At 48.1% G+C, this 126,524-nt stretch overlaps 45 protein-coding genes across 45 annotated transcripts in view; 23 read left to right on the top strand and 22 right to left on the bottom strand.

The window, feature by feature from the left end:
• The window catches only part of BC939DRAFT_253221 (uncharacterized protein), a 2,928-nt gene extending 2,102 nt beyond the window's left edge, over positions 1 to 826 (bottom strand). The window contains exons 1-3 of the mRNA XM_051551013.1: positions 471 to 826; positions 293 to 355; positions 1 to 200 (exon numbers count right to left, since the gene is read on the bottom strand). The exon at positions 1 to 200 is cut by the window's left edge and continues 17 nt beyond it. Of these exons, the coding sequence (XP_051409482.1) occupies positions 1 to 200; positions 293 to 355; positions 471 to 680 (473 nt within the window). The 5' untranslated portion in view covers positions 681 to 826. The remainder of the gene's footprint in view (positions 201 to 292; positions 356 to 470) is intronic.
• Positions 827 to 8,633: 7,807 nt separating this feature from the next.
• BC939DRAFT_505613 (uncharacterized protein) lies at positions 8,634 to 21,341 on the top strand (the record flags this gene model as incomplete). The annotated part of the gene is made up of 11 exons (XM_051560685.1): positions 8,634 to 9,798; positions 10,000 to 11,378; positions 11,469 to 12,020; positions 12,111 to 13,490; positions 13,581 to 16,616; positions 16,707 to 18,362; positions 18,453 to 19,004; positions 19,084 to 19,469; positions 19,556 to 19,701; positions 19,799 to 21,066; positions 21,165 to 21,341. The coding sequence occupies 11 exons, from the start codon at positions 8,634 to 8,636 to the stop codon at positions 21,339 to 21,341; spliced, it is 11,697 nt and encodes a 3,898-aa protein (XP_051409481.1).
• A 656-nt stretch (positions 21,342 to 21,997) lies between these two features.
• BC939DRAFT_495125 (uncharacterized protein) lies at positions 21,998 to 23,763 on the top strand (the record flags this gene model as incomplete). The annotated part of the gene is made up of 3 exons (XM_051559630.1): positions 21,998 to 22,025; positions 22,247 to 22,517; positions 23,413 to 23,763. Exons 2-3 carry the CDS (start codon positions 22,329 to 22,331, stop codon positions 23,761 to 23,763), a joined length of 540 nt encoding a protein of 179 aa, XP_051409480.1. The 5' UTR covers positions 21,998 to 22,025; positions 22,247 to 22,328.
• Positions 23,764 to 24,563: 800 nt separating this feature from the next.
• Positions 24,564 to 25,314, bottom strand: BC939DRAFT_505611 (uncharacterized protein; the record flags this gene model as incomplete). Its single annotated transcript, XM_051560684.1, has 2 exons — positions 24,564 to 24,749; positions 24,868 to 25,314. 2 exons carry the CDS (start codon positions 25,312 to 25,314, stop codon positions 24,564 to 24,566), a joined length of 633 nt encoding a protein of 210 aa, XP_051409479.1.
• A 26-nt stretch (positions 25,315 to 25,340) lies between these two features.
• On the bottom strand, positions 25,341 to 25,763 carry BC939DRAFT_505610 (uncharacterized protein; the record flags this gene model as incomplete). The annotated part of the gene is made up of 1 exon (XM_051560683.1): positions 25,341 to 25,763. The coding sequence occupies one exon, from the start codon at positions 25,761 to 25,763 to the stop codon at positions 25,341 to 25,343; it is 423 nt and encodes a 140-aa protein (XP_051409478.1).
• A 149-nt stretch (positions 25,764 to 25,912) lies between these two features.
• BC939DRAFT_505609 (uncharacterized protein) lies at positions 25,913 to 26,534 on the bottom strand (the record flags this gene model as incomplete). The annotated part of the gene is made up of 2 exons (XM_051560682.1): positions 25,913 to 26,402; positions 26,512 to 26,534. 2 exons carry the CDS (start codon positions 26,532 to 26,534, stop codon positions 25,913 to 25,915), a joined length of 513 nt encoding a protein of 170 aa, XP_051409477.1.
• A 1,915-nt stretch (positions 26,535 to 28,449) lies between these two features.
• On the top strand, positions 28,450 to 31,447 carry BC939DRAFT_531145 (uncharacterized protein). The gene is made up of 5 exons (XM_051561601.1): positions 28,450 to 29,386; positions 29,773 to 29,885; positions 29,991 to 30,234; positions 30,337 to 30,627; positions 30,719 to 31,447. Exons 1-5 carry the CDS (start codon positions 28,645 to 28,647, stop codon positions 31,306 to 31,308), a joined length of 1,980 nt encoding a protein of 659 aa, XP_051409476.1. The 5' UTR covers positions 28,450 to 28,644; the 3' UTR covers positions 31,309 to 31,447.
• A 26-nt stretch (positions 31,448 to 31,473) lies between these two features.
• On the bottom strand, positions 31,474 to 32,825 carry BC939DRAFT_459720 (uncharacterized protein). The gene is made up of 3 exons (XM_051556770.1): positions 32,317 to 32,825; positions 31,847 to 32,203; positions 31,474 to 31,726 (listed from the first exon to the last, which is right to left on the bottom strand). Exons 1-3 carry the CDS (start codon positions 32,757 to 32,759, stop codon positions 31,546 to 31,548), a joined length of 981 nt encoding a protein of 326 aa, XP_051409475.1. The 5' UTR covers positions 32,760 to 32,825; the 3' UTR covers positions 31,474 to 31,545.
• Positions 32,826 to 32,923: 98 nt separating this feature from the next.
• BC939DRAFT_426645 (WD40-repeat-containing domain protein) lies at positions 32,924 to 35,963 on the top strand. The gene is made up of 4 exons (XM_051553177.1): positions 32,924 to 33,365; positions 33,450 to 34,088; positions 34,180 to 35,622; positions 35,720 to 35,963. Exons 1-4 carry the CDS (start codon positions 32,987 to 32,989, stop codon positions 35,830 to 35,832), a joined length of 2,574 nt encoding a protein of 857 aa, XP_051409474.1. The 5' UTR covers positions 32,924 to 32,986; the 3' UTR covers positions 35,833 to 35,963.
• A 521-nt stretch (positions 35,964 to 36,484) lies between these two features.
• Positions 36,485 to 38,118, bottom strand: BC939DRAFT_459716 (uncharacterized protein). The gene is made up of 4 exons (XM_051556769.1): positions 38,025 to 38,118; positions 37,368 to 37,916; positions 36,766 to 37,292; positions 36,485 to 36,672 (listed from the first exon to the last, which is right to left on the bottom strand). The coding sequence occupies exons 1-4, from the start codon at positions 38,043 to 38,045 to the stop codon at positions 36,516 to 36,518; spliced, it is 1,254 nt and encodes a 417-aa protein (XP_051409473.1). The 5' UTR covers positions 38,046 to 38,118; the 3' UTR covers positions 36,485 to 36,515.
• Positions 38,119 to 38,122: 4 nt separating this feature from the next.
• On the top strand, positions 38,123 to 39,915 carry BC939DRAFT_459714 (39S mitochondrial ribosomal protein L46-domain-containing protein). The gene is made up of 4 exons (XM_051556768.1): positions 38,123 to 38,436; positions 38,596 to 39,209; positions 39,319 to 39,459; positions 39,599 to 39,915. Exons 1-4 carry the CDS (start codon positions 38,358 to 38,360, stop codon positions 39,749 to 39,751), a joined length of 987 nt encoding a protein of 328 aa, XP_051409472.1. The 5' UTR covers positions 38,123 to 38,357; the 3' UTR covers positions 39,752 to 39,915.
• BC939DRAFT_459711 (uncharacterized protein) lies at positions 39,912 to 41,818 on the bottom strand. The gene is made up of 3 exons (XM_051556767.1): positions 40,867 to 41,818; positions 40,534 to 40,775; positions 39,912 to 40,416 (listed from the first exon to the last, which is right to left on the bottom strand). Exons 1-3 carry the CDS (start codon positions 41,747 to 41,749, stop codon positions 40,195 to 40,197), a joined length of 1,347 nt encoding a protein of 448 aa, XP_051409471.1. The 5' UTR covers positions 41,750 to 41,818; the 3' UTR covers positions 39,912 to 40,194.
• A 156-nt stretch (positions 41,819 to 41,974) lies between these two features.
• Positions 41,975 to 42,893, top strand: BC939DRAFT_459705 (ribosomal protein S27a-domain-containing protein). Its single transcript, XM_051556766.1, has 3 exons — positions 41,975 to 42,011; positions 42,128 to 42,284; positions 42,395 to 42,893. Exons 2-3 carry the CDS (start codon positions 42,182 to 42,184, stop codon positions 42,757 to 42,759), a joined length of 468 nt encoding a protein of 155 aa, XP_051409470.1. The 5' UTR covers positions 41,975 to 42,011; positions 42,128 to 42,181; the 3' UTR covers positions 42,760 to 42,893.
• A 3-nt stretch (positions 42,894 to 42,896) lies between these two features.
• BC939DRAFT_459703 (uncharacterized protein) lies at positions 42,897 to 46,823 on the bottom strand. Its single transcript, XM_051556765.1, has 11 exons — positions 46,343 to 46,823; positions 45,838 to 45,919; positions 45,661 to 45,753; positions 45,437 to 45,541; positions 45,067 to 45,345; positions 44,733 to 44,974; positions 44,460 to 44,651; positions 44,176 to 44,357; positions 43,819 to 44,077; positions 43,486 to 43,699; positions 42,897 to 43,371 (listed from the first exon to the last, which is right to left on the bottom strand). Exons 1-11 carry the CDS (start codon positions 46,648 to 46,650, stop codon positions 43,195 to 43,197), a joined length of 2,133 nt encoding a protein of 710 aa, XP_051409469.1. The 5' UTR covers positions 46,651 to 46,823; the 3' UTR covers positions 42,897 to 43,194.
• A 94-nt stretch (positions 46,824 to 46,917) lies between these two features.
• Positions 46,918 to 50,683, top strand: BC939DRAFT_495114 (helicase C-terminal domain-containing protein). Its single transcript, XM_051559629.1, has 4 exons — positions 46,918 to 47,642; positions 47,745 to 47,899; positions 47,984 to 48,068; positions 48,157 to 50,683. Exons 1-4 carry the CDS (start codon positions 47,073 to 47,075, stop codon positions 50,617 to 50,619), a joined length of 3,273 nt encoding a protein of 1,090 aa, XP_051409468.1. The 5' UTR covers positions 46,918 to 47,072; the 3' UTR covers positions 50,620 to 50,683.
• Positions 50,684 to 52,596: 1,913 nt separating this feature from the next.
• Positions 52,597 to 53,790, top strand: BC939DRAFT_495113 (uncharacterized protein). Its single transcript, XM_051559628.1, has 3 exons — positions 52,597 to 53,190; positions 53,296 to 53,399; positions 53,499 to 53,790. Exons 1-3 carry the CDS (start codon positions 52,870 to 52,872, stop codon positions 53,656 to 53,658), a joined length of 585 nt encoding a protein of 194 aa, XP_051409467.1. The 5' UTR covers positions 52,597 to 52,869; the 3' UTR covers positions 53,659 to 53,790.
• Positions 53,791 to 53,847: 57 nt separating this feature from the next.
• On the bottom strand, positions 53,848 to 54,429 carry BC939DRAFT_479452 (Oxo-4-hydroxy-4-carboxy-5-ureidoimidazoline decarboxylase; the record flags this gene model as incomplete). Its single annotated transcript, XM_051558852.1, has 1 exon — positions 53,848 to 54,429. One exon carries the CDS (start codon positions 54,427 to 54,429, stop codon positions 53,848 to 53,850), a length of 582 nt encoding a protein of 193 aa, XP_051409466.1.
• A 232-nt stretch (positions 54,430 to 54,661) lies between these two features.
• Positions 54,662 to 56,116, bottom strand: BC939DRAFT_252824 (urate oxidase). Its single transcript, XM_051551012.1, has 2 exons — positions 54,819 to 56,116; positions 54,662 to 54,683 (listed from the first exon to the last, which is right to left on the bottom strand). Exon 1 carries the CDS (start codon positions 55,975 to 55,977, stop codon positions 55,030 to 55,032), a length of 948 nt encoding a protein of 315 aa, XP_051409465.1. The 5' UTR covers positions 55,978 to 56,116; the 3' UTR covers positions 54,662 to 54,683; positions 54,819 to 55,029.
• Positions 56,117 to 57,384: 1,268 nt separating this feature from the next.
• BC939DRAFT_388931 (ribosomal L27 protein-domain-containing protein) lies at positions 57,385 to 57,917 on the top strand (the record flags this gene model as incomplete). The annotated part of the gene is made up of 2 exons (XM_051551872.1): positions 57,385 to 57,478; positions 57,667 to 57,917. Coding segments are annotated over 2 exons (345 nt in total), but the record flags the coding sequence as incomplete, so codon positions are not given.
• A 2,171-nt stretch (positions 57,918 to 60,088) lies between these two features.
• BC939DRAFT_459688 (uncharacterized protein) lies at positions 60,089 to 61,262 on the bottom strand. Its single transcript, XM_051556764.1, has one exon. It carries the CDS (start codon positions 60,825 to 60,827, stop codon positions 60,306 to 60,308), a length of 522 nt encoding a protein of 173 aa, XP_051409463.1. The 5' UTR covers positions 60,828 to 61,262; the 3' UTR covers positions 60,089 to 60,305.
• Positions 61,263 to 63,995: 2,733 nt separating this feature from the next.
• BC939DRAFT_479448 (Alpha/Beta hydrolase protein) lies at positions 63,996 to 66,051 on the top strand (the record flags this gene model as incomplete). Its single annotated transcript, XM_051558851.1, has 8 exons — positions 63,996 to 64,233; positions 64,363 to 64,528; positions 64,618 to 64,685; positions 64,768 to 64,895; positions 64,983 to 65,427; positions 65,517 to 65,589; positions 65,685 to 65,749; positions 65,846 to 66,051. The coding sequence occupies 8 exons, from the start codon at positions 63,996 to 63,998 to the stop codon at positions 66,049 to 66,051; spliced, it is 1,389 nt and encodes a 462-aa protein (XP_051409462.1).
• A 256-nt stretch (positions 66,052 to 66,307) lies between these two features.
• On the top strand, positions 66,308 to 67,731 carry BC939DRAFT_252791 (uncharacterized protein). The gene has a single exon (XM_051551011.1). It carries the CDS (start codon positions 66,603 to 66,605, stop codon positions 67,644 to 67,646), a length of 1,044 nt encoding a protein of 347 aa, XP_051409461.1. The 5' UTR covers positions 66,308 to 66,602; the 3' UTR covers positions 67,647 to 67,731.
• BC939DRAFT_252784 (uncharacterized protein) lies at positions 67,214 to 69,002 on the top strand. Its single transcript, XM_051551010.1, has 2 exons — positions 67,214 to 67,741; positions 67,844 to 69,002. Exons 1-2 carry the CDS (start codon positions 67,633 to 67,635, stop codon positions 68,953 to 68,955), a joined length of 1,221 nt encoding a protein of 406 aa, XP_051409460.1. The 5' UTR covers positions 67,214 to 67,632; the 3' UTR covers positions 68,956 to 69,002.
• A 931-nt stretch (positions 69,003 to 69,933) lies between these two features.
• Positions 69,934 to 72,047, top strand: BC939DRAFT_459679 (2,3-bisphosphoglycerate-independent phosphoglycerate mutase). The gene is made up of 4 exons (XM_051556763.1): positions 69,934 to 70,228; positions 70,436 to 70,552; positions 70,652 to 70,957; positions 71,055 to 72,047. The coding sequence occupies exons 1-4, from the start codon at positions 69,977 to 69,979 to the stop codon at positions 71,916 to 71,918; spliced, it is 1,539 nt and encodes a 512-aa protein (XP_051409459.1). The 5' UTR covers positions 69,934 to 69,976; the 3' UTR covers positions 71,919 to 72,047.
• A 62-nt stretch (positions 72,048 to 72,109) lies between these two features.
• Positions 72,110 to 73,355, bottom strand: BC939DRAFT_400238 (restriction endonuclease type II-like protein; the record flags this gene model as incomplete). The annotated part of the gene is made up of 4 exons (XM_051552529.1): positions 72,110 to 72,253; positions 72,345 to 72,593; positions 72,687 to 72,786; positions 72,901 to 73,355. The coding sequence occupies 4 exons, from the start codon at positions 73,353 to 73,355 to the stop codon at positions 72,110 to 72,112; spliced, it is 948 nt and encodes a 315-aa protein (XP_051409458.1).
• Positions 73,356 to 73,709: 354 nt separating this feature from the next.
• BC939DRAFT_459676 (uncharacterized protein) lies at positions 73,710 to 75,111 on the top strand. Its single transcript, XM_051556762.1, has 2 exons — positions 73,710 to 74,150; positions 74,626 to 75,111. The coding sequence occupies exons 1-2, from the start codon at positions 73,848 to 73,850 to the stop codon at positions 74,869 to 74,871; spliced, it is 549 nt and encodes a 182-aa protein (XP_051409457.1). The 5' UTR covers positions 73,710 to 73,847; the 3' UTR covers positions 74,872 to 75,111.
• Positions 75,112 to 76,603: 1,492 nt separating this feature from the next.
• Positions 76,604 to 77,354, bottom strand: BC939DRAFT_459673 (uncharacterized protein). Its single transcript, XM_051556761.1, has one exon. It carries the CDS (start codon positions 77,334 to 77,336, stop codon positions 76,662 to 76,664), a length of 675 nt encoding a protein of 224 aa, XP_051409456.1. The 5' UTR covers positions 77,337 to 77,354; the 3' UTR covers positions 76,604 to 76,661.
• Positions 77,355 to 77,973: 619 nt separating this feature from the next.
• BC939DRAFT_252736 (uncharacterized protein) lies at positions 77,974 to 80,149 on the bottom strand. Its single transcript, XM_051551009.1, has 2 exons — positions 79,868 to 80,149; positions 77,974 to 79,773 (listed from the first exon to the last, which is right to left on the bottom strand). The coding sequence occupies exons 1-2, from the start codon at positions 80,074 to 80,076 to the stop codon at positions 78,060 to 78,062; spliced, it is 1,923 nt and encodes a 640-aa protein (XP_051409455.1). The 5' UTR covers positions 80,077 to 80,149; the 3' UTR covers positions 77,974 to 78,059.
• A 1,234-nt stretch (positions 80,150 to 81,383) lies between these two features.
• BC939DRAFT_484729 (deoxyhypusine synthase) lies at positions 81,384 to 82,682 on the bottom strand (the record flags this gene model as incomplete). The annotated part of the gene is made up of 3 exons (XM_051559267.1): positions 81,384 to 81,599; positions 81,699 to 81,908; positions 82,047 to 82,682. 3 exons carry the CDS (start codon positions 82,680 to 82,682, stop codon positions 81,384 to 81,386), a joined length of 1,062 nt encoding a protein of 353 aa, XP_051409454.1.
• Positions 82,683 to 82,902: 220 nt separating this feature from the next.
• On the top strand, positions 82,903 to 83,837 carry BC939DRAFT_459669 (uncharacterized protein). Its single transcript, XM_051556760.1, has one exon. It carries the CDS (start codon positions 82,920 to 82,922, stop codon positions 83,817 to 83,819), a length of 900 nt encoding a protein of 299 aa, XP_051409453.1. The 5' UTR covers positions 82,903 to 82,919; the 3' UTR covers positions 83,820 to 83,837.
• Positions 83,838 to 84,135: 298 nt separating this feature from the next.
• On the bottom strand, positions 84,136 to 86,627 carry BC939DRAFT_459667 (uncharacterized protein). The gene is made up of 3 exons (XM_051556759.1): positions 86,255 to 86,627; positions 86,096 to 86,156; positions 84,136 to 85,693 (listed from the first exon to the last, which is right to left on the bottom strand). The coding sequence occupies exons 1-3, from the start codon at positions 86,502 to 86,504 to the stop codon at positions 84,523 to 84,525; spliced, it is 1,482 nt and encodes a 493-aa protein (XP_051409452.1). The 5' UTR covers positions 86,505 to 86,627; the 3' UTR covers positions 84,136 to 84,522.
• An 821-nt stretch (positions 86,628 to 87,448) lies between these two features.
• On the bottom strand, positions 87,449 to 88,552 carry BC939DRAFT_252627 (uncharacterized protein). Its single transcript, XM_051551008.1, has 2 exons — positions 88,278 to 88,552; positions 87,449 to 88,134 (listed from the first exon to the last, which is right to left on the bottom strand). Exons 1-2 carry the CDS (start codon positions 88,410 to 88,412, stop codon positions 87,508 to 87,510), a joined length of 762 nt encoding a protein of 253 aa, XP_051409451.1. The 5' UTR covers positions 88,413 to 88,552; the 3' UTR covers positions 87,449 to 87,507.
• A 1,346-nt stretch (positions 88,553 to 89,898) lies between these two features.
• On the top strand, positions 89,899 to 92,683 carry BC939DRAFT_531121 (hsp71-like protein). The gene is made up of 2 exons (XM_051561600.1): positions 89,899 to 90,057; positions 90,492 to 92,683. The coding sequence occupies exons 1-2, from the start codon at positions 90,036 to 90,038 to the stop codon at positions 92,399 to 92,401; spliced, it is 1,932 nt and encodes a 643-aa protein (XP_051409450.1). The 5' UTR covers positions 89,899 to 90,035; the 3' UTR covers positions 92,402 to 92,683.
• A 1-nt stretch (position 92,684) lies between these two features.
• On the top strand, positions 92,685 to 95,580 carry BC939DRAFT_459656 (uncharacterized protein). The gene is made up of 5 exons (XM_051556758.1): positions 92,685 to 93,273; positions 93,367 to 93,431; positions 93,565 to 94,272; positions 94,368 to 94,904; positions 95,078 to 95,580. Exons 1-5 carry the CDS (start codon positions 92,858 to 92,860, stop codon positions 95,257 to 95,259), a joined length of 1,908 nt encoding a protein of 635 aa, XP_051409449.1. The 5' UTR covers positions 92,685 to 92,857; the 3' UTR covers positions 95,260 to 95,580.
• A 1,585-nt stretch (positions 95,581 to 97,165) lies between these two features.
• Positions 97,166 to 97,507, bottom strand: BC939DRAFT_459654 (uncharacterized protein). The gene has a single exon (XM_051556757.1). The coding sequence runs from the start codon at positions 97,416 to 97,418 to the stop codon at positions 97,173 to 97,175; it is 246 nt and encodes an 81-aa protein (XP_051409448.1). The 5' UTR covers positions 97,419 to 97,507; the 3' UTR covers positions 97,166 to 97,172.
• A 2,009-nt stretch (positions 97,508 to 99,516) lies between these two features.
• Positions 99,517 to 102,699, bottom strand: BC939DRAFT_505581 (N-acetylglucosaminyl transferase component-domain-containing protein; the record flags this gene model as incomplete). The annotated part of the gene is made up of 7 exons (XM_051560681.1): positions 99,517 to 99,616; positions 99,723 to 99,883; positions 100,011 to 100,577; positions 100,682 to 101,167; positions 101,278 to 101,817; positions 101,918 to 102,457; positions 102,562 to 102,699. 7 exons carry the CDS (start codon positions 102,697 to 102,699, stop codon positions 99,517 to 99,519), a joined length of 2,532 nt encoding a protein of 843 aa, XP_051409447.1.
• Positions 102,700 to 102,789: 90 nt separating this feature from the next.
• BC939DRAFT_505580 (uncharacterized protein) lies at positions 102,790 to 103,634 on the bottom strand (the record flags this gene model as incomplete). The annotated part of the gene is made up of 4 exons (XM_051560680.1): positions 102,790 to 102,852; positions 102,963 to 103,055; positions 103,178 to 103,371; positions 103,592 to 103,634. 4 exons carry the CDS (start codon positions 103,632 to 103,634, stop codon positions 102,790 to 102,792), a joined length of 393 nt encoding a protein of 130 aa, XP_051409446.1.
• A 232-nt stretch (positions 103,635 to 103,866) lies between these two features.
• BC939DRAFT_479434 (fumarylacetoacetase-like protein) lies at positions 103,867 to 105,507 on the top strand (the record flags this gene model as incomplete). Its single annotated transcript, XM_051558850.1, has 4 exons — positions 103,867 to 103,947; positions 104,086 to 104,205; positions 104,315 to 104,728; positions 104,860 to 105,507. 4 exons carry the CDS (start codon positions 103,867 to 103,869, stop codon positions 105,505 to 105,507), a joined length of 1,263 nt encoding a protein of 420 aa, XP_051409445.1.
• A 152-nt stretch (positions 105,508 to 105,659) lies between these two features.
• On the bottom strand, positions 105,660 to 106,914 carry BC939DRAFT_400180 (UDP-glucose 4-epimerase-like protein; the record flags this gene model as incomplete). The annotated part of the gene is made up of 3 exons (XM_051552525.1): positions 105,660 to 106,005; positions 106,112 to 106,303; positions 106,379 to 106,914. 3 exons carry the CDS (start codon positions 106,912 to 106,914, stop codon positions 105,660 to 105,662), a joined length of 1,074 nt encoding a protein of 357 aa, XP_051409444.1.
• Positions 106,915 to 108,026: 1,112 nt separating this feature from the next.
• Positions 108,027 to 108,545, top strand: BC939DRAFT_505577 (uncharacterized protein; the record flags this gene model as incomplete). Its single annotated transcript, XM_051560679.1, has 2 exons — positions 108,027 to 108,235; positions 108,410 to 108,545. 2 exons carry the CDS (start codon positions 108,027 to 108,029, stop codon positions 108,543 to 108,545), a joined length of 345 nt encoding a protein of 114 aa, XP_051409443.1.
• A 2,032-nt stretch (positions 108,546 to 110,577) lies between these two features.
• On the bottom strand, positions 110,578 to 111,099 carry BC939DRAFT_479432 (uncharacterized protein; the record flags this gene model as incomplete). The annotated part of the gene is made up of 2 exons (XM_051558849.1): positions 110,578 to 110,877; positions 110,992 to 111,099. 2 exons carry the CDS (start codon positions 111,097 to 111,099, stop codon positions 110,578 to 110,580), a joined length of 408 nt encoding a protein of 135 aa, XP_051409442.1.
• A 979-nt stretch (positions 111,100 to 112,078) lies between these two features.
• Positions 112,079 to 112,803, top strand: BC939DRAFT_459634 (uncharacterized protein; the record flags this gene model as incomplete). Its single annotated transcript, XM_051556756.1, has 2 exons — positions 112,079 to 112,635; positions 112,760 to 112,803. The coding sequence occupies exons 1-2, from the start codon at positions 112,137 to 112,139 to the stop codon at positions 112,798 to 112,800; spliced, it is 540 nt and encodes a 179-aa protein (XP_051409441.1). The 5' UTR covers positions 112,079 to 112,136.
• Positions 112,804 to 117,742: 4,939 nt separating this feature from the next.
• On the top strand, positions 117,743 to 118,471 carry BC939DRAFT_505573 (uncharacterized protein; the record flags this gene model as incomplete). Its single annotated transcript, XM_051560678.1, has 1 exon — positions 117,743 to 118,471. One exon carries the CDS (start codon positions 117,743 to 117,745, stop codon positions 118,469 to 118,471), a length of 729 nt encoding a protein of 242 aa, XP_051409440.1.
• A 2,008-nt stretch (positions 118,472 to 120,479) lies between these two features.
• On the top strand, positions 120,480 to 121,004 carry BC939DRAFT_400229 (uncharacterized protein; the record flags this gene model as incomplete). The annotated part of the gene is made up of 1 exon (XM_051552527.1): positions 120,480 to 121,004. One exon carries the CDS (start codon positions 120,480 to 120,482, stop codon positions 121,002 to 121,004), a length of 525 nt encoding a protein of 174 aa, XP_051409439.1.
• Positions 121,005 to 123,383: 2,379 nt separating this feature from the next.
• Positions 123,384 to 123,683, top strand: BC939DRAFT_505572 (uncharacterized protein; the record flags this gene model as incomplete). The annotated part of the gene is made up of 1 exon (XM_051560677.1): positions 123,384 to 123,683. The coding sequence occupies one exon, from the start codon at positions 123,384 to 123,386 to the stop codon at positions 123,681 to 123,683; it is 300 nt and encodes a 99-aa protein (XP_051409438.1).
• Positions 123,684 to 126,524: the final 2,841 nt, after the last annotated feature.

Raw genomic sequence — 126,524 nt, 5'->3', positions numbered from 1 at the left:
AGGACCTTGAGAAGATTCTGCAAGAGATTATCTTGAGTCTCTATTTTCGACTTGTACTTTCCCAGCTGCTCATGCATCTCAGTTTGAGTCTTCGCCATGAGATCCAACTGTGCCTGATAATCCTCCGCCATAGAGGAATGGTCAGGGGAGGAGATGGAGGTCTGGCCAGCAGATGTTTTCTTGTTGATCGGGGTCTTTCGCTAATTGGAGTGATTTCAGGGCGAAGCGTGTAAGTAACAATTCGCTGAGGTATTCATGGCCGAGGGAGCTGTTCATCATGTTCGATACACACCTTGATTTCTTCAAGAAGATCCCTCTTATCGATCTGAAATTTTGGGTGCTGGAATTCCCAGGCCTGCATCAGCAGAATGAAGATGGGCGAACGAGAGGAAAAGAGATTAGATGTCATGGCTTACGCAGCACAGAGATCCTAATGCGCCATGCACTCAAGGATGAGTGAGGGCTCATACCTGGTCGCCATATGGCCTTGCAGAGTCTTCGGTGGTTTTGATCTTATGAAAATCGTACTTGTTGAGCTGGCGCACGAAGCTGGCAAAGTTGTTGTGCTTGAAATGCCTGGGCAGGATCACCTTGGCAAATTCGTTGGGCTCCTTGACGACAAAGCTCTCGCCACTTCTGCCCCACGAAACTATAAGGTCGTGCTCTTTCTCCTCAAGCATCCTGTTCAGACAAAAATGAAAATTTTTTCGATGTCAGATTGCAGACCTTCGTTTGGGTCAGGTACGGGTGGCTGTGTCAGATTTTTTTTTCATTTTACTCCTTCGCAATGCATCGATGTACCAATGCACCAATGTAGTGGTAGAGGGATCAGGCAGACAGAATACGTAGATCATCCAGAGCACAGAGATTAAGTGGCTCAACTTGCCTGTAAAGCTTCTTCACAAAGTCGGGAACGCCACTGCCGGGCGTGGCTGCGTTAGCACCGGGTTCGCCGAGTGCGCATTGAAAACCTTCAGCTGCAGTCATTATTGCATCTGAACTTGCGGCTGTGATCACCGACTCTTGTAGACTTTGGACAGCCATGGGACGCTTTTTGGTCCTCTTTTTTTGATTCAGAGAACTCAGGATGGGCGGCTCTTTTTGCTGAGGGGGAAGTGGTTGCAGATTGTACGGTTGTATTCCAACAGAGATCCGATGAGACCAAGCCAGATGGTTTAAAGGGTGCAGCCCGAGGCGTCGAAATCTGGGGGATCGGGATTCAGTTGAAAAGAGATCGGTTAATTCAAGCCACATGGAATTGCGGGAGATGAAAGATGGAAAAAACGTGGGCGGGGATAGGACAGAACCATAATGGCATCCTCATCTGAGTATAAAAAAAGGGTGTGCGTTAGGGGAAGACAAATGAACAGAGGGTTGTTTAATGATAATAATAATAAAAAAAAGAGGCGGCCCTGAAATGGAGGGACAAGGGTGTGTGATCACTTTACAATCAGATCTAGATTCGGATCAGTTGATTGACCTTCTGATTGCGAAGAGGATGAGAGTTGTGCGGGGTATGATGTGATGATGTGCGATGGGATGCCATTTAGAGGGGAGTTGTAGGTGGAGTAGGACAAATAATCTGATTCAGTTAAACTTCGAGACAGAAGTGGACTAGCACCTTTTTAGAATCCTTGTGGCAGGTTAGACAGCGAAAAAGGTGTTTGGGTTGGATTGGCAGGGATGCAACTAAAGGCGACAGACGCTGCAGGAGAGATGAGAGTGACGAGAGAGAGGGAAAGGGAAGGAGTGGGAGTGAGGTGGAGCGAGGTAGAGGATAGAGTAGGATAGAGCGAGATAGAGTAAGCGGAGTGGGAGCGAGCGAGGAAGTTAGACCGGGGGGAGGCAGGAGGACAAGGTGTGACAGAGACGGTGGAGCTGAAGAAGTCTTTGACGAAGAAGATGAAGACGAAGAAAGAAGAAGAGAAGAAGAGAAGACGAAGGAGGGGAAATGGAAGAAGGAGAAAAGAGTAGATGAAGAGAAGGGAAGACGAGCAACATTGAATAGATCTCTCTAATACAATAGGGACAGTTTGTACAATATAATACCGAAGCAGTGGAGAGGAAAAAAGCGCGGAACCAACCATCGACGGAGAAAAAAGGGGAATTGACCAACCAGAGGAGGCGAAAAATGAGATCCAAAAAAGGATCGGGGTGGGTGCGAGTAAATGGAGGGAGGGCTACTACTCAACCGTTACAGGGCAGGCCAAGACAGGGCATGACAAGTTCTCTGCGCTTGGACGGGGGCTAACTCGGCTTGGACAAATGGACATGTATTCACTCGTAGCATCCGCTACAGTAGTAGCAAATCCACAAACGTTCATACATTGTTATATGAATGTCTGAATGTCAACTGTATCTTGCGTGTAGGTGTGTCGTGCATGTTTGTATTGGCTGTATGCGTATGTTTTACATGTATACGTGTGTGTGCTGACTGACCTCGTTTTTGCCGAGGAGATGTTGGAAGAGCAGGCGGGAGGTAGAGGCGGAAACGAATGAATTAACTGTATGTGCTCTATAAACCTTTGCATGTACTTCATTCACTTCTGCACCACCGCGTTACTGTATTGCTATACCCCGCGTCCCTTATCCTTCATCCATTCAGTTGGGTTCTTTATTTCAAGAACATTCAAGCATCCAAAGATAGACCTTGCCAATAACATTGCTATGACATGACAGCATATACGGACGCGCGCACACGCACGCTACTCAACACAGCAAGTTGGAGCGAGAAAAAGAAAGCGACGACGACATACCATACCACAGCTCCTTTTTTTTTATCCCTCGACTCCCGATCACTTGACCTGTTAGTTGCTTACAACTTCAACCACCACTCATCATGTGGATATCATCTTCCTTCTCAAGGGTCCTCAGTTTTCGCGCGCACTCTGTCCCAGCGCCCCTCCAATCTCTGTCTCCTTCATTCCAAAAAAAGAAAGAGAGACATTGCGAAGTGCAAGATTGGGGGATAGGATCAGAGGATAGGGGAGAAATAAAAGAAAAGGCAGGGGACAGATGGGAACGAGTGGCAGGAAATCAACCAAATGCAACGCATCAAAATAACAAACGCACAAAAAAAGGAGTAGCAGTGAGCACCGAAAGAGACATTTCCGCTTGCGCCGTACTTCTACACATTGATATCGGTTCTCGTCAGTCAGACGTGGAAAGAACAGACGGTGAGAGCAAAAAAGACCAAGGTAAAGGGAAGGAGATATGCCAGAGTTCCTGATAGGACATAAAAGTAGCTAAGCACGACGGAGATCGGGGTGGAGGAATCTCTGATAGACTTTCCTCTAATTGCAAATGCACCACTCAGCGTAGAGCGTGTTTCAGTGCGTCGTATTTCATTGCGGATAAACACGACGAATCTGTGGGTCATTGGTGTAGCGTCCCTCTATTCTCCGTAGGCGCGTGGGTGCCAACACGATACCATTGTCCCTTGTTCAATTACATGTATAAGATGTACTAGCGTGACAATCCATCAAACGAAATTTAAACTCTTCTTTTTTTCTTTATTTTTTCCTTTACTTCATGAACACGGAGACAAACGGATGAAAGAGGCCGTCGAAAGTGGAAGAAGATTGGCTACCTGTTCAAGAACAGAATAATTGGCTCCCTTAGGTAACCCACTTCAGTAATACTAGATCAAAGATATATCTACCGGAAATAAAGTGTAGGGTCTATCGGAGTTGCAGAACGTGCGACGGAGCGAGATGTTGCCTTTTCGAGGACAGATTATTTTGGGTGGCGATGAAGGTGTGATCAGCAGTGGGAACTGAATGAAAACACGGAAAGGAACAGAACAATTTTTTTTTGATAACTAGGACCCACGGGGACGTAAAGGAACAGGACAAGAGATCTTTTCGGAGATGATACTACGGCCAAGGGCAAATTCTGCAGCTAGTTGACGAACATCGAACGCCTCTCACCACGTCTCGTCTCCTTACAGAACATCAAGAATCGGATATCTGTCAGTATGTGTCTCTTTTACTTAAGATGCAGACGATGGGGGAGGGCACGCATACCGGCATTGCTGATCCATTTAACACAGCACATCTTTTCTCTCTTGGAAATAGCGCTAGTGCTTGAAAGGGGAATTCAAAACGCATCATCATACAACTAGGGCGACGCACACATCATATGGACAAAAAGTTTATTTCTGTATTCATGTTTTCTCTGGCCTCGATTGCCTTATTCAGCACCATGACCGACTCAGCAGCTACACTAGGTGAAATCAAGAGAGAGCATCAACAAAGAGCGATCTTTCCACTAATTTTTGATCCCGCGGACAAAACAAAAAAACATTGCGACATGGGCTGGGTATAGTTTGTCAAAAATTAAAATAAAAAAAAGCGGCAGTAAAGACTTTTTGGGGTTGCTACATGATGCGAGAGCTTTTGGCTGCCTTGCAGAAAGGAAAAAAAAAAAAAAACAGTCAATCAGACTTCTGCGCTTCGTGCATTCGCGTGGGCGACGTCTGCTCTACAGGCCTGTAACGCCAAGCTAAAAAAAATAGTTCCCAGAAGAAGTCCGAGTTAGTTCATCGCCAACCATGTTTGTGCTCCAGGGGTTTACTGACCTTGTGACCCAGCGCGCATAAAGCCCTACCACCTTCTCGGACTACAAAGACACGCAAGCAATTGAACCAATGGAGAGCAGAGGAAATCGGACATCTTGGCCAAAAAGGTACCAAAGCTTTTGTATCTCAGTGCACGTTTCTTGCACTCTTCCTCTTTTACATCCACATCCAGCTATCCCTTCTGTTCGATTTAGCACGGTACCATTAAGTTTCTTCTGTTTGTTTACTTACCATTTCTCCCCCATAAAATGTCAGCATGGCTCCAAAAAATTATGACTTTGAAAAAAAAAAAAAAAGCAGCGCGCTCTTTGCTCTCATACCCCTGAGGCCTTGCACGATTGTTGCACAAGAAAAAAAAGTGGCTCTCTAGCTTGCGCTGCCACTTCTTTCATCTTCTTCTGACTTTAATCTCCTTTGCATTCTATCTTTATCATTAGTAACTGCTCAAACCATCGGGGGTTCTCTGTGCAATGTGCAGCGATTGGTACGATCGCACTGAGAGTTACGTTGCCATGTCTCTGATCTGTACGACCACCCTTCCCTCCTCTGTCTCTATTTTCGTGATGCCTTCCGACGATGAACGTTTTCAATATTAACAAAAAAGGCAACTCAGGATCGTGATCGTTGCTCCGCCTCATCTTTTCATACTTCGCGCTTTGTATCCTTCCGTTCGCTCATCCATGCATTCATTCGTTCGTTTGCTTCTTTCCCAGCTCCCCAATTCTGCATTCGTCTGTCGATCTCGCAAGATCCATCTGCTTCACTTGTATCTTCCTCAGCGTCGGATAGTTTTTGTACATAGACTCCTGAATTTTTTAGCAACGAATCTTCGTAGCTTACCTACACAACCCTTGAACCTGCTGCAGCAAGAAAATAGAGTCTATAGTCTATGCGCCTGTTGCTCACACTTTCAAAAAAGAATATACTGCAGTACTTATTATTGCCCCAGTCTTCTGCGTCATCATCGTCATTGTGCGTTGGAGCTGGCTTTACTTCTAGCTCGTAGACCTCCATAGTTCTTATTAGCACGCTCTAGCTTGAGTAGACAGTTTTATATAGTATATACTAACTAGCCACGCTAGAAAATTTCGGCAAACGACGCTATTTCATTCTAGTGGAGCAAAATAGCGAGGCAGCGATTAGGCTTCATGATGCGCGGTTCTCCGCAAAGTTTTTGCTGGTCGTAGTCTACCTGGCGGGAAAGGAAGTGGATGGAATAGATTTTTAAAGCCTTTCTATAGTGTAGGTCTTGAACCTTGGATATGTCTATGCCCTCGATACCATGCAGTCTAATGCACATAATCTCCGGAAAGTAGTCTATATTGGGTATCCTTTCAATGTGCCGATACAATAACACTAAGGATGGAGCCACAGCAATCTATCCGCTACTTGCCACTAGATCAAGTCTGTATTGCAGCCTACCGTACTGGTACTGCGCCCTTTTCTGATGGCTTTTTTTTGGTGTGAAGCATCTTTATTCCTCATGCGTGCATGTTGTTGCCTGTGGGCCTAACATTGATTTCCCGCTGCTCCAATAGAATACTACCCTTGGGCTTCTATGGTTTACGGTTTCAAGCAACAAATCTATCTGCATGCACATGTAGCCAGCCCTGCCAAATATGCATACATGCGCAGAATAGCGCAGAGGCCTGTCGGGGAGTGGTCTGTCCGCAGCGGTATGGGCGCGGCGTCCAAAAATCCACAGCTCATGTTCTATAGCAATAGCCTATAACAGGAATAGGAGGTTCAGCCAATGTATCACAATGTGCTGTGGGCATTGCTATCGGTTTGATTTGGCATGAGTCTCACCCCTGGATTATGGTGGCGCTTAGTATAGAGATCGCCAAGGTCCAAAAATCACCTGCTAGTCTGTTTTTTTTTTTTTTTTTTTTTTTTTCTACTAATGGAGTAGATCACTCTTACTTCGCTTTAAGAGTAATGAACCTGGGCTAATTACTCATCTCTCAGATCCCTGGGGCCATTGATGGGGCCACTAGGAGGTACTTTTGGGCTAAGGCTTCTGGGAGGAAAACAACCAGGGCGTCTACTATGGTATGTCCTGTGTTTAATAAGAGTCGCTTCGAAAAGAGTTCAAAAGATGGCGTAAAGGCGAGGAGAACAGACAGACTGCAGCAAATGGAACGTACGCTTATCTTCGGCAAGTATGCTCTTACCATTATAGGGAGGGTGAACTCGTGGCTCTTGCATGTTGGATGTCGTACAATTTCCGAGGGGCTCTCTGCGCTGCTTTAGCATCCCTCCCAATTTCATGCCATTCCCTCAGGAAAGGTGCTCCCTCGTTCGAGGCTACATTTCCCATCGCTGTACGGGTAGAGGAAGGGATGGAGATGTTTTAGGGCGGTTATGTCTCCCGCGCACACGCACGCGTGGATGATGAATCTGAAAGTTAATCAGCCCATGCCTTGCATGCATCGAAAAGGAGGTGCAGAGGATCATGGGCATGCTACTGTTGTGCTGCAGTCTGGCCTTATTACCTTGCGTGCATCTTCTCTGTATGTTCGCTTCCATAAGTGTTCGTTATAGTACGGGTTTATGCAAAGCCGAGCAATAACAACACGCACCAAAAAGAAAAAAAGATGGGATTGAACAGAAAGATATCAAACAGGAAAGCTATGAGATGGAATCCCCTGCATATCCTCGGTCGGTTTATTTGCAATTGTTTGTGCCTTTTTTCTTCTATGTTTCCCTTACGTGTGGTTGTTTATCGCGACAGTCAGCACGCGCTGCAGTTTCGAACCACTGTTGTCTTCGTAGGTTTATTCCCTTTGTACGAAGCAGGCCCCGTCTGCCTGTGGAGGAAATTTCAGAGAGGAGTAGGGATGCATTGCATATTTGGAAGAAGCAAAAAAGAAAAGGCAAAATGGGCCTGTCTCGGCCTCTTCCCCCAAACTTTCTGCATGCCAAGGTCATCAAACATTAAACTGTTTGACCATTTGCATGCTGTGGGACATGCGGCATAGCATGGTATGATATGGCATGGTATAGGACTATAGGCGGTATGGGATGAGATAATTTGGCAAGACATGCCCTCTTTTTTCTGAGCTGTTGGGAGCCGAAGGGTAGAGTAGAGGCTGGATTAACCGATAAGCATGTACGCAATGTCTCGTTGTGCATTTGGCTCTGGTTCTGTGCACACGATTTTAAATCGGTACCTGAAGATCATTTTCAGCAACAGTACGAGGGGGAGAAAGACTTGCGTGGCCATGTGGGGATTGGATAGGACATTCTGGACAAACAGGGTACAGCAGACAGCGATCTCACTGCGCTGTTTAGTCTGTCTACCATGGAAGCGGTCCAGTCCACTGCCCTCGTTCTCATCCCTTCGCTCTTTCTCTTTTATCTTCCCTTCTGTCGAACTGTCCAAAGGGAGAGAAAGAGCGCGCGCGAGCGAGAATGATATACGAGGGAGAGAACAAAGGGTTTTCTTCTTTGCTGCAGAAGAGAGGCAAGCGGCGTGTGATGATGATGCGTTTCGCTTGTCCCTGGTTTATTATTATTTGTTATTTTTCTCTTTCTCTTGCTAACAGCTTTTACTTTCCCTCCCCCCCTCCCCCCTCCTCCTCTCTTCCCCCCTCCCCCCGCCTCCTTCTCCTGATCTCTTCCTTCCTTTGTCCCTTTCTTCTTTTTCTCTTTTTCTCATCACGCTCATCCTCCCCGCAGCATCTTCCGCCTCATCCCCCACTCCCGATCCTCTTCTCACTCATCAACACTTCACACATACACACACTGCACATATCGACTTGGCTGCCATACCCCTCGTTTGCCACCCACATTCCCTGTTGTTAATTGTTATCCATTATCCATCTCAACAGCCAATTGAGCCCCTTCCGCTCGAAAGAGTGCGCTTAGAGTGACGGGATCCATCCACAAAAGAGCCATTATCGCCACCAGCTGGACTTTCTGCAAAAGGAAGCAGCCCCAGGGGACCCAGGAGCCAAAGGACCTTTATCCCCCCTTTCCCCTCTTTCTTTCCTATTCTCTTTCCCTCCCTCCTCTTCTTCCTCGACCTTCACTTCTTCCCCCTACTTAAACAATGTCTACGCTGGCAGAGGCATATATCTGTCACGTAGGCGTTGTCCTGGACTTACTCGTCCAGGACAAGGACCTCGACCCTGTCTCACAGTCGTTTGTCTCTCCAAACCCATTGCCACTCGACTTTGTCGATGCCTCCACACCACATTATATCCAGAAGGTCGATGCCTCCTTACAGCGGGTCGTTCAAAAGATGTTCAGACTGGAGAATGAGCTCGCAAAACACAACAGATACATCAAGACCCTCCAACCCGTTAACTCACTTGTTTCGGATATCACTCTCGCTCCTCCCATCCTTACACCGCCCGTTGATTCGCTCTCACCTCCCATCCCAGCCTCCTCCAGGTGGAACGAGGGTAATTGGGAGTTCGTCAACCATCCTCCGACCAATACAAGCATACAGCAGGAGCGGCCACTGTACCCAATGCAGACGCTATCGCAAGCAAGGTCCATCCATACCCTGTTGCCCGTAAGCCCTTCAAACATCCCGGTCCAACCTAGGTTGGCTGCCTCGGCTTCAGCAGCACACTCAATCGATGCCACCGATAATGGATCTGTTTGCTTCGTCCAACCTACGGATTTGAATGGTCAGGCCTCTGGGCACGGTCAGACCTTCATCTCTTCATCCATCACTGCGTCAACTTCGCCCCCCGTTGCATCCTCAAAAGATCTGCGCTCCTCTCCTCTTTGCTCTCCAACAAGCCTCGACAGCTCCGCCGTGGCCATATCGACAACGACAGCAGCAGCAGCTGGAACCGTTCCCTGCGCTCAATGTATTCACCAATGTGCCCTGGTGGCAGCAGCCGTCGTCCGAGGAGACCTTGGTGTTCGGATAGAGTGTCACAACAACGCTTGTCACCAGTCTGCGTTGAACATCTCTATCAACGAAATGGTAACTAAGCTATCCAAGTTTACGGAGGAGGTCATTCAGGTCGCTGCTCAAGGAGTTGAGGGCAAGCTTGGTGTGCAAGCCAACATGGAGGACGATCGCGGTATCTGGAAGGAGTTTGTCACTCATCTGAACACCATGACAGCAGACCACATGGAGCAGGTCCGTGATATCGCCTCTGTCTGCACAGCTGTGGCTCACGGTGATCTCAGTCGTAAGATCAAGGTGGATGCTAAGGGAGAAACCCTCGTTCTGAAAACCACTATTAACACCATGGGTAAGTAAACCCGTAGGCTTGACAACTGTCTTCTGGGATTCTTTTGTCATCACAGAACCATCCTTGGTCCTAATAACTCGCTTTCTAACCTTCTTTCGAACTGACGTGTAATATCCACTTTTTTTTTTTTGTTCATGCGGAAAATACTACACGTGGTATATACTCATTGTTTTCTTTGATGGCAATTTTGGGTCCGTGTAGTTGATCATCTTCGTTCGTTCTCGTCCGAGGTCACTCGAGTCGCTCACGAAGTCGGAACAGAAGGCAAACTGGGCGGACAGGCACGCGTGAGAGGCGTAGATGGTACTTGGAAGGAGCTGACCGACAATGTCAACACCATGGCTGCCAACCTTACAGCGCAAGTGCGGTCGATTGCCGAGGTTACCACTGCCGTCGCCTGTGGAGACTTGAGTAAAACGATTGATGTTGAGGCGCAGGGTGAGATTTCGGAGCTGAAGAAGACCGTAAATTCCATGGTGGAACAGCTCAGGACGTTCGCTGCAGAGGTCACTCGTGTCGCTCGTGAGGTCGGTACTGAGGGCAAATTGGGCGGTCAGGCCGAGGTCGAAGACGTTGGTGGTACGTGGAGGGAGCTGACAGAGAACGTCAACACCATGGCTGCTAACTTGACGACGCAGGTGCGTGATATTGCGAGTGTTAGTAAGGCTGTCGCTAGAGGAGATCTGTCCAAGAAGATCACTGTCGAGGTTAAAGGAGAGATGATGGATCTCAAACATACCATCAACACCATGGTGGACCAGCTGCAGGAGTTCGCCACAGAGGTCAGTCGTGTCAGTTTGGAAGTCGGCACTGAAGGAAAGCTGGGCGGACAAGCGCATGTCAAAGACGTCAGCGGAACCTGGAAAGAATTGACGGACAATGTAAATCTTATGGCCTCGAATTTGACTGGCCAGATGCGAGACATTGCGACAGTCTGCAAAGCTGTGGCCTGCGGTGACCTCACCAAGAAGGTTAGTGTGCCAGTCCAGGGCGAGATTCTGGATCTCAAGGAGACTATGAACACCATGGTGGACCAATTGCGAACCTTCGCTGCGGAGGTCACCCGTGTCGCCCGCGAGGTCGGAACTGAAGGAAACCTTGGTGGCCAGGCCGAGGTCGAGGGCGTCGATGGCACCTGGAAGGAACTCACGGATAACGTCAACACCATGGCTGCCAATTTGACGACACAGGTACGATCGATTGCTGAGGTTACCACTGCTGTAGCCTGCGGAGACTTGAGCAAAACTATCGACGTTGAGGCCCAGGGTGAGATTTCAGAACTCAAGAAGACTGTCAACTCAATGGTGGAGCAGCTCAGGACATTTGCCGCCGAGGTCACTCGTGTCGCTCGCGAGGTCGGTACTGAGGGCAAGCTGGGTGGTCAAGCCGAGGTCGAGGGTGTCGATGGTACCTGGAAGGAGCTGACCGATAACGTCAACACCATGGCCGCCAACTTGACAGCCCAGGTGCGTGATATTGCCGATGTCAGCAAGGCCGTCGCCAAGGGAGACCTGACCCAGAAGATCTCAGTGGACGCCAAGGGAGAGATTCTTGACCTGAAGAACACGATCAACATTATGGTATGTGACAACTGGCAGTATATTGTATTCAAATGTGTTGTATCTTGGGCTATGGTGCGGATGTCTAATTTCAGGTCTTCTATGTTGTAGGTGGACCAACTGTCCACTTTCTCAGCCGAGGTCACGCGTGTCGCTCGCGAGGTCGGCACCGAAGGAAAGTTGGGTGGCCAGGCCGAGGTTGAGGGCGTTGATGGTACCTGGAAGGAGTTGACTGATAACGTCAACACCATGGCTGCCAACTTGACGACCCAAGTACGATCTATCGCTGAGGTTACCACGGCTGTAGCCTGCGGAGACTTGAGCAAAACTATCGACGTTGAGGCCCAGGGTGAGATTTCAGAACTCAAGAAGACTGTCAACTCAATGGTGGAGCAGCTCAGGACGTTTGCCGCCGAGGTCACTCGTGTCGCTCGCGAGGTCGGTACTGAGGGCAAGCTGGGTGGTCAAGCCGAGGTCGAGGGTGTCGATGGTACCTGGAAAGAACTGACTGACAACGTGAATACCATGGCCGCCAACTTGACAGCCCAGGTGCGTGATATTGCCGATGTCAGCAAGGCTGTTGCCAAGGGAGACCTGACCCAGAAGATCTCAGTGGACGCCAAGGGAGAGATTCTTGACCTGAAGAACACGATCAACATTATGGTATGTGACAACTGGCAGTATATTGTATTCAAATGTGTTGTATCTTGGGCTATGGTGCGGATGTCTAATTTCAGGTCTTCTATGTTGTAGGTGGACCAACTGTCCACTTTCTCAGCCGAGGTCACGCGTGTCGCTCGCGAGGTCGGCACCGAAGGAAAGTTGGGTGGCCAGGCCGAGGTTGAGGGTGTTGATGGTACCTGGAAAGAACTGACCGACAACGTGAATACCATGGCCGCCAATTTGACGGCCCAGGTGCGGTCTATTGCCGAAGTTACTACCGCTGTCGCTTGTGGAGACCTGAGGAAGACTATCGATGTTGAGGCCCAAGGCGAGATCTCTGAGTTGAAAAAGACTGTCAACTCCATGGTGGAGCAGCTGAGGACATTTGCTGCCGAGGTCACTCGTGTCGCTCGAGAGGTCGGTACCGAGGGTAAACTCGGAGGCCAGGCTCATGTCAAGGGAGTGGACGGTACCTGGAAGGAACTTACAGACAACGTCAACACCATGGCAGCGAACTTGACAACGCAGGTGCGTGACATCGCCAGTGTCAGTAAGGCCGTCGCTCGTGGAGACTTGACCAAGAAGATCACTGTCGAGGTCAAGGGAGAGATGATGGACCTTAAACACACCATCAACATCATGGTGGACCAGCTCCAAGAATTCGCAACCGAGGTCACCCGAGTGAGTCTCGAGGTCGGAACGGAAGGAAAGCTTGGTGGTCAGGCCGATGTGAAAGACGTCAGTGGAACATGGAAGGAACTGACGGACAATGTCAACACGATGGCTGCCAATTTGACGACACAAGTACGATCCATCGCTGAGGTTACCACCGCCGTCGCCTGTGGTGATCTGAGCAAGACCATTGATGTTGAGGCTCAAGGAGAGATCTCTGAGCTAAAGCTGACAGTGAACTCGATGGTGGAGCAGCTCAGGACGTTTGCCGCTGAAGTCACGCGTGTCGCTCGCGAGGTCGGTACTGAGGGCAAGTTGGGAGGTCAAGCGCATGTCAAGGGCGTCGACGGTACTTGGAAAGAGTTGACCGATAACGTGAATACCATGGCTGCTAATTTGACAGCCCAGGTCCGATCCATTGCCGAGGTTACCACTGCAGTCGCCTGCGGAGATTTGAGCAAGACGATTGAGGTCGAAGCACAGGGCGAAATCTCTGAGCTGAAGAAGACTGTCAACTCCATGGTTGAACAGTTGAGGACGTTTGCTGCTGAAGTCACCCGTGTTGCCCGTGAGGTCGGAACCGAGGGACGACTGGGAGGACAGGCCGAGGTTGAAGACGTCGGCGGTACATGGAGAGAACTGACTGAGAACGTCAATACCATGGCTTCTAATCTGACAACACAGGTGCGTGACATTGCCAATGTCAGTAAAGCTGTCGCTAAGGGTGACCTGACACAGAAGATCTCAGTGGATGCCAAGGGAGAGATTCTCGATCTCAAGAACACGATCAACATCATGGTATGTATAAGCGGGCGGTATACTGTTTTTACATTTGTTGTATCTTAATCTATGTTGCAAATAACTGACTACGAATCTTCTTTATCATAGGTCGACCAACTGTCCACTTTTTCAGCAGAAGTAACACGTGTTGCCCGCGAGGTCGGCACGGAGGGAAAGCTCGGTGGTCAGGCTGAAGTCAAGGGCGTTGATGGCACTTGGAAGGAGCTGACTGATAATGTCAACACCATGGCTGCCAACTTGACGGCGCAAGTACGGTCGATTGCCGAGGTCACAACTGCAGTCGCCTGCGGAGACTTAAGCAAGACGATTGAGGTCGAAGCACAGGGCGAAATCTCTGAGCTGAAGCTGACCGTAAACTCCATGGTGGAACAACTCCGGACGTTTGCCGCTGAAGTCACACGTGTTGCCCGTGAAGTCGGAACTGAAGGAAAACTCGGTGGCCAGGCTCATGTCAAGGGCGTCGATGGTACCTGGAAGGAACTCACGGATAACGTCAACACCATGGCAGCGAACTTGACGACCCAGGTGCGTGATATTGCCAGCGTCAGTAAGGCTGTTGCTAGAGGAGATCTATCCAAGAAGATCACTGTCGAGGTTAAAGGAGAGATGATGGATCTCAAACATACCATCAACACCATGGTGGACCAGCTTCAGGAGTTCGCCACAGAAGTCAGTCGTGTCAGTTTGGAAGTCGGCACTGAAGGAAAGCTGGGCGGACAAGCAAACGTTCGTAATGTTGATGGAGTTTGGAAGGAACTCACTGGCAACGTCAACACCATGGCCGCTAATTTGACGACCCAGGTACGATCGATTGCTCAAGTCACCACCGCTGTCGCCTGCGGTGACTTGAGCAAAACGATCGATGTCGAGGCGCAGGGAGAGATTTCAGAGCTAAAGAAAACTGTCAACTCCATGGTGGAACAGTTGAGGACGTTCGCTGCTGAGGTCACACGTGTTGCCCGTGAAGTCGGAACTGAAGGCAAGTTGGGAGGTCAAGCGCATGTCAAGGGCGTCGATGGTACCTGGAAGGAGCTCACGGACAATGTCAACACCATGGCTGCCAATCTCACAGCACAGGTGCGTGATATTGCCAGCGTCAGTAAGGCCGTCGCCAAGGGTGACTTGTCCAAAAAGATTTCCGTGGAGGTCCAAGGAGAGATGATGGACCTTAAGCACACTATCAACACCATGGTGGATCAATTGCAGGAGTTTGCAACTGAGGTCAGTCGTGTCAGTTTAGAGGTCGGTACCGAGGGCAAACTCGGTGGACAGGCCGTTGTCGAGGATGTCAGTGGAACTTGGAAGGAGTTGACGGACAATGTCAACACCATGGCATCAAATCTTACTACGCAGGTACGATCCATTGCTGAGGTTACCACTGCAGTCGCCTGCGGAGACCTGAGCAAGACCATTGATGTCGAAGCCCAAGGCGAAATCTCTGAGTTGAAGAAGACTGTCAACTCCATGGTGGAACAATTGAGGACGTTCGCCGCTGAAGTCACGCGTGTCGCTCGTGAGGTCGGTACCGAGGGCAAACTAGGTGGCCAGGCTCATGTCAAGGGCGTCGATGGTACCTGGAAGGAACTCACGGACAATGTCAACACCATGGCAGCGAACTTGACGACCCAGGTGCGTGATATTGCCAGTGTCAGTAAAGCCGTCGCTCGTGGAGACTTGACCAAGAAGATCACTGTCGAGGTCAAGGGAGAGATGATGGACCTTAAGCATACCATCAACATCATGGTCGACCAGCTACAAGAGTTTGCGACAGAGGTAACTCGTGTGAGTCTCGAGGTCGGTACGGAAGGAAAGCTTGGCGGTCAGGCGGATGTGAAGGATGTGAGCGGAACATGGAAGGAACTTACGGACAATGTCAACACGATGGCTGCCAATTTGACGACTCAAGTGCGATCCATCGCTGAGGTTACCACCGCCGTCGCCTGCGGAGACCTGAGCAAGACGATTGATGTTGAGGCCCAGGGCGAAATCTCTGAGTTGAAGAAGACCGTAAATTCCATGGTGGAACAACTCAGGACGTTTGCCGCCGAGGTCACTCGTGTCGCTCGTGAGGTCGGAACCGAGGGCAAACTAGGTGGCCAGGCTCATGTCAAGGGTGTCGATGGTACCTGGAAGGAGCTCACGGACAATGTCAACACCATGGCTGCCAATCTCACAGCACAGGTGCGTGATATTGCCAGCGTCAGTAAGGCCGTCGCCAAGGGTGACTTGTCCAAAAAGATTTCCGTTGAAGTTAAGGGTGAGATGATGGATCTTAAGCATACCATCAATACCATGGTGGATCAACTTCAGGAATTCGCCACTGAGGTAACCCGAGTGAGTCTTGAGGTCGGTACCGAGGGTAAACTCGGTGGTCAAGCTGTTGTCAAGGATGTGAGCGGAACCTGGAAGGAATTAACAGACAATGTCAACACCATGGCATCGAACCTTACTACACAAGTACGATCCATCGCTGAGGTTACCACTGCTGTTGCCTGTGGAGATCTAAGTAAGACTATTGACGTACAGGCCCAAGGAGAGATCTCTGAACTTAAGAAAACCGTAAATTCCATGGTGGAGCAGCTCAGGATGTTTGCCGCTGAGGTCACCCGTGTCGCCCGCGAGGTCGGAACTGAAGGAAACCTTGGCGGCCAGGCCGAGGTCGAGGGCGTCGATGGCACCTGGAAGGAACTCACGGATAACGTCAACACCATGGCTGCCAATTTGACGACACAGGTACGATCGATTGCTGAGGTTACCACTGCTGTAGCCTGCGGAGACTTGAGCAAAACTATCGACGTTGAGGCCCAGGGTGAGATTTCAGAACTCAAGAAGACTGTCAACTCAATGGTGGAGCAGCTCAGGACATTTGCCGCCGAGGTCACTCGTGTCGCTCGCGAGGTCGGTACTGAGGGCAAGCTGGGTGGTCAAGCCGAGGTCGAGGGTGTCGATGGTACCTGGAAAGAACTGACTGACAACGTGAATACCATGGCCGCCAACTTGACAGCCCAGGTGCGTGATATTGCCGATGTCAGCAAGGCCGTCGCCAAGGGAGACCTGACCCAGAAGATCTCAGTGGACGCCAAGGGAGAGATTCTTGACCTGAAGAACACGATCAACATTATGGTATGTGACAACTGGCAGTATATTGTATTCAAATGTGTTGTATCTTGGGCTATGGTGCGGATGTCTAATTTCAGGTCTTCTATGTTGTAGGTGGACCAACTGTCCACTTTCTCAGCCGAGGTCACGCGTGTCGCTCGCGAGGTCGGCACCGAAGGAAAGTTGGGTGGCCAGGCCGAGGTTGAGGGTGTTGATGGTACCTGGAAAGAACTGACCGACAACGTGAATACCATGGCCGCCAATTTGACGGCCCAGGTGCGGTCTATTGCCGAAGTCACTACCGCTGTCGCATGTGGCGACCTAAGTAAGACTATCGATGTCGAAGCACAAGGCGAGATCTCTGAGTTGAAAAAGACTGTCAACTCCATGGTGGAGCAGCTGAGGACATTTGCTGCCGAGGTCACTCGTGTCGCTCGAGAGGTCGGTACCGAGGGTAAACTCGGAGGCCAGGCTCATGTCAAGGGAGTGGACGGTACCTGGAAGGAACTTACAGACAACGTCAACACCATGGCAGCGAACTTGACAACGCAGGTGCGTGACATCGCCAGTGTCAGTAAGGCCGTCGCTCGTGGAGACTTGACCAAGAAGATCACTGTCGAGGTCAAGGGAGAGATGATGGACCTTAAACACACCATCAACATCATGGTGGACCAGCTCCAAGAATTCGCAACCGAGGTCACCCGAGTGAGTCTCGAGGTCGGAACGGAAGGAAAGCTTGGTGGTCAGGCCGATGTGAAAGACGTCAGTGGAACATGGAAGGAACTGACGGACAATGTCAACACCATGGCTAGTAACTTGACAACTCAGGTACGATCCATCGCTGAGGTTACCACCGCCGTCGCCTGTGGTGACCTGAGCAAGACCATTGATGTTGAGGCTCAAGGAGAGATCTCTGAGCTGAAGAAGACTGTCAACTCGATGGTAGAACAGTTGAGGACGTTCGCTGCTGAGGTCACGCGTGTTGCCCGTGAAGTTGGAACTGAGGGTAAGTTGGGAGGTCAAGCGCATGTCAAGGGTGTTGATGGTACCTGGAAGGAGCTCACGGACAATGTCAACACCATGGCTGCCAATCTCACAGCACAGGTGCGTGATATTGCCAGTGTCAGTAAAGCCGTCGCTCGTGGAGACTTGACCAAGAAGATCACTGTCGAGGTCAAGGGAGAGATGATGGACCTTAAGCATACCATCAACATCATGGTCGACCAGCTACAAGAGTTTGCGACAGAGGTAACTCGTGTGAGTCTCGAGGTCGGTACGGAAGGAAAGCTTGGCGGTCAGGCGGATGTGAAGGATGTGAGCGGAACATGGAAGGAGCTTACGGACAATGTCAACACGATGGCTGCCAATTTGACGACTCAAGTGCGATCCATCGCTGAGGTTACCACCGCCGTCGCCTGCGGAGACCTGAGCAAGACGATTGATGTTGAGGCCCAGGGTGAGATTTCTGAGCTGAAAAAGACCGTAAATTCCATGGTGGAACAACTCAGGACGTTTGCCGCCGAGGTCACTCGTGTCGCTCGCGAGGTCGGTACTGAGGGCAAGCTGGGTGGTCAAGCCGAGGTCGAGGGTGTCGATGGTACCTGGAAAGAACTGACTGACAACGTGAATACCATGGCCGCCAACTTGACAGCCCAGGTGCGTGATATTGCCGATGTCAGCAAGGCCGTCGCCAAGGGAGACCTGACCCAGAAGATCTCAGTGGACGCCAAGGGAGAGATTCTTGACCTGAAGAACACGATCAACATTATGGTATGTGACAACTGGCAGTATATTGTATTCAAATGTGTTGTATCTTGGGCTATGGTGCGGATGTCTAATTTCAGGTCTTCTATGTTGTAGGTGGACCAACTGTCCACTTTCTCAGCCGAGGTCACGCGTGTCGCTCGCGAGGTCGGCACCGAAGGAAAGTTGGGTGGCCAGGCCGAGGTTGAGGGCGTTGATGGTACCTGGAAGGAGTTGACTGATAACGTCAACACCATGGCTTCCAATCTTACAACTCAAGTCCGATCCATTGCCGAAGTCACGACAGCAGTCGCTTGTGGTGACCTGAGTAAGACTATTGATGTTGAGGCCCAAGGCGAGATCTCTGAGTTGAAGAAGACTGTCAACTCCATGGTTGAACAGTTGAGGACGTTTGCTGCCGAGGTTACGCGTGTCGCTCGTGAAGTCGGTACTGAGGGCAGGTTGGGCGGCCAGGCCGAGGTTGAAGACGTTGGTGGTACGTGGAGGGAGTTGACTGAGAACGTGAATACCATGGCAGCCAATCTCACAACTCAAGTGCGTGACATTGCAGACGTCAGTAAAGCCGTCGCTCGCGGGGACCTGACCAAGAAGATTACTGTTAACGTCAAGGGTGAAATCTTGGATCTGAAGAACACTATTAATTCGATGGTAAGGCGATGCTCTTGCATATTCACTTTATTCTTTGATACTTCTAAGCGAAGAACTAATGAGCTTTTGTCTTTGGTAGGTGGATCAACTATCGATGTTCGCTAATGAGGTGACGCGTGTCGCGCGCGAGGTCGGCACTGAGGGTAAGTTGGGAGTACAAGCGCAGGTCCAAGATGTGCGTGGAACGTGGAAGGAGATCACTTCGAACGTCAACACCATGGCTTCCAACTTGACTGCGCAAGTGCGTGCTTTCGCCTCGATCTCAACTGCCGCCACCGATGGTGACTTTACACAATTCATCACTGTGGAGGCCTCGGGTGAGATGGACTCTCTTAAGACCAAGATCAACCAGATGGTGTATGATCTCCGTGAGAGTATCCAGAAGAACACTGCTGCTCGTGAAGCAGCAGAATTGGCGAACCGCTCAAAGTCTGAGTTCCTGGCTAACATGTCGCATGAGATCAGGTAAGGAAATTTTTGCGTTCACATTGTACGCAAAAATGTAGTTGATGGTTCGGATTGCTAATGCGCTGTATTTTCTGCTTACCTAGAACTCCTATGAACGGTATTATTGGAATGACCAGTCTGACCTTGGAGACAGAACTTACTCGACAGCAGCGTGAGAACTTGGTGATTGTCAGTCATCTGGCCCACTCTCTGTTGACCATTATTGATGATATCCTCGATATTTCCAAGAGTAAGAGCAATTGTCTTGAGTTTTTAATTTGATATATAGCTACAATTGCTCCGCGCACTAATCCCATGGTCGTTTTACGATTTTTTTTTGTCTTCAGTCGAGGCTGGTAAAATGACGATTGAGCAGGCTCCATTCTCTCTTCGAACCCAGGCGTTTGGTGTGTTAAAGACGCTCGCAGTCAAGGCGCACCAGAAGAAACTTGATCTCATCTACAACGTCCACAATGATTTCCCAGATCAGCTTGTCGGCGATCCTTTGCGACTGCGCCAGGTTATCACCAACCTCATCGGAAACGCTATCAAGTTTACAACAGAAGGAAGTGTTGTCCTGGACTGCGTGTGCAAAAACAAGACGGATAATGGTGTTGAGCTCCAGTTCTGTGTCTCGGATACGGGTATTGGAATCCAGAGCGACAAGATCGAGGTTGTCTTTGACACTTTCTGCCAGGCGGATGGTTCGACTACGCGCAAGTACGGTGGCACTGGTCTCGGTCTATCCATCTCGAAGCGTCTCGTTACTTTGATGGGAGGTGATCTTTGGGTCAACAGTACGTTCGGAAAAGGATCTCAGTTCTTCTTCACGGTCCGGTTCAACACAGGTACCATGTCCTGGGACCAAATCAACTTGAAGACAAAGCCCTATATTGGACGTCACATCCTCTACATGGGTACGATGCGCGACGAAGTCATTTCGCGCTCTGTCATGAAAACACTGGAGGAGCTCAGGTTCAAGGCCACACATGTGGCATCGCTCGAACAAGCCGCCGCAATTGTCCCGCTTTCTGGCCCGAGTACATCGGCCCAGGAGAAGTCCATGTTTGATGTGATCATTGTTGACAATGTCAAAGATATCCGCAAGATTAAGGAGATTGGAATGCTTCGATTCCTGCCAATTGTGCTTTTATCCATGACGACACCTTATATCAGCATGAAGGTCTGTCAGGAGCTGGGTATTGCCAGTTACTTCAACCCACCAGTTCAACTGCCCGACTTGATGAACGCGCTTTTGCCGGCATTCGAGTCCGCTTCTGCCCTCCCCTCGGATGCTGAGCACGCCATTCCCTTGCATATTCTCTTGGCCGAGGACAATGTTGTCAACCAGAAGTTGGCAGTTCGAATCCTTGAGAAGTTCGGGCACAAGGTCACGATTGTATCGAACGGCAAGATGGCTGTCGAGTGCTACGACACTAAGCACTTTGATCTGATTTTAATGGATGTCCAGATGCCCATTATGGGAGGATTTGAGGCGACGCAGGAGATTCGAAAGCTGGAGCTTTTGAAGGGCAAGAACGAGCATCTGCCGATCATTGCCTTGACAGCACACGCCATGATTGGCGACCGAGAGAAATGTCTTTCTGCTGGAATGGTAGGTGTTCTTCCGATCTATTAGTTTTTTTTTGCTGCAGCATATTTTCTTTATGGACAAGTTCGCTAACGGAGTTACTGTTTCTTTTAATCTTTTAGGATGAATACATTACGAAACCACTTCGCGTCAACGAGCTGATTGCGACGATCAACAAGTTCCCACCCAAGAACTGTCCTGATCTTGCACAGCATGACCCGTACTACGAATACCCTCTGCGAACGAACTTTAGCATTCCCCAAGATACCAAGACCAATTTTTTGTTTAAGAAGCCTTAAATCCTTCTGCTTGGTCTTCATTTCAGTTTGTTTTCAATTTTCTCTATTACTATTTCGTTGTTGTTTTCTGTGCTTTTGTTATTTGATCTAATGCGCTTTCTTTTTGCTTCATTGTCTTTTTTTGAAAAACTGTGTATTTTTATTGAATCCAGCTTTCTTGAATAAATCATTATCTGCTCAATCACAGCTACTGCTACAACTGCTACACGTCAGAATGGTCTGCAATTGCTGACTACGAATGGTCCAAATATAAGTGCAGTCGAAATTGGTTTTTGGAGCCGTTTTCGTATGTAAATCGGCTCCATAACTTTGAAGCTTTAGGCCGCGTTTTCATTTGAGAATGCGGCCTAAAAACCAGTTTCGACTGTACGTCGCAGAGTTTTTTATGGCGTTATCATCATTAGCGTAGGAGAGGAGAAAGACCACATCTACGGGGTACCTATCAGTTTCAGAACTCGGGCATTGGACGGTGTCAATTAAGCCTTGGGCAATATATTTTCTGCAGGACACAGGTGATTGATTATCACCGGCGAACAAAGAGTCGGCCGCATATATTTATTTCACCACTCTGGTGGAATTCAGTGAGTGAACCAGCTATCACCATGCATATGTGGAACTCACCGGTGAACTTCTTTACTCACCGGCCGGCGAAAAAACCTCTTCATCGTGGTTAACCGTTCACCGGTGAGAATCACTACTTTTAAGTCTTGGGCACTTTACATGGGCATAGCACCACAACTGGTATACAAGAAGCGCGCTCCGTGTAGAGCATCACTCCTTCACATCACCAAACACTCCTCCACATCATCGAACATTGTGGCATATAACCTATTTACCCTCTCTTGTTCTCATTGATTCTGGTCACAGTCATATTTCTCAAACATTCCTTCCACAATGCTGACTAGCTGGACCCCATCAAGATATGTCGACGTTCACAACTACTTCAAGACGTCAATATGCTCTTACTGGCGCTTTGCAGAATTCTTCATGCACCTCAAGAAAAGTGACTCCACCCTAGATGTGGATGTTGCTTTCGAATCCTGGCAAAGCAACCTCCAGATCCTCAAGGCTGGTTACTGGACACCGACCGTGATTGTCAGTTTGTGCGAGCGTTATCTTCAAGAGCCTCAGCCTAAACTCGTGGAGCTTGAGGAAGCACCTGAAATCGACTCGAAGGTAAGCCGTTAGACATTTGTGCCATTCGAAACGATATTCCTCAATTAAAGTCGATCATATCATACTGACTAAAGCCATTATTCCACTGTCTGGGTGTTCTAGCGAAGTGTCTCGTCTCACGATGCGAGTGACTCCAGCACATATGAGAGTGATGACAGTCGACCATCCGAAAATAAGGCAAAAGGACCTTCTGGACGCTCTAATGCACTTAGAGGATGGGAGGAGCTTGCGGTTTACCCTGAGTAGAGGAGGCGGAACGAGCGGAACGAGCATGAGGAACGGGAGCGCAATCAGAACAACCAGATACAGAAGTACAAGTTATTCTGCGCTACAAAAACCCCAAAACAAATGGATGCCAGCATCAAAAACTGGAACAGTTTGCAGACGACAATCACTGCTTACAAACTGGAGGACGACAACCTGGAGGATATCAATCCTCCTGCGAAAAACTTCAGACACGCCACCAATAATAGTTCGCTCCACCACCTCCTGCTTGACATGTTCGGCAGAATGCGACCCAAAGATGCTGAGAAAGGCTTCAATGCTGAGATCGAGTTTATCTGGATGGCCATGGATCAAATGTGTGTCTAATCGAACTTGATGATTGCGTTGAATGGAAATGATATCCGATAGAAAAAAACGCTGACTTGTTTTGGTGTTATTTATTATGGTGGCTCTTAGGAGCTTACATTGGGACACGACATGTATCAGTGCAAACCCTATGAAAGGATGGCTTATGGGATATATATATTGCCCGATCTTTGGCATCTTTCAGAGGATCGAGGGTACGGAATTCCATGTCGGGAAGACACAACCGAGCCACGGAGACCCAGCCGTGCGGCACGACGCGATCCTCACACACAGCTCCTATAAACTGGATCTACTAATTGTGGAGGGAAATCGAAACACGAACTACAAAGCTCGCAAGGAAGACTTGGAAAAACTGGAGAAGGCTCTTTACAGATCCCTCGTCCAAATTATTCAAGAGCTCCCTGAGATGTCCTCGGACCAGCTTGATGCTCTGCGTGTCTATGGAATTATATTCTCGGGACTCAAGGTCGAGTTCCTCGAAGCTCGATGCATAAAGGGCATCGTCGTGGTGTACAGCGTGTACACTGGCGCTGTCCCGGATAACATAATTTCAGTCTACGGTTTCGCAGACTTGCTGGAGATGACTGTGGCGTTTAAGAGGCGAATTGAAAAAACTATTAGGCATATTATGGATCTTAAAGTTCCCCCACAGTAAGAAGATAAAGCTTCCAAAATTAAAGTATCCTCAACCTCTCTTTCGCAGCGGAGAGAAAAGAAGACACCGAGCTGAACAGGGTGTGCGAAAAAGGAGGTGCAGTAGACATGAATATTGCGCGGAAAGACAACGAAGCGAGAACGGTTACCAATGTGGAGAACAAAAAAGAGTCGCATAGGGCGAGCAGATCGAGTAGACCGACCATGACGCGCACCCAAGACGTTGGCGCAGACACGCACAATGCCAACAAAAAAAAAAAAAAAAAAAAATAGCCGAAAGGGACCAGGGATCAATTCAAGCGAATGCGACAAGCTGTCCATTCGCCGCCAAAGAACTGGAGCAGAGACACGCGCGAGAAAATAAGGCAGCGGCCATCCGACCACTCAACTCGCTTTCTTCCACTTGAGTTTCAGGCAAAAAGAAGGCAAAGAGGAAGCATGGAACGAACGCGACAAGCTACTCCTTCGCCATCAAAACGTTGGAACCGAGGATGGGAAGGATGAGGCCACGAGTCAGGGTGGTGCAGGGAGCCGCGCATTACTTTATGCCATGTCAGACCCGAGGCGTGAGCCGCGGCCTGACACTCCTTGTACTTAATTAAAAATTAAATTAAGAGGCCTTCGACCTCTCTTAATGATAAAATTATATTTGTCGGGGTCTTATGGTCATGGACTTCATCGTATTTAAACGACGCAAGTGCTCAAGATGCCGCATTCATAGTCATCGATGAAGCATGCATATTTAATGTGAAGCTACTGTATCATTGGAGTCTGGTAGGCTGGTCCCAAAAAGATATATAACTAACGGTGCTGCTCTGTTGCCCTCTTGGGGAGTACTGTCAGAGCTAAACTCTGACAAAGAGCGTCAATCTCAGCGTCCACGGCCTGGATCGCACCGTGACATAAAGCCAAGGGGATAGCGTGTTTTTCTCGCCTCAGGAACAGCTTTTCAAGGTTCGGAGACATGTATGTTCCGCGCTTGAATTCCTTGAACGTAGCGTGTATGTTGCCGATCGTGATATAGCACCTTCAAGGCTGGGCAGTATTTGAGAATGCTCGCGAGCAAAGAGCTTGGCAGTGGTTCGCCTGGCAAAAAGCTGGATACGATACAAAGTCTTCGGAGATGATGGGTCATAACGAAGGATTTGCTGACACGCCGGTAAAAGCTACCGCTTGTGTTGATCTCCATATTCTGGATCCATCCGTTGGCCATTAGTTGTAGGAGTGGATCATAGCGACGACCGCGATTGATGACATCGAATAGAGGTTCTTTATCTCCCATGGCCTGAATGTAAAGTTTAGATATGTTGATTCGATTGATTGCAGCCTCCAGAACACGGAGATCTTTCAGTGTGCCATCCCACTTTAAGCGAACAACGAGATAGTGGGTCCTACGGGCCTTAACCAGTGTTTCATAAAACTGCTTGGCGATGATGCTAGAGCTGAGGATAACATCACCATAGCCAATCTCGAAATAGTAATATGCACCACTAGCCTCGATGACATCCTTGAGGCGCCGCGTTGCTGACGGTAGTGGTCCAAGCAAACCCATTTGACATATCCTTCAGAAGTAACAACCTAATACAGATTGCCAAGGTCATGCCCCTTGTCGTCGATGCGTAGAAACGACTCCAACTGCCTTCGATCCGCCCCCACAAGCGCCTCGATCGCATTCAGATCCATCTTGCTGAGTATTGTGTCAAGTTCTGCATTGTCCTTGCCCAATTTTTCGATATACGCAATTGCTTCGTCCACTAGAGGCCCAAGTGTGCTCACACTGACATCAAGACTCTTCTTGACAGTTTCGATTTCGCCTGTAAGGTTGAATAGAGCGAGGGGCGGGACAGCAACACAGGCGGCAGTGCATCCATACTTGAGCAGTTTCATGATCGTCAGGATATGAGATCCGTATCTCTTAAAGAACTCGTTTGGTTGCTCAATACCGTATCCCTCATGCTTGGTCAGGTGCGTCTCATGCGGGATGTTGCTTCCCTCCGTCATGGCATGTTTGCCACACTCGCACAGGACAAGTGGAACTGCTTGGAGAAGGATCTGTTGAGCTTGTCTCTGCGTCGCATGGGTTTTGGAAGGATGACGAACACTCGAGGGATCGGGTATTGGTGAAGCTCGTATGTCTGGGTGTGGATACCCTAGACGTAATTTTGGAGAAGGGCCAGTTGATTAAGGACCTGCTGTTGGATTTGTAGAGTGTAGACCTGGAAGATGTAGTTGGACTGTAATTGCGTATCTAGAAGACCGAACCGCTCCTTCATTGTGTCCTTGATGCTCGCTGCCTGAATAGGTTGGCCGGAGACGTTGCTTTTGAGGTAGGACTGGTAGTGTTGGAAGTACTCTTGAAGAGACTGCTGCGTTATTACGGTCCTTTCGACGGACTGAACGGCAAGGACCTTGGTCGTGGTGTCCTTGACTGCGGTGCCCTTGGCTGCGATGGAGAGGTCGGTATATCTATGCAGCTCTACGACAAGCACCATCGAGCCCTCGCTCACAGGGGGTATGTGTCCCACAATACCTTGAGAGGGTGAGGAGGTCTCTAACGGCGCAGATGCACCTTCCTCGGCACTCTTCATGATCACATCGAGAACGACACCTGGAACATAGCTGATTCTCAGTGGGATGAGGCTATAGTATAAACAAAAAGGTCAATGTCAGATGCTGTTCATCTGTCTTCTCTTAATGGGGATCGCACTGCTGCATTGCAGGTTAACCTAGGGTTGCTTGCGGTCCTTACTCTTCAAAGTTGTCGTCTATCATAAACTGCACGATTTCGTCGCCATTGACAGTATATTCGGCGTTCTTGAACGGCAATTAAACGACCCTCCAAAGGATAAAATGCTATTCGGCCTTGATATCCAATCGAGTAGCGATGCTGGCGTTTTACTGGTCAGCGGATCTCGGAGTTGCTGATCATGTCTCTCGCTCAAGCCAGGGTTTGCTATGGTCTGTTAATTCTGGAGAGGGAAGGCGGTAGTGGCAGTTAGTGACAGGAAACAATAAAGAACTAAGTATTAGCGAAGAGCGAGCATGGTATTTTTCTTCTTCGCCATGGCCCTGTGCAACCCTCGCCAATATATGTCATCGTGGAACGGTCCTTCATTTATTTCTGGACTCCTGTATATGTAGGCAGGAAGTACTTTGCAATAAATGTGGCCATTACGAATATAGATTGTATTATAAGTCCAGTAATTATGTGAGTGTGAAGGTGAAGTACGCCTTCGTGTAGGGATTTGGTCAAGACTAGAGTGGTGAATCATTGTTCGCCACCAATTGTTTATGACAGAAAAAAAAAGGATCAAATCACTGAACCTGTAGCGAGGAACGTCGGGTAAAGGGGATCAACACTCCACCATTACTGTAGACAAGACAAGACAAAATAAGAAGGCAAAGTCGACAGGGAGACTACGAGCACACGCCATTGCGTACAATCAGCGCCGAAAGCAGCACGTCCTTGCACGACTGAAGCCTAACTAATGGGGGGTCGTGGCCGTCATATAGAACTACAGGATTTTGATTGGCCAAACCTCATGTCTGCAGCCATCTGCATCGTAGGAAGCATACAGCAGAGAAAGCGAGGCAATAGGAGTAGGAAAAGGCAAGCGAGTGCAGCTGTCGTAGACTATAGTCTACACATTCGGGTGCATGTGTCTCTCTGTCTGCGTTCTCAGGGTTCGGGGGTGGTGCATGGCTTACACAGCCCCCCTTTTTTGGTGTGTGCTTCTGCTGCCCACAGGTAAACCCCATGCTGCCGCTGCAATCGATTTCATTCGCGCTCGCAAACACACTTTGATGTGTAAAAAGTTCAGAAACCACTTATCCAAGAAGGCCAGGCAGATTGGCACGTTGTCTACCACACGTACGGGCCCCTTCTGCTGTTTGTGAAAAAGACCCGTTTCGCCTTGTTTGCTGTTCATTTTAAACAAAAGGACACACAGAGTGCGCCTTTGCATCTCAGCCTGCTCGACTTTTGATTATTCCTTTTCTCTCGCACTATCTTTATTCGCTTTCTGTCCTATCACTCTCTACATCATCTTGGAATCCGTCCTTCAAATCGCCTTCATCTAATACGATCCCAGGAAAGAACACCTCAACTGTAGTCTGTGGAATCTTTCCTAGCCAAGAAAAAGACCCACACAGGTGAGTTCAGTTGAGCAAAGGTCTTTTTGCTTGGGGTGAACATGTTGAGAATGTCAAATGAGATGCAGTTAAAGAGAGACCAAATCAGGAGCTCGCGAATGCAGCATATCTGGCCGTGTCTATCTCATTCGGCCCTCCTATTCCGTGTACTGTGTGGTATCTCAGGTGGGGATAGTAGACGTACAGCCCTCCGACGCATATAATTTTCTTCATGCAGCACGTTTTTTCCTTTCTGTTTTTGCTGCATACTGTGCCGCTTTCTGTTCCATTTGAATTGTTGCTGCTCCCTATCAGGACGGTGCAGCATGGAGTGCTGACGAGCGTGATCGGATTGATTGGTGGACAGGGTGGAGAGAAGGTCGACTTGGCGGTAAACAAAATGAGCTGCTGGTGCGTGGATGCAGAAAAAAAAAAAAAAAGGCGTTGCATTTCCATCCAAGGCCTGCTGCCACTGGCGGCCGGCTGCTACAGCAGTAAGCAGCCGTTCTATGCACAGGAATAAAAGCGAATGTCTCTCTGGCTGCTCGTCCTCTTCGCCTTTTCCTCCTTTCCTTCCATCCCTCCATCCTTCCCCATCTCCTCCCTGCCTTCTGTGTCTTCATTCTCTGGCGTTCCCCCATCCTCATTCTCATTCCTCCTCATCCTTTTGTCTGTGTCGCATCTCTTATTAATTTCCCCCCCTCTTCCTAGAAATTAAAGTTTATCTGCAGAATCCACCCTCTTAATTCACATGAACACCCTCGCTGGTTCGTCCGCTGTTAACACGGCCAAGAATTCTCTGGGACCCTTGTATCCGGATCAAGTCGTCAAGGGTTCATCCCACTTCCTGGCCGACGGAAACACCACCCCTCCTCTCGACGCCGCCTTTGCCGCCACGGCTCCTATTCCCGTCCCAAAGAATCGCGGCGGTGGATCACTGACCCCAGGCGGATCCATTTCCAAGAGCGAGCTGTCCTCCATGGCTGGATCGATTGCCTCCAAGCTGGACCAGTATCTCGGAAGCACAAGTGCGTCAAATGGCACCCGCCGCCAGGGTAGAGGCTCGAGCGACTCGACCGCCAGCGTTGGTCCCCTCACCAGCACCAATGTTGCCAATCTTGGTGGAAACAGCGGTGACCATGTTTCAAGTGGCAGCGGTGCCAGTAACAACGGCGAGCTGGACGAAGATGCGGCTCTAGCCAACAACCTCGCAGCTATTTCTCTAGCCGCCCAAAAGATCAGCGACATCTATCTGGAGCCCAAGCCCAAGAAGACCACGCCCGATGGTCACCAGGTTACGAACGAGCATTTTGAACCAGAGAAGCATTTTTATCCACGGGTCCTAAACGCTCAGATCCATCCCATGGTCGGCTACTTCTTTTCGTTGGGTAACGAGCGGATCATCGCCAGATATATGCATCTAAACCCCCAGGTGAACGAGGAAGTGCTCCGCAAGTGTCTCGACTATGTCCCCAAGCATTTTCAGTGGGCAGGCAAGTGTTTCCCCTCGGTTTTACGTCGTTATCATGCAATCCTACTTTTTTCCTTGTTGGATTGATCTTGGGGTGCGAGCGTGGTCGAACGTGTTTGTTTCAACCGTTTTCTATGGAAAGCACAAACTGAAGACTGCACTGGCTGAGAAAGCGGACGGCTAAAAAAAGAGTTCGTGTCACCCTGCATGCTGGACGCAAACAAACAAAAAAAAAAAGAGTTCGCGATACGCGCCTCCTAATCAACCATCGTGCGTATCTTGCGCAGATAAAAATGGGGATCGCAAGCGCAGCGCGGATGAAATGGGCAGAGTGAAATTGTTTTCCCATGCAGATTAATTAACGCGTTTCTTTTCCTACTTTTGAATTCAATCCGACGGGGACAATAGGTTCTGATCTGTTCAATGTAACGACTGCATCGGGCCATCGTCAGATGATTATCGTCGAGACTAATTCGTGCCCTTCTGGCCAAAAGTCGATGCCTCTTCTGTCCGAATCAGATGTACGTAACTATCCCGAGCAAAGAACGCTTAGCTTTCCATAGGCCTAATAACGTCCTTACGTCACTGAGGTCTGATATACGGATTGTTGATTGCGTGCTTTTTAGGAGCATGGTGGATACCGTTTGGTGCTTGAGTCCGCATTCAAGGACATGATCGACAAGGCTGACAAGTCCCTGGGAGGTCTAGCTGTCGTTTGCGACAAGAACATGATGGAGGCTAGCGGATATGCCTCGACTTTGGCAGAGGTCATGAAGGAGAAAGTGTGGCTCGTCGAGTTTTATGAGTACGACCAAGATCCCCCAGTCAAGTGGGTTGACCGCGTTATGCATATCCGCGACAACAAGAAGGGTACGCTCAATGGACAATCGAATGGCTTCTGCTGCGATGTGGTGTACCCATTCTACTGCCCTACGTCTGACAGAGATATCGTTTCTATGTTGTGAACTTTAGAGTGGCACTCAATTAGAGCATGCTTCCGATATGTTACACAGAAGCCCTGGAACCGTTTCCCCTTGTATACCAAAACCGTTGTTATGAACCAGACAGTGGCATGCTTGGCAGGAGGCCGCAATAAGATGATGGCTGCCAAGGCATACGAATTCTTTAATGCAGAGCTGGCAGATTCCGGTCTGCACGTTCGTGTCCCAGAGACGATCAACAACGTTACTAAGAATGAGATCCCCTTGTGGTTGGACAGCATGGGTGGCCATGCTGTCGTCAAGGTGCCTTATTCAAATGCTGGTAAGCAGCTGGATCGCAGTTTCCTCGCTTAAGTATGGAATATCGCTGCCACGCCAGAACACTTACACGGGTATGATTTCTTATGAACTAGGCCAGGGCGTTTACACAATCACTAACAAACAGGAACTGCAAGAGTTCATGGACACGCCCCAGCATTATGACAAATACATTGTCCAGTCTCTGGTCGGAAACGCCTCTTGGTCCTCAATGACCCGGCACGGCAAGTTCTACCACGTCGGTACGATCCCCAACAAGAAGAACAATACGTTCGTGACAGACCTGCGCATGATGGTGGCCGGTAACAAAGACGGATTCCGCCCGATTTGTATTTACGCACGCCGCGCTCGCAAGCCCTTGATCCGCTACCTGGAAGACGACCCCGCAACAACCTCATGGGAGATGCTGGGTACGAACTTGTCGGTCAAGTCGCCCACCGGCGAATGGAGCACTGAAGCCGCAAGATTGTTGCTCATGGATCGCAAAGATTTTAACCAGCTCGGCCTCGGCGTTGACGACATGATCGATGCTTATATCCAGACAGTGCTGTCGGTCATTGCTATTGACAAGATGTGCCAGCGGCTCATGCGGGACAACCCAGAGGGAACTGGCCAGATCTTCGACCTGGAGCTCTTCAAGGCGTTGAATCCAGACTCTGTACTTTGGCGGGAGGTTGTGCTGTGAAGCAATATGGGGGAATACAGGGCGGAAATGTACAATAATCATCAAGGGGAATATCATCAACGCTAAACCAAACATTAGGCACAAAGGAAAATACGAAAAGGCGTATAGATAATAAATAAGGCCATCGCATCCTTCACAGGCAACTGTTTTAAATGTTTAAGATGCTTTTATTTTGAATAATAACGATGAATGTGATGCCAAAATACAAAAGTGCCGCTGGAATGGTGTAAACAGGGTTTACTTGCGTCGATTGAACTTCGATGCAGCGCTGTTGTTCCTTTGCGACAGGTTAAGAACTGCGTCTTTACGCTGAACCTTTGCTCCGTAAAAATGCTGTTTCCTAAAATCCACAATCGTCTCCGGGATTGCATGGCCCTTGGCCAAGTGTAATCGCTCCAAGACCTTGACAGTGACGGGTCTAACACACATCGTTGAGAAAAACATCAGCTGTTAGCATAAAGAGGAAGATTTTCGCCCAGTTTCTTACAAGGAACGCGAGCGAGACACTCTGAAGCACAACGACTCGAAGGTGACTTACCCAACATTCCTTTGGATTTTCTCAGCCTTCTTCCTCTTTTGGGTCTCAGCCTTCAACTCAGCCTCCAGCTCCATCAATGCAAAGTCTTCTGGCCTCATGTGTTTCCTCTTTTTGTCGTTCGCCTTTAATGATCCCTGAGTACTGGATGACCCCTGAGCATCCATCTGTACGACTGACTCAAGGATATCCATGGGTAGCATCGTTGGAAGTCCTGACTTTGTTGTTTTTGACTCTTCTCCATCTTTGTTCTTCTTTGGTTCCTGTGCCTTTACGCTCGTCTTCTTTTTCGACAGCTCCTTTTGTGCCTTCAGTTTTGTCTCCCGCTCAACTCGCTTTGCCTTTTGCTCTGCTTGAACCCTATAATGGAGTAATGCCACAAAGAAATGAAAGTACAGAGGCAACGGGGTTAGAGACAATACCAGATCAAGTTCAATTGACCCGCTGAACTAAGCTCTGACCGCTATCCTTACTTTGACAAGAACGACTGCTCTTTATCCTGGGCACTCAAAACTTTGGCTTTGGCATTTGACAATGACTCTGCCTCAGGTGCTGCATCACTGTCATCCTCCTCGCTATCGTCTTCGTATGCCACGGTAGGTAGAGCAGCTGGCGCGACCTTGGTTTGTGTAGAGGCCTTGGGGGTATGGATTTTGAATGTTTCTTCGTCGCTGCTCTCGTCCGTAGCGTCCATCGCCTCATCCTCTGACTCCTCCTCCTCCCCCTCTTCGTCCTCGCTATCACCTTCCTCTTCACTATCCTGGCCTTCTTCCTCTGACTCTGACTCTTCCTCCGCCGATTGTGGTTCAGCCTGGGCCTTCGTTGCTGTACGCTTTGCTGCAAGCTTCTTCGGAGCGGCAGCGGCTTTCTTTGTTGCTGCTGCTGGGGCAGCTTTCTTGCGTGTTGTGACGGCCATGAAGTATGTCTGGGGGGAATGGGCGCTGGAGGTGATGGGGTTGGGTGGAGAGACCAAGGACGACCTGGCTTCCCAAGGTTTAGTGAAGAGATGTTTACAAATGTGGCTTTTGAATGTCAAAAAAAAAAAAAAAACCATCGTCACTGACCATAATACAGTGCGAAGCTCAACACTTGCTTTGCCCTTCGAACGCTCCCCTCACCCTCCTTCAACAATATTAGACCACCATGCGTCTATCAGACTACGAGGTAGTCTTCACCTCAGACTCGAACTACTTCTTCTCATGCAGCGGAAAGTCGATCCGCATTCTTTCTGTCGAAACGGGACAGGTCGTGCGTATCCTCTCGTCTTCGGTCGAAGAGGGCGGACACTCGAACACGGTGACAAGTGTCATCCTTAATCCCCGGAACTCTCTTCAACTCTACTCGGCTTCTCTGGACGGAACTATCAAGCTCTGGGACTTCAACGATGCGGTTCTGCTCAAGACCTTCGACATCGGCTTCCCTATCACACACATGGTCATGCACGAGAATATGCCCAATGATGTTTATCTGGCGACGACAAAGAAGTCAACCAAGCGCTTCCATCAATACCAAGCAAGGAAGTGTAAGTCTTTGGGTCGTTTTTAATGCATTCGTGAAAGCGATGCCCATGTTGCTTACTATTCCGCGACACGTCAAATATTAATAGCTGGTGGTCTTCGTGCAAAGGAAAACTCTGTGCTGCTTCGCTATTCCTTTAAGTCGTCTCGCAAGAGACTGATTCGCCTTCTCAAGACCCGTGCCTGCGGCGGATTGGCTATTTCTTCGGACGGAGAGTACTTGGTCATGGCAGGGCGCTATAAGTTGCACGTCATTCATATTGCAGCCGGAAACGGAGTCGAGGCAGGCGGCGTAACCGAGAATGACGAGTCCCGCTTCAGATGTTACATTACGCCGGAGAAGATTACCTGTCTCGCGTTTCACCCAACTGAAGGATGCATTGCTACAGGAGATGAGCGTGGACGTATTACGCTCTGGTACTGCTTCGGAAAGAACGTGGATAGACCAGTGACAACTATCATGCACTGGCACGCTCACAAGGTGGCGGCGCTCACCTTCACATCCGATGGAACCTACCTGCTGTCCGGAGGAGAGGAAGCGGTATTGGTGATCTGGCAGCTCAATACGGGATTCAAACAGTTCTTGCCACGACTAGGATCGGAGATCAAGCACATCACTGTCTCGCCCGATCAAGGATTCTATGCAATCGGACATCAGGACAACTCTGTCAATGTCATCCGTAGCGTGGACCTCAAGATCAAGACCGTTATTCAGGGGCTCAAGTTTTGTATGTCTTGACTTTGGGCTGCCGTTCGACGCTTGCTGGTTTTGAGTGAACAGAATTTTAATTGCCACCAAATTTTGTTACTTGCCTATAGCCCATGTGAACCACCTCACCAACCCTCTATCGACTGGACTGGTGATTGAGCCTCGCAATGGCCACGTCGTCCTTAATGGAATGCCTGGAACTCTTCAGTTTTATGATCCGATTAAGGAGCAACATATTATGGAGCTGGAAATCACCCCCCGCAACAAAGTGTCGCGTACAGACGAGAAGGAGATCATTCAGCCCAACGTCATGCACTGCGCCTTCTCGAATGGCAAAACTGGCCGCTGGATGGTGACAGTTGACGGCCGTGATGACTATGAGACCACACCCGAGTTGTACCTCAAGTTTTGGGAATACGACGACGATGCTCGCAATTATATTCTGAATACCCGCGTGGATGCACCACATTCCAAGGAGATTACCTCGTGCATCTTTAATCCGCGCGAAGGCAACCAGGCACCTATGGTCGTCACCTCCTCGTTGGACGGAACCTTCAAGGTCTGGGAGCTAACCCACCAGGGAGAGGCGCGTCGTGGAATTGAGGCTGAAAAGGCTTGGAGCTGTCGATCAACTGGATTCTACAGAGACATGGTCCCACACTGTGCTGGATTTTCCTCGGATGGCTCCCTTCTTGCGGTCGCCTATGATCAGATCATCACCATCTGGAACCCCTATCTGAACACACTTCAAGCAGTCTTGACCCAACCCCCTGAGAACCGTCCCATCAAGCACTTGACTTTCTTGAAGAACTCACCCTTCCTGATTGCAGCGACTAAGGATCATTTGTACTCATGGAACCTGCTGACTTGCTCGGTCTGGTGGAGCTATCAAATCAAGATTGACAATTTGAAGGCGTCACAGACAAATGCCAACTTTGTGGTCACTTGCAACGACCCAGCCTCAACTACGACTCCTCAGCACAGGATCATCGTCTTCAAGGCCACGAGCCCTAAGCCCGTTCATATTGAAACCATTAACAAGAAGGTTCGTGCGATTACTTTCTTACCAGATCCCGCAGTCCAGGCTAAGGCCGGTCCCTCGGATGCGGTGGAGCCCATTCTGATCATGAACCACGGATACGATCTTGAAGTCCTTGGGGGACGTACGGCCGAGGACTTGAAGGCCGAGGCTGAAGAAGCGGCAGAGAAGGCAAGAGCTCTGGCATTGGAGGCCCAGAAGCAGAAGACGATGGTAACGGATATCTTTGGATCGTCGGCCAAGGCTGAGGCAGCATCGGCCAAGGCTAAAGAGAAGAAGGAGAGGAGCGAGAGCACAGGCCGTGGTCTGGTGTCCAAGAAGAATTTGGCCCGCAACCCGTTGTTTGATGCACCTTCACATGTTATGGCACCGGTGTCGTCGTTGTTTGAGGTATTCATGGGACAGTTGTTGACGCATAATAAGGCCACTAAGGAGGAGGCTAAGGCACGGAAGAAGCAACAACAACAGGAGCAAGGAATTCTGGAGAGTGGCGAAAGTGAATCGACAGTAAATGGTAAGGCAGCATGCTCTTTCATTGCTTTATGCGACTTTTTTTTTTTTTTTTTTTTTTTTGTTTAAATGACTAAACTTGGCTTCTCGAACATTGATAGACGTGGATATGGAGGACGACTCTGGCAAGGCTGTGGAAGATCAGGATGTACCTGTGGAGACAGAGCTCCCAAGTTCGCTAGTCAGCTTTTTCTCGTCGCGGCTAACTCTATAACTTCGAGGAGCTCTGAACCTACCCTTCTTTTTGTTTTATCTCGCCCTCAAACATGCCGCATCTCTTTCGCACATATAAACACTCTCACGCTGCATTATCTGTTATCGCATAAATAAAATAACATTTTCTAGAATGCAAACAATGCAATACTGCCATCCTCTCACGACTCTTGTACGCGCCTAGTGATTATGTCGGCATATGACCATAGAGGACTACTGCACCAGATTTACTATTATTGCAGGAACTTTAGAAAGATACCGATATGCGGTGCCTCCCTCTTGGCATCTGCAGTCAGCTTTCGCGCTGCGTCAGCATAAGTTACTTTGAAATCCAGTCTTTCCAGAACTGTAGAGTCAAGGGTCTTGATCACGATCTCTTAATCTTGTGGCTGCTGCTTCAGAAAAAAGAGTTCAACGTGGCTATCTTCGTATGGTATATCCAGAAGAGCACTAGAGATATCCTACTGACATGGATTCTTCAGAACACAGGGTAATATAGGTGGAGCAGAGGCCACAGCTGAAATCCATAGGACCCAGTCTGCGGTAGGCTGTCACGATAATAAGGGAAAGGAAGTGTGAAAGCAAAATGTGTTTCGGGTTGACTAATGGCTCTACGTAACAACTCCCGCTCAATGTCCAAAAAAAAAAAAAGAGTAATTATTATTTTTTAGTTATTTGCGTGCTTTATGCCTTGAAAGTAAGCTCGAGGATCTCTCGACGAACAAAAGCCTGGAGAGAAAAGACCACCTTGACATTAAAGACGTTGTCCTTTTCGATCAGCCGCCGGAAAGAGAGAATATCACCGCCCACGCCAAAGTAGAATGTCTTGGCAGCTACGAGACTAATGGTAGGTTCATAAGATTAAATCTGGTTAGAATCCGGCTGTGCGTTCAAGGACATTGCAAAAGAAAAAAGAAAAGAAAATGCCACTTACGCTTTACCACCACGCTTGAGCGAGTTCTTAATAGTGGCGTACAATTTAAGATGCGACTCTTCTGCGTAGATGGTCTCGCTTGTCAGGATCAAGTCGTACTTGTCTTCGTCGCCCTTGAATGCCATCAGGTCCACCAATCCTGACCAGTCTCCCATATAGAACGTTGTCTGCTCCTCGACCTTCTTCATAAGTGCCAACTTATCCTCCGCAGAATCCGGCAGGTCTAGCTCCACGCCTTGAAAGTCGCCATCTGCTGGGTCAGCCTCTGGTTCCTCCTCGTCATCCTCCTCGTCTTCGTTTTCGTCCTCGTCTGCATCCTGATCTTTTTCCTTTTCTTCCTCGGCATCTTCTTTCTCCTCTTCCTCTACTTCTGCGGGCTGCTGGTCTGGGCGGACATGAGTGTTTAAAAGGACGTTAGGGAGGGTGACGAGTTTTAAGACCTGGTCATTGTAGTCCTGAAGGTCGACTTTAACTGAAGTCGATTGTGTCAGCAGATAGATTCCTGGTAATGCTGACCCGCACCCAAGCTGGAAGGTAATGGGAAGAGAAAAGTTAGCACGCAAACGAAAAAAGGGCGCGAAACTAGAGATATCGTCACATACCTCCAGGACTTTCTTGCCATCATAGTTCTCTTTTTGTTCCGCCAAGTATGCGACCAGATCCAAGGCACATTCCCAGGTCTTGAGTCCGCCTTCGTAAACACCCTTGACAAGATCACTCTTTCCAGCTAGTGCCAGCATTTCAACGCCTCCAGGCCCTGCAGTCGCATCTTCAATATCTTTGCTCCTGCTATCGTTATCTAGCGCGTCGAATTCATCGTCCTCCTGTGCGATCTGAAACTTAACATCCTCCAGGTTACGCTTAAAGATCGTGACAATTTCTCTTTCCTTTCCGGTCCTGGTATCGGTTGCAATTGCTGTTGCTGCACCAGAGCCCTGGTTCAAGACAGGAATCTGGGCGAGTTCATAGTGGAGTGTCAAGGGAAGACTTTGGAGGCATGACTTGGATTGGATATCCAATTGCGAGGCAGGTACGAGAGTTGCAGGAGAAGATGAGACAGAGAGCGATTCGAGAGGTTTGGAGAGGTCTTCGAGTTGGTCGTCGTCCTGCTGGTTGGCGAGTTCAGGGTCGTCAAACTCGAGGTCGTCTGCCTAGCCGCGTGAAATAAAGATATGTGGTGTCTTGTTTAGTTTGGTGCGCGTTTTAGGTGAGTGACCTTTCAGGTAATAGTGTCTCTGCTCAAACAGATATGTTCTTACAGAAAAGTTGAACTTGAACATGGTAGGTGCTTGCTCTCTTGACGATAAGTGAAAGTCTTACTCCAGATGTGTGCGCCAAGGTCAAGCAAGCAAAAAAAAAAAAGCCAAAGAAGGCAGGGTGACTGGTGAGGATCGAGCGTAAACAAAAGTAGAGGGTTGGCAAGCCACCGGGATCCCCGCTTCACTCTTCGGTCGTTTCGCCAGCTCGAATCGCTACTACTCTGCTCACTTTTCCACGACACCCATTGCCACGGTCCATTCCATTTGCCAGTAGCATATACAAAGGGACAGCTCGGGACGCGGCTACTATATATATCAAGGGAAAAACCACACATGTCGTCTATTCTTCGCAGACAGGTCTTCAGAGCCGCTGCTGGTTCGCTGTCGACCGTTGCACGCCCCCAGATTCAAGGTACGGACGCTCAGCAACAACATGGAGATCTTTTTCTTATTTTCAGGGCAAATTGAGATGAAAAATTGCAGGAACCTCCCCCGTTGAATGAGCATGGCGGCTTCAAAGCCGAGCGAATCGTAAAATTAAAGTGGTACCTTTTTTCTTTCTGCTCGCTAGCTATCCCTGCTCGCCTGACCCTTGCCGCGAGATCATATGCCTCTGCCTCGGCTGCTGAAGCACCCCTGAAATCCAATATCTCAACCACCTCCTCTGCGCTTGTTTCTTCCACAAAGGATCTGATCATCAGTGGCAATCGTATCGTCGCAGGAGCCGTCGTTTCTCGTCAGCCTTTGATCCTTCGAGACCTGTCTCCGTTCGAGAAGGAATACTTTACGTACCAAAAGAGCCTGGAGCGTGATAATGCCGCTCCTTTTGGAGCAGAATTCTATTTCAAGAAGGGATCGGTTGCAGAACGTCGTTGGAAGCAGCAGGAGGCAGAGAGAGCCGCAAGCTCATCATCATCAGCATCATCAACAGCATCAAAATCATCAGCATCAAAAGGATCAGAAGCAGCAGCAGCAGAGGAACTTACAGAGGAGGATAGGGTCGCAGCAATGGAGACAAAAATCGAGTTTAATGCCAGAGTCACGGAGGCAGATCGCAACAACGATATCAAGTCGCTTGAGAGGGCTTTGCAACGGACATTGTACCTGATTGTCAAGAAGCCAAGAGATCAGCATGCCTGGCAGTTCCCTCAGGGAGGCGTCCGCGTCTGCGAGAACCTGCAGGAGGTAATGGGAGCTTTTACGTAGGCGTGTCTGCGAACAAAGTCCATCCTGGCTTCAATGGCAGAATATATCAGCAGAAATCAACGCTAACTATACTCTCTCGTTTTTATAGGCCGCTGGTCGCGAATTGCAGGAAGAGTGCGGAGGAAATATGGACTTGTGGTTCGTCGGTCGTGTACCCATTGGGCACTACATGTACTCGCCTCCCGTGGGCTCCATGCCCGAGTCTTCTGCTAACGTGAAGGGCATTAAGGTATGTAGCAACTGCGAAGGTTCCGTGGTTGTCTGGATTTGGATCCGGAGGCGATTTGCTTCTCACGGACGTATTTATGGACTCAATCGGTTGTTCTCACATTATTCCTTTCTGGCTTGCCTGGGTTTGTCAACCATAGGTTTTCTTCATGAAGGCACACATCTTCGCAGGCCAAGTCCAGGTTGATAACAAAGAGATTGTTGATTTTGCATGGGTCACCAAGCAGGAAATGAAGGACTATGTCTCATCAGAGTACTATGAAGCTGTTAAGGACATGCTTTCGGATTTCTAGGATGCGCCAGTAGTTTTTGCGCTGCATAGTTGAGGGGGATGAAAGGAAGGAAAGATGTTCGTTACGTGCATATTCAGATCGGATGCTGCATCTATGGATATTTTCTGCTATGTCCCTTGGACTTGTCATTTTGTCATTTAGAATGGAATAAAGATAATATCTTGAATATATATATATATATTATCACAACCATCGCTATCACTGCAAAACAAAACTGACAAGACTATTTGACTATTTGTACTGCACTTGATCGACAATATTCCAATAGTTCTGCATGTAAAAGTCGCGGGTGCTAATCGTCATTTGGAACTCGGATTTGAGGGTTTTATCCTTGACGGCTTTGTAGATCTCGCGCTAGAATGACAGACGATAGATCAGAACGATTAGGAGGGCGTTTGATAGATCAATTGAATGTCGTGCTAAGAGACCCTGTTTCCAGGCATTTAAGGACTTACGGCAGGATACAAGATAAATCCAACAAGAGAAATGAAGCATAAAGCCTTGGTCCATCGATTGCGCATGAAGTTTGCCGCCGGAGAAGAAGATCGGACAATGACTAGGTTGTTGGTGCAGGGATACGATATTTCGATGGTGTATCGGTAGTGGGCAGCCCGGATCGCATGTGTGATTGCCCTTGTTAACTCTTCATAATCCCAAGCAACCGTCTATTAAAATCGTTCATCGAGGATTTGTCCGTTAGCAGACGATTGCCTTCTGTTTTCTTAAGACATGAGGCACGCTATTTTTGTCCTCTCTATAGCCATTCCGGCAGCGCCAGGTACCTTATGCATGTGCATTTCCTTGAACGGATTATTTTCCATTGCGAACTGTTCCATGGCCTCCCGGATGGTGGACGTCTTCCCGATCTTGGGATCGGGCGCAGTGTAAAGAGTCCCCCTTGGTGAGATGTATGGTGTGAGGTCGAAATCTATCTTAAAGTCGTCCACTCGCACGTCCCTGGAGACCAGCTTGCGATTCCCATCCGAATCTGTCTCGTATGACTCGCTCTTCTCTGTGTGATGACCTATTACATATAACATACAAGTAACAGGTAAATGCTATTGGAAAAGGACATGCAGAAATGTAACAAGAAAGGGAAAAAAAGGATCGCGTACCACAGATCAAGACGTGCATAGATGGCCGGTCATTGTGGGCGACAAAGAACCGATACAACTGGTAGGGGTCTTCTAGGATCTTGTCGCATGAATCCGCACCACGCTTTGTGCGCTTGTAATCAGCGATTGAGACATCCTGCGCATTCATAAACCCGGGAGTCTCTGGGACCCCTGCCAACGGAGCTGGGAGAATGGGCTGTTGTGGTGGAGGGAAGGGTGGGGGTGCATACGACGTAGAAGAACTCGTTCCAGCTGCAACTGAGCTCGTTTCCTGTCCTTCCGATTCAGATTGTTTGAGGATCGAGCCCCTCCTTCGCGGCTGCTGCTCCTGCTGCTGTCTCAGTGTTGAGGATGAAGGTGAAGGTGGCATTGCTGACAGTGAGGGGGGCGGATTAAAATAAGGGTTTGAAGATTGAGAGTGAGAGGAATGATGGACAGGATTGTGGGGTTGTTGGTGGTGAAAAAGCTCTTGGATGCGTGAAAATGGACCATGGGCTGCACTAACGTTGTTGATTGTGTCGCTGGGTTGGATAAACGTGTACTGGGCCCTGGCGTCAGGTATCCGTCCCATCTTGAGCGGCCTGGATTCTTCGTAATCACGCTCCTCCTCCATGTCCCTGTCGTCGTCGTTTTGGAGTGAAGTGATGGTACCGAAGTCTCGAGGGGTCAGGTTGCTCGAGCCAGGTTGAGGTATGTTGAGGTGGTCCTCAAGAGGGCGTCCAATTGCCTCGTACGGAGGCGGACTCGGATATATGTCTGCGGACGACGCCATGGTCTCTTGCTGTTTCTGGTGCGGCGTATAGGTGTATGAAGTGTTTGAATTTGAGGTGAGAAGCTGGAGGAGGGAACGGAAAGAGAAGGAGTGGGCGAGGGAGAGGAGCATCTAAAATAAAGACAAAGTGCGCACAGCAGGCTGAAAGTCGACAAACCTTGCCAAGGGATTCCCTCCGTGTCGCCAAAAGGGGCAGTGGAGCACCATTGGTCCAAGAACTCTAAATTGCCTCAGGGTGCCGAGTTTTGACTAAGCCACCTGCAAATTTTTTGTTTCTGGTGAGACAGAGCCCGGTGGTGTGTTTATGTAGATGCTGCATGCATCGTTGGATCGATCCTTTTCTTTTTCCCAATCTTTTCAAGTAGTGAGGAAGGTGCGTGCTCTTAACTAGTGATCATGAAGAACAGGATGATCTCCGAAACATACTCTCAACTCTTTAACTGGAAAGAAAGAAATCCTCCTAATATGTATATTATTCCAACCGTGTAGATTCCTTTTCAAACCGAGAAAAACAATCTAGTTACTTTGAAAAGTTCCACCACCATGCAGGTCTTTGTCAAGTCTCTTTCCGGCCAGACCTTGGCTATCAACGCCCAGGCTGCCGACTCCATCAGCAATGTCAAGTCCATGATCCAGGAGCGCGAAGGTATGCTTTTAATCCTAGTATACGTCCACTATCTCGCTACATATCAGCATATTCCCTGGCTATATGACTAGTTATTTATACCATATCCATGGATTGACGTCGCATTCTAGGTATCGCGGCTGCCATTCAGCGCCTCTCCTTCGCTGGCAAGACCCTCTCTTCGGAGACTCTCCTCGCCACCATCCCCGCGATGGCCACCTTGGACCTCAACATCGATCTGTTGGGAGGTGCTAAGAAGCGTAAGAAGAAGACCTACACCACCCCCAAGAAGATCAAGCACAAGAAGAGAAAGGTCAAGCTGGCTGTTCTCAAGTTCTATCAGGTCGACAACAACGGCAAGATCACTCGTCTCCGTCGTGAGTGCCCCTCCGAGACCTGCGGCGCTGGTATCTTCATGGCTTGGCACCACGATCGTCAGTACTGTGGACGTTGTGGACTGACCTATGTCTTCAAGAAGGAGGGCGAGACTGCTTAAGTGCAAGCATTTTTGTTGAGAAGAAAAAAACTCTTACTGTCCAGTGAGGTTTTTTGTTTGGACTTGACATGTTTATTGACGGGCATTTATTTTGATCTCAATAAAATGGACGTAATGGAGACTTGTCAACGAAATGAGTCGAGCATATGGGATTGATGGTGGTATAGTGTATGCATAAAAGGTGCTATGGATTTGGCCTATCGACGTGCATATCTGCAAAGTCGTCGAACCTGATTGTAAGCCTTATCGCCTGATATCAGAAGATCAGTTACTCTTTAAGCGCGCCGCTGAATTTGCTCCGCATTGTTTTCATCTATTGGAGCGATTGTGCTGCTTCGGGGCAATGCAACGATGCCTACTTTTCATTAATGCAGAGTTTGAATGAACAAGGATGATAGCAAGATAATGTTTGTGGTGACCGTTTATTACGTCAAATTACTGGAATGTGGGCTGCTGCCAGGCATCCTGAGGAATGTTGGCCCGATTCTCGCCGACCAGCGCGACACTCTTGGCAATGTCCCAGCCGGTCGCTGCCAGACACTGAATTGCGTATGGGTAGTTCAAGCCTGTCAGATGCTGCAGTTCTTGGGCCTGGGCATGCTGATCGGAAGACTAAAGATATTTAAATGCGTATCCAAGATTGGTTAGAATTTGTCCACAGCGCGAAATCCTTGCTTTTACGCCTTTACTCCTCAACACGATGTCGGATGCAGGCGAGCGACTTACCACTCCGGGCATGGGCGCTTGAGGGGTTGATGGAACTGTTTGGACCTGCTGAGGAACTGGGCCGTTGCTAAATGCTGATGGAGCTGCCACAGCCGCGGCCATTGCTGGTGTCACGTTAAAATCCACATCCGGCTTCCATGCCTCCGATCCATTATATCCTCGCACTGTAAGCTGATCCGAAATGATGATGCATTTCCAGCCGTTCTGTGCAGCACTATTTAAATCATGACGATATCGCATTAATAAATTAGCGTCCCATCCAGTGTGGCAGTTGCGCTGCTGAAACTTATTCTGGTTATCAATAGCGTATATTGAAGAGATTGGGTTTCTTACAGAGATTCTTGGGGTGCTGCCGCAATGATGAACGATCGATCGAAGGATTTCAACACCCCTTGGCGACCATGATGCACTTCTTCAAATTCTCCATGCATATTAATGTAGATACATGGGGCTGGTAAAAGTTCTCCTGTCTGCCAGGCATCAATCACGAACTTAGAGGCATCGCTGATGTCATGTTTGGTTTCAGGTAGCATCTTTAGGCCCTGCTCAATGATATCCTTGCTTCCGTAGAGCAAGCGTTTCGTCCTCTGATCTAGAAAAGATATAACCACATGCTTTAAGTCAATAAGAGATCACACAAATGCCTCGTCGTATTGCCTTCTCCTAAATGCATGAACAATGCAAGCATACCAAGCTCCTTAATCCTCGTCAGGTTGCGCGACTGGGGTACATAAGCCGCCCAATTATCGGCGCTATCTCCTCTGCTTTTCTGAAGGGGCGAGAGAAGCGTCATGGTGGCATAGGAGAAAGTGGCATTGTTGTCATATACATGCACGAGACGGCTGCGGTCGTTGTCGAAAAGCTTCAGATATCTAAAACATAGAATGCGAACAAGAGATGCATCGTCAGCATAAACATGCAATTCCGCATCCCATTTACAAATTGACATCGAATATGAGGTGTGGTTTACATACCCTGTGAGGAATTCGAGAACCATTTCCTGGGCTTGCGGGTTGTCAAAAAAGTTGCCTTTTGTCGGGACAGGGAGAACCGCCACTTCGGGCGCATCGGCATCCTTCAAGATATCACCAAGTCCAAATGATATCTTTGGTGCCACAGGCACCTGATCCAAGATCTCAATTGTGGGAAAGAGCTTTACGATCGCACTATGGTAAGAAGCGTTAGATGTCATAGCTTGGTCTAATGGAAAACAATTTGACCTGGCAAACGCAAGATAGGAGCCTCACCTCCGGTAGCCCAGATCGTCCTTATTTTTAGCAATGTCCCGATCTCGAACCGGATTATCTAGCAAGATCAGCTCGCGCAGCTTAGGCAGCTTTTTGTTTCCACTCAGATACTCCAGATCCTTGTAGTACTGAATATTATTGCCTTTAAACGATAAGTTTTGAAGATTGGGAAAGAATTGGGCAACAGAAGATATGGGCTGAAGTGATCTGAGGCCATTCATGGCAAATGAGATAGTTGTCGTCTATGGTTCCAATAATAACAATCAGCTAGGTTAACAATGATATCTACAAACATGGCGTTAAAACTTAGTGGAACAGAATACCCGACTCTTACTTCTGGGAACATTTCAGCGGCGACCTTCATCATGACTGTTCCAACATCTGTCCTGCCTTTTGCTTGACCTGGTGGAATGATTTTGGCCGACCGGAGAATGCTGTCCTGAGCCATATTTTCCAGATTCAAAAATCCGCTGCTGTAGCGCGATCTTATAAAGTTGCGAATCACTTCAATTGTTCCATAAGTAGGCGCTACGGCGGCTCGTTGTGGTGCATCAATCGATCCAGCACCATCCTGTCCCAAGATCTTGTTATCCTCTGAAGTCTTGATGGTCAACTGAATTTTACATAGATGCCAAAAACGCTAAGAGTTGGTAATGATAATCGAATTGACCATTTGATTGCAAAAGCAAATACGGCGGCCGTACCTTCTGTCCTTTATAACGTATTCCTGTCAATTTTCTCAGGGCCCGAGCTTGAGTGATATCCCCCACCACAAAGGATACAACGCCGGAAGTCTCGTTGGAGCGTTTCTATAGGGACGTGTCAAAACAAAACAAAAAAAGATAGAAAATAATGAGCCACTGCAAAGTTGACAAGCATGTTCATTTGGATGTCAGCAGAGGAAATAAAAATACGTCCAATTTCTTACGCTGGTGATTGTAATTTTCGCCGGCGAAGCCTTTCGAGATAAAAAGTCGTGAAGTCCTGAGTCCGTGGTTAAACCCTCTTTCTGGCCCGTAACCTAAATTGCCAAACCGACATCTTAGTACTGAGCAGCGTCATATAGCGACTGAAAGATCGACTTGCAACGTGGGAAGCTACTTACAAAAATAATAACGGTGCCTTCATGATCAAGCGTTTCCGTAGTTGACGATCTGGTGCTACGTTTCGGTCTCTGATACGGAGAGCTATCGTTCAATATTGAAGCGCCAGAGATTAGTATTAAACAAAACATCCTGTAGATCCTGAGTGGTTTATTGGGTTCTTCCTGCCTTTGATCTTATCCTTGTGCGATCTCCTATAGCGGTCAACACAATCGTCGGTTGCCATGCAGGTCGAGTCGATCCACATCCAAGGCTTCCAATCAAAGGCGAGTGGAAGAATCCTGTCTCAGCTGTGGTTATGATATCCTCAGTTGTACCTCTCCAGTTTGTTGAAGATGTTGAGCGTGAAGTGGTAATATTTACTGAGGTGCCGCGTAAAGGTATCCACAATATTCTTCGCTTCCATTTCGTTCAGCATCAAATGATCGATATAGACATCCCTGATCGCACAGTACCGAATGATCCTCAGCTGCATCCAATTGACTTATCGCCCTTTACAACACTTACAAATTCTTCTTTTCGCCTCCCATGTTCAGATCACCATCCTGATCTTCTGCGCCTCCTCTCCTTGGTCTCGGCGGCAAGGCGTGTGAGCCTCGCATAGTACCGCCTCCGATGCGTCCGCTTCCACGCCGCGCGGCCTGACGTACAGGCCCAGAGCCTCCTCCTCCTCCTGCTCCGCTTCTACGCGCTGCATTGGTAAACAGTCCTGTTTCAGCGTTGCCTGTCACCCTGGGTTCGTTCTGATCGCGATCGATGTTCCCACCACGGCCATTGCGGCCTCCTCCTCGACTCTGTCGGCCTCCGGACAACATGTTATGATTGTACCGCTGATATGTGGTAAGAGGCAATGGGAGGAAAGGGTAGGGTGTCAAAGAAACAAGTAGATCAATTGTGGGGCGAAGAAAGAGCAATCGTGTCGTAGAAGTGGAGAAACAAGAGGTATGCTTTTCAAAAATTTGCGTTCATGAAATCTGCAGTAGCCTTATGCATCGGCAGCAGATTTCAGAGCCTGGATTTCTGTAATGCTCGGCACTATTTTCTAGTGGCTTTTGTGTCTAAGGAAGGCACGGTAGTTTTGCCACCAATCGACCGTTGAAACGAGATCACCCCCAGCAAAGTCCCCAACCTGGCCTCCTCGGAATTACTTACGAACGAGACTTTAGATGACGAGTGAGCTCTTCAGACAGGCTCGTCACTTGTATGCTCGCAACTTTCCAGAATAACGCCGTACGCCATGAACGCCTGGGATCTCACTAGCAGCGCCGACCTGGAGCGCCAGCTTGAGGAAGAACAGGATCCCCTGCCTATCCCTGAATCCTTCCCGGCATTTCCTTACGCGACGCCATACGTTATACAGACAGAGTTTATGCAGCAACTCTTCGAATGCATCGATCGGCGGAAGGTTGGAATCTTTGAATCTCCCACAGGCACCGGCAAAAGTTTGAGCATGATCTGCGGGGCCGTCAGCTGGCTGATAGAGCACGAACGTGCCGAGCAGGAAAAAATGAAGTTGGAGCAGGAAGTTGCAGAAGGGATGACTAGCGGAAGCAATGTCTCTATCACCTGCGGGCGGCCGAAGAACCAAATTGGCGATACACCGGATTGGGTACAGCAACACCGCGCGATTTCGGACGCAGCAATTGAACGGGAGGAACGCCAGGCAAAGCGAAAGGAGCTAGAGGCCAGGGTGCAAAAAATCAGGGATCGCGAGAGAAAAATGAGAGAGAACTTGGCGCGAAAGATGAAGCGTCAGGCTGCGGGAATAAACTCGATCAGACCAACTTTGGGGCAGTCCAAAAAAAAGGTAATACGAAGAGCCTAAGCGATTCGCTGTAAAATGCCCTGGTGATCGTTATCTCAAAAAAATTCGTGCTTATGACTTTGGTGTGTCGTTGCGATATTATAGAAAGGCCAAGACTCAGATGATGATGACATGGATGATACCGAGTTCTTGGTGGACGAGTACGATAGCGACGACAATCAGAAAGGAGGATGGGCGGCAAAGAATAGCGGTGATGAGTACGGGAACGTTTCCAAGGAGGTTTTGGAGCTCTTGAAAAGGTTCGTGAAGCAAACATGGTACACGAATTTATAGTGGAGACGCATGGACAGACTCCAATAATTTGATCCGTGTGTATGTATTAGTTTTGACGCCAAAGAAGTAGCCCATGGAGCAAGGAGGACAAGATTTGGGATGGATGATGAGGACTTAGAGCCAGACGTGCTCAAGGTAGCATGTCTCTTGTTTTTTTCCTTTTGCTCTATTAATTTTTAATTTTTTTCAGATTTAACAAATACATTTCACCTCGTCTAATTAGATCTACTATTGCTCAAGGACGCATTCGCAGCTTTCCCAGTTCATCGACGAGCTGCGTAAGACCTCATACGGCGAACATCTGCATGTTGTATCTCTGGGATCCCGCAAGTCACTCTGCATCAATGACAGATTTCGACAAAAGGCGACTGTGAAAACCAACAGTACAGCGGAATCCATCATCAATGTCAATAAGCTGAACGATGCCTGCTTGGATGGGCAGAAGTCTGGAACACCATCTATGCAGCGTTGTGAGTTCCTTCACGTGCCTTCCGCTTCTTTCGGAAACAAAAGACGCCACGGTTTGTTTGAAAATTCAACTGATGGTAGCGATTCTGTTGACGAGAGCGCATGGTGGAGGACTGACGATACAATTGAGGGCGATGGAAAGCTGCTCGAGTTTCGGGACCACACCTTGGCACGAGTCCGAGACATTGAAGAACTTGCGGAACTGGGAGCAGAGCTGGAGACATGCCCATATTACGGATCGCGCCAAACCGTTCGACACTGTCAATTAGTGACACTGCCATACAACCTACTACTGCATGCCTCTACTCGAGAGTCACTCAAGTTAATGATCAAGAACAATATTTTGTTGTTGGATGAAGCCCACAATTTAATCAACAGCCTTCTACAGATGCACTCGGTGGGTCTGTCGCTGCAGCAGATTGTACTGGCTCAGGAGCAGTTGCAGGTCTATCTGAGTCGCTATGAAAAGCGGCTCTCGAGCACCAACGAGGGATACATTCGTGTGTTGCTCAGGATCTTGAAGTGCCTCGAGGGATTTATTCATAAATGGACGGCCAGTCCACCTCAGCAGTCGGATCGTTCTATAGTGTCGCACCAGACGCAGCCAGCAGTGTCGCACCAGACGCAGCCAGCAGTGTCTCAACAAGGACGCATCCAGGAGGCTGCGAGTGGACGAGTGTTGCGACCGGTGGATAGGGTGATGAAGGTCAATGAGTTCTTGCACGACGCCGGAATGGACCATATCAATCTATTTAAGGCACACGCGTATCTGGAGACTAGTGGGGTGGCCCGGAAACTTCAAGGACTACATGAGTCACTACAGAGACAGGAAGCTAAGCGACTATCCAAGGAAAATGGGAGCACGACAGTCAAGATCCATCAGGGCAGGAATTACCTATCCAAGGACAGCGTTCAACAACCACGGAGACCATCTTCCGGCATGTCGACAACGCCCATTCTTCTTGTGGTTGATGCGTTTTTGATGAGTCTCTTAAATGCCGACAACGATGGCCGGGTGATTGTGACGATGGAGGAGGAAGGATCTAATAATAACGACGAGGATGAAAGCGACTCGGTACAGCTGGGACCGACAGTTGTGAAGCCCACATTTGCAAGGAGCAGGAAGCCGACCTTGAAGTTTATGCTCTTGAATCCAGCCAACGTGTTCAAGCCCCTCGTCGACGAAGCCAGGAGCGTCGTTCTGGCGGGTGGAACCATGGAGCCTGTGTCAGACTTATTGTCCCATCTCTTCCCGTATTTAAAGGTTGCTGGTACCGATCCTGCCATCGAAATCGTCTCCAGCAATGCCTGCCCGTCTTACCCAAGAATCCACCGGTTTTCTTGTGGGCATGTCATTCCGAAGGAGAATTTGATGACTTTGGTTATGGAAAAGACCCCGACAGGAGGATCCCTTGAACTAAACTTTGCGAACCGGACACTAGACCAAATCATGGATGGAGTCGGGCAGTCGCTGGTCAACATTCTCGGCATGATACCTGATGGAGTCGTAGTGTTCTTTGTCTCATACTCGTACATGGCTCAAGTGCTGACTCGATGGCAGGCCAAGAGCATTACCGCCTCTGGAGCTGTTGCATCAAGCACCATCATGGACAGGATACAAGCACGGAAACGAGTATTCGTCGAGCCCAGGGAGGCGAGCGACGCGGACCGACTCCTGAAAGAGTATCAAGATTGTATTCATAAAATACCCGAGCACGATGTTGCTAACCAAGGGAGCCAGCGAGGGGCAGTTTTGTTCTCAGTTGTGGGTGGAAAGATGAGCGAGGGCATCAATTTCTCGGACAGATTGGGACGAGGAGTGGTCATGGTTGGTATGCCGTTCCCGAATAAGGGTTCTGTAGAACTTCAAGAGCGCATGCGGTACATGGATCAGGTTCAACAGCAGGAATTAGGCCAACAGCAACAAGCGAGTAAGGCGGCGCCCCTACGAATGACCGCTGGCAGCGAGTATTATGAAAATCTATGTATGCGGGCAGTGAACCAGTCGATTGGACGAGCGATTCGACACCAAGGTGATTATGCAGTCATCGTATTGATGGACAAGCGGTATGGCATGCCCCGGATCCGTAAGAAATTACCAGGCTGGATAGGATCATCGATCGAGACCTGTGAGCAATTTGGTCCTGTCATGAGCAAACTGTCAGGTTTTTTCCGAACTAAGCGGGAGTTCGCTGTGAAGAAGAAAGGAGGAAAGTAGGGGTCGCTTTTTTTTCATTGCATTTGCTTAACGGCCCATTTTTGTATTATAGGAATAATAAATGTACTCTATAGTAGCAATTTAGAAAAAGATAAGAAAGTGGCAAAACTGAGTACAGCATTGGCTACATGCGACGCGAAGTTACAATTGAGACGTGTGCCTGTAGACGAACATCGAAATCATAGCCGATCATTTTCCATCACCCGATATTACGAAATCGCAAGCTCGAACCTTAAACATTGCTTGGCAAGTAGCCCCGTCGCGATCGAGCAGTGCACGAGAAGATCCACAGATCATGGCCTAATAAGAGACGAGGAGGGTTATCGTCGAGGGATCCAGTATTCTACGGAACCTTTGACGGACAACACGAATCATAGGGTACGCGCTACTACTTACCATCGATTTTGAAACGAAGCAATACATCTTACTGTTTTTTTTTTTTTTTTTGCTAACTGTCAAAGACGCTAGTGGACAGCTGTTCTAAAAAATAAAAAAACAAAACACATATCTCATCCATACAGCAATAGGAAATAGTTTTGTGGTACACTGCTGTCTCTTGTATACCACGCGCAGGCTTTCTCATCCGACTTCTTTTTCATATCCTACACAGCGCGGAGTCTTACCATTTTGCGTTCGGTGCCCTTCCCTCACTACGCTCCACATTGCAGACTCCCTGGTGATATGTAGCTGTGTGATGCGTTCCCAAGTTTTTCTAGAAGAGATAGTCGCGCATGGATGGTAAACCTGGGAGGATGATCGGAGGGATCCCAGGTCATTTACCCCGTCTTCCAGCCGGAAACTCTCCAAATTTTTCGAACTACAGAAAAGGAGCCGGTGATCGTCCTGCACGCTAACAAGGTGACTACCCATCTCGCGTTCTAGCAGCGACGTGAGATAGGCCGGTGTATCTAGCCACCTTTAGCCTTAAAGGTAATATTGCATGCTATTTCGCTTTATGTATTGCTTAAACTGATTGTGAATAGTTGGCTATACAAGTGCTGACAGCTTTTGATTTATTCTGCCCCGCCGTCGAGGTCACAGTAGCAAAAACGATTTCTAGGACGGCTACGACTCCAACTATGGATGCTCTCTAAACGACTGAGAAGGACGATTCGGTTAGTGGTAAGCATCCGGTCGCGTTTACCTTGCAATAAACTTATTATTACTGAGTCGCGAGGACTAGAAGGATGAAATAAAGATTAATGATATCTTTTCCCGTCTTCGCTCGCCTTCCGATATCTAAATCCACCACAACATAATGCAGACAACACGTCTGAGGCACCAACGAAGGAATCAATTGCTTCGCAGACGAACCAAACAACCAGACATGCCAAAGCGCTGTCACTTGATAATCTGTCTGTAGAGATCCTCTTGATGAGACCAGCAGTGTTTAAACTCCAAACCCTATGGAATATGGAAGCGACACCGTTCTACTATGAGACTTTACCAAAAAAAGAATAAATAAATAAATAGAAATAGCTATGATCATTGGGGTTCTTCACGGTGGGTATGAACGAGCACTGGGCCTCTAAGCGGCACCTTTCGAGCGAACGTAATCTCAGGAGACTGGGCGATTCTTATCGGCTTTATAAAGCTTTGAATTGAGTTGCGAGATAATCTCACATACATGAGGACTCCCACCTCATCTTCGTCGTGGATCCGCTAATTCTACACGCCTTTGTTTTCGGAAGGATGTAGGATGTCTATTATATAGCGGAAACCGGAACTAGATGAAATTTCGTGTACTGTGAACGATTCCAATTTTCTGATGCAAAAGGCTTGCAAGCTTGGGTGCGGCTTTGTTTGATTGCGGAAATTACGTCTTCAGTTATGGATATTGCCTATGCTGCCGCCACTCTATGAGCAGTTGTCAAGTATCTAAATTTGCGTTCAGTTAACAATTTGCTACTCTCTAATGGGAGAACTTTTTTAGCGATAGTGTTTTGGTGAAACTGTCTTTATTAATTTAATAAAGCAGCTATTTACTCGGCATTCATGACCTCTTTACTGAAAAAAAAGAAAAAAAAAAATCTGAAGAGGAAGGCGCGCGTTGGCTATAAACGCGTCTGATTCGCCAACTGTTTCTCTAGAAAAATAAGGTTTTGATGGTACCTGAAATATCGCACGAGTGACAATCTCATCGATCTAGCCGAGTCAGGACTGCGATCTGCGTCGAGAAGCTGCGGGCACAAGGCCGAGTTTTCAGACACTCATTCCAACTTGACTCTTGACCCAACATCCATTTTGACCATGAACTCGACGCCATCACCTTCTTCACCGCCATTAACCCCAGAAGGATTTGCATATGCAGGACCTGTTTCAGACTTTTTGCCAGAGACGGATTCAAAAACGAATGATCAGAATGACTCAACGTCAACGGCGGCTGCAGGGTGTCACACCACAGGCACAGGCGGATCTGGTTGCACAGCAGTAGTCGAACCCAAGGAGGCCAAAGACGGAGAAAAGTATCTAATCAAAGTTATCGAGATCCCTCAGCCTGCTGGACGGTATCCTCCACAGAAGCGTGTCGCTATCAGCTACTTCCGGAAAAAGTGGTATGCCTTTATCAACGTAAGGAACCTTCTCTACTCGGATGGGGATGACCAACTGAATGGTTTCTGTTGCATTTTATGCTGCAGAAAAAAAAAAGTAACCATCCGGTGAACGGACGGTTAGATTTGTCCGCACCAAGGATCAGCGCTGTCTCGAGGATCCATGATCGATATCGAAGACATGGGAATCGTTTGGGGCGCCGGAGTGGCATGTTCGCTTCACGACTGGTAAGCATGACATACTAGTCTATTCATATCCTGCCACTTCTTATAAAATCAAAACCAACTGAATATTAACACTTGATCAACCGGTATGCGTTGCCCTAGGACATTCGATGCACTTTCGGGACAGTCCGATTCGACTCGCTTTGTAATTGATACATACGATATTAAGGAGATAGAAGGCCATGTCTTTGTGAGCCAGGCACCCCGGAATGCTCATGTGGCTGGTCCACGGCGGGACTTTGGCGGCCGAGAGATGAACTAGACCCATGTCTTTTGATTGATGGTACATAGCACATTATAGACCAATAAATGCAATATTAAATCTTCTTACTTTGGCACGACAACAGAGAAAGAGAGAAGGAAAGAGGAAAAAAGGAAAAAAGGAGCAATTGAGGGTCACGCAAAACGCGTCGTATCGACTTTTATTATTTTATTGCCCTTGTCTAGACGCCTAGGCGATGTTCAACTTCTTGAGACGATCGCGAGCGATCAAGACCATGTCTGTCATGGCCGTCTTCATCTCCGCTTCCCTTGTTGAATTACGGATCCTCTCCTCCATGACAGGAATAATCACGCTCCTCGGTCGACCGTTCACAAAGACCACGAACTTGAACTCATACTTGTCCTCGTACTCCTGGTTCAGACGCTTCAGTGTCGCCTGGGTGACTTCATCGTCCTGTGAGGGTGTCGCGGTCTCGGACACCTTCTTGGCAGCATTCTCAGCCGTGTAGCCTTGTTCGATTAAGGATAGAGCCGAGAGGTTGGCCTTGGCGGCACCGATGCGGGGGTGGGCGTTGATGACATCCAGCTGCTCCTCAAGGGTCAGGTATTGATCGGGATTTGAGAGCAAGAACGAGGTCTCGTCGATCAGGGCAGAGTAGGTTGGGTAGGGGCGCTTGGCATAGAGATGCTTGACGATTGGAGGTGCGGGCTCGAAGAGCAGTGTGACAGCCGTGGCAAAGTCTTGGACCGTGGCCTCGTTGTTGATGAACTCGATTGGGGGGAGTGAGACAGGTGTTGCTGCGTGGGCCATGGTTACAGAATGTCAAACGTGAAAAGAGAAATGAGGAATGAAGAATGAGGAATGCCGAGCAGGAGGGAGAGCAAAGAAGTGGAGGAGGGCGTGAAGGTGAAAAAAATAAGGAGCGGAACCGTGAGGAGTGTTCGGTATGAGGATGGAGAAGACGGCTGGTTCCCCGGACAGCCCTTCTGTTCCTGGGGCTAGCAGGGGCAAATAGGAACAAACGCGGGGAACCAAGACGGCGGAAGAAAAAAAAATTGGCCGGGCTGCATAAAGAGTATAGCACATCGTCAGTTGCGTTCATTATTTTTTCCCACATTACAGGAGACACAGACACAGACACGGGTTCAGTTATCTCTCCATCTATGTTGGATTGCAAATCCGCATGGACGAAAGCATACCATTCCCTCAGCCTGATCCAGCATGAACGACACCAGGCACCAGGCAATGGCAACACCTGTCTTCCTGTTTTGTAGCGAAAGAAATAAAAATAATATTGATCGGCGACATTGAGTGTATCATATTTAGTGTGCGAAAGATACTATACAGGTTTATTATTTTATGTTCTGTTAATGGTTGCTATTCATGTCTTTGTGAACACCACCAGGGCATTTAAAGACGAGCAGTGCCAGGGGCGCGGGCGACAGTGGCAGTGATCAGGCCCGAGGGATCAGACAAGGGCTGGTAAACATCAGCATGCTCAGCCAAGTTCTTGGTGCCTCTGAAGTAGCTGAGGTCGACAGCAAAGAAGTGGCGGTTAGGCAGGGCATAGGCGACACGGTCCAACCACTTCCAGTTCTGGATCGACTGAGCAGCCATCTTATAGAGCGTCGCCTGGACAGAAGCCGACTCATCCTCAGCAAAGGTCTTGCAGGTCACATCACGGATAGAGTCGTAGATCTGGTTGAAGGGGATCTGGGACATCGAGGGCAGAAGGCTGTCGGTCTGAAGCGAGGGGATGTTGAACTCCCAGTTGGCATCCACGCATGTTGAGAGGATACGGTCCTTAGCCTCGGGGAGGGTGGTGTATTCATCCCTGACAAAGTCCTCGAACGATGAGCCGGTGGTCTTGAGGACCAACAATCCAGCAATGGCGGACTTGAGGTCGACAGTGCGGCGGCCGTTGGCTCCACGCTTGACAAAGATATCGGTCTGGCGAGTCTCATCGCCGTCGCGCCAGAAGGAGTGAGTGTGGGGCTTGCCGTCGATGATCATGCGAGCCCAGCGGTGGCGAATGATGGTGACATGGGCACCCTCGACCCAGGCGTAGGTGTTCAAGAAGTGGTTGGCGAGCTCAGCGGCGAAGAGCTCGAGGGTGTCGACGACCTTGGAGGACTTTGCGAGGACGTAGCAGGTGTTCTTGATCGAATCCGTGGCAACGACGGCCTTGTTGGAGGCCTCGGTGTAGGAGGTCGTGAACGAGGCCCCGGAGAGAAGGCAGCGGATGGTCAAGTCATCAACACGGTGGACCTTGGAATCACGGTGGACCTTGAGGAGACGGACTCTGTCCTTTCCGTACTCCTGCTTATCGAGGTAGACGTTGACGGCGGCGTTGGTCATTGCGATGGTGATTGCTGGAGTGGAGTGGGGTGTGGATATGCGATGGATAAAGAAAACGAAGAGAAGAAAAGAGGTGAAGGGGGACGGTCTGGATTTTATATCGATGGTGTGTCTCAGTTGTTTGTTAGGGCCGCTAACCAACTGTATCAGAGCAATATATAGTTGGGCTGTGATTGGATGGGGAAGGTCCCATTTTTTTTGTGTAATGTCGGAAGCATCGGACGAGCGCGAGAATACGATCGGAAGTGGGGAGGAGCGGAAGAATACCAAGAAAAAAAATGGGTCCTCTCCGGAAATGTGGAGAAGCGGGCTCCAGTTTTTTTGTATTTCCCACTTTTCACTGCATCCCCAGCACAGTTACGACCCCACCTCGTCAGAATGTCACTAGACAGCAATGCTCCTGGCAGATCGCTCTATATACCAAAAGCGCCATTCTCGCCTGCGCTTATCGGTACTTGACTTCCATTCTATAGAAAAGGACATCCAGAGGAGGTTATCCGAACCAGCACACCGCTATTTAAAATTTGAACTATTCTCCTCTGTCAAACTCTGCTCAGGAACGCAGAAAATGCGGGGAATCCTTTGACTGACAATGTGGTACCTGGGACTAACTATTCTCGCCTGAATCGAGTCGTTCACTCCAGCGAGGGATCAACGAAAGGAGCGAACGCTCACTGACCCAGCCAACGCCTGAAGTCGTCGGCGTCGCGCTGAGGATGAGATATCCAGATCATCGTGAACACCGGACCAGCTAGCTGGCAATTACTACTGTGTGAACATCGTGTTGAAATATAGCCATATGTATTGGATATGCTATAGCGAACCACATGCCAACTTCAGGTACCAACCTTTAAATATTCTAGTGGCGACCGCACACCCTGGGATGCGATCTGCAGTCACTCAATTCGCTCATTCAAGCCACTAGTAAACACTGGCTCACTCAAAGGACAGTGCTGCCGGCCGACCACGTTCAGTGTTCACTGCCGATTCAAACAGGACGCCGACAGACCCATCACCGTTTTTCGCATCAACAAGACGTCCTGCTTCTCATAACCTTCGTTCCAGGATTCGCATATATACAACCATGTCTCTCCTCACAACACAGGTTCTTGGCCTGAGCCGCCAGTTCACTCGTCTCGGAGCCATCGCCGAATCTTCAGGTACTTCACTTGCACCTTTCGGGAGTAACTGGGGTTTCCATTCAGCATACATCCAGCTGTGAGATGTCAGGATGCGTTTCACTCAACGCCCGTCGATTTATATGCTGATCGGGATGAGATGTCCAGCGATGTATATACAGACAGCTTGCACTTGCTGTATACAACGGAAATAAGGAGTTACGCTGCAGTTGAACTGACCAGGGATTCTTCAATAACAATACTCCAATTCAACTGGATAGCGCTTACGAGCCAGATCCGTCATGCTTCCAAGAAGGCTGGAGGTTCGACCAAGAACAACAGAGATTCTGCCGGTCGTAGACTCGGCGCCAAGAAAGTTGGAGGTAAAACCACAGAAAAACTGCATATCCGCACACTTTTTTTTTTTTTTTTTTTTTTTTGGCATGCCTCCGCATCCAGTTGTTTCACTACCAATGTTTCCTACGGTCTTTTTGCAGAACAATCCAATTAATCGCTTTTTCATTTCTTCAAACTATATTATATGACACGACAACAACGACAACAACAACAGGCCAACCAGTGATCCCCGGCAACATCATCTACCGCCAGCGCGGGACACATTTCTACCCTGGCGAGAACGTCGGCATGGGCAAAGATCACACATTATTCGCCCTCGAGTCCGGTTGGGTCCAGTACTATCAGGACCCCGCCAAGGACAAGAAGTTTTGGAAGAGAACCTATGTCGGTGTGACCTTGCACAAAGATCAGGTTTTACCCACACCAGCACATGAACCCAGGAGGAGGGCCTTCAGGATGATCGACACGGCTGCTTATAGGCAACAGTTGGATCAGTCCAGGAAAGAGGCTTTGGAAGACTTGGTGACGCTGGAGAAGGTCGTCCAGGCATAAAGGAGAGATAGAACTTCACATGAAGCAAGCATGGAAAAGGATGGACACGAGGACGGATTGCGGGACATTGCGCACAGATAGAAAGGGACCAAGACATGTAGAAGCATGAATTGGTTTTGTTCCCGAAACCATGTTTATGGATTTAATACAAATTATGCACAGCAACAATCATCGTCCTTTTTCTTTATTTTATTTTTTATTTTGCTTTCCAATGAAGGACATTATGAATTCATTATGAATAGAGGCTACCTGCAAACTTCATGGTTGACCTTTGCTTTTTTGTTATTTTTACGTGGCGCGATTGAAATGAGACTGATCGCACCCATTAAGTAAGAAAGTATGGAAGATTAGAGAGGGTATGACATGACTTGTGTACGTGATCAGGAATAAACCGAACGGCCTGTATTAACGCAGCTGCTCGGGCATCTGCTGGGGGCTGCCAAGTCCAGATGCCGATACCGAAGGATTATAACCCGGAGGCAAGGGAGCATTGGGCAAAGCCGGTGAGGCAAAGGGATCATGCGTCGGCTGAGGATACGCCACCGGGGACTTTTGCTGCATCGATGGCGGCAACACATACGGACTGGTTGCGGTCGTGGCCCCACCGGTAGGCGAAGCAACGCCAGGGCCACTTGGTGGTGGCGCAAAGTAACCTGTCCCAGAAGTACCACCGGTCATGAGCGGACTCACAAAACCGCCTGCAGCGTTCGTGTCAGCAGAGGTACCCACCATATTGGGTGAGGACTGCATCGGAAGGGGCTGGTGGTCGAGATACACAGGCTGGACCGCGATCGTGCCGTCAGGTAGATGCTGCATCAGGTACTGGACATTGCCCTGAGCCTGTCCTCCCATGCCAGGGGATGCAGCAGCGCCGCTCAGCAAAAGCTCATCCATGCCATTATACGCGCCTGCATGGCTCATGCCAGGTGTCGAGATCACGGAAGCACCGGCCGCACGGGCAGCATTGGGGCTCTGTTGGGAATGTCCTGATTTACCGCCGCCAAACTGGTCGCCACCCTCGGGTCTCAAAGAAGCCAAGTAGGCCTCCTTCTCCATCTCGGCCTCACGGATCTCGATCTGTTTCTGGCGGCGCTTGTAGAGGAAGAATCCAACGATGCATCCGACGATAACGAGCACTCCGGCAACAATACCGATGATGGGACCTGTACCAAGACCAGAGGCAGATCCAGTACCGGGGAGGGGTTGAGAGATCGTCGTAGTGTCCGGCTTGGGCGCGTACGAACTCATCCAAGTTGACAACATCACGTCATAAACCTGAATGTCCTTAGAGTAACCTGTTTGCGGGCCCGTTCCATTGCTGTTCAAACCTATAGATCCACACGCAATGAACATGTAAGCAAGTGGCGACTTTTGTCTCACGTGTTTAATATCTTTTGCCATGCCCGGCCGGAACATACCTCCATAGACAACCATGTTGGCCCCTGCAATATCGCAGTTGTGGCCGTATCGTGGCCTTGTTGGATTCGTTGTCACGGTCTGCGACCAGGTCAAAGTAACCATATCCAGTGACCATACATCAGCGAACGTCGACTTTGCATTGGCGTCATATCCTCCAAAGATAATGACCTTCTGACTGGTGGTGAGCACACTGCAATGATCCTGGCGTGCTTGTGGGACGTTTCCGAGGGTCAATTGCGTTCCGTAGGTTGGGGGAGTAGTTGAAATATCGATCCAAGGCAGGCTCTGGAAGGACTGGTAGCCTCGCCTTCCAGCTGTTGAGCTAAATCCTCCAAAGATAAAGATCTTGTTACCGTACAGATGTGCGGTTCCGGAATTAAAGTTATTGAACGATGTCGAGGACGATGTGCCTGCGCCAGGGGTTGGAGCCAAACTCGCAGTCCAGGTGCCGTCCTGGAACTTGTCGATTTCATTGGTGCTGGTGCCATCTGGGAAGGCACCTCCGAGAAGGTAGGAAGCGCCGGTGTTGGGATCTGTCAAAAAGCTGGCTTCAGTCCTGTTTGCCCATGCCGCAGCTTGACTATAAGCGGAGAAAAGACGGGATGGGGCACTTTTGGTCAGTATGCAAGCACAAAAAACGCAGATACATTGTGTAACCATGCGCCCAAGAAGATGTGTCTTTCGATCGTTTTCTTTTTTCTTCCTCTTGCGGTGAATTCAATGGATGGATTTTGCACAATGATGTATACAAATCTTGATTCTCACTCCTCTTATGCTCTCTCCTCCGCCCACCAAAAGTCACGCCGCGATGCTGTTGATCGCTACAATAGACAGGAATTCAGGCATGCTTGCATCGCCACACCGCAACTTTGTTATGATGACTTACGCAGCAGGAGCATTGACTGTCGACCAAGTTTTTGCGGCAATGTTGTACTCGTAGAGGAAAGGCGAGTTATTTCCAGATGGAGCTGTGACGAGCAAAGTCGTGCCGTCCTTGGACATGGTTGCAGAGTGGCCTGAGACTGCAGGTCCTTTCACACCGCTGGATGGGGTAGACAGGTCGGTCCAGGCGGGGCTCGAAATAGGCCAGGACTTTGTCAAGTCGAGTGAGTACAGCTCGCTCGTGTACTGAATTGTACCGGAATTGAGCTGACCTCCCTCATAGAAGATGAAGTTCTTGTTGGAGGCAGAAGCGACGCCGAGGAAGGCACTTGGTGCATTGATTGTTGAAGTAGGGGCTGGATTGGCTGCTCCCCCTGTCGTTGTTGCCGTGGAAGTGGGTTTGGACGTTCCAATGGCAGTTGATGTTGTTGAGCCTTGGGCGTCCGAGGCGAGGAAGAGGCTGGAAGAGAGTGAGAGGGAGAGGACGAGCCCCAGGGCGAGGTTGCGGGTGATGGCGACCATTGTGGAGACTGGACTTTGCTTGCCTTTTCCTCCTTAGTGTCGATCTTCTATGAAAATCCCTTGGCTGTCTGTCTCAATGGGTTAGCCGTTAAAGGAAATGGTGCTAGAGGCGAATTAACGAAGGGGGGCCAGCAGGAAGAAGCACGTTTTTATCGTCGGCTCAGTGGCAAAGTGATAAGAAAAGGGGAGGGGGAAGGAGAGAGGAGAGAGAGAAGTGGAGGGAAGAACGGGAGGAAAGGTTGTCGGAGGAACAACCCAAAAAAGAAAGAAGGGGTGTGAGGGCGTGAAGATATGAGGGTATGGAGGTATGGCGTGGGCTGGAGTAGGGCTGAGACACTGGAACAAAAAGAAGAGAAACGAAGACCTTTTCGGAGAAGGGGGAGAGAGAGAGAGAGAGAGAGAGAGAGAGAGAGACGAGATGAAGGATGGAGGATGAGGAATGGGGGATGAGGGGGATGAGAGGGATGAGAGGGATGGTGGTGACGGGAAGAGAACGAGCCTTCGAAGGATTTCTCTCCTCCGTGTGCACCTCTTTGAGCTTGCTCCCCAATGGCTGCATAATCATTCATTCATTCAACTGCTCTCACTCTCTCACTTTCTATGTCAGTTCCTCTGCGTCAATGCCTTCTCCCATCAACATATCTTCAGCGACATACAGGTATGTAGGCAAGCTATGTGGACGCATATAGTCTCACAGACAAGAACAGAGCACCAGGAAGGGTCCTCTTTCGCTTAGACTATGTTCCGATTTCTTGACTGCGATAGACTTTTTTTTTAATCCCACACCCTTGCTGCTACCCGTTCCTGATAAAAGGATGCCAGACTCTTTGATTGGCCAAGTTCCTACTTCATTTGTCTGAATTTATGTGCATATCAAGCATCCTTGTTATTGTTATCTTGCCACCAAAGTGGAATCGATGGACATGCCATCCTTGGTCAGGACATCTATGCTTCTATTCACAAGAGCAAGAATCGACATGAGTGCTCCTCCCAAGGATAAACCATACAAAAAAGAGAGCAAAAGAGGCCGCTCGCATTCACTTGCCTCTTAACAAAACATCAGTGACAGCAACAAAAAGAAAAGATACAACCGAAGAGGACGAATGAGAGATCTAGAAGAGAGCCCTATTTTTTTTTATTGTGCCGCAAATTCAAATGCCTATTGCCACATCTTTGTCCACATCCACATTTACAATGCACGTCCATTGCTCCTGGTCAAAACTGAGGTCTAGGCACGGTCGATTGACCGAAGAGAAAAGAGATCTCCACTTTCTTGCTGTCATCGTCATTTGAATAGGGAATGCAGGCCTGTTCTTAAATGACAAAGCAGCGGAGGCTGCAGTATATTACTTTCACGAGACAAGATTGGGTCCTGGCTTGTGCGCAAAAGATCTCATTCCAAGTCATTTTCCCAGATCTCGATACGTGCACGGTAGTGGGGACGGTTTCTCCCTAGGCTAGTGTGACGGAAACCATTCTTCCTTTGCATAGACCTATCGTTTGCTTTTATTCCGATCACGTAACGTGTACAACGACTGTATGCAGACTAGCCTACTCCATGTGCATGCACATGGCGACTCCTTTTTCTCTGTTGTGGCCATTCAGTATGTATGAAAAAATGAGCATAAATTGCGCTCACTTGACATGCGATATAGAAACGATACATGTTGAAGGATAATACAACGAACTCTGACTACCGTGCTGGGAACCAAAGACGTTGCAAGAAACTGCACTAGACCAGCTCAGCGGATGAGAGCACGCTATGTCTTTCTAGCCTACAAGTCGATCGCCTTGGAGTCTGCAGTTCGGAAAACTGGTACCTTTCGCACGATTCCTTCCTCTATTTAAACACCAGTTTCATCAGTTTTAGCAAACTCTCGAAACATCATTAAGACCTCGCCCTCATTTTACTAAGACGCATGTAAACCCCTTTTATGACGGATTCAAACGGAGGAAGGGCTAAGGCGTAAGGCGCTGCAGTGTTGTGTAAACGTGCTTGCTCAGTGTGTCCTGCGAGTGAGTGAAGGGACCCTTAAACCGGCGATGATTTGCCAAATCTGCCATGTGTCGCGATTAGACTGGCGGTGCAAAAATGCAAGTGAGGCACATCCCTTGTCTCTCCACAATCGCTGGCTACCAAAGCAGTAAGGAGCACTCACAGGCAGTCTTATGCGTATGTCTAGGGATTCAGTTGAACCCATATCGTGCCAAGGATTAGGATCATTGGAAACGCTCGATAAATTTTTATCGGGAAACAGAATTAGGGGCAACGTCTAGGGCAGGGCAGTTCGATCGGATATGCATCCACGTTGCATGGGGTCAAAGAAAGCGAGTGTGCACGTTGCAATCTCTCTTCTAGGGCTGTGAATAAGCCCATGGGAATATTTATGCAAAACGAAAGACGCAAAGAAGCTGCTTTATTCGATGACGATTGTTTACTCGGCTGTTGACACGAGCCGATCACAACGCGACCAAACCGGCAACCCAACAATTCGATATCCACTATAGGGTTACTTCTGAGTCCATGTGGTTTCTGTGAGACAAGGAAAAGCACCGTCTTATGCTGTTGCAGAAGGGCTGTATAGCAGCTACAGCCAGGCGAGATCGACCTGATCTCAAGCGGATCCCCCCCTCTTTCCCTCATCGCCCCTCCGCATCCCAACAGGCGGTTGTCATTCCATCTTGAGCACACACGTTCACTTTACACCTCACACAGCACGACAAAATATTACCCCACGCCTATTTGAGTTGCACAGTGCAGTAAAGATCCTTCCCCCATTCAACTTGCCGATAACGACATTCGGCCCACCGATTACAGGAAGTGCATTCATCCGCCATCGACGGTTGTCATTACCTTTTGCCTTTCGACCAAAAGACAGAGCTGTCGATTTTTCCGTCCTTTATCACTCTCAATTGCATTGTTCGTGGCACAAATCACCGGATAAAAAGAACCTTGCTTCCCCACAAAATACAGTAGCCTTTCTGTCAACAACCATTCAACAAGCACCAAGACTCAAGAGGGCCATTAGCAGCGGTGAATAAACAGCTCGTTGATAGTGTACCAGCCAGTGCTCGGACGTCCAAAGACACAAAGGGAGCCGCATATCATTGGGACCACCTTGTATGCTATTTTAATCTATGGTCTCAACAGCACCGCAAGCAGGAATCATGGCACTGATCAGCCTGGGCATGTACCTGGCAAAGTCCATGTGGGCGGTCTCATACGCAATAGCATCGTTTGTCACCATGGTTTTGACCTGGGTCGCCATCTCTGGAGCCGCCACGAGGTACCGGAAGGTCAATTGGATCCTCTGTGCACTCAGCATCCAGTTGTCAGAACTGCCCGTGTCGATCATGTGTATGGACGCCTGCTTCTACACATGGCTGAATGTCACTGGCACCTTCCGTAAGTGATTCTGCAGTATCAATTGCCCAGTGACAAGGAATGGACAGTCTACTGTGTCGCATTGAAAGAGTTTTCATGAGAGAAGGCTAATTCTGCTGCCATTTCACGTTGACTTGGGACATTTCATAGAGGAGTCGCTCTTGGTGCGCTTCTTTTACTACACCAATCTCATTACAGCAATCGGACTCTTGTATCTCTTCAAGCGGGCGTTTGAAGTTCAGGAACTGGGACAAAAATTCTTGGACCAACTCTTCAAGGGCAGCAAGGACTGGATCGAACTCCCAGGACTGACATCGTAAGAGTATTCAGTGGAACTAGTGCTTGTTGAATAGAGTGGCGGCTCCAGGGTCCTAATCCGATTCAATATTGCGTGTGATACCGTAGACTGAGGTTCTGGCAACAACTATTGAACCCGTTCCAATGGCCCAGAGACTGCACCATCTATGAGAACAGTATGTGGGAAAGATCACAAGGACGAAGATTCTCTGTTGACAGGGATCATTCAATACATATCTCACCATTTGTTGTTTATAGTCCCCTACTGGACACAGGAAGAGCAATTGAACGCACAGACATCGGATGGCTGGAAATCTGTGCTTGACATGGCCTTGGATATCTATCAACCATGCTCTGTTCAGGCGGGAGACGATAGACCAGTCCTCGTAAGCGTGCTTTCGGACGGATATGATGTGGACGGGCAGAAACCTTGATAGCGTTATTAACATGCACATATATTTTGGTCCGCATAGTTTTATATGCACGGAGGTGGATGGACGATGGGAAGCAAAAAGTTGGTGGGACCGCTCTTGCAAGAAATGATTTCATATGACTGGATTGTAGTCTCAGTCGACTACCGCCTCGGCGCCAAAGCTGGATATCCGACCCAACTGATAGACTGTAAACGCGCGCTACGATGGGTCAAAGATGAGATTCGGATCTTTGGAGGGAACCCCGAGAACATTGTCGTTGCCGGTGATGCTGCGGGAGGGCATATGGCCTGTCTTCTGGCGAGTACTACGAACCTGCCGGAGTATCAGCCTGGGTTTGAAGACGTGGATACAACTGTTCATGGAGTGCTCGGACTCAGTCCTGTGGTTAACTTGGTTGACCTGGAAAATTACAGCAACCACGACTGCAGGACTCGTTTCATCAAGGACGTTGCTCGGCGTGAGGGTTCAGCTGAATCCGCAGAGAGTATGTATATGCTAAATCGTATGGACTGTGGTATGTTTGGTTCATGTTCGTTGAGCTCACATGTAAGCACATTTATTCCGTGGCTGTAGATCTAAAGTTTTTGACGGAGCATTCACCGCGGTTCAGGTTGAAGGAGCCCAGTATTCCTCACATGATGATCCAGTAAGTCCGGTTGTTATGAGTTTGTGACCCCAGTTTGAAGTGTTTCGGAGATGAGATATCCCCTAACAATTGCTTGTTTCATGTCTATGTGTTAGTGGCGACATTGACACCCTAGTTCCAGTGCAGCATACGCGCGACTTTGTGAATCACTTCCGTAACAGTAAGGGGCTAATTCGGCACAGGTTTGCTGTTGCTGTGCGATGGATGTTACACGAGTTAGCCACTAATTTTTACTAAAACAATTATCCCCGCATAGCATGCACTTCCACACCGATCGCTTACCTGGAAGTACCGGGCGGCCACCACTGTTTCCATTTGATATCTTCGCCACGATCTTGGTACATTGCGATTGCTGCAGCTCAATGGCTGAACTACCATTTTGATGGTATCAACAATATCGACAGCAAGCCAGACAAAAGGCGACAGGAAATCCATGAGATTGTCGAATGGGGCTGGGACTGACTGCAAGTACAGTTGTAGCCATTAGCTTAACCAAGCGACAACAACAACGACAAAAAACCGGAAAGTGATGTTGACAAGGATGCAATAAAGACGCTAGGAGCATTCATATACCCACTTATACAAAACATTTGCCATTTGCCCGTGAGAGAGCCTCCCTTGCGCCATGTGAAATAAGGTTCAGTAGTGTGAATGAGGCGGGCCGCAAGTCGTAAATTGAAAATAATCCCTGCCCCACTGGTTCCTGAGACCTTCTCTTCCCCTGTTTCTCTTTTCCCTCGCCGTCTGTTGTAGGGAGTAGACCATGTTCATCCCTCATTCCTCAAAATTCATCTTCCATCCTTAATCACTTCTCATAACCCGAACCAGCTGGTTTGCAGGTCTGCAACCCTTGCAATCCTTGTTTGCTTCCTGATTCTCTCCTCTACTCCTATCCTTCTTTTTTGCATATAGTTTACTGTACGTACTCTTTTACTTTATCGCTTTTTCCACACCTTCATACTTTCGCGCCCTACTCTACTCCTCCTCTTTTCTCACACTTGTTCTACATTAATATGGCACTACTGACGTTATCCTCGACACATCCAACACCAGCACAGCAAATGCGGAGTATACGACCCACCACGAGGAAGCCAGCATCCTCTCTACAGTCACTCGCCAGTCTTGCAGTCATCGCCTCAATCGCATGGCCATCCTCCTCCGTATCCGCTGCCCTGGCCCCATATCCAGTAGGCGGATTCGCCATGTGTCAAACGGGATCCTCGCTCCATATCCAGGGCGGGGTCTCCTACTCACTCTCGGCAACATACCTTGTTACAACCAACCAACATTTTCGACTGGACCTCTCTCAATCCTTTGACTCTGCCCCAAGCTCGACCAAACCTCCGGTTTGGGCAAATTTGACCTCGGATTATTCACCCTTCCAACGGTTCCATGCAGGAGCATGCACGCCTGATCAGGCTAGTTTCTTGACAGTCGGAAATGCCGATGCGATGAACACGGGTGCAGGGGGCAGTGGGTTCATGATGGCCTATAGTGTTGCTAAGGGAACATGGACTCCGGTGACGCAGGCAGTCAGTGGAGCGACTAACTCTAATAACCAAAACTCACAGAAAGCAGGAGGAGGTGGGCTCATGGCTGCAGGACGGACGATGCCCGGTTTCGCGGTGGGAGGGGCGACCAAGTCGTTGGGTGTAGTTATTGGTGGAGGTTGGCTTCCGCAAAAGTCGAATACAGCGTCTGCAATGGGCACGGACCTGACGAACTTGGTGACGGAGGCGGACTTGATTGCGTTTGGAAGTGATGGGTCGTTGAGTTCACTCAATTGGTCGGTCGCACCCGCTGGCGGGAATGGTGGTAGCAATATTAATCAAAATTTGGGTCCGGTGGCGGGATCCAAGGTCGTGCCTTTGTCATCGCCAGGTGGTAAGGCCGTGGTTCTTGGTGGGGTAACGGGGTCGCGAGGAAATGGTAACGGGTTGTCGTTTGCAAACTTGTCGATCGTTGATATGGTGACAGGGGCTGTCGTTATCCAGGTAGGGACAGAAACGGAGTTTGTGCACGAATGCCAACAGCCCAAATACGATGAGCATGACTGATTTTTCTTTTCTGTCTTTGCTGATCCTCCAGAAAGCGACATCAAGCACGCCGAACGGAATTCCCTCGCCGCGATACGGACACTGTGCAGCGTTGTGTATGTTCTGGCGCTGCAGGCAATCGTCGTTTTTGCATGTTTTTGTATTGTCGAGAAATCGATAGACTGAACGCATGCTCTATTATGTATCCGATACTTTAGCTACCGACGGGAACACGATTATCATGTTCGGTGGCTCGCTTGTGGCGAACGACAAGGTCACAAACGACCTCTATGCACTCGATACCCGGACCTGGACATGGTCCCAACCAGCACTCAAAACGACTCCCCTTTCTCCCGTGCGGGACCATCAATGTGTCGTTATCGGCGATCAGTTCCTCTCATTGTTCGGATTCAATGCCAACCAGGCACCCTCCTCTACAAGTTCGAACTCTAGCGGTAATTCAGGGTCCTCAACACCCATTCCCTCCGTCCCTCCGATATATGTCCTTTCTGTCTCACAGTGGGCCTGGTCTACACAGTACACACCTCTGCCCGGAACACCCTCGCCACCAACGCCTCCTAGTGTGCCGACAAATGGTAGCAAGAATAAGGTCAACGGCGTGGCGATCGCGTTCGGGACCATTTTTGGACTCGCATTTTTGGGTGTGGTTGGGTACCTTGTCTTTGCACACAAGCGAAGGCAGAAGCGGAAGGCCGAGACGTTGTTGCTAATCGAGATACAGGAGCAAAAGAAGGAAGAGGCCAAGTTGGAAAAGGAACGACTGCAGCGGCAGCAGCAGCAGCAGGATGCGCCATTGCCGCCCGTACCGGTCTCCGCTCATACTAATGACAATGGAAATTATCAGGATTACAATGATTACAATGCAAATTATCATGGCGCCGGCAACCAAGGAGGCGCTTTCTATCCACCTGTAGCGGCGTCGACGGCACCTTCGATGTCACATTATCGAGCAACGGATCCGTTCCAGAACCCGACGTATCTGCAGCACCAGAATTCTCATCACCAGCTTGAGCCAATTCCATACTACGCACAGGCAGGCGGTAGTGCAGCTGGAGAAGGGCTTGATTTGTATCCGTTTGCTTACCCGCCACCAGTATCTTCACAACAACAGCAGGACTCGCCTGTGTTCGTGCCTGAGGAGATGGGATATATTTCTCCGATGCTGCCAGGAAGCCATAATATGCCTGGTAATGCAGCGGATAATTTTAAGGTGCCTGTGGAGGATGGGAGGATGGGTTCGGGGGGAAGGCTCGCGAGTGGTGCGCGGGATAAGATGTCGTTTATTGATCCGGGGCCCATATATCGCTGACATATTCACGATTAGTAATAAAAAGATGATAAAATGGGCCTGAGACGCCTTTGAACGAACATCAAGATACTGGCTTCGCTTTAGTAGGGTAGGAGATGGGATCCAATCTTCGGTTCTGGTGACCTCCCTTGTCGTGTCGCGTAACTTTTTTATTGAAAGTAGCGTCACTATATTCGCCAGATCCATAGCTGTCGCTGTCTTTGTCAGCTCCTATTCAAGCTAGTCTTCCAACTTCTTCCCTGTGGAGCGTCTCGACCTAAGCAATATAGTACACATACAGAACTCGCACGGATAGGATGGATGTAAGCATTGTTCGTAACCACAAATTCTACGGATAAAACACATCCATGACTCTTATTTCGTTCTGGTCAGAAGATATGTAAGTAAGTCGTATACGCCTGCGTGGGTAACATCATTGACTTTTATATCCTCTCCAATGGTCAACCGGGGGTACATACGAGGCCGACTAGAACACAATTCGCTCCGGCGTGTTCGGAGAGAACTGGGATATGATCGACAATATGAGGATACGTAGGTGTCTATCCTCCTATCCAACATCGATGGCCTGGTATTTCAATTATCTGTGCTGAAGAAGGCCGGCGTATCTATGTCACGACAGATATGGTTTCAAGGAAAGCTTTCTGTCGCGCCAGTGATGCCCTGTTCCTTTCGCAAGATGACTATACATCGAATACTTTTTAACGGACATCGAGAGTGCAATGCCATAGACTAGAAGCGCACTGAGATCAGCGGCTAAGGTTAATAAGCCTCTTTTATTAAAGATTCATTTAATACACGCTTTCATTATTCAATTAACGATACCTTTTCCCGAGAACTTTAGGAGTAGCCCCTGCAGACGCGTCCTTCTTTCCTTGACGCGACCCTACAGTTCGCGTAGGACGGGACGTCATTTTTCCACGTGATGAACAGTTCAGTTGGGTTTGCCTTCCGACCCTCTCAAGATCATTTTTCTCTCCTTCAACCTTCCTACACAAGACACTCATCCCATTCAACATTCACCATGGCCCAGAACGCGTCTGTCAAGCACAACGTCTGCTGCATCGTCATTGACGGCTGGGGCATCTCTCCCGAGGAGAACACCCGTGGTGATGCCATCCGCAACGCCAACACGCCCTACATGGACAAGTTTGAGAAGGAGTACCCCTTCACCACTCTCGGTGCTCATGGTCTTGACGTCGGTCTGCCCGATGGCCTTATGGGTAACTCTGAGGTCGGCCACTTGAACATTGGAGCTGGACGTGTTGTCTACCAGGTAATTGAAGCAGCGCCGGACTGGGATACAGATTGATACCTTTTAGATGCTATGCGAGATAAGGTCATTGCTCCGAGCTATGTCCTATCTCTCTCTACACTCTTTCCCCAGTACATTGAGAGAAGTTGTTGCTTTTTAAGCACTGAGTCTTGGGGGATCTTCTTAACCCATGTTTTAATGCCTTTGACTCGATCTGGATCGATCTAGGATATTGTGCGTATCGATCTCGCAGCCTCGAAGAAGCAGTTTGGCCATTTGGAGAACATCAAGGCCTCATTCGAGAACGCTAAAGCCGGAAACGGACGTCTCCACTTTATGGGATTGGTGAGTCGTTTGTTATCAATGCAATTGGCGGTGTTTATCTGGCGTATGTCTAAGCATATCTTATCTAATAAATCTAATTTTCTCCCACACACTCTTTAGGTCTCTGACGGTGGTGTTCACAGTCACCAGAACCATCTCTTCTCTCTCTTGGAGGCCGCTAAGGAGGCCCAGGTCCCTGAGGTCTACATTCACTTCTTTGGCGATGGTCGCGATACCTCCCCCCGCTCCGCTGCCGGCTACTTGAGGATCTTGCTCGAGAAGATCAAGGAGCTTCAGTTCGGAAAGTTGGCCACCATCACTGGTCGTTACTATGCCATGGATCGCGATAAGCGCTGGGAGCGCATCAAGGTCGCTATCGACGGCCTTGTCAGCGGCACCGGTGAGAAGACTAACGATCCCGTCCAGGTAACGATTGAGCCAGAGCTGTTCTTATCAAGCATGTACAGTCAATTGCCCTCTGATCGACAATTAATGCTTCCCATCTTGATATATCTGATACTAGACTCTTGAGGACAACTACAAGAAGGATGTTACGGATGAGTTCTTGAGGCCCATTATTGTCAACGAGGAGGGCTTGATCCGCGACGATGATACCATCTTCTGCTTCAACTACCGCTCTGATCGCATGCGTGAGATCTCTTCGGTCTTGGGCATCGCTCCTCCTCCCATGGAAGTCAAGCTCCCCAAGAACTTGCACATCACCACCATGACCCAGTATAAGAGCGACTTCCCCTTCCCCGTCGCCTTCCCCGCACAGTCCATGACGAACGTCCTCGCAGAGTGGCTCGCGAAGAAGCACGTCCCCCAGTGCCACGTCGCTGAGACGGAGAAGTATGCTCACGTCACCTTCTTCTTCAACGGAGGCACAGAGGCCCAATTCGAGGGCGAGCACCGTGATTTGATCGCTTCGCCCAAGGTTGCAACATACGACTTGCAGCCCCAGATGTCTGCTGCTGCCGTTGGCGAGAAGGTTGCGGAGGAGATCGCCACCAAAAAGTTCCCCTTCGTCATGTGCAACTTTGCACCCCCAGACATGGTTGGCCACACTGGTATTTATGATGCTGCCATCAAGGGTGTCGAGGCCACGGACGCTGCCATTGGAGTCATCTATGAGGCCTGCGTCAAGCACGACTATGTCCTATTCATTACCGCCGATCATGGAAACGCCGAGAAGATGTTGTCGGATGACTTCTCGACCCCTCACACTGCCCATACCTGTGCTCGCGTTCCCTTTGTCATGACCAGCAAGACTCACAAATTCAACGGTACCGTCGGTGCCCTTTGCGACGTTGCTCCAACCGTCCTCCGCGTCATGGGCTTGGATGTCCCTGCTGAGATGACCGGTCACAGCTTGCTTCAGGAATAAGACCTTCCAAAGCAGGATGTTCGACAGCAGGGTGAAATTAACAACAAAATCTTCTACCCCATAGAGATAAAAATAATGAAAGATCAACCATAGTGCATGGAAACAAATGGCGCCAGGTTACAGATGAATGAATTTGTTTATTATGTTGATTTGCGTATGTGTGTGTGTACAAGTATAGGCGGATAATATATCTATCCGCGCCGTTGGCGCCTCTTCTTGGGATCAATTGCGAATGGCTGATCAAACGCTTCCATTAGCCGCTTCAATTTTCGCTCTCCAAAACCTGGCAATATTGCCAAGTCCTCCGCAGAGGCGTTCATGATGTTCTTGAAAGACTATTACAAACATCAAGATGGTGCAAACGATTTAGTATACGGTATGCCATGTGGTCGTTTAGTTACTGCAAACGCAAAGGAATGAACTTACGCCAAAGGTCGATGATAGCGTAATAACATCCGTTTTATTGACGGACTGGATCTGGGTCAAGCTATCCGTCAGTTTCGAGAGATAATCATTGTCGACTCGTTCCTTGATCGCATCAGGCGCCTTGTTCTCATATGCCTTGTATGTCTCGATGTAACGGGCTGCCTCTTCATTACTCCATGCGCAGATAACCGTGAAATCGTTCACCAGTGCCACTCTTGTCAACTCGCGAATCGCCTGCTGGTGCGTGTCCTATGATGATAAATGGTATTTGATATGATACATTATTTTGACGTTCGTCGCTAGATAATCAGGCACAAGATGGCGATTTGTTTCATCACGCACCACATCGACGAGGATCAACAGGACGCGGAGGACAAAGCTCTTTCCGAGGGCAGCTATCCGGCTAAAAATATACTCTGGATGCAGACGATGGTATCGAATACTAGCGCACGTAAAGAATAACCAAGATGAACATAGACATTAGCGCTCCATCTTACGATCATATCCTGTATATCAGAAAGGAATGCTTCCTATGACACATCCGAAACCTCCATACCTCAGAAAAATGATGCACGATGTCAAGCCTACGACGAAATCCGGAACTATGTCGCCGTATTCGTACGGTACATTCCTGATGAACTGAAGCAAGGGGTTTCCACGTTGGGATGACTTAACGACAATAGTGGTCTTTGATTTTGGAATGAAGGGTGGAGGTACCACCACGGCTGCTGCAGAGTCAACCTTGGTACCATTCCCAGTTCCAGTTGCAGATATCCCTGATCCAGACCCTAATGTTGATGACTGTGCTGCTGTAGTTGTCTCCTGCGGTTTACTTGGTGGGTCTTCGATGTCGAATAGGTCGTCATCCAAAATAATGTCTCCAAGATCATCGTCGAAACCAAAGTCGTCATCTAGAGAAACAGGATTGCTTTGCGCTGGCTTTTGATTGAGTTCTTGCTTCTGCTGTTGCTGATGTTGTTGCTGCTGCTGATAATGTTGCCTTGAACTCATAATAATCGGTGTAGCTGAAGTCACTCCGCCAAAATTCTGAGTGGTGCCATTCAAAGCTGTTCGAGTATCGTTCAAATTATCGCTACTCCCGTCGAATAAACTTTCAGAACTGGTGGCGTTCGCGGTTGACTGAGCGGGGTTGGCGTTATCCTTGTCCAAAGTGATGCCCTTTGGTTTGAAATGCAGCGCTGGTTTGCTGTTGGCCTCGAGCTGTCTCCGCCGCTCTTCCATTTCCTGCCGTGAGGGCATTCGAAAGGGGTTCGCAGGCTTCGCAGGGCCATTGGGATTGGTCGTGTCTTCGTTCATGTTCAAATGCAGAAGAGGATTCTACTCAGTAAAGTTCGAGTCTGCACCTTTTTTTGCGAGTATCTATTTTAAGGGGCTTGAAGCTTCGGACCTCGGGGTCCGGCGGCAGCCAGCAGTGAGGTTCGATTCTGGGATCATCAAACCTTTCACATCGAACACCTCCCACCTCTATACACCTTCACAACCATGTTGCGCGCTTCACGACCTGTAGCTCGCGCTGTCGCTGCTGCTTCGAAAAACAGCACCGCCTCTGCTCCATTCACCCAGATCCGTGCCGCCCACACCGTGAACCTAAACGGCCATGCCGGCAACAAAGCCGACCCAGCCATCCCTGGTGATGCGACCAGTTTCCTGCCTGGCGACAAAATCACGGGCGATACCCAGATTGGATCGTACCCCAACCTGCCAATGTACAATCAGCAGTGGCGCGATGGCAACCCTTCGGCCGGATACTGGGATCGTCAGGATCGTCGCAACTTTGGTGAAACTGTACGTCCGATGTATTCGATCGCTGATCTCGGAAGTTGTCTTCTCAGGAATTAGGTCGCTTTAGGCGGCAGCATCTTTGCAGAATCAGGAATATCTCGTAGAGGCATAAAGAGATTGACCAATCGATGCGGGATAGCTGGATCTTACTGGAACACTGCAAGGTCACAACCGAGCATGCTGTGGATCTTTTGCAGGAGTCAATAGAACACGGACGACTGACAGGGCGGCACTGGCATTCTGATTATCAGGGGGATACAGCCCACACCACCCATGTTTTCCAACGAAATAAAGGGCTGATTGAAACAGATGTGTATGGGCGCCATCAACCAAGCGCGATATTCAGTCCAGCAATACCAATTGACCCGCCATTTTCCCAACATCAAGGACTCGGATCAAACCACCATGTCAGGAATTTACATTGTCAACAAGAATTTCACACTCATTCTTTATCTACTGCTCCATGATCCATTTCTAGGTCCCCGAAGAAGATGAGGTCCTGAATATCTTTTCCCCTGACGTCTGGGCCTTCCCTGCTTCTCTCGGTGTCAAGCGTCTCGCCGCTGCTGCTGTCGCATTCCTTGGATTCGGATACCTGCTCTCAGAGACCCAGCCCGAGCCTCACTTTGAGCGTCGCAGCTATCCTCACGATGGACTTTTGGAGGCCTTGGGCGTCGATGCTTCGGATGAGGTCATGGTTGCCAAGCGTGGTGCCCGTGCTTAGAGACATCAGATGTTATTTATGAACAGCGAGCGGATTCGCTGAAGGATATTAGACGGCGAGTCCCCTGGGGTCTACGCCCAATCCCACCCTACTCTCCCCTCTGCTCTAAACCGCACAAAGAACGATTTACCATTGACGGATATAGAAAGATCAGCGGATGATAGAATTTATACACATGAGTCATGAAACGATTTCGCCTGACACTGCAGAATGTATTGCTCGAAATATTGTGAAAAAAAAGGAAAGAAACACCTTCCGAAATACTGTGTGAAGGAAGAAAAGACATCAACGTTGGGTATGTTGTTGAGTCTGAAGAAGTATTTATTGACAAGATATCACGGGGGTCCGTATTAGCTGTATAATACGGCCTCTTAATCTCACTGTAAATGGCTCGGTTTAACGGGTTCGACAGGCAAGGTCGCATGTCCACTAGTAGCCGAGTTTCTATATTTCCCATTGTAACCGCTGTAGGACCTTGGGATATTCCCTGGGTTATGTGTGAGCGCATAAGGCACGCCACAGTGATGGCAAGGAGATGCTGAGGCGTCGTGATCCTGGGGTGGGGTGTACGATAGTGGGACTGGAGCGGCATCTGCCACGAAGGATGAGCAGACGACCAAGAAGCTGGCAAGAAGGAAGGTCAAAGTGTGGTTGCGGAAGAACATTTTTTTTTCAGAAGTATGGCGAAAGGTGATGGATGAGAAGAGAGGACTGGTCGAGGAGGGATGTGGATGCGCAATGTGGTTTTATATCAGCCAAGGTAATCATTTTAACGCGTCGAGAATGAGAGCCTTTTCGCTTTGCTTAATGAGTTGATGAGCGTTACTGCAGGAGGCCCATCCAGGAGGCCCATTTTGTAAAGGAAGCTGGTAAGTCAGACCCCCGAGAAAGGGGCACATCATTCGCACGACCCCCCCTTGGATCCCCGTCTTCTATCCTAAGCGAACAATAGGGACCACTGAGCATCAAGACAATCCCTGACACCATTCCAATCGGCTACGTCTGCATTCCAATTGTCCCAGCCAATAATCTGCGGTCAAGCCATCTGGGCGAAGCACTTGAAACCAATGCCCTTCTGTGTCACTCGTAAACGCAAACGCACTTGTCCCAATAACATACCCTCCATTTTACGGCCTCATTCTTTCTCTCATTCTTTCTCTCATCTGATGCCGGCTTTTTCATCTTATCTGCCATCAATGTGTAGTCGCGCTCGTCAGAATCCTCGAATACCCGTAGTATCCACGTAGTTGTCCTGCCTATATCAAGCGAATGCCAATGGCACTCGATGTCAGACTCAACATCCAGTTAGACGTAACTGCCAGTGTCGCCTGTCGGCCGAGCACCAAACTATCGAATGCGCTGCCTCAGAGGCGAGATAGTAGCTGAAGAAGGTAATGGAAGAGGAGGAGAGGAGTGAGGGATTGAGTATGTTCAAACCTTCGACTTTGCCTTTTTTTTTTTTTTTGCTTGGCAACCATCAGCAGAATAAATCACCTGAAATATTTACTGCGCTCAGCAGATATGTTTGCATAACGTTCCGAGATACACTACAGAAATTGGTCGCACGGCTTATCTGTACTCAGCTCGAACCAAATCAAGAATGAACGTATCCTTCAGGCGGCGTAAATCCAAGCTACTCAAGTGCATAGCCATACCAGATATTACTCTACATTCATGATAAGCGTCGCAATAGGATATATCCATCATATGAAACCATGTAATGAAGAGACTCGGCAGCTGTCGAAGGATCGCGGACTTTTTTTGCTTCGATGTGTCCGTATGCCAGGTGTTTATTGTAAATGCCGTTGTATCATATCGATATCAAAAATTCTGGCGTAGGGCGCTTTCTTCTTGAGCGCTGCTACCAATCGCAATATTGCAGCATTATAAAATATAGGGGTCATTTGAAGAGATGTGGTTAAAGGCATAGCCCTATTGCTCTCCTCAGGAACACAATCTACCAAGACCTGAAGCTCTTCCTCATCAAAGTTGGTAAAAGTAAGATCCAAAATTTCCAAAGCCGTGAAATCAAGCGCCTTGATCACTGTTGTCCAGTCCTGGTGCTGGAGCCTAATGCCGTTCAGTCGGATGCGGCTCAGAGGCCTCCACAAATAGGGAGTTCCGGATGAAGAAGTCAAGCTGCTGAGGCTCGATACATCGCTAGCGGTGCTTGAGTCCTCTTGGACTGAGTTAAGTGACCGACAAGGCAGCGAGGAGGCGGATTGCTGAGGTGGGGCGGAGACCATAGCTGCAATCCATTGAGTGTATTTATGGGGGTCATCTACGAGATGCCTGTTCAATTCAAATGACTCCAGCTCGGAAAGATCCCACCTGCTCGGACACTGCTCTTCGACTAATGGGATCCAGTTCTCAAACAATAGCGTGCCCAATCTCAAGCCGTTCAATCTTTTCCCATATCGGCCAAACAGCAGCACCATCCATTCCTTCCCATCTTCCTCACCCATACCTTCAAAAGCGAAAGTGAGCTGTGACAGATCCCGAGACCGATCAATGACTCGACACATGCATTCGATTCCAGCAGCTGTCAGTGAAGATGTATTCAGCTTCAGCGACGTGATCCTTGAGCCGCGCTCTTCAGTGACCTTGTCCAGAATAATTGCCATGTCGTCGCTGAATGTATAGTGTACTTGTAGCACGTCCAAATACCATCTTTGTTGACTCAGTATCTCAAAAAACACCTCGCATTCCTCCTCAGGAAATTGCTCCCAGTCATCATTTGAGCCATGCTCGTCATATGTGATGTTGATGGGTAAGATGTCCAGCGCGGCGCCATCTGGAAAGTTCAGGGATATGGCGATGGAATCCGAATCAACCCGGTCGTTATTGAATACTAAATCCGCTCACTGGACGTTGACATGTTGTAGTGCAGATGATCCACCTTTTGTTACGATAGCGTTCCTGGCGAGTGCGAGTGCATTGACGATGGCACACGTTCGCCTGGGAGGACAATGGATCATGACAGCCGAGAGCTTGGGATTATTGCAAAGGATATCCATCAGTACAGGGTTATTTCTGCCTTCTGTGGTATCTATCGTGGTGAGCTCTGTTAAGTAGCCTGCTCTAAGAACCTCACTCTCATCAAACGCGAAACCTTTAAGGTCCTCAGTACTAAGCTCCACAGTCTGGATCACACTGCCAGATAGTCCTGCAAAGATATTATGCCGATCTCAATGCAGGGTCAGATTCTTGAGATATGGATACTCGTACGTCCTGCTGGTAAAGTCCTCAAAGGTGCTGTGCATATCGTTGGTGGCTAGTCCAAGTTCCTGAAGCGAAGGACAGTGCTTGAGAATGACTCTAAGGATCGATCTTGGCGGACCTTTGGGAGATCTTGACTCTGATGTGATACTGAGACTTCGGAGGTGCGAAGCCATTATGAACGAGGAATTGCTGATGAATTGGTATACGTTATTGTTCGTTTTGATCGCCATGTTCTGGATCCGTCCGTTAGCCATCAAGTGTATGAGTGGGTCATAGCGACGACCGCGATTGATGACGTCGAGCAGCGGTTCCTTGGCTTCTACGAGGTGTACATGCAAGCTGGTAATGTTGCTTCGACTAATAGCAGCCTCGAGAGCCCGAAGTTCGTCAAATGTGACATCCCACGTCAAGCGAAGATCGAGGTACTGAATGCCGCGAGGCCTAACAAGCGCCTCGTAAAACTGCTTGGCGACAATACTGGACCCAAATTCGATGTTAACACAATCAGCGAAATAATGTCCGCTATTGGCCTTAACGACGTCCCTGAAATGCTGCATTGCTGACTCCCGGTAGTTGCTACGGTAGTGGTCCAAGCAGACCCACTTGACATGTCCATAAGCTGTGACCACTTGGTACAGGTTGCCGAGGTCGCGGCCCTTGTCGCTGGCCCGCAAAAACGACTCCAGCTGCCTCAGATCTGCTCCCTCGAGCGCCTCGACTGCATTCAGGCCCATCGAACTGGATGCTACGCCAGGGTTTCCTCCATTCCCCTGTAGACTCTCGATATGCCTGATAGACTCGTCTACCAGAGGTGCAATGCTACTCGTGTCCACATTGAGTCTCTTGCTGACAGTCTCAATCCCGTCTGCAAGGTTGAACAAGGCGAGAGGTGGCACAACGGCGTCAGCAATAGTGTACCCATACTTGAGCAGCCTCATGGTCGTCAGGACATGGGATCCGTATCTCTCAAAGGATTCGCTCGGCTCATCGATGTCGTATCCCTTGTGCTTGGCTAGATGCATCTCGTGTGGGATCGTGCTTCCTTCTGTCATGGTATGCTTACCGCACTCGCACAGGAAGAACAAGCGGAACTGCTTGGTGAAGGGTTTGCTAAGCTTGTCTCTGCGTCGCATAGGTTTCGGAAGGACGATGAACAGTCGAGGGATCGGGTACTGGGAAAGCTCGTATGTTTGTGTCCGTACCGCCTGGACCTGGTTCTGGAGGAGCGCCAGTTGGTTGAGGATTTGTTGCTGGATCTGCAGAGTGTAGACCTGGAAGATGTCACTGGACTGCAGCTGTGTATCCAGGAGGCCGAACCGCTGTTCCATTGTGTTCTTGATGCTCGCTGCCTGGATTGGCTGGCCAGTGGTGCTGGCTTCGACATAGGACTGATAGAGCTGGAAGTACTCTTGGAGAGACTGCTGTGTTGTTACGGCCCTTTCAGCGGACTGGACGGTAAGGGTTCTGGTTGTGATGTCTTTGACTGTGATGAAGAGGTCGGTAGACCCATGTAATTCCACGGCTATATCGATCGAGCCCTCGCTTACAGGGGATATGTATCCCACAATATCTTGCGAGGGAGAAGAGGTCTCTAACGGTGCAGGTGCACTCTTATCGGCGCTCTTCGTGACCACATCAAGAACGACGCCTAGTTGGTGACAAATCCTCAGAGGAACAAGACTATGGCAACAATGAGCAGCAAATGCATGCCAGATACCGGCCAGCTACAATTGCAGCCGCCATCTATTTTCCTTCCTTTAGTTCCTGGGCTTACTCTTCGTAGTTTTCGTCCATCATAAACTGAACAAGGTCGTCGCCATCCATGACATATTCAGCATCTTTGAAAATCAGAAGGACGCTTTTCCATAGTACAAAGCGCTGTCCAGACTTGATATCCAGTTGGGTGGGGATATTGGTGGTCTTGCACGCCGACCGGGCCCTGAACTGTTGGACATGCTTCTCATTCTTGGTGGGGGTTGTCATATCTTACTGTTCCTGAAGCGAAATGGCAGTCGAAAAGAGTGATGGTATAGGAGGCGACTGAAGAAGAATCTAAAGAAGAAGAGATGCGAAAGAGCAAAAGACATGTCTAAATCGGTCCAAATCTCCAACCTCGCCCCCATCTGCATCGCCTCTCGTTTTTGGTGCTTCGCCATGTTTTGTACAACCACTGGTAATAGCAATCGCATAGAGGTTCGACATAGCCTAGTACATGCACAAGATGCTTGGTTTGCCTTAAAGGTGGATCTGAATAAAACATGCTGTGCAAATAACTGCCCCTCAAGATCTTTTGTCCACCAGGAAATGGAATTTGGCGCTCGTGGTAAAGTGTAGCTTTTCTATTTAAAATGCAAATCAGAAGTAATATAGGTCGCGCGTTACATCTTCGCGCATTTGCATTAAAGAATTACAACAAAAAGCATACGAGGCCTTCCTCTTCTGCACCGCGATTAACGTTCACGTAATGCCAGTGTACTCTGAATAGCATCCAAATAAACAAGGTAATGGCACCACTCTGTTGATCTTTTTCGGAATATGATCCTCCAGAACCTGAAACTGCTTCTCCCCAAAGTTTGGCCTGTAGCTCATCCGCAGTAAGCGCCACCTTGTATCCTTGCCTTCAACAGCGTATTTGTGTTTGAATGTTCCACCGGTACCTTTATTCACGGTAGTTTGGAAGCTTTATCCCCAATCTCCTCTCTTACCAAAGATCGCACGGCACTGTCCGCTCGACGGGCATGGTGACAGTTCTATCCCTTGAAAGATTCAGATATACCTTTTCGGCCTGGGCAAACTCATCCTCCGGAGAAAGTATGCGCAAGATTTACGAAAATATGAATGAACAGCGTCTATGGCGATAGGGCAGGAAGGCATTTTTGATCAGGGCAGTACCATTGAGATTAGTTGAGCAAAGAAGCGCGGGACTGATGGCTAGGACGACCAGGATTCGAATGCGCAGGAAGGGTTTCATTGTCGAGTAGGCAGTTGTGAAGGAAGGTAACAGGGCAAAAAAGCTGCAAAGGCTTCCAGAGTAGTTTATATACCTATACAAGATGATAAAGAGTGCTGTCTAAGAAGCGCGACTTTTATCTCACGATTGAACGGCTTTCACGATTGAAAAAAAGAAATCACAAGGCATCAATCTCCGATTCAGAAAGTGTGCACTATAGCTGAACATAGCGCCTTTTTTACCGTTCGAGCTGAGGGGAACGGACTAAAACATAGAAAGGCTCTTTAGATAGAAATATACATTGATTTATTATTTTTCGGCCTCAAGCCTTTACATGTCTCTATGAAAACTTTTCATCAATCTTTTGAAACTCCTTGGCAAAGGTCTGCGAGACGATTAGAGGGAAGGCGATTGTCGCATCCGTGTAGACCTTGACGGATTTTCCATCCATACGAATCTTGCCCCACGAAACTGCCTCGTCCGGTCGAGCTCCTGCATCACTTCCGTCAAACTCCTGGCCTGTGTTGATGAACACCGCAAAATCTGCACCATTGCGCTATTGACCATGTGGACAGTAAATAAAGACGAAGAAAAAAATGCAATTAGAAATACGATGATGAAAAAGTCAATTAGACAAGAAGCGCGATGCGCTTACCATGAGATTGGCGTTGCAGATATGATGCTTAACAACTCCACCGCCGAGGATGATGACTCCAGTCTTCTTGGCGAACACGGCCTGGTTGTTCATAGCGCGGATATCCGAGACGATATCGATGATCAAACCGGGGTTCTTATACGAGTGAAAGTAGATCATATCGCCCAAAGAACCGTCCGTCAACGCTGGGCAGAACACTGGAATGTCGTTCTAGAAAAAAAAAAAAAAAAAAAAAAAAAAAAAAAAAAAACGACGTTAGATTATTTAATTCTGAAAATCGGATCCACATCAATAAAAAGTACCCTTCCCCTTCTCGTTTCAACAGCCCTGAAGAGCAAAAGCACATACCTTATAGGCCCAATAGTAGATCGACTCCTCATGTGCGATTTCCTTACCCAACCTGCTGATGACACTACTCGGTGCCCAATGGGCTTTAATCGTCTCGTCCTTCTGCTCCTCCAACATCTTATCCAGGATTGGCATGACCCAATCCTCAAACTTGCAGTAGTTATCATTCGGAACCAACAAGTTCCCAATCCTGTTCAATCCACTCTTTCTCAACTTACTGCCATCCAGCGAGAACTCTCCCAAGTATGTCGGAGCCAAGCACTTGATAAAATCCTCCTCGACTCCGCCGGCGGACGAAACCAAACAGTCAACAAGTTTGTGTTGGACCAAGAACCGGATCACCTCACGAACACCGGACGAAACTAAATTCGAAGTGTACCCCAGAAAGATCTTGCATTTCACGGACTTGCGATACTCGGGGTCCAGCAGTTCAGGATCGACGATGGGGTCCTCAGCAGTGGGAAGTGGGAGAGGCTCATCCGAAAGACGCCATTGACGCATCTCATTAATAATCTCGATAGCACGACCAATGGCCGAGGCCTGGAAGCCAGAGTGGATAAAGGTCGAAAGTAAGGAGTCCAAGGTCACGGTCTGGTTGAAATCTGGGCCTTTGATCACGATCGAGTCCTTGGGCATCTCTGTAGAGTGGACGAACACCGCTGCCTGGGCTGCCTCGCGGAGAGCCTCCTGTCCTGGTCCTGAAGCTGACATGGCTGATTTCGTTTGATGGGTTGATGAAAGCGAAGGTTTTCAGGGGTAAGGGGAAAAGAAAAAACCAAATGTGGTCCGTGAGCCCCTGGTGGCTTTTATTTAACCAGAGAGGCAAACCAGCAACCAGCACAGATAACAACCGTCACCAGGAAACGCGCAGTGATGGCATTCAAAGATCCCTCTCTCTCCATCGCCACACACACACACACGGACACACACACATCCCGAATCTGCGTCATGAGCTCTACTCCGACCGTCACCGCTTCCTACAGCGCCGCATCCGCCACAGAAACCACCACAACGGAACTCACGACGGCTCCAGAAGCCCTATCCTTCCAGGTACCTATTCACGTATCCTCAGACACAACCGTGTCCTCTCAAACCAAGAAGGAGCAATACCTCACAGCTCTAGCCCAAGCACTTGTGAACCTTCAAGAGTCCATCAACACGGGCCTAACAGAGCGCCTAGTCCAAAAGGGCGTTCTTTCCGAAAATACGGAACAAGAAGCGGCCACGAAGAACAAGTTGAGGACCAAGGTACCCGGACAGCCTAATAACAGCAAGAAGGGCCAGACAAAGGCGCAGCAGCTACGGGAACGGGAAATTCAGAAGCAACAGCAACAGCAACAGCAAGAGAAGCAGGACACTCAGCCTTCATCATCAGCTTTGGAAGCAGCAGCAGCAGCAACAACGGATACGAATGAAGGGGCACAAACGACGATCCCCTCTACCACACAGATTTCAGAGCCTGTTTCGACCTTTGCGGCCATGGACATCGACCCCTCCTCTTCCACACAGAACGTAGAGCTGGATGAGCTAAAATATAGACCCAAGGGCGGTATCTATGAAGACGACGAAGACGACGAGATCAACAAGGATAAAGATGAAGTCGATCTTCTTATGGAGGCCGATCCGGGTGAGGTCGATGGCGCATGTCTAGAACTGCCCAAGGAGGAACAGCAGCAGCAGCAGACCAACAAGAAGAGGAATGGATTGCCTTCAGATGATGTGGCCTCCGTTTCTGCGACAACCAAGAAGTCAAGAGGATCAGAAGATGCATAGTCACTGATGGATTGGGAGCAGTAAAAAAAAATAAAAAAAAATAAAAAAAATAAACCCCACCACCGCTACCAATGCGTCGAATGGTTATCGATATATCGATAAACACACATATACACACGCATAAAAAAAACGCGCTCAAAGTTGCCAAACGTAACCTTGGATTGAGTTTTTGTGAACACGAACTCACAATGGCGGTTATTTATATGCAGTAGGCATCGAACGAGACACTACTCCTCTCGAATCTTACTTGGAACAAGATACATCAGCTTTGAACGCATTTGTTTTTGTTTTCGTGCAAAATTGAGTTTAATCGTTTTTTTTTTTTTTTTTTTTTTCTTTGCAGTATTGGCCTACTGTTCCCAATTGTCCCCCATTGCGACTTTATGAATCAAAAATCGAAGTCGTCGGAGTAAGGGATAGTATACATTGAGGAATAAATATGGATGGACTATCGTAGCAAAATGGCGTTGCTGGTGAAGAAAAGTGAGGAGAGAGTTTGAACAGCCTGTGCTGTTACATGAAAGCAAAAGAAATAGCGTTGATGTTCATACGCGGGTGCATCATGAACATAACGGATGCAGAGGCAATGTATCTAATAAGAAAAAGTGCTGGAAGCAATTGGATAGAAAGAATGAAAGAAAGAAAAAAACAGAAAAAAAAAAAGAGACTGCAAAAAGAAACATAAGAGAATTTCTTTACACCTTTAGAACTTTTGCTCCAAGGGCTGAATGTGGTGTTGCGGGAACCGAACGTTCAGCGCGTAAACATGCGTTCTCTCCAAAATAATTTCCCAGGTCTCCGGGTCGATACGCTTCGGTGTCTCGTGAACGCGCTCATCCATGGTTACAGCGTATCCACGCTCTGAAAGAATGCTGATAACCACCTCGACAACCTTTGGGTCCGAGAGAATCGGGTTCTGAGATCGCACAAGGGCCTGTCCACTAATGGCGTGCCGAGCGACCATGGGCGATACCTCCTGATCGATAAACCGAACGGCTTTTGAGAAGATCTCGGGCTCGGTCTCGCAATAATGCTCCAACCTCCTGATCAGATCCTGTCGGGCATGAATACCAATCTTGGTCGCCAGTGGGACATGGGAGATGGCTTCATAAGTGTCGTGCTCTAACTCGAGCGAAGACTGGTACTCGAATTCCTTGAGGATGATGCGCATCACGCTATCAATGCTTCCAACAGCATTGATCAGATGGAAGGGGAAGATTTTGCTCAGCTTCAATAAACACGAGTAGTGGTCCTTGAAGATCTCGTATCTTGCCCGGATGAGTAGTTCGTCGTAGTCCGTGACACGCTCTTCCTTGATCTCGCCCTTGCCAGAACGGAGGACTTGGGCATTGTGCTCCTTAATCAGCCTGCCGCGCATGAGCTGCCGACTGACTGAGATTTCTTCATCGACATAGAGCACGCAGATACGGAAGGTCGGTCGTGGGAAAAAGTCCTTCAGCGGTGTGTGTTTGTACTCCCTGCGCAACTCGTGCATCCTTTCGTGAAACAACTTCAGGCACTCGACTTGAACTTCGCTTCTCGGGAACCCATCCACAAGTACACCAACCTCGGGTTCACAATCCAGGAGGGCATGCAGCAGATTTTCGACAACTTTGCCGTCACTGATCATAAGCCCCTTGTTGATCAGCTCCTTGCACTCGGGTGTCGAGAGAAGAGAGGACATGGAGATCGGAGGATTGGTGATGCCCCTGGAGCGTAGGATAGCGGGCGTGTGGGTGCCCTTTCCTGATCCTGGTGCGCCCATCAACCAGATGATCTCCTTGGGGAACCGCATGTTTTCTCGTCCACAGACATCCTGCACATTTCTGAACGCCTGGTTAAAGATCAGCTTTGCATCCTTGATCTCGGAGATTCTATGTGCGATAAAGATAGGGCAATGTATAGGGTTAGCAAATGTGTACTGCTGGTTTGTGCATGATGTCATGAAGGGGGGGCCACTATCATCATCATCGCCAGTAAAAAGATCAGGCAGGTCTTGTGCGACTGTGTGAGCGACACTTGATCACTCCATGGGTCATCTATCCAGTCCAGCACATACAACTGACCATGCCTCCCCCTATGGTCCCTTCCGCGGAATGCACCTTGCGCTGAGCAAATTGTGTGTCCGTGTTTGTGTGCAGAGGCCACTGAAAGTTCAAAGAGAGTGTTGTGTCCTCAGCAATTGAAGATGTAATGTCGAGCACGGATCATGCACTGCTAATTTTTCAGGAACATATCTGAAAGATAGCCCTGAATTGAAAGTACAAGATACATACCTCTGTTCATGTTTCTCACTCATGCTTTCTTCTTGAACGGCCGCAGCAGCCATTGCTGGTGCTAATTGTGAAAAGGCGCAATAAAGCATGAGAACATGTCAAAGATTGACAGATCTTAAAGAAGGAACATATACAGTGTTCGGTGGCAAAGCAACCTACCCTGATTAACATTGGTCTTTTCATTGCTGACGACCAACGAAGAGGTGGTGTACTGTCGAAGGGGATTCAGTGCTGATCTTGTTGACAGGGACTTGCTTGCAAGGAGGACGTTACCTCTGGAGTAGATGAGTCGCCTTGAGGTGAGGAGTGAAAGGGCGAGGGGTTGGGTGGTCCGTGGGAATGTGAGGATGGGCAGGACCTTGCTGGAGGCCTGTCTAAGAGAAGTGTGGATCAGGGTGGAGGCGGACATGATGGTAACAGAGTTGATAAATAGAGATGAGGATGAATGAGTGGAGGATGGATGAGAGGCATGCAAGCAGAATGAAAGAACGATGAGGATGAGAAGGAAGCAAGAAATGCTGTCTTTTATAAGTATATATAGTAAGCGAAGGGTCAGCCATCCACATGGGATGGATGCTCACATACTCTGCTTCAGGGAAAAAAATGTATTTTCAGCATTCATCGTGTATCCAACCAGGATCCTGACACGAATTGCATTAACATATTCATATTTCGTGCTGTCCCTCATTAGGGGCAACAAGTAGCTATCCATGACTCTTCATGGGTTAGCCTACTTCTGTTGGTCATTAATGGCAGCAAAGAGGAGCTCCTGTTTGTTTTGTAACTAGTCCAATGTCCTCTGCTTCTGGGTCGACCATGGACGCAAGAAGCCTCCCGCATACGACGCACTAAGTAACAGTGAAAATGGAACGGGTCGATCGTTTCCATCCCTTTGATCGCCAGAAGTTGCCCTGGCGGTGGATACTCATGGCAACTTTCCTCTGCCTTTCCTGGTTCTTGTTACGTCCGTGGAGAAAAGAATGAGCGAGAGTATGGGCTCTTTCTTCATCATTGTCGCTCCCTAAAAATACAATAGCCTCTTTCTATCTGAGCAGAAAGGGCGAAGCAGCACAGGCAGGGGTAAAACGAAGCTACAACATCAAACAACAACAGCATCTCATCTCTCGCTGCAGAAAAAGATGCATCATCTTTAATTCTGTACTTCTCCTTGTTCCCGTCTCATCATACATAAGCAGCTTATAACGAAAAACAATTTATTTTTTAGACACAAGAATGTGCAGGGCAATATAGATAGATATTCGTGGACTATGTGGCATGGAGATGGATACAAGTAGACAATCAGACATAGACGAGTGCAGCTGGCTTTTTGTATCCTTCAACGACGCTGCAAGTCGCGGAGGACTGCAGCTTACCGTCAAGACGGTAATAGGGGCATAAGAAAAAGAAGTCCTTTAGAGGTTGAGGGCCTTCTTCTCATCATCCAGCTTCTTGTCCTCGATGACAGTGACCTGCACAAATTCGTCCGCAGCCTCGTGCTGGTGGATCTTGGCATAGCGAGCCTGGCGACGCTTCTGAATCAGAGAGCGGAGCGAGGTAGCAGAGAAGACAAACATGGAGACGGCGACCAAACCAGCGCAGAGGAATCCGGGCCAGTTGAGCGAGCGGAACCATTCGTCAATGGACTCCATGGCGTCCTCAAAGTCCTTGCCAGGCTGGCAACCGCTGTTGCCGAAAGGAAGAGGAGTGTAGCTGCCAAGGGAGCCGTCGGGCATGATCTCGAAGACCTGCTGAGCAGCGTCTGTCTGTGTAATCTCGAGACCGTTGACTTCAACAATGGTCTCCCTGAGGGTAACACGGCGGACAATTGAACCATCTTCAATGGGAACAAACTCAGTTGAGGCAGTCACCTGGACGGTCACGAGGCCGGTATCGAAGGCCTCCATGAGGTCATCAACCTTGGTCTCGGGGTCGAGTGCGGGGCCGACAATGACACCAGCCTCGACAGTCACTGTGACTGTGATGGGTTCCTCTGGCTTCTCCTGCGACCCAAAGTTCAAAGGGACTTTGTTGATTAGGACCTGAAACGTGATAGAGAGATGGAAAAAAGAAGTTAGGTGTCTTGACAGTTGGCGTAACATGATGGAACTGCGGCCCTATATCACACACATCACGCTAAATGAGCAATATATGAACACGGAGGGCTGTATCAAAGGAGCCGTACCTCGTGATCCTGGACATCAAAGTTAAATGCAACAGCCATGACACGCTCGGCAAGGAAGGTGCCGTCGTCAGCAAGGAGGTCATCCGTTCGCTGGACAGTGACGACGAAGGTGTCCACATTGGGCTTGGTGTGCATCTCCTTGACCTCCAGCTGAGTGTCGGAGATATCAACCAGCCTCTTGTCAACGTCCTGCGCAGAGACGAGGGCTACAATATGGCCACACAGAGCGAACAATGCATCGTTAGGAATTGTTAGGAACGAATGAGTGGATTGTAGCGGGGAAATACAAAGTGCGAGTGAAAAGTGAAGTAGTTGAGAGCATAGAGCAGATTGGTCTGTGTAATGGTAGAACGGATAGGGAGGAGGATTACGTACCGGTGAAGGCCAAGAGAGCCGCTGCAAGAGAGAAGAACTTCATGAGGAAGGAGAGGAACTGTGCGGTATTGATGAGGAATGAGGAAGGAGGAATGAGGAATGAGGAATGGGGGCGGTGGTTCTATAGTACAAAGAAGAAGAAGGATGGTCAATGTGCAAGAGAAGGTGAATGGGAGGTAAGAGAAGCCGTGTGTTTTGTCCCTTTTGTGTGTCAAGTCGTCTCTCTCTCGCCTTTCGTTTTTCACCTTTTCGAGGGACCTATTGATTGCAATAAGCCTAGACTAGGCTCAAATTTCATATCGGGTAGGTACGTTGCAGAAATAAACAACGCGCGAATATAGTGGCTACAGATAAATCATACGGAAACAGCATGCTCTGCTTTCATTCCAAGCCAACGCTCTTTTCTGAATAGTAGACTCTGTGTATACGTAATGTACGTAATATTACCTACTAGTCGGTTGCTTGGCGTGAAATGGAATGGTAGGCTGTCGTTGATAAAATTGTATGAGACCAGGATGAATGGGGATCATCCTCCTCCTTCGCACCTTCTCTCTCTCTCTTTTTCCTTTCACGAGTGCAGCAGACGATTATTCGTCTACGGATACGCAGCCAGAGGATTGTACCCATAGTTGTAATGGACAGCTTAGGCGTTTAAAAGACTAATGTCAAAGCACCATCTGTGGTGGTGTTTCTGCCAGCTACCGTATTATCTTGAATGCCTCCTCCGGATGCCCAGTGGCGCGGGCGCTTGTGATGGCTATTACAACGACAGCCAAGAACAGTGGGTAGTGGCTGCGGCGTATTGTTGCTCAACATTGGACAGTCTGCATGTAAACGTGGCATAGGAAAAGACGAGAGATGTGAAAGACGAAAACATACTAGACTAGCGGCAATCTAAATAGTAAAGTAATAAAATGAAGGAAATGAAGGAAATGACGGAAATGAAGGCCAAAAACAGAGAAGGAAAGAAAAGGAAAGAATGGCGGCGTGCGAAAAAGAAGGAGCCTCTGGAAAGGGTGCGACCGTTTGCTTTCATTGTCCAGCAGCGGGCTGGTTGCTTCTTGAGAGCAGCAGCAGCAGCAGCAGCATGGACATGGACCCAAGAAGGTTGATCCACATGCATCGCGAACTTGCTAGATAAGGCCCAAAAAGGGCTGTGTGATGTCACGTCGAACGCTGTGGAAAAAAGTGTGGATATAAGTAGGCCAGTGCGCACCCCCCTCTCTCTCTTTCTCTTTTTCTCACCCATACTTCGCCCTTTGCTCTCACTCGCATTCATCTTCATCCTCACCCGTACAGAAACAGAAACAGCACTATCTTCTTCTCTCATTTTTTCATTTTTTTTCACACGCATTTCCTCTTTAACAACACATACATACAACCATGGCTGAAGCAACCGGAAAAGGTAAGCGAGCAATACTCTCCATTCCGTCCTTCTCTCTCCCCTCCCTTCATCCTTCCCCTCGTTGTCGATCCTTCTCTTTTGTTCTTGTACTCTCAGTCATTTTCCTTTTCCCTGGTGCTGAACAGCTAGGTTTGGGCCAAGCGGACGCGTATACTTATTATACAATACAATAGTTTTCAATTTCAATGTCGAGCGGACCTTGGACATGAAAATGGACATGCATTTGGAAAAGAGGGTTTGAAAGAAGCTGAGCACCCCCGCTGGCTTGAACACGGATGAACAAATGCGACATTTTTTTTTTTTTTTTTTTTTGGTGTCTTACCATGAAACCTTTGTATCATATATCGCGTCTTCGCTCCCATACGACTCGGTGATTACTTTTGTGACTTGAATCCGGATTTCTAATCGTTTTCTTTTGTACATTTGTCACATAGCTGTTGGTATCGATCTCGGAACCACCTACTCTTGCGTCGCCGTCTGGCAGAACGACCGTGTCGAGATTATCGCCAACGATCAGGGTAACCGCACCACCCCATCCTATGTCGCCTTTACTGACACGGAGCGTCTCATCGGTGATGCCGCCAAGAACCAGGTCGCCATGAACCCAGTCAACACCGTCTTCGATGCCAAGCGTCTCATCGGTCGCCGTTTCGACGACAAGGATGTCCAGTCCGACATGAAGCATTGGCCCTTCAAGGTCATCGATAAGGGCACCAAGCCCTATATCCAAGTAGAGTACAAGGGGGAGAAGAAGGACTTCACCCCCGAGGAAATCTCTTCCATGGTCCTCACCAAGATGCGCGAGACCGCCGAGGCTTACCTCGGCACCCCCGTCAACAATGCCGTCGTCACTGTGCCCGCCTACTTCAACGACTCTCAGCGTCAGGCCACTAAGGATGCTGGTATGATTGCCGGAATGAACGTCCTTCGTATCATCAACGAGCCCACTGCTGCCGCAATTGCCTACGGTCTAGACAAGAAGACCACTGGCGAGAAGAACGTCCTCATCTTCGATCTCGGTGGTGGTACCTTCGATGTTTCACTCCTGACCATCGAGGATGGCATTTTTGAGGTCAAGGCCACCGCTGGTGACACCCACTTGGGAGGCGAGGATTTCGATAACCGCCTTGTCAACCACTTTGTCCAGGAGTTCAAGCGCAAGCACAAGAAGGACCTCTCTGGCAACCCTCGTGCCCTCCGTCGTCTTCGCACAGCTTGCGAACGTGCTAAGCGCTCACTCTCCTCGTCCGCCCAGACCTCGATCGAGATCGACTCGCTCTTTGAGGGTATTGATTTCTACACTTCCTTGACCCGTGCTCGTTTCGAGGAGCTTAACCAAGATTTGTTCCGCAACACCATGGAGCCTGTCGAGAAGGTCCTCCGCGACTCCAAGATCGACAAGGGTCTCGTTGACGAGATTGTCCTCGTCGGCGGCTCGACCCGTATTCCAAAGATCCAGAAGATGGTCTCTGACTTCTTCAACGGCAAAGAACCCAACAAGTCCATCAACCCCGATGAGGCCGTCGCCTACGGTGCTGCCGTCCAGGCCGCCATCTTGACCGGTGACACCTCTGAGAAGACCCAGGACCTTCTCTTGCTCGATGTCGCTCCACTCTCTCTTGGAATTGAGACCGCTGGAGGTGTCATGACCGCCCTGATCAAGCGCAACACTACTGTCCCCACCAAGAAATCCGAGACCTTCTCGACGTATGCCGACAACCAACCTGGTGTGTTGATCCAGGTCTACGAGGGTGAGCGTGCTCGCACCAAGGACAACAACTTGCTCGGCAAGTTTGAGCTTACTGGTATTCCCCCAGCTCCCCGCGGTGTTCCCCAGATCGAGGTCGTGTTTGACATTGATGCGAACGGTATTTTGAACGTCTCTGCCTCGGAGAAGGCTACCGGCCGCGCCAACAAGATCACGATTACGAACGATAAGGGCCGTCTGTCGAAGGAGGATATCGAGCGCATGGTTTCTGAAGCTGAGAAGTACAAGGCTGAGGACGAGGCCGCGACTGCTCGTATCCAGGCCAAGAACGGTCTCGAGTCATTCACGTTCAACATCAAGAACTCTCTCAGTGACGAGAAGGTCGGAGGCAAGCTCGATGCCGCGGACAAGAAGACTTTGGAGGATGCATGCCAGGAGGTCATCACCTGGTTGGACGGCAACCAGGAGGCGGAAAAGGAGGAGTTTGAGGCCAAGCAGAAGCATCTCGAGGAGATTTCGAACCCGATCATGATGAAGATCTACGGCGGTGCCGGTGCACCTCCTCCAGCTGGTGCTGCCCCTGGTGGCTTCCCTGGTGACGGCGGCTCTGAGCCCACGATCGAGGAGGTCGACTAAAGACGCGGGCAAGCACTGCACTCTTCATCTCCACTTTGTCTCTTGCTCTACTGCACCCAATTCGACTTGTATATTTGCTCAAACACCCTTCGCCAACCAACCATGAGGAAAAAAAAGAAAAAAAAAATAGGTCTTGCATGTAGTTTTTCTCTGTAAATAATAAAAAGGAAGAAAAATTGCGAGACACGGCTCCTAGATGTTGACTATCATTATTATGCAAATGTCTTCAAAATAAAATAGGTTGTATTTTGATTTTTTTTTTTTTTTTTTCCTTACTACTCGCCTTCGCCCTCACGATCGGCAATCAACCCAACAAACCATAGCATCGACATCAGCTTCCTTTACCATTCCACTCCTCCTGTAACATCCATCATTCCCAAAACACACCACCTTGCCCGTCCTCTTCATACCCCGATACTCTTCGCAGTACACCCGCCACAATAACAGCCAACATACATGGCTCCGTCAAGCACAGCAAGCTCCAGCAACGCCATCGTCCATCCTCCCACGAGCACCGCCATGACCCTAGTCAACAACCCCCGCTCGGCTCTGGCCTTAATCCAAGGCGCACCCTCTACCGGTGTTGGTTCCAGCAGCAGTGGAAACAGTGGCAATAGCTCACTGACACGGACACAGATCCAAGGATCCACTGATATCATGCCCAATGCCAACAACATGCTCGTCAGTGGCCGCAACAGCAATTCTACAAGGTCTAACGCCACTACCACCAACAGGCCGTCGACTTCTGGCACTGCTGGGTCCTCGCCCTTATCTTCGCCTTCGCCTTCGCCCTCGCCAACGATGCAAAAGTCGCCCAGACCATCTAGCACTGCCCGAAGCAACGTCGCAGCCTTCTTGACAAAGCTCTACAAGTACGTGCCATCGTCCTATCTCACGCTACTGTTGGTCATTTAGGAGACGAGCTAACGAGCTAACGACACTCAATTGCTTCATGTTTTGAACAGCATGGTTGGAGACGAGGCATCCAACAACTTGATCAAATGGTCGGAAGACGGACACTCATTTCTTGGTATGTGTGCGATCTGCCACCCTCTTGTTTTACGGTTACTGTCGGGTGCATGAGTGCGATTCTCTTTTTCATATGACATACGAAATCCTGACCGACCATGTGTCGTTTCTTTGTTTTGACATGCCCAACGTAGTCCTCAAGCACGTAGAGTTTGCAAAGGAAGTACTGCCAAAGTTTTTCAAGCACAACAGATTTTCATCGTTTGTACGACAGCTCAACATGTATGGATTTCACAAGGTACCCCATTTGCAACAAGGTGTTCTCCTCCCGGATACGGACTCTGAGCAGTGGGAGTTTAGTAATCCACACTTTCAAAAGAACCAGCCCGACTTGCTGTGCTTGGTCTCTCGTAAGAAGGCGTCGAATGCAAACGATGACAGGGATGCGTTGACGATGGATCTGGGACATATTTTACAGGAAGTAACGGCGATCAAGAAGCACCAGATCGCTATTTCGTCCGATTTGAAGAATATTGAGCGAGACCATCAGTCGTTGTGGCAGGAATCGATCGCAGCGAGGGAGCGACACCAGCGGCAGCAGGAGACGATTGACAAGATTCTTCGGTTCTTGGCAAGCGTGTTTTCGGGAGAGAAGAAGAAGGCAATTGTTCCGAACAAGAGGCCAAGGTTGACGATCACGGAGGGCGATTTGAATGAGGAATACGAACATGGTTTGAATCAGGGATTCGGAGAGGAGCATGAGGAAGAGGTGACGAAGCTGCTTGGAAGCAAGCGTAAGCGTGCATCGATGGTAGAGTCGGAGGCGGACTATGTCTTGCCTGGGATGGAATCGCAGGGATTGCCCACTAAGCCAACCTTTAACCTCAGTGAAATGACGCCAGGTATGGGATATACCTTTGCTTTGTGCACGCCGAGTGTAAATTTACTTTTAATCTCGCGTATGCTGACCCAGCTTGTTCATTTTTGTATTCTCTAGCAACACTGGCTCTGCTTGCAAACGCGAACCAATCGGCTCAGGTAACTCCTGTGTCTTTATATTCTTCCCCCTCACTTACTACTACAGCGCCTATAGCGACTTCAACAGCACCGACCACAATCCCACCTGTAACCAACACAGCATTGCCAACGATTTCAACGGCCACTGCGACTTTGCCAGAGTACCTCACATCTCTTCCAACGACAACAACAGCCACCAATTACGCGACACAGCCATTCAAACTGGATGCTGCGAATTTGACGATTCCTCCGATGCTGTTACCGAACGGGATCAGTCCAGTGCATCACGACATGTTGAGGTCGATATCGATGGCGAACGCACAGGAGATGACGTCAGCACCGATGCCAGCAGTGTCGTTTACGCAGACAGAGGCAGGGGCGAATGCTGCGAAGGGAGTGGAGGATATTACAAAGGAGATTGAGCAGCTGCAGAAGAACATTGAGGCGTTGGAGGCACATGGATTGGATATGGATGAGTTTACGTTTGCGAACAATTATCTTGATACAGGTTCTTTTGGTAAGTTGAAGCGAAAGCGAGAGACTGACAGATGCACGCGATAAAGATGAAGAGAAGGGCGGCACAAAAAGAAAAAGAAAAAAGAAAAAGAAAAAAGAAGAAGAAAAAGAAGAAGAAAAAGAAAACTAACATGGCTCTTTCGGTTTGCATTTTGGATGTTGTCGCGTTTATAGATCCTGATGGGTTTGGAGATTTGAGCAACATCAGCGAGAGTGGGATTCCGTATGAGGATCCGTTGGGAGATGAGGCAGAGTCGATGAACGAGATGATCCATGGGGACCCGCAGGAGGAGCTATTGGCCGCAAGCACACCTGTGGCAGGTACATCCATTACAAACACGCCTGACGCGCCTTGAAGAATCAGCAGCATGTATCATATTGCACTATACAAAAATAAAAAAAAAATATCCGGTATTAGGACAGTATACGGACACAGACGCTGCACAGCATTCAATCCAGAGAGGAGCATGGTCCATGCGCACTAAGGAGAGGTTGTGAGCCCATCTGTCCGATAGTGTCGTACAAACAGCCTTAAAAAGGGGAGAAGATCTATCTGCACTGCACTCTTGCTTTATTTGGACCATGCCGCTTTTTCCTCTGCACCTCCATTCTCTTCTTTATTTACCAGAGACAACATCCCCCCTCTCCCTTCCTCCCACACCCCCACCCCCTTCCCCTTCCCCATTTCTGTCTTTTAGCGACACGCTTCACTTTAGAAGGCCGGATGCGACATGGGGTTCCGGATGGATGTCTCGTCTGAATAATGCGTGTGTGTGTGTTTTTTAGAGACACGAATTAATAGAGTCCAGGGAGTACAGAGAGTAGTGAATCACTTTTGGCTGACCGGGGTAAGAAGTGGGGAGGGAGAAGGGGGGGAACATGGGTGCTGACTGAACAACATGTGTATTGATACCGGTTGTCTCATCTCCACTTGGAGAAAAAAAAAAAAAAGAGTCTGCCTCCGATCTGCACGTTCCTCACATAGGGTTTATTCTCTTTATTTCCTGTCTAAAGAATATCAGCTCCATTTGACACCAAGTGGGGTTGATGTGGTCATCTTTAATTCATGGAGCGTGCGGCCATGGGGCAACGGCAGGGACTACGAGGAGGGGGGGGGGATGCTGGTGCCGCTGATCCAACAGGTTGGGTTCTTAAGTGTCATTTTCTTTTTTTTTTTCAATTTGGACAATCTACATCATTGGGCAATGCCCCGTTTGAAATTGATCGCCCATTGGAGGAAGGAAGGAACGGAGGAGGAGGGGGGAGAGGGAAAACTTTATCCAGAAGGAGACTGATTGGGGGCGAATTGAGTTAGGTTTCTGTTTTCCGGAGGAGGAGGGGGAAAGTGTGAAGATGGATGACGGTATAGACACGGCCGACGAGGATTTGCATCGTTTCTGCAATGTGTAATGTTACTGTACATGTTACAGTAGACCAGACATGTACACGTGTGTCGTACAATACATAACATCGCCATGACATGGAGAGAATCAAATAGAGGAGCTAAAACCCGGCGCTAAAGACAGATCAATCCGCAACTTAAAAAAGTGGGTGCAGCAACAGAGCTGGAGTGGACACGCCCTAGGTTTGAGATGACATACAAGTACATTTGCGGTCTGGATTATATCATGCGTACAAATATGAGGACAGCGGGGGATGGAGAGGTTAGAAAGTAAGGACGTACCAGGGGAGCTCAAGAAAGCTGGCTGGGAGAGTGCCCTTTGCGGGATGCGGGTGGGCATGGGATGTAGAGACTCCAAAGGCGCGTTTGCTGGATGGTCAGACGCAGCGAAAAGGGTTGGCAGCAACAAAGAAGAAAAAGAAGGCGTGAAGTTGCTAGCTGCTGGAGGGAGGAAGAGGAGAAAAAAAGAGGGTGTGTGCCATGCTATGGTGGAGAATAAGGGGAACCAGCCAATGGCGAGGTAGCAGACTAAGGAGACGTTGAAATGATGATCCATTAGATCAAGAACCAGGATAGTGCTTCGTCTCTCTTCGTCTCTTCATCGTTCTGCATCCTTCCCCCCGTACTTTTTTCTTTCCTATCCATTTCGCTATTTCGCTACTTCGCATGCTTTATCAATCCTTCACCATGGCGCCCCCACCCGCTACCACTGCTGCATCTCAGAAACTTCCCCACTCTCCACCTGAATATCACACCCGATTCTCTCGGCCCCCTGCGTCCAACCTCACACGGCGAGCATCTTCCTTCTACGTCCAGATCAATAACAGCAACCCTACAATTAATTGCCCCTCACCTTGGGACCCATCCTTACTGTCTTCGTCCTCTTTTCTCTCCTCCCCACCTCCGTCTCCTTCGATCTGCCCTCCTCCTGCTTTGACAACAACAGCAACAACGACGGCTACGAGTAGCCCCGACAACGAACTCGCCTCTGCTGCGGCTGCACCCGCACGCTTCTCGTCGTCGTCGCATCCTGCCGGTAGTGGTTGTGGTAACAATAGTAACAACAACAAGCAGCTTCATCAACCACAGGGACAGCAAAGATGTCAACAACATCAACAACAGCAGCAACAGCAGCAACAGCAGCAACAACAGCGGTATAACGAGGGGTATTTCGCGCCGAGCGCATCTACCGCAGCATCAGGAATCTCATCACCAAACTCTGAGAGTTACACAAACACGATCTTGCAGACACGCGATTTCGAGACAGCGTTCTGTCGAGACTTTTATTGTTGTGGAGTCACCCTCCTGGACCTCCATGATCTATTACAGCATTATGAAGAGTGCCACGTGCGATTTGAAGAAGAAGAAGAAGGTAACCTCGTCGTCGATGGTGATCGTGACTACGATTGCGATTACGAGGACGAAGAGGACGAAGAGGAAGAAGAAGAAGAAGGAGAAGAAGATGGTGATGAATGGGATGAGGGAAAGGTGTTCCTTGGGATGCACAACGACAACGGCGAGGAGGAGGAGGACGGAGGGTGGAGTGATTCGTCCGATTCTGGAGGGTCAGCAGAGTCAAGATCGCCACCGCTGTCGATGATGGATAGCTTGAGTCATTCGAGTAGGAGTACGACGGCTACAACGACGGCAACGACGACAGCGACGACAACGAATAGGCGAAGGAATGGGCGGAGAAGAAGGTATTGTGCTGCTGCAAGTCGATCAGTGTTTGATCAACAGCATGCATATTATGGACCGTATCCCCCGAGCACTAATAATGTGACGACGCATGCGATGGACAGGTTTTCTGCATACCAGCATCAATATCACCATGGGACGGAGAATCCGGGTGCGAGTGCAGGGTTGAAGCGCAAGACGGTCGTGTCACTGGCGGATTTGTATGTGGAAGATGAGAACGGCAATGACAACAGCAGTGATACATCAGCGTTCCCGAATGCGGTTCTCAGGACGACTGAATCTTTAGGACAACCATTAAGGAAGCGTCAGGCCCTTGAGTCATCACGGTCCGAAGCACTTCCGACCACGACTTGGTCACGACCGTTGTTGTTGCCGTCGTCGAGTTCACCAGGAAACGGCGCGGGGATGTTCCCGCCGCAGGGTGTGGTGCTTGGAGGGAATGGCAAGCCGATCGGACCCCTGTTGACAGAGTCGTATCCTCATCAACATCCTCGCCAGCACCCTCTTGCGATCTTCTCTGGACCTCAACCGTCCCCTCTGACTTCTGCCGCGACCGCGACGAACGGATCGAACACAACGATGGATTGGATACGTCAACAAGATGAAGTCTACACCCTGCTCGAGAACATGACTCGCAACCCCTCGAACACCTTTGACGAGAACAAGCCCTACCGATGCTCCGTACCCGGCTGCGACAAGGCCTACAAGAACCCTAACGGACTGAAATACCACAACCAACATGGCCATTCCTCCTCCTCCGCGGGGTCCGGGCTCATGGAGGGCGAGAGTCCCGAGGTGCGGCCGTACGTGTGCACGTTTCTGGACTGTGGCAAACGGTACAAGAATCTGAATGGGTTGAAGTATCATATTGAACATACACATCCGAATCTGATTGCGGCGTTGAGGGCTCATCAGGTGGGGGTCACGACGGGACAGTTGTTGGTCGGCCAGCAGCACACGACCTGGGGAGGGGTGGGAGTTGATTGTAAGGCGGCGGCGATGACGATCGTAGCGGCGTTGGAGGCTGTGGAGAAGAATCCGATGATGGCCTTGGCCGCGAACGCCATCCTGACGGCGTATACTGCTGCTGCCAATGCTTCTGCTTCTACTGCTGCTTCTGCTACCAATGCTGTTGTTCCAGCAGTGACGGAAGTGAGCGCGAATGCGAGCAAGGGTCAGGAGACTAGTGTAGGTGCTTGAGAAAAAAAAAAAAGGAAAAAAAAAAAAAAAGACAGTTTTGAAATGCTATCGCAATGTCGGTGGTTGTACATGTAACACTTGAGGAATAATAGGGGAATACCACAGCAAAGCAAGCGAGCAAGGTGTAACATATCGCGTTATATCAAAATAAAGGTTAAAAGATTGTTGCAAAGTTTGCTTCTCTATTTTGGTATGAATGTTGACGATGGGTTATATATTATGGTATAGCATCTGGGATTTTCTTTCTTTTTCTCTCTCTTTCTCTTTCTTCCTCTCTTTTTCTCTATCGAATGTGGCCTTGAAGGGTCGAAGCCTAGCGCTTGGGTGCTGTGTCTTGGTTCATGAGGGTTTCTTCACAGAAGGCCCAGAAACGGAGGAGAGTTGGTTTGATCGCATATACCGTGAACCGACTCCTATTGTAGCCATTGAAAAAAAAAAAAAAAAAAAAATAAGAATGTCAGCGATTCATTTCTTGAACCAATCTTCTGCGTACAGAAGATGAATAAAAATGAACCATACCTAGTGTCAGGCAACATGGGGTATTGCAACCTAGGGATGGAGCGGATGGTCTCGCCCGAGAGAAGACATTTGAGCACGTGGAGTGTGAAGTAATGGGACGACAGACGTTTCCACAGGACAGAGTATTGGAAGAATATGGCCGACATCGGCAGCGGAGAGTTCTGTTCGATACACGGCAAACCAGATATCCAGATATTATAAGCATCGTCATTTTTGAAACATATCCAGGATGAATAAAGAAGCAATGAGAAAGAAAACGAACAAACAAACAGGGTAATGATGTCTTACGGTGAGGAAGAGGTAACTGACAGATCGGGGTTCTTTTTCGGGTTCGGTCATCATCGTTTCCCCAGGTACCGCCACCGGTGGCGAGAGCATACCCGGTGACTCGGTCAGGCCGTGATGCGATCCAAAATCATGGTGCAAATGGTGGCGTGGACCTGGCATTGCTCCGAAATACGAATGCTGCTGAGGATATTGTTGATATCCATTCACATGCCTCTGTCGCAGCTGTCCATTCCTTATTCCGCTCATTTCCAATTCATTGTGTTGGTGCTGGTGTTGTGAGCTGCTGCCGCTTCTATCGCCCTTGCTGCCCATCAGATCGTGTTGCGATTGCTGCAGTTGTTGCGGGTGCGGACTGTCTGCAGAGACGGACCTCAAAGAGCTGACTACCCATCGTAGAGGTGTAGCGCGGTCGAAAAAGAACCGTTCCGGACAGACCTCGAGACGTAGGCCTCCAGGTAGACGGTCGGGATCTTTGAGACGGAGCATGATGGCAAAGAGCGGGAAGTGATTGAGACAGGCGAGAATGGTCTCCATGGTTGCTTGCATGCATATGACCATCACTCGACTCTACATTCAAGAAGATGAATACAAGGAAATTGTCAGCATTATCCGTGTAACTAAAAAAAAAAAGGCGCACGTCCCGTTTCCTGAAATGCGCAGAGGACACCTACCAATGCAAAGGTGAGATAGTAGACAACAATTGTAGGGAACAAGAACGTCAAGAGCGTGAACAAGATCGTGCCCAACAAAAGCTGATCCAAGTCATAATCACACGAGTCAATCCGATGCCTTAACGTATTCCTCTTCTTGCCGCGGAACAAATTAAACAGCGAATAAAGAATCGTCAACTGCCAATGAAAGATCCTAGCCGCGACCATATAGAACCAATAGATATGAAGAGTTGTGAAGGCCAACAGGTCCGAGATCAACGACAGGGACATGGTCGCCCCAAATGCGCCCGAGAGACCGATCATGTTGATGATAACGGGGACCATCGGCTGGAGGGAGATGATGAAATCGGCCCAGATCTCGATCAGCCATTTGAAGAGCTGGCCCAAGAACGGGTTCAACTCTGGGTTGAGTTTGAGTCCGGCAGGGTATTCGTTCTTGGAGGTCAACCATTCGAGCACCGCGGATATGGTATCGATCGTGTAGTCCTGTGAACACATAGGAACTCCAACAGTTAAGAAACGTTGACGAAGGTGCCATTTCGAAGATATACAAAGAAAAGCGAGTTTTTTTTTTTTTTGGTTCCCATTAACTGTACCTTGACATAGCGCTGCAGGACCTCGCCCATGTACTTATTATTACTGATCAAGAACGATCCGAGCGCAACACCAATAATGATATCGTTCGCGACCAACCACATACTGTTATAGAAGCTGATATACTGCGCCCTCGTCACAGAAGTATCCGTCCAGGCCTTCTTCTTCGCCATAAAATACTGCCATGGCCAAAAACAAGCCTGCTGGAGCCTCAAATCGATCTGCTGTCCCGTCGTCGTCATATCCTTGATCGCGATCCCATTAAACGCCCAGGCCGGGAACTTCCAGTTCAGGATCCAGAGACTGATCTCGACGAGGCTCCGGAGGAGAAAGAGGATTACCATGAGCGGGCGGATCGTGAAGGGCTGGATCATCGGCCAGAGGGTTGTGACGGTGATGGCGAGTTTTGAGCGAACTTTGATGCTAAGGTCGACTGCGGACTCGCGTACAGCCTCAGACATGCTCCTGCTCCGAGCGCGCCTACGAAGCAAGTTTTTCGCCTTTGCGTGGATCGCCTGCTCCATTTCGTACGATGAGTTGATCTATAAGCAAAAAAATAAAAAAAGGCGATTGGGGAGTCAGTGCCTGATGGTACCTCGTAACATCCAGCGGGGTACCGAAATTCTCTTGTTTGTGACCTACCTGCTGCAAAGTGACATTCATATCGTCAGTAACCGTTCGTCCAGAAGACGACATGAAAGACCTCGAATGACTCAAAACCGATTTGACCATCCGTTTCTGTACCGCAGTGTTTGAACTCCCGCTACTGCTCAACGCCGCATCGAACAACGCACCCGACGCATTAATTTTCGATATATCCAAAATCAACGGATCCAACGACAAGAACTGGAAGCTCCTCGGGTCGGGTTGCTTATAAAAAATAGTCTCGGAGCTGACGTTGCTATATTGAAACCCACAGCAATGAAGCGATACGAGTGAAGGGATATAGGTCGGTTTGATCTCAATCGTAAGCCAGAGGTTGGCGGTTTGTTTGTGTTCGAGGAGCGAGCGTGAGGCAAGGAGACGGGCGTTGCTGTTGGCGACGGTCTTGGCGTCCATGCCGTCGGCGAAGGGGACAATCGCGACGCCGAGAACTACGGGGTTGACACCGCAGGCACGGTTGATGGCTGCGAAATGTGGATCGGCGGTTAGGGAGCCTAGGGCGGACACCAGCGGTTCAAGCTAGAATGACAATGCAGAGAGACAAATAATTTGGTCCGGAGGTAAGTACGTGTTCCTCCAATGTTTGCGACGATCGCCTAGTTTTGGGGACATAAGGTGTTTACATCGATATCTGAGACGACGGTTGCGATACATGCTGTGAAGCTCCGGACGTTCCAGCCGATGATGAAGCCTGTCCTGACATGCCGGGAGCAAAGATGCGAAGGCCAAAAGATCTTTGAGATTGCAGCTGATGTGTTCATGGTTTCGTTATTGGGTCCGATCTGTTTGGTCCTGAAATCTTCGTTTTTAGTGCGAGGATGAATATGATGATTCGGGGTACTTGTGAAGACTTAGAAGCTGCCACGTCTTTGCAGATGCTCTCGAGCAGATGTCCTGAACGGATAGTCTTGTTTCTATGGGGGCATTGACAGAAGATGCGGTGAGCGTTAAGCTGACAATCGACTCCGTTGCGAGAAGTGCATTGAGAAAAAAAAAGATACATCTGAGCGATTGAGATACTTACCCTTCGTGCTTCAAAGTTGGCAATACGTTCGAGAGGAATAAGGATCAGGACAAAGAGGGCCAGGAGGATCAAGAGTGCGTACAACAGGTATCTCTGTGAAAAACAAAATGTTGATGATATTTCTGAGTTGGCATCGAATCCGGTCTGGCTTCTGTAGCAGCAGCCAGCTTGTAATCTTTATTCTGCGCATGGCAATTGAAAAAATGCTTGTGTACCTTGTGAGTAGTCTCTGGAACAGAGGCGACAAAGTCGTAGATGGTCGAGATTATGGCAAAGTTGCAGGCATAGTAGCCGAGGGCAAATGACAGAGCGGCGGAGATCAGGTAGGTCCGCATCAATTGCTCTTTACCGAATGTCGTCTGGACGTTGTTGAGGTTGATGGAGTGATGGGGACGATGGGGTGATGAAGCTGATGATATGCGATGAGACTGTATGCAGCTGGGTCGTTGGTTTGCCCGTGCTTGGCAGAGTCGAAGAGGATATGAGGGTGTGCGGCTCCAGGTACCGCCGAGATCAGCCCAGGAACGCGACTGGTCGCCAGTACCCTGGCCTGGTCCCTGGAGTCAAGGTCTGCGATGATTGGATCTGCCTCCACGTGATGGGCTGCCTCCTGCCCCAAACTCTCTCACGGATTGACGGAGGGGCGTCATTTCGAGGAGGAATAGAGTTCATTGCGGCATCGAGAGCACCGGCCAGTAAGCCCCTTCAGAAGGGCGTTTTTCTACGGCCGACCATTGGGAACCGCAAACACGCCCTCCGTCTCGTCTGTCCCCACAACTTTTCTTCTTCTCCTTTTCCTTCTTCCCCTTCCTTCTCTCTCCTCCTTACTCTTCACTCTCTCTCTCCACTTCTCCACTTCTTCACTTCTCCCCTCAACCCCCACTTCACACTCATTCATCCCACCATGTCGTTCATTGAGGTTAAAGCCGACTCGGACTTCTCCATCCACAACATTCCCTTCGGAATCATCTCCACCACCCAGAACGTAGGTCTCGCGAGCTCGTTTCCCCGAGTGGGGCGAGGGGTCTTTGCATGATACATGAACTATATGCGAGACAATTGATTCGATCTGGATGCTGACCCGCTTTACTTTGCTTTACTTTGCTTTACTTTGAACTGTTAGGCTGCTCCCCGTGTCGCCACTCGAATCGGTGACTATGCCGTCGATCTGTCCATCCTCGCCCAGGCTGGCCTCTTCTCCCCAGTCCAGGGCTTGAACGACCCCCAGGGAGTGTTCTCTCAGGTAAGAATATGAATCAGAACATCGAGCTACTTTTTTATTTTTTTTTATTGTTGTCAGCATATACTAAGATCAAACAATGTTTCTTTTCTCCACATTAACTTCAATGTAGCCCACATTGAACTTGTTCATGTCTTTGGGCAAGCCCGTCTGGACCGCAACCCGCAACCACATCCAGAAGCTCCTCTCCTCCTCCGAGGCCACCCTCCGTGATAACCAAGAGCTCATCCAGCGCGCGGTCTTCCCCATTTCCCAGGTCAAGACCCACCTCCCCGCCAACATTGGTGACTACACCGATTTCTATGCCTCGAAGGAGCATGCCACTAATGTCGGAATCATGTTCCGTGGCAAGGAGAACGCTCTGATGCCCAACTGGACCCACCTCCCTGTCGGTTACCACGGTCGTGCCTCGTCCGTTGTGATCACTGGTACAGAGTTGAAGCGCCCCCAGGGTCAGCGTGTCGTTGTCAAGGGTGAGGCTCCTCAGTACGGTCCTTCCCTTCGTATGGACTGCGAGCTCGAGATGGTAAGTAACATAAAAGTTTGTAAAAAGGACCTTTGCTGTTTCTTGATGCAATTGATGGTCGGTGGTCCTTGCACGAAAACCTTCAAATCTTTCTCACGCTGTCTTTTTTGTTCACAATGTTAAAATTTTAGGCTTTCTTGGTTGGCACTGGCAACAACTTGGGCGAGCCCATCACGATCGAGAATGCCAAGGACCACATGTTTGGTGTCGTCCTCATGAACGACTGGAGTGCCCGCGATATCCAGGCTTGGGAGTACGTTCCTCTGGGACCCTTCCTCGGCAAGAACTTCGGTACGACCGTCTCGGCCTGGGTTGTGACCATGGACGCTCTTGAGCCTTTCTTGGTCAACGGCCCCGCTCAGGACCCTAAGCCCATGGCCTACTTGGCCGAGTCGACCGCTTCGGCCTACGACATCAACTTGGAGATCAAGTTGAAGCCTGCTGAGAGCTCCAAGTACTCGGTGATCTCGCGCTCAAACTTGAAGTACATGTACTGGTCCTTTGCTCAGCAGTTGACCCACCACACCGTCAACGGATGCAACATGCGCACTGGTGATCTCTGCGGTTCTGGCACCATCTCGGGTCCCACCGAGGACTCTTTCGGATCGATGCTTGAGTTGTCGTGGAGCGGCGCCAAGGAGATTCAGTTGGATGATGGCATCACTCGCAAGTTCTTGAACGATAACGATGAGATGATCTTGTTGGGCTGGTGCGAGAAGGATGGCGTCCGTGTTGGATTTGGAGAGTGCCACGGCAAGATCCTTCCCTCCAACAAGTAAGATCCGCATGCCTCGAGCAACATAGCAGCATATAAACAAGTCTATCCTTTCGCATCATATTCAGTGTATATAAATAAAATCAAAGTGTCTAATACGCAAATAGAGTTGTGGTAAAATGCAGCGGGGGGTTTTTTTCCTGAGAATGTGCTGTTCTAGTTTTGAGTCCTGTAGCCACTAGGGTTGTTGCGTTGCCATCTCCACAGATCCGCACACATCTCATCCAACGTCTTGGTGGCCTTCCAGTTCAACTCCTTGTTGGCCAACGTGGGGTCTGCAGTCAGGTTGGGCACATCACCTAGGCGACGGGCTGAGATCACATATGGCAAATCCCGTCCGACGGCTTTACTGAACGCATGCACCATATCCAAGACAGAGCAACCTGTTCCAGCACCAAGGTTGTAGGCATTGCACTCAAATGTGCCTGCGGCTTCCTCGCGCTCGATTTTCTTGAGGGCGGCTACATGTCCATCAGCGCAGTCAACCACATGCAAGTAGTCGCTGGGAAACAGCCGTGGGAACACAAGACAAACAATGTTTAAGAACGGGAACATGGCGCATCGATACAGGCTCATTGCAAAATAAAAAAAATAAGGGTCATCCTTACCGAATGCAGGTGCCATCCTTGGTTGGATAATCCTGTCCAAAGACTGTTAGCTTCTCCAGGTTTCCCACAGCAACCTGGGCGAGGTACGGCATCAGGTTATTGGGAATTCCCTGCGGATCCTCACCCATAATGCCACTGGGGTGTGCTCCTGCAGGGTTAAAGTATCTCAGCAAGGTGGCGCTCCATCGATAGCTCTTCTCGACCTTCTCTCCCTTGGCCGCCTGCGCTTTTTCATAATCCGTCTGCGTCGATTCTGAGGCAGTGCACAAATCCTTGATGATGTGTTCCAAAAATACTTTTGTCCGCCCATAGGTACTCATGGAGGCGACGATCGGGGAAGTTTCTGGGATCGGGATCTTGGGTGGGTCGCCATAGACAGTTGCGGAACTCGAGAAGACCATCCGACGGACATCAAAGTCTTCCATGACCTGTAACAAATTGACGGTGCCTGCGATATTGACATTGTAGTAATCCAGGGGTCTGCGACCGGATTCGCCCACGGATTTCAGACCTGCACAGTGGATGACGGCGGAAATGTCAGGGTGGGACTCAAAGATTCGGACAAGCGCGGGCTTGTCGGTGATGTCGACAGCGTAGAATGGAATGGGCTCGTCTGTGGAAAGGATCTTCTGGACGCGCTTGAGGGCCTCGGGGGTGACGGCTGGCTCGGCGGAGCTGGAAGTGTTGGAGAGATTGTCGAGGACAATGACCTTGTACCCGGACTCGAGGAGACTGAGGACGGTGTGGGAACCGACGTAGCCGCACCCTCCGGTGACGAGAATCGTGCCAGTCTTTGGAGACATGTTGCTTTTTCTTGAGAAGGGTATGAAAAGAGATGGAGGAAGGTTGGATGTGTGTGTACGAAAAGTAAGAACGGATTTTCGTTTATGCCCTATTTAAAGGTTTGGGAATCAAGGCGCGAATGACACGAGTAGAACTTACTGCATACATTCTCAGCTCCCATCGTGGGCCTGTTAATCAAGGCGTAAAGCAACTTGCTTCTTATCATGAAGGACGTCTGCTATCGAAGAAAATACAAACAAACACAAAGTGACCTGGGGCCACCGAGCCAAACGAAGTGATCGATATTCGCGCCCAAAATAGAGCTCTTTTCCTCGGGTCGCTTCCTCGATCTGCGCGTATATATGAGGTGCCCGTCGTTTTTGGATTGTGGCGATGAGTTGGTATCGCTTTGCGGATGCTCCCCTGCTTCCTTCTTGGTCTTTTGGGCGTAATTATTTTTGGGACAACACAAACTAAAATGCGCAGGGCTCTCAGCGTCCTGTCCCATTGCGGATCCTAAAAATACTGGTAAACTAAATGACAAATTCACAGACGCGTTTTTGGATACCGTATGCCAGGGATATAGAGTGCTAGGTAAAGCCTATGCTATGGATCGGTAGATTATAGTTCAAGTCAAGCCCCAACAGGAGGAGACCTTGCCCGGTCATCGTACTCATGTTTAATATCTTAGGCGATAAGAAGGGTTTCTACGCTCTAACCTGCGCAGCACCGAAAGCGCGTTTCCATGTCACGGTAAATGCTTCGGGTCAAAACAGCATAGCGCATAGTTCCCAAAAAAGCAAGCACCCCCAACTTTCAGTTCCTATACTACGCATACAGACTGACAGAAACCGTGGCACTGGAGAGGCAGCAGAGGGGTTGCTGGTAAGTTGAAAGCGAATTCGCCGATGGTGCCACCGCTCTGTAAATGGCGAAGTTAAGAATGCTAAAAAAAAAATATAGAAGGATGACCTCGATTTTGCTTCGCCTCTTCGGAGGTCAGATCGAATCTCTTTTCTCTCTCTCTCTCTCTCTCTCCACCGCCAATTCCCCTACTTTTGAACCGACTCAATCCCTCATCAACTTCTTCCGTATAGGCACCCCGGCCCCATTTTGACGCTGATCACGTACCATGTCGAATCCAGACTCGGGCCTTCCTCTTGCTCAGAAATTCCGGAACCAGGCTACTTTGGAGGTCATCTCCATTGCTGCTCGATTTGACAAGAAGACTGACCAACATGTCATTCTGTGGAAAGAAATACAACGGGCTTTCGAGAATGCCAAAAGGATCACATATAATGGGCACTTGGTGTCGTTTCTGATGGACGACGACTTTGAGGAGTAAGTCTATCATAACCAGGAGCCCAAATGATAACAGGAACATATATCATATATGTAAGGTCTTCGTGGCGGCATCAAGGCGACAGCTGATATTCTTTTATTCGTCTCCACAATAGCCTCATTCCTCTAAGAATTTGTCATCAGCCGGGTGTCGTTCTTAATGTGGTCACGAAGAGTCGAGAAGGGTGCATCTGCGCCGTTAGAGACCTCTTCACCTCCGCAGGATATTGTGGGATACATACCCTCCGCAAGCGAGGGCTCGATCGATGTAGCCGTAAAGCTACAGTATGGTGCAAAACTGATTCAATGATGCGATGATTTTTGCGTTGGCACTCGCCTACAAGGAACCAATGCCTCAGCCATCGTCATATTCACCACAAATGTAGCCCATCCAATGACGAACAGGACTGCTTGCTTTGGAGCCAGAAGTATGCACACCCATTGCTGCATGACGATTGTGCCATCCGTCATCATTGAATCAGTTTTGCACCTACTCCTTGAATACGAAGAACAGATTTTTTTTCTATTCAAAATGGTACCTCTTTAGTACTTAGTTTGCTTGCCCTTCGCTCTATGGACCGCGCTGAGCCTCCTCGGCATGCTCCTGATGAGTTCCCGGCAGAAATCAACTGGTATCTTGTACCATTCCGTTGATATTCTCTCCCATAGCTCCTTGCAGCTTTTTGGCGGATTTGGATACTTTCCCAGCTGTACTTTGGGATACACTGACTCCGGGAATTGAGTAAATGTTTTCTCGGTTTATCATTGGCGCTCCATAATTTTAAAACGGAAGGTAGTATGAACTTACGTTTCATTACCAAATTAGCATTACTACGTCTAACCAGTATGGTACAGTTTGAAATCATTCTGGCATCATTCCAAGGAGAACGCAAGGTATTTGTCTATCTGCTGCATTTACTCAATTTCCGGCCTCTCATTCCAAAATATTTAAATCGTTTACACTTTTCTCGCCTTACCATCTGCATTCTCGCCGTTTCTCACAGCTTGTAGCTCCTTCTATCATTTTCTCTCCTACGCAATGAAGAAGCTCAGTTCCATCGTTGAGGGTCTTATCATCGAGAACCTAAAGTCCGGTATGACCACAAGACAGACTGCTCGGAAGCACTCTGTTTCTCAGTCCCAAATTGCGCAAACAGTCAAACAGAGCATTCCTCCAGCAAAAGCCGGCCGTCGAAGCCAGGTATCCCCAACCACTCGACGCGCAATCGTACGACGTATCACAAACGGCGATCGTAAAACGGCCGTTGATGCGCAGAAGCATCTCTCTGAGCAACTGGGCATCAACATCTCTACCAACAGGGTCAGAGAGATCTTCAGGGAGGAGGGACTGACGGCAATGCGAAAGGTCAAGCGCCCCAAACTGACCGCCAATCATCGCAGGGAACGTATGGATTTTGTCCGCATGTATGAGCATTGGACTATCGATGACTGGAAACGGGTTCTATGGACAGATGAAACCAGGACCAACCGATACGGGTCCGATGGGAAGGTCTGGGTTTGGAAGAACACAAAAATCGGCGACCAGGACCGGCTCGTTGACGAGACGCTCAAGTACGGAGGAGGTCATCTTTTTATGTGGAGTTGCATGACGTATGACGGGCCAGGCTTCATCTCTCAAATCCATGGGACAATGGATGCTGAGCTGTATGTCGAGATCCTTGAGGAGTGTGTTCCATTGACGCAAGAGTGGTATGGGATCCGGCCACAGGGTATGATTTTCCAGCAGGATAATGACTCCAAGCATACCGCGGGAGTATCAAGGAGATTTTTCGAGAAAAAGAACTACAACTTGCTCTTTTGGCCCGCACGCTCTCCAGATATGAATCCGATAGAGCACCTCTGGGAGCATCTCGAGAGGCAACTAGCCAAGTATCCTAAGCCTCCTGAAGGAATGATCGAATTGTGGGAACGATTGCAAGTCGAATGGAACAATATTCCGGCTTTAGTCTGCCAGACCCTAATTGAGAGCATGCCGCGAAGGATTGAGGCGCTGAAGAACGCTAATGGAGGTCACACTGGCTACTGAGAATAATGACTTGGTAGGGACTTGGTGGGGAAAGATCCGAGTACGAAATAAAAACACCAGGGGCCGGAAATTGAGTAAATGACATGGTATCAAACATTTATTCGTACCTTCTTTAGTAATGTAGTAGGCAGTTCAAATGAACTATGCTTGACGCTTTGGAGGCAGCACTACAACATGGTTGAATTTCACAAAGGAGGGTCCATCATATAAATTATTCTGATAAGAAGAATGAAAAATCGGAAAACATTTACTCAATTCCCGGAGTTAGTGTATATATCCCGTAGTTCTGTATCTTTTATTCCTTATCTAGCAACTTCAATATATCTACGCTTTCTTGACCCTGTTTCCCAAACTGCATCTCCTCCCCCTTGTTCTGTCCTGCCACGCTTAAGAAGGTCATCTTGACTCTGAACAAGCATAGGTTCATGACAGCAGGATTGGCAGTAACTCCCCGATCCTGTCTGGAACTTGTGCTTACGCCGCTGATGCTTGCGCCGCTGGTTCTTGTTTCCGGCTTGGTGTGTCCCTGAGGCATAGCGAGTCTTGGGGACTGTGCGGGAGGTGCGGCTTCTTGGTTCGTATCGACCTGATTCATCTAACGTTGTTACGAAAAATGATATTTAATAATGCTTTTAACATTACTATTTATATTTTGTTTGAATACTTTTATGAAATGCCAAATGTTTGAGTCAAATATCACAATTCTTACGTCTAATTCAGTCTCAACGAGTTTTTTACTAAGGCTGTTGGTGTCCCTAATACCATTGCTGCTGCTGCTGCTGCTATTGTTATAGTTTCTGTGGTTGTTGGAAGTCATGATAACAAATCGAGTCCAAGACAAGGTAAAGTGATACCGAAATTAAGAGATAATAGAGAAGGTATTTATACTTTGTGTGTGCTTAAAAAATACACAGCAGTTTATGATTACAACCCTTTTTAGGGTGAATGGTAAGTTCATGTAAAAAGGCGCAGTTTGGTTTGCCTTTGGATCAGGTATCTGTATTTCATGCCATCATGCAAAATTGAGGATTTTATTCGTCGTATAGATCTCTCTGCATCTTTGTTTATTTCCATCCCTGGCCTGTGTCATCCTTGGCGTCCACACCCCGCTCTGCAGCTTTGTTTCTATCCGTCCCTAGGGCAACATGCAAAAGGAAGTTTCTAAGTTGGTTTCGATATCCCAGTAAAATGGAGTAGTGGGTAGAGTGGTCGGGAGCGTGCCATGGTCCCCCTGAGCCATTGAGACGCCATAAAGAATAGAATAGGTGCCCTTATTACTCCATATTTTGCCTTGAGTCCATGCCCGCGAAGTCATTCCTTTCCCAGAATGTCCAAAGATATTGTAAATGTCGAACCACACAGTTCGCTGGATAATGTAATTGATGTCGTACTTGTCCACGTAGTTGTCAAAGATGAAGCATGTTGTCATATTCATATCAGAGCCATGGTAGATGCAATACTCAAGATTCGCGACGATGTCCTTACCAAAGTAATTAAATCCGCATCCATTTCCGCGGTGTAAATTTCCACAGCTGCCGTAGTAGTCGTTATTGTGACAACCTTTATTTCTTACAAGGTTATCGAAGTAGAGCGGTTTTCTCTTTAGGATTGAAGGCGGTTCCAAATGAAGAGGTAAGTAAGGCCATTAAAGCAGGTTTGATGGTTTGGGTGGCAATCTTCATTTTTGGATACGATTTGGCCTTTCTATCTTTTTTGAGAGGAATGTTAAGAGGCTGGAGTTTCTGAAAAGCTCATCTAGCTCATTCTTATCTCGTGCCACAATTTTCCTCTAATGGCCACAATTTTTCACAACAAACTCGGGCAGTCTATAAAGGTTGAATCTCGGAATTTGGAATGAATCTAAAAACAAAAATGGCTTGCTCTTCTACTCTCTCTAAACCTGGATCGTTAACACCGAAGGAGGTGTCTGTCTCATTTGTTCTTGAAAGCGAAGTTCGTCCGCGGTCTCTTTCAGCGTCATCTAGAACAGGGCCTCGTCGGGCTGGTCGAGTGCGAACGCGTACTGGAATGTTGACTCCAAGACTTTCGCCCATTATGTCCAAATCTGATGACGATTGTATTCCAGGAACTCCAATCATTCATGGGCTTTCAGAAGATCTTGAGTCAAGCGTTAGTCGTATTAAGGAGATTCAGTCGTCAGTTCAAGATTCCGCATCGTACTCCGAGGGGTTTAAGTCCTTTCCGGATAATCCACCGCAGAGAACCGTGTCTTTAAAGCGTTGCTTTGATTCTCAAGACGAAAAGAGCGACACTAGTGTCGGGGGGTACGATTTGTTTGACACGTTTAACACGGAAAGCGTTTCGAAGGTGTCATGGAATGAATTTTCTGGAGCTGAATTAAGGACAGTGCAGGAACCAGCCCATGTAAATCAGAAGAAAAGTAATGAGTTTCCTCGTCCGATGGAGGTTAAAATTAATAAGAAGGACGATATTCCTTTTGAGCTGCCTGATGTTACATGCGAATATTACTCAGCCAGTTCCGGATCGTCTGGATTAGAAGGATATTACTCAGATCAGGTCGAGAAAGTCGAAAAAAAAAATCACTGTGGATGATATAAGGACTACTATCTCGAAAACAATTCGACTTTTGGAGTCACAAATTGTTTGGTTGGATATGAGAGTTGGCCAAGCTTCAGATGACATCGAAAGTAATAGTGTTCACACATTGTTGTTGTTTCATTCGGAATTTGAGAAACAGCTGTACACCCGAAGGCGTGACATTAGAAAACAAACTCTTTTGGATTTGCAGAGGTGGTTGAAGGAATATTTATCGTGAATGTCCACTTTTTGAGCAACAGATTTTATTAAGAGGTTAAAGCAATGACAACTTGCAAGACCAAATAAATTTATTTAGAGGTTAAACCAATGACAACTTTCAAGGCCTGGCCAAATTAATAGCAGCCTCTTGCCTAAAGGATGATTGCGTATTTCAATGAAACTGGAATAGAGGCCATCGAAAGAAGAACATTCAGGAAATGTTGGATCATATAAATATTGGGCTGGATCCATGCCATATTTTGGCCCATTTCCTCGGTGTGTAAGATGTAAAACTTGAAGCTCTGTCAACTTTGTGAGTTGAGAAAAAACGGCAAAGTTCAACAAGTGGTCGTGCGGATGTCTCATCAAGTTGATTTTTAAGTAAAATTCGGAAGGAATGGAACGTGGCCATTGAATCATGTCCTTGGTTACATCCATTACGTCTAGTACAGAGTTGTGGCGAAAGTCGATGAGACGTTGACCTGAAGAGAGGACTTCTTGGATTTCTAAGCTACTGAGTTGCATTCCTGTATTACTGCTTATGTAGATAGATTCGATTGTATGCAAGTGCATGCGTAATGCTTGCCATGTTAGTGTCGTGCATGGATTGCCATTTTTCAATGTGAATTGTCTAATAGGATTCCTGAAACTCATCAGTACTCGAGAAACTTGTTCGTCTTCGAAGAGATAATGGTCGTCTCTCGTCATAGCTAGAGTTATTGAATGGAGTTTTAACCAGCTGTTTGTTATGAAGCTGCAAAGTGTCGTGATGAACGAATGGATTTCTTGTGTGCGGTCTAAGGTTGCAGGACCGAAAAGTGGGGTTGGATCCCAGAACCAGGATAGAACTTCAAGTTTCGGACAGTTTTCAAACAACACCAGTTCTTGGACCTAAGGATGTGGTATGTCGATTACGCAGATGAATACAGCTAACTGTTTTAATTCTGGGAAAGCAGCATCACAGATGTCGTTGTTGTTTTCTCTCGTTATCCATGGTGAAATGTCCACCTGGCTCGACCTGAACCAACCCCATTCTAGTTTTGTGAGTTTGTGCATAAAGTTTCTTGCGAAGCTCTTGTAGAATTGTTTCTCGGAGTCAATGTGGAGCATCATGTCTAATCCAAGCTCAGTTAATTGTGGGCATGATTGGGCAAGGATTTCCGGAAAATTGGCCATACAGTCAGAAGACGCGATTGTTAACGGATCAGTTGTGTGCAATTGTGTCACCTCGCCAACTGAGATATCCAATCGTCGAAGTAGTGGGTTTTGATGAATGAGTTTGAGGAAGAACTTTGTGTTCAAATGCGCTGGCCTGAGATGTAGCTGTCGTAAGTTGGTGCATTCTTGCAGAAATAGATCCTGATCTTTTCTTGTCTTGAGCGTGTTGTATGAAACTGTTAGGTTACGTGTGTGTTGTAGATAATTCTTGAAAGAAGTCCAGTGTTGTGCATGGTAGGACACTCCCGTGTCACAATTGTAGTAGAGAAATGGGAGGAAAGTGTGGTACCACATTTTGTTAACGAGGACGCAGGATGCAAGGTCATGCTCGGTGAGGAAGAGGCCAATGTTCAGCCTTATTTCTGGTAGATCCATGAGGTTGATTAAAGAAACTGTTCTTGTGTCAAGATAATTCTTCCTTTTTAAAATAAGAGATCATTTAGATTGCGTAAAATTGCGGCTCTTTGCACTGTTTTATTCAACACAGGAATTCCCCAAGTTTCGATGTATTAAGCGTGCATTGTGGATCTCTAACAAGTCGCTGGTTATGATGTTCTTTTCTGGCTTCGCTAAAACAGATGTCTCGTTTGATGACATCTGCTTCTAAATAGAAAAAAGCTGTGATGCCTCTCGGGGTATGTGAGTGAGCCGAAAGCGTTCCTGACACTTGGACGATCATACCGGTATCGAGATAGACGTTGTTGAGTGGGTTAATAACCGGTGGATAAAAGAGTTTTGTAACAAGAACACTTAGATTTTTGTATTTTCCTTCGAGAACGCAAGCGTGAAATTCGACTCTATAACAGGGAAGAATCTCCGGATTATCTCCATCTTCTCGATTGTACGTCAGGATGGCTCTAGACTTGAGATAGACATTCGTGTCTTTTATGTAATTACATGTTATATGCTTGTTTTCCTCGGGAGTCTCTGACAGTATGTTGTAGATGAATTTCGGTGGAAAGATGACATCCGGATGTTCTCTAAACACCCTTGGGGTAGGTCTAGGTATAGAATTAGTTTAATGATAAGGAGATGTATCCTCTAGTAACTGCTCTATAAGTTGAGATCTAATACCTTTCGTTATTCATTTAGTAATTGTGGATGTCGAGTGCAGTATTTCAGGATTGAGGTATTATAGTTTTCAAGCTGAAGCAGCTCCTCTATCTACCTTTCTTGTGCGTTAAGTTGTGGTGAAATGCGGCGTTCATAACAAGGAAAAGGTTGAAATGACGTTAAAAGGGTTTGGATGTTGAGTAAAGCATTTCAGGGTTGAGGTGATATAGTTCTCAAGCTGAAGCAGCTTCTCTGTCTACGTTGCTTTTGTGTCTAGTTGTGCTAAAATGCGGCGCTCATTTCAATGATCAGGTTGAAATGATGTTTTAAGGGTTAGGCCAAGAAGAACGTGTTTTATTAAGTCGCCTTGAGCACCGAAATTTTCTATACCGGTCAGTCAAGTTTATCATCTATTATCATGGTCTCAACAGATTGGGTTATCTTACCTACGTCGGGACTCCAGGTCTTAGTGCTGCAAGGTCCAGAAGTTTTGGAGAGTAATCCAAGCTGGACAGTTGTCCTCTGCCAATTGTGTTCCGATAAGCGTCTTGTTACGATTCGATGGTCTCGTAAGAATGGAAAGCCATTCCCGAGCATTCTTAATCAGACAGGTCTTATTTGGGAGACATTAGAGGTCTCTGGGGATTACGCTATTCATACATATATAGATCATGGACAGCTCGTTCAAAGGATGAATGTGGTAGCGTCCGAGGTAAAGATTTATTCATCAGACGAGCCAATTGTTGATGGGTGTGAAATTCGAATGACCACGGATGAGGAGGAAAGAAGGCAGAGGGACTTGAGGACTTGTATAAAGTATCTCAGGATGAAGATTACTCAAGACACCTACATAGAGAAATTGAAAAGGCAGCAGCCCTCAGACCCAATTACCGAAATGTTGATGGTGAAACTTGAAGGGTTGAAAGTTTCTTCAGGAAGCGCCCAGCGGAAACCAGAAGAAAAGAAATCTACCGTTCAAGAAGGCGATGATAGTCGTGGTTCGTCATTAGGAGACGCTGAGATTACTTTATGTGGAAACTCTAAGAATGTTAAAGGTGCCGTAGCTGAAAAGTGGGCAATTTTTGAACAAAAAAGTGGATGGATATCAAACTCGGCGATGACAGCTAACAGTAAGATCTCATTGTTAAGAATCTGGAGGAGGAGTTGATCTATGTTACATTTCTGTCAACTAACTCTTCTTTTAATTTCATCATTTTTGTTTTCAGAATCTCAAGGATCAAGTTCAAATGGAAGCTCATCGAAATAAACGCGTTGTAGCCTATTGTTAGCGAACTGTTTGCTAGTCGGATTCTCGGTTGTATCGACCCGCGGATAGTTTGGACGGACGTATGACACTATATGTGTGTGTATCATCTCCGAGTAGATCAACTGCTTGATTCTGATGTCTCTTGTCATTAGCCTTGCGTGACCGATTTGGAGACAAGGGATGGACTTGTGGATGAACTTCAACATTTCTCCCAATTGATCCAATGGAAGTATCGTAGCTGCTACGACGTGAGGGGCTTTGTCGTAGTTGTTCATTTTTCCGGAGGTACATGTTATATGTGTTGTCTTGATCACCGTTGTAGTCTGTAGTAGATCGACGATCTTCAGAGAAACAATGTATTTCATGATCAGAGAGTGCTCTGACAAGATGATTCTTGGCTCTTGCCTGAGGCATGTAAGCTAATGGAATGACACTATCGATGCTTCTTTGATTGCTGTTAAGGGAACTTGAGGAATTGTTCCTCTGAAGGTTTCCGTCTTTTCTGATAGAGGCGAGTTTTGTGGCCCGATCTTTTTTGTTATTTGACCTGATAGTTCGGCATGTTATTATCGCGAAAATCGTGAAGCAGACAAGAAAGGCAACAGAGGAAATGAGGATGATAGTTATGTATTTGTAAGCCCCTTCAAGAGTAGGTTGACCTAGGAATGGTATTTTTGTTGCATCAGTTGAGGAATTGTTGCCTAAAGGGGTGATAGAAGTCTGACTTGAACTAAGGGTGAGTGTTGTCTCTGTGGTAAAAGTAGTTGTTATGGTAGGAATCTTCGTTGTGAAGGTCGTGCGCGAGCTTTGAGTAGTCACCATGTTTATTGATCTTTCTTTTACGACCACCGACTATATAGGTGTTTTCAACTATTGCATCGGCATATGCTGTGTACAATGATTCTTTCGTTATCATTTCCAAAGTGAGTACCTTCTCTATTTTCGCTGTTGATTTGTGGCGTTTTGTGTAAGAATGAGTTTGGCAGTTGTCCTACAGGATTAGAAATCAAGGAAAGAAAGCTCCGTTGTGAGTGCTATAAAATGCGCGCCTGAATAGTCTGAGGATTTTCAACAATTAAGTCCATTTCCATACCGTATTAGTATTATCATCCTCCATTCCTGCCTGTCAGCTTTTCGTACGATGATGGCATCAAGACCCGTTTATTCGACTTCGGAATCGTATGTTCCTGCAGGGTCCATTATATTTCAAGTTGTTCGAAAAGCATTCGAGAACGAGAATAAGCATGGTTTCTTTCATCTTGAGGGAATGTACCAGGGAACCATATACCAACTCGTATGGAATTCATACGACCTCGGTATGGAAAGGGTTGCAGCGCTCGGGGATTTAGAAGAAAAATCCTATGTTGACGTGCAAGGTAAATGGCACGTTGTTCACAGGAATAATGGTGGTAGTCTTACTAAAACTACCACTATGATGATGAGGAATTTTAAGCCGGTGACAGCGGGGCCTACTAATGAGGACAACAAGGCTGTAAAAGTACCAAGGGCGTCCGTCTACAAGAATGCCAATGACGTTGACTTGTTGTTGAAGGCTATGGACGGCGAGAAGTTGTTAAGGAACTTGAGGGAGAGAGTGAAACTCACCGATTATTCAGGTGTTATGGATGCATACGAGGAACAACAGAGCCGTAAACGTGGAATCGATGGAACTTCAGATAAAGATATAAAGCGTCCCAAGAGTGAAGATGTCAAGGACGAGGAGATCAAGAAAGAGATCAAGAATGAGACAGAGGAAGTGAAGGCCGAGTCCACTGAAGGTTTGGATAGTTCTTTCGCCAAGTTGTCAGGAGGAGCCAACGGTACAAGTCAAAATCCTATTGATCTTGATGACGATGGCGATCAAGCAATGTAAAAGGATAAATAAAAGGAGCTGTCACGAACCGAGCTTAGGTTTGATAGGAACACTTCCCCGCAACCCCTCGCGCTACTCTTCCGCGATACTCTCTCGCGCTACTCTTCCCCGCTACTCTTCCTTTCCGTCACACCTGGTCAACTGTCTCATCGGAAATAAAATATCTCATTAGCAAAGAAAGTGGATAGCGTTGCCGAATGTAATGACGGATAAAGCCTATTATTCGACAACACCAGGGACTCTAGATGTCCCGCCCTGACCCGCCCTATTCTAGCAAGTAGATAGAGATCAAGAGATCCGGCTAGAGTCCCTTTTGTAGCAGAGCAGCAGTTTTTTTTTTCTGGATTTCATGTGAATATATTAAAGAAAGATACATACAGATAGAGTACCTGGCGTTGTCGAATAATAGGCTTTACCCGTCATTTCATTCGGCAACGCTATCCGGTATAGCCAATAGCCGTCAAGCCGATTGCCGCGATTGGCATTTTCAGGAACCGGCCCCGACGGTTTTAAAGTCTGCTGTGCACTTCATTGGTTCAAGAGATTTTGAATGTTGGCAGAAACCAGGTAGCTTCTCCGCGGAACGAAGGTGAGAAGACTAAGTTCAAGCCTCGGACACGATTGAGTGTGTAAACGTGTCCGTGTGTTGTTTGTCTTGAGTCAGGCTTACGGTTTAGATTTGTTCAAATACAGTAAGCGTGAAGTTGAGGTGTGTTCTTGGGAACTGGCATCATGGGAATTTGTGGCGGTTGACGCTCGGAAGAAGTTCAAAGTAAAGCCGATAGCGATTGCAGTGACTGGTATTTTCAGGAACCGGCCTCGACGGTTTAAAAGTCTGTGCACTTCATTGGTTCAAGAGATTTTGAATGTTGGCAGAAACCAGGTGGCTTCTCCGCGGAACGAAGGTGAGAAGACTAAGTTCAAGCCTCTAACACAATCGAGTGTGTAGTTTCTGTCCCGTAAAGTAGAACTCATCCGTAGCTTGTTTGTCTTCAGTCAGAGTTGTGTTGAACGCGTCCGTGACTTCTTTGTCTTCGGTCATAGTTTTATTGAACGCGAAAAGTCCTTGGTTGATGTCTATGTTAGGCTTTAGGTTTGGAGGCAAATGGTTTTGATTTGCTCAAATCCAAAAAGCTCTTTTCTTGTGTGAAGTTGAGGCGTTATAACGGGTATTGTTATCAAACCGTAACCGTATTATTGAAATGACTGGCATTTGGTTTTTCTGTCTTGCAGTTGTTGACAGCATTTAAAGTGGGCGGTGTCGATCGGATTTGTGCCACTTAATTCTTTCCTCCTGTTCCTTAAATGTCACAATTTCTTTCTTTTAATCATTTTGAACATACACCGCGGTCTATCCAAGAGCGAAAGTCGCTGCAGGACATAACGAATCTCCTTGATCTAGAAGATATCTCAGAATGGGACCTCAGTGAATGGCCGTCATTAGATAAATCTGTCTATGCTAATTGCCTACTCGATGTTATACCTCAAACAAGCCCAAATTCAGGAGAGAGTCCTGGTAAGTCATTTAATTATCCCGACGATTGCGATATCTGTCCTTCATGTTGCTCACTCTCTGGATGCTGCAATTGAAATAGCGCTATGTCCAGATATTATGGGAAGCAATGATGGATCATCAAGCGAAATCTTTGTCAAAAATTTCATAAGTTTTGAATCTGATGTCGCCTCTGACATGTCGTTCACGAAAGTCTTTTGGGGCTCTGAGCTATCTCTTCAAGGAACTGAAACGAATATCAGCTTTGGGACTTCATATCCGTCTGCATTCGTTCTTCCAGTGACATTGCCATCGCTACCGTCGGGGATTGAATATGCGATAGGAAATCTCTTGCCACAATGGTCTATCCAAGATGAGAGTCTTGTAAAAGTTGATCCTACACCTACAATTGTGGAGGAACCTTATGAGAATTCGATTGTCTGTCCAGTTGTCGAAGAATGGAAGGAGGATTGGATGTCGAATTCGAGCAATGCGCCGAGTAGCACAAGTACTGTTATGCATGTAACGCAAGCAGGATCACCCCCACCAACGCCGCTGTTGCCTTGTTACTCCAACTTGAGTTATCATGCGGCTAAGCCAATTGTGAGTGTATCTCAGTGTCCATCACAGGAAGAAGAGATTGAAAGTGCACAATCGCTATGTGGATGTAGTATTTCATATTGTACGTCGCAATCCAAGTTAAGTCGAGTCGGATGCGGGAATGCAGTCAAGTCACTAAGGTATCACTGCGCAAAATGCTTCAAGTCATTTACAAGACATCCAGACCTCAAAAGACATATGAAGGTGGCTCCTTGTGGTGAACGTGTTCCATGCACAGTTTGCACCAAGCTACTCTGCAGAAAGGATGCATTGATGAGGCATCTTTGCACAAGAGACGGCCGTAACCGTTGTTCACGCCTTCTGGAGGAGAAACAAATAAGTAAGGAGGCGGTTGCATCGGGGAGGGTCACAAGACAAGATATTGGCACTGCCATGGAGATAGAGGCTGCATTTAAGAGATTTGAAAATAGCTATTATTGATTGATGTAATAGGAATTGTACTTTTATTGTAAGTAGATATAAGATGGCCTATTGCCTCTCCAGAATGAATGCCTCTCGAGAATTTCTCTCTCTTTCTGAACTATGATTTGGTAGCGTTGTGCAGCAGAACAGCGCTCGTGTCCAACAGCATTGCATTGCGTGCTTGTGTAACCGTGCTGAGCCCACGCCGCGTTTGGTAATAGTGTCCGCGTCGTGATCAAGAAAGTCCCAAAATGTGCAGTCAGATTTATCTAATAACGGCCATTCACTAAGGTCCCATTCTGATGTGGCAAATGTTGTGAATTTGAGGCGAGTTTTGAAGTAATTTGCGGCTCAAAATGTTGTAAGCCTGTTTGCTTCTAGGAAGATTAATAAAGGTGCACGGAGCGTTTGCTCTTGTTTCTTGTTTCTTAATCCACCATTGTTGCATATAATGTCTTTAGAAAAAGAGTTACCGTAAGTAAACAAAAAAAACGAACGGGTTGTGTCTGGAGTCTGTTATTAACATGTTTTCAATCGACGACTAGGAGGCGTCATATATTCTCTACCTTGAGATGGTTAAAGTCAGCGTATCCAGATAGCCCTCACGACACCTTGATCCTGCGTGAAGAAGACGTTGAAAAAGTCAATGTTGTATTTAAGTCTATGACCTTTAGGATTGCAGAATCGATTTCGATCTTTTGTGCTTCTGATATTGAGATCAGAATCTCTTTCAGGCTGTCTTCTAGGGATAAGTCTCATGCCAAAGCTCTCTTAGCAATAATGGAAGGAAAAGAACTTCTGTATGCGAAAAAGGCGAATGAATTAGACCATGAAGATCTACCTTTCATGTTGCGATTTTTGAATCTATATTCTATCATGTGGTGGCATGAAGAGAAATAATTTAAGGAGCTTGCATTTTTGAAGAGACAAATAAAGCTGTTAATATAAGATGGCAGTTGAAGTAAGTCTCGGAGCGAGTCTTCTTGCGACCCTTGCCACCCTCAGACTTGGCCTTGCGTTCCTTCTTCTCGGAGGAGGCAGCGGATGTTACTGCGTGCTAGATTGTAGATGTTACTGCGCGCTGTTAAAACACGCTTGGTACAATTATTCCGTGATGTGGTTGTACACCGCGTCAGTGCTGCATTAATATTAAGAAATTTGAAATTACACGGTGTAGAAGCCCGTTTTTGATAACTTTTGGTCGAATTTTTACATTGCGTAGAAGCCAAAAATTGACACAGTTCATGCGACGCGGAAGTTTTTTACTTATATATATTAGAAGGTTTGGTTGTCAAGTAGAAATAACAATCTTTCATTTCATGCAACTTTCAACTTGGAAAGATCTGTTACTAAATGTATTTAACCGGGATTTCCGACCAAGGAAAAAGTTGTTGAAGATGTCTATGCCTCTTCATTCAATACGTGAGCTGTAAGTATCAGTTTATTTTTCCTTTTTTTTTTGTTTTGTCTGGGAGGCCCTCTAGGTTTAGGGTAGTCGCCGCTGGCTCTTTGATTTCAAAAGACACACCAACGCTTAGCGGCCTTGGCGGACAGCTGTGGGACATCGCCCCAATCCCACCCCAGAGATACAACGCCTCTTGCATGTGGATATTCGTATGGACACTTTTTTTCGTCCAGACACTTTTTTTCGGCCAGACACTGTTTTCGTCCGGCCCCAAAGCGTCGGTGTGTCTTTCGAAATCTAAGTGCCAGCGGCGATTACCCTTAACCTACATTGCCTCCCTGCTTCCAGGGTTTTTTTACCATGTACTGAACGTTTAACGCTTTTGCCAAATAGTCACGAAAGCTACAGTCGCATAATACAGATTTTGAGAAAATTTGAAGAAACGCTTGGAGCGTTCACTCTCTTCCATCGTGGTTTTGATGTCAGAGGCTATGAATACTTTTATGCGTTTGTCGATAGGAGTCAAATGAGCTCGGTTTTCATCGAGGTGCGTTTCGGTAGCGCGATAAAAATAGCAATATTTCAAGTTCGTGAAGGAAATGTTCTCTTTGAGAGATATTTCAATGAGAAAAAGGCATTTCGGAAATCTATCTGTCTTGCACCCAGTGATAGAAGACTCGCAGATCTTGAGCTTTTTTGTGTAGGTTGGAAGTTACATTACTATTACATAAACGAAAAGAAGAGAACAATATCTGAGAATGCAATCTTGCAAAGTCAATGTAACCTTCGATATTAATTTCTTGGCCGGATGAACGAAACCGTGGTGGAAAGATGTTTTCAGATGAAATAAAATTATGGCACGCATTGAGCCGCAAAACACCTCTTTGATTTGTGAATGCAGAAATTAAGTCTATATAAGGCGTCCTGAGGAGTGTCATGGGGAGTATCTCAAAGCTCGAATTCCTCAAGTCTAGAAAAACAAAATTCCCATTATGAAGTTTATTTCCACCCTGCCAATGATTGCACTCTTTGGAGTTGCTGCCGTTTTAGCAGCCCCAGCAGCCCCAGCAGCCCCAGATGGTCTGACTGCTCCGTCTGGTACTAAGTCCGATGACATCTTGGACGCTCATCACGACGCTGAATTCTTTAAGCGCGGCCTTCACCTCGGTCCGCGAAGTGACAGTGATCCTGGCTTTGAGAAGCGCGGCCTTCATCTCGGTGTGCGAAGTGACAGTGGTCCTAGCTTTGCGAAGCGTAGTACCACTCTTGGAAGAATCGATAGAACAGCATAGCGCGCTATCGTCAAAACATTCGATAACAAGTACCTAAAGCGTAGCGACAATGATACTTCTTAGAGTCGGCGAATTCCAACCAAGTTTATTGTTGAATTAGAATAAAAGTCCAACTTTTCACAAGTTAGTTTCAGTTTTTGATGTATCCTGAGCCGCAATTGAGCCGCAAAATGAAGAGTGGCATATTCATGCAAAGGTGTTGTTCAATATAAATAAGCAATCCCTATGTTGATGACCATTGGATTATGGACAAATTCTCTCATTTTAACACACTACAGGATCATACGAAAAATGGCAATTCATACCATGCATCAAGACCCGAGACTGAATTCTGTAGCTCCAGAATTGAAGAAAGTGTAAGGAATTGATTACACAGCACAGATTCATTTGTTTGTGTAGCTGCAATAGCTGTAAGGCGTGAATAAGAGGTGGAAAATGACTCAGGTTTATACGAGTAGGCTACGGGCTATAAATACAGGTTGAGAGATGTTGTAGCTACGGTGCTATCAAGGTTGATCGCTCGCCATCGTTGTCGGCATGATCATTCTTCATATTATCGGCTTGATCGCGTCTGAGCTGTTCCTGTTGCAGTAGCTGATTTTGAGCAAGATTTTCGTCTCATAATAGATTTTCTCAGCTGTATCACGCCATTGACGAGATTCAGGCACTTTTTCGATATCGAGCGTATGATGAATTTGAAGTCATAGAGAAAGTCACTTTAAAACCTGCGAACGATGTGTTACTTTCGTACACGCGTGTTGTCGTGTATTTCCAAGAAGATCCTCGTTTTAATGGCCGAAAACGCAGTATTTCAATTTTTCAGGACCATCTGGCTGTCAGTGACTCTGAGTTTGATAACAAGATTGTGCTGGAAGAGTATGAAAACAACTTTTTGAAAAGGTCTCAGTGGTGTCAAGACGATTCCAATGACAAATTGATTATACTTCTTCGATTAGCGTATGGACAGTGTGTAAAAGTATTTCAGAGAACAATCCTTGACCGGAAGTCGAAGAAATTGGGTGGCGATTTGTTTGGAAATTTTCCGCGCACCAAACGAGTACTTGAAAATTTTCTGTTGTCAAGGTTGAGAGGAGGCAGAAGACCGCATCGCAAGGTGCATAAGTTATCAAACAGTCCGAAGTATCAAGCTGTTATGAGCAAACTTACGATTTTTTTTGGAAAAGGAACAGGGATAATGAAAGCAAGGCACTTGCCGATGCACTACAAAGCAAAGGACATAGAGTGCCTTTAAACAAGAGAGGTTACATAGTGCATGAATAGAAAACGAATTAAAGTTCCAAGAGAGAAAATGCGGCTCAATGTGGGTGAGTGAGGCGTTTATCGGTTGTATCCTTTTGATCCGCAACTGAATGATGTGTGATAGAGCATCTTCGCTTTGAGTTGTCTATAAAGTGAATGCTAACATCAATCAAAGAGAGAACTATCTCTGAAATAATGTCATCTAGGTATTAATCTTTACTGTTTAATTCTGAATACCGGGGCTTCTATATTCAATAATCATTGTTGCCTCTTCTAGGTTATCGTCTGCGCAGAAGGTGTTTAATGCCTTTCAAAAACTGAACGTTGAGGAGTATAGATCTTTCGACGACTTTCAGGAGCTCTCTAGTGTAGATGCCTGTTATGTTCCTGGGGGCGAGCAGACAGTGACTCTATACCGAGCACAAGGTGGCTCTTTAGTTCTTAGAAAAGGTGTATTTATTCATCATTTATGGATAGTATGGAACCCAGAGTCAAAGGAAAGGTCGGTTTCTTTCATGATTCCTTATGACAAGGCGGTATGGAATGAATTTTTCAATATCGCTCTAGGTGGTAAAGACCTGAAGCCCCTCCCAGAAATAAGCATACTTTCTAATATATTACGTACGCGAGGATGCAATCAATAACTCCATCCAAGTTTTCTTTCTAATGACTTCGAATATAATTCCGCGGAGAAGAAATGCGAGTCGATGTGGGCAAATGTGGCGGCAAATTCCCATGTTGTAGGTTTTGAGTACGATATGCAAAACGATCTTAATAGTCTATAAAACTGCTTTCAGGCGTTTGAGAACTTCCACACAATCGACGAAACATCTATTTCAGCTATGTCATCTAGGCAAAACAGGTAAGAGATCTTTTGTTGTTGTATTGTGAGTTATTCTGTCCAACAAGTTGTTTGGTATTTACATCTAATTTTTAGGGGATCCACTGCGGAGGAGCTCTTTTATGCCTTCCAGAAACTTCAAACCCTCATGGAATTGAAGCCTTTCGATAATCACAACTACATTACGAGCGTAGACGTTGCTAACATGCCTGGGGGTGAGAAGCGAGTGACACTGAAAGGGGCATATGGCGACTCAATGGTTCTTAGACAGGGTGTACTCGCGAATAATATTTGGATCTATTGGACGGTCGATCCTGCTGTGGAGTTAAGACAATTTTTAATTCCTTACGATAAGGACCTTTGGAGAAATTTTCTCAATGTTGCTTCCGATTCGTTATTGAGAACATAGGCCGCTCTCCCTGCTCCTCCAAGACCATAGTTCAAAAAAGCCTTTCTACACTAATAGCAACACAGCATACTTGAGATTAAATTATTTTAATGAGCTAAATTGCGGCAACGTCAAACGCCACAAGAACCATACAGAACCACACCGTTAAAAACACTATTGTCGTGGTTGTCACAATATTAACATCAGAAGTTGTACAGAGAGGTTTCCTGCCGAACCAATATGGAACGTCAAACTTTGATGTTGCTCTGCATTGCACAAAAGGTCCCTTCTCTATCCACGATTTAGCACAGCGTCCAGTCCATACTGTGTTGTACTCAGGTGGACAAGTACC

This window comes from Gamsiella multidivaricata (assembly GCF_025024155.1).
Source record: "Gamsiella multidivaricata strain RSA 2152 chromosome Unknown BC939scaffold_59, whole genome shotgun sequence".
Taxonomy (NCBI): domain Eukaryota; kingdom Fungi; phylum Mortierellomycota; class Mortierellomycetes; order Mortierellales; family Mortierellaceae; genus Gamsiella; species Gamsiella multidivaricata.
This window is presented reverse-complemented; position numbering and strand designations above follow the sequence as displayed.

Bases quoted from the DNA above. Each gene is read 5' to 3' on its own strand.
- BC939DRAFT_531145 (XM_051561601.1), top strand. From the start codon at position 28,645: ATGAACACCCTCGCTGGTTCGTCCGCTGTTAACACGGCCAAGAATTCT. The intron at 30,235-30,336 runs GTACGCTCAATG...TGTGAACTTTAG, and splicing joins TATCCGCGACAACAAGAAGG to AGTGGCACTCAATTAGAGCA. The intron at 30,628-30,718 runs GTAAGCAGCTGG...CTTATGAACTAG, and splicing joins GGTGCCTTATTCAAATGCTG to GCCAGGGCGTTTACACAATC.
- BC939DRAFT_459720 (XM_051556770.1), bottom strand. From the start codon at position 32,759: ATGGCCGTCACAACACGCAAGAAAGCTGCCCCAGCAGCAGCAACAAAG. The intron at 32,204-32,316 runs GTAAGGATAGCG...ACTCCATTATAG, and splicing joins GAGCAGTCGTTCTTGTCAAA to GGTTCAAGCAGAGCAAAAGG. The intron at 31,727-31,846 runs GTAAGTCACCTT...GATGTGTGTTAG, and splicing joins AAAATCCAAAGGAATGTTGG to ACCCGTCACTGTCAAGGTCT.
- BC939DRAFT_426645 (XM_051553177.1), top strand. From the start codon at position 32,987: ATGCGTCTATCAGACTACGAGGTAGTCTTCACCTCAGACTCGAACTAC. The intron at 33,366-33,449 runs GTAAGTCTTTGG...AAATATTAATAG, and splicing joins TCAATACCAAGCAAGGAAGT to CTGGTGGTCTTCGTGCAAAG. The intron at 34,089-34,179 runs GTATGTCTTGAC...ACTTGCCTATAG, and splicing joins TATTCAGGGGCTCAAGTTTT to CCCATGTGAACCACCTCACC.
- BC939DRAFT_459716 (XM_051556769.1), bottom strand. From the start codon at position 38,045: ATGTTCAAGTTCAACTTTTCT. The intron at 37,293-37,367 runs GTATGTGACGAT...ATTACCTTCCAG, and splicing joins ATGGCAAGAAAGTCCTGGAG to CTTGGGTGCGGGTCAGCATT. The intron at 36,673-36,765 runs GTAAGTGGCATT...ACCTACCATTAG, and splicing joins CTCAAGCGTGGTGGTAAAGC to TCTCGTAGCTGCCAAGACAT.
- BC939DRAFT_459714 (XM_051556768.1), top strand. From the start codon at position 38,358: ATGTCGTCTATTCTTCGCAGACAGGTCTTCAGAGCCGCTGCTGGTTCG. The intron at 38,437-38,595 runs GTACGGACGCTC...TCTGCTCGCTAG, and splicing joins TGCACGCCCCCAGATTCAAG to CTATCCCTGCTCGCCTGACC. The intron at 39,210-39,318 runs GTAATGGGAGCT...TCGTTTTTATAG, and splicing joins TCTGCGAGAACCTGCAGGAG to GCCGCTGGTCGCGAATTGCA.
- BC939DRAFT_459711 (XM_051556767.1), bottom strand. From the start codon at position 41,749: ATGCTCCTCTCCCTCGCCCACTCCTTCTCTTTCCGTTCCCTCCTCCAG. The intron at 40,776-40,866 runs GTACGCGATCCT...TATATGTAATAG, and splicing joins TATGCACGTCTTGATCTGTG to GTCATCACACAGAGAAGAGC. The intron at 40,417-40,533 runs GTACCTGGCGCT...CGATTTTAATAG, and splicing joins AGGAAATGCACATGCATAAG to ACGGTTGCTTGGGATTATGA.
- BC939DRAFT_459705 (XM_051556766.1), top strand. From the start codon at position 42,182: ATGCAGGTCTTTGTCAAGTCTCTTTCCGGCCAGACCTTGGCTATCAAC. The intron at 42,285-42,394 runs GTATGCTTTTAA...GTCGCATTCTAG, and splicing joins CATGATCCAGGAGCGCGAAG to GTATCGCGGCTGCCATTCAG.
- BC939DRAFT_459703 (XM_051556765.1), bottom strand. From the start codon at position 46,650: ATGTTGTCCGGAGGCCGACAGAGTCGAGGAGGAGGCCGCAATGGCCGT. The intron at 45,754-45,837 runs GTAAGTAGCTTC...TTGGCAATTTAG, and splicing joins AAGGCACCGTTATTATTTTT to GTTACGGGCCAGAAAGAGGG. The intron at 44,652-44,732 runs GTGAGGCTCCTA...TTCTTACCATAG, and splicing joins GACGATCTGGGCTACCGGAG to TGCGATCGTAAAGCTCTTTC.
- BC939DRAFT_495114 (XM_051559629.1), top strand. From the start codon at position 47,073: ATGAACGCCTGGGATCTCACTAGCAGCGCCGACCTGGAGCGCCAGCTT. The intron at 47,643-47,744 runs GTAATACGAAGA...GCGATATTATAG, and splicing joins TGGGGCAGTCCAAAAAAAAG to AAAGGCCAAGACTCAGATGA. The intron at 47,900-47,983 runs GTTCGTGAAGCA...TGTATGTATTAG, and splicing joins GTTTTGGAGCTCTTGAAAAG to TTTTGACGCCAAAGAAGTAG.
- BC939DRAFT_495113 (XM_051559628.1), top strand. From the start codon at position 52,870: ATGAACTCGACGCCATCACCTTCTTCACCGCCATTAACCCCAGAAGGA. The intron at 53,191-53,295 runs GTAAGGAACCTT...ACGGACGGTTAG, and splicing joins AGTGGTATGCCTTTATCAAC to ATTTGTCCGCACCAAGGATC. The intron at 53,400-53,498 runs GTAAGCATGACA...GCGTTGCCCTAG, and splicing joins GCATGTTCGCTTCACGACTG to GACATTCGATGCACTTTCGG.
- BC939DRAFT_252824 (XM_051551012.1), bottom strand. From the start codon at position 55,977: ATGACCAACGCCGCCGTCAACGTCTACCTCGATAAGCAGGAGTACGGA.
- BC939DRAFT_459688 (XM_051556764.1), bottom strand. From the start codon at position 60,827: ATGGTCGCCATCACCCGCAACCTCGCCCTGGGGCTCGTCCTCTCCCTC.
- BC939DRAFT_252791 (XM_051551011.1), top strand. From the start codon at position 66,603: ATGGCACTACTGACGTTATCCTCGACACATCCAACACCAGCACAGCAA.
- BC939DRAFT_252784 (XM_051551010.1), top strand. From the start codon at position 67,633: ATGAGCATGACTGATTTTTCTTTTCTGTCTTTGCTGATCCTCCAGAAA. The intron at 67,742-67,843 runs GTATGTTCTGGC...CCGATACTTTAG, and splicing joins CGGACACTGTGCAGCGTTGT to CTACCGACGGGAACACGATT.
- BC939DRAFT_459679 (XM_051556763.1), top strand. From the start codon at position 69,977: ATGGCCCAGAACGCGTCTGTCAAGCACAACGTCTGCTGCATCGTCATT. The intron at 70,553-70,651 runs GTGAGTCGTTTG...CACACTCTTTAG, and splicing joins GTCTCCACTTTATGGGATTG to GTCTCTGACGGTGGTGTTCA. The intron at 70,958-71,054 runs GTAACGATTGAG...ATCTGATACTAG, and splicing joins AGACTAACGATCCCGTCCAG to ACTCTTGAGGACAACTACAA.
- BC939DRAFT_459676 (XM_051556762.1), top strand. From the start codon at position 73,848: ATGTTGCGCGCTTCACGACCTGTAGCTCGCGCTGTCGCTGCTGCTTCG. The intron at 74,151-74,625 runs GTACGTCCGATG...ATCCATTTCTAG, and splicing joins GTCGCAACTTTGGTGAAACT to GTCCCCGAAGAAGATGAGGT.
- BC939DRAFT_459673 (XM_051556761.1), bottom strand. From the start codon at position 77,336: ATGGGTGAGGAAGATGGGAAGGAATGGATGGTGCTGCTGTTTGGCCGA.
- BC939DRAFT_252736 (XM_051551009.1), bottom strand. From the start codon at position 80,076: ATGACAACCCCCACCAAGAATGAGAAGCATGTCCAACAGTTCAGGGCC. The intron at 79,774-79,867 runs GTAAGCCCAGGA...TTGTTGCCATAG, and splicing joins ATGGACGAAAACTACGAAGA to TCTTGTTCCTCTGAGGATTT.
- BC939DRAFT_459669 (XM_051556760.1), top strand. From the start codon at position 82,920: ATGGCATTCAAAGATCCCTCTCTCTCCATCGCCACACACACACACACG.
- BC939DRAFT_459667 (XM_051556759.1), bottom strand. From the start codon at position 86,504: ATGTCCGCCTCCACCCTGATCCACACTTCTCTTAGACAGGCCTCCAGC. The intron at 86,157-86,254 runs GTAGGTTGCTTT...TTTCACAATTAG, and splicing joins AAAGACCAATGTTAATCAGG to CACCAGCAATGGCTGCTGCG. The intron at 85,694-86,095 runs GTATGTATCTTG...TATCGCACATAG, and splicing joins AGTGAGAAACATGAACAGAG to AATCTCCGAGATCAAGGATG.
- BC939DRAFT_252627 (XM_051551008.1), bottom strand. From the start codon at position 88,412: ATGCACACCAAGCCCAATGTGGACACCTTCGTCGTCACTGTCCAGCGA. The intron at 88,135-88,277 runs GTACGGCTCCTT...ATCACGTTTCAG, and splicing joins TTGATGTCCAGGATCACGAG to GTCCTAATCAACAAAGTCCC.
- BC939DRAFT_531121 (XM_051561600.1), top strand. From the start codon at position 90,036: ATGGCTGAAGCAACCGGAAAAG. The intron at 90,058-90,491 runs GTAAGCGAGCAA...TTTGTCACATAG, and splicing joins GGCTGAAGCAACCGGAAAAG to CTGTTGGTATCGATCTCGGA.
- BC939DRAFT_459656 (XM_051556758.1), top strand. From the start codon at position 92,858: ATGGCTCCGTCAAGCACAGCAAGCTCCAGCAACGCCATCGTCCATCCT. The intron at 94,273-94,367 runs GTATGGGATATA...TGTATTCTCTAG, and splicing joins CCTCAGTGAAATGACGCCAG to CAACACTGGCTCTGCTTGCA. The intron at 94,905-95,077 runs GTAAGTTGAAGC...TCGCGTTTATAG, and splicing joins TCTTGATACAGGTTCTTTTG to ATCCTGATGGGTTTGGAGAT.
- BC939DRAFT_459654 (XM_051556757.1), bottom strand. From the start codon at position 97,418: ATGTTGTTGACATCTTTGCTGTCCCTGTGGTTGATGAAGCTGCTTGTT.